At 42.7% G+C, this 144179-nt stretch overlaps 1 protein-coding gene across 1 annotated transcript; it reads right to left on the bottom strand.

Annotated features, from left to right (window-relative positions):
• Positions 1 to 77398: 77398 nt before the first annotated feature.
• Positions 77399 to 141140, bottom strand: LOC121280922 (NEDD4 family-interacting protein 1). Its single transcript, XM_041193343.1, has 8 exons — positions 140937 to 141140; positions 133393 to 133483; positions 93720 to 93850; positions 88094 to 88181; positions 86763 to 86887; positions 85188 to 85254; positions 78981 to 79092; positions 77399 to 78062 (listed from the first exon to the last, which is right to left on the bottom strand). Exons 1-7 carry the CDS (start codon positions 140964 to 140966, stop codon positions 78989 to 78991), a joined length of 636 nt encoding a protein of 211 aa, XP_041049277.1. The 5' UTR covers positions 140967 to 141140; the 3' UTR covers positions 77399 to 78062; positions 78981 to 78988.
• Between the last annotated feature and the right edge of the window lie 3039 nt (positions 141141 to 144179).

Here is a 144179-nt window from a genome sequence, read left to right as displayed (position 1 = left end):
TCAGGACACACCATAAGACCATAAGACATTAGAGCAGAAGTAGGCCATTCGGCCCATTGAGTCTGCTCCACCATTCAATGACAGATGCAAGAAGGCCAAATTTCACACAGGGCACCAACTTATACTGCATAGGAAAAGGGTGCTGATTGCTTGGCAAGACAACTATGATTGGTCAAGGCATTGCCGTGGGGAATGCACCAGAGAATTATTATCCCGGCACTTTTGTTTAATTCACAAAAGGTGCATTGACTGGACATGTTTCTTTTGCTGTAAGTAGGTTCCAAACCATACGTTCACTGTGCAAGATTGACGTCGAAATAGGGCCCATCTCCCGTGGGTTAACGGCAACTCTGTTCAGATCGTTACTCACTGTCTATTGTACGTACTTTTGAATGGGCCTAAGGCCTATACTTTCAGACCTGAAGAGTGCCCAGTGCCCCTTGAATAACCCTGAAGGGTAAGATTTCTCAAAGACTTGAACAACAGGTGAAGCTAGCTGTTTCACGCTGCTATTATATAGTAGCAACACAAGTGGTGTTTTGCACTAACAGGATGCTGCTGTCAAGCCAAAAAGATGCTCTGACTGCAACACAAATGAGTAACGTGAAATATGAATTTCAGTGCCAGTGTGATGCCAGGTACATCGGCCATCTTTCCCAACGACTAGTGGATCATGTGACGCAGCGCATTCCTTCGGCTGTTTGCCATACTGACTGCACTCAACCAGCCTGACCTGCAAAACTCAAAACGTAGGCCAGAGTTTTGCGCTCAGTGTGCAGGCGTGTGCTCGACACGTTCGGGTGTAAAATGACACGTAATGACATCGGGCAAGCGTCCTGATGTCATCACGCACTCACGCAATATTTCAGTCGGCAGGTGCGTGCGGGGGTCGGCGGCAGGCCTGCCGACAATTAAGCGACCTATTAAGGTCCTTAATCAATTAATTGACTAGAATTTTTTGCCGCCCATCCAACCATTTGGTTGGCGGGCGGGTGAAAAGGCCAAGCTTTGGTGAAACCACATCCATGGGCGGGATGAGGTTTCGGCCAGTGATTTTTAAAAAACTTTTGATACTCATATTTTACATGTCCCTGCTCATGTGACAGAGTCACACGAGGGGACATACTTTCATTATGTTTTAAATCTTTATTTTTATTGATAAAAATCTTCAGCTCCCTATGGCATCTCTGTGCACCTGCGCACATGCGTGACCTTCAGCGCTCGCGCTCCTCCCATCCCCACCCCGGCAGCACTGTTCACTGTAGCCCCCATTTCATGCTGGCTGGCTGTTAATTGGCCAGCCAGTGTGAAATGGCGATCGAGGCCCGATCGCGGGCGTCGGCCTGTTCCGCGGCCGCTCCCGCTCACCCCTGACAAGCCCACCCGATCACTGGAAAATCCTGGCCATAATGTCTTAGGTTAGATGTGATTCTGCGATCGGACAGCACTTGCTGAACAATCCCAAATTATCTAAGAATTACATAAACACCCAATTTAAGATTGTCACTTGAGCTCGTAATGTGGCTCAATTACGCTTGCTTGTACTACATACATTCATATGCAAGGACCTGTCCTCTGCAGACAAAAGGAACATGTCCAGGCATTGCACCTTTTTTGAAACAAAAGCATGGGAACGGTAGTTCACTGGTGCATTTTCCATGGCAACACCTCAGCCAATCAGAATTGAATTGCTAGCCAATCAGCACCCTTTTCTCATGCAGTATTAATTGTTGTTCCTTTTGAAATTAGGCATCCTTGTGTCTGTCCTGATGAGGGCAAGTCAAAAAGCTTTGACAGTGTGTTTGTTTTTTTTCAGCAATATTCAAGTAAACAAAGGTTTGAAATCCTCATTCTATCTGAGAATGATACAGGTCAGGTATTGAGTCCAAATGAGATCACTGTTTGGCTGATGGAAGACAATTAACGAAAGCTAAGGTTGTCTGTACTTATTTGACATCTTTTATAAAATAGCTCTGTTAAAATGGAGGCTGCGCTCCCTGTTAAGTTACAAAGCAAAAGTTAGATAATCAATTTGCCTGATAACAGATGAATGAAAGAAAGGATTCCTTTGATAGCCAATGTTTGACAGATAGATGTCATTTCAGTGATGATTTGGCAATTGCTTCTTTCCTACTTAATTGTGTTCACAATCCAGTTGAACGTTATTATGGGAGAATTACAGTGTATTTACACCGGTCTGGAATTAATATTTATAACATTGGATCTAACTGGATACAATCTCATTTGTACAGCCTGAATCCAGCTGCAGTTTTTATGCCCTATGAATAAGTGCTCTTAAATTGGCCATGGATGGTAGGCCAAGAAGGCTCCCCCACGCAGTCCCTTTCGATGGTGAGCTATTTTCCTAGTGGTGAGACAGCAGTTGCTCTGTTGCCCGTCAACCAGAGGCGGGCAGCCAAATTAAATAATTTGATGGCATTATCCCAGGCTGGCCACGGAATGAGTGGGGCAAGGCCATTTGACTTCTGGAGGCTCCATGGCCCCAAAAAGGGGATCCCCTCCCTCCGCCTGGTAGGAATGGTTGCATTGTGACGCCCCCCCCCCATGCTGCCTCTGACGAGGTTACCCTTCCAGTCGCTGGGGCCTGTCTGGCTGGCAGTGGCACAGCAATAAATTTCCTACCTCCCCTTAAAGGGCACCTCAAAATGAAGGCCTCTCATCCTCCCTGCAGCCTCGAAGCGGCCCCCTCTATCAGTGGCGCTGCCAAGGCTACAGAGCTGCAGGCCGTCTGATTGAGCCAGCAATGCAGGGAACCAGCTCGCCATCTTTAATTGGACAGCAAGTCCAGCAACAGGCTCCCAATTGGCTGCCAGAGGGAAGTTTGTCGATTTGGTCCCGCTGCTTGGCACGCGGGCTCTGGATCCACGTTTGTTCCCAAAGCCGGAACTCAACCTCATGCCGGGAAAATCCTGGCCATGCATTCTTTAGGACTCCTCCATCCACCATTAAACTTGAATATCATCAGAGTACAGGCAGGAACTTCCACACTCTCTAAACATCGAAAAGACATTTGGGTAAGTGTAAAAAATATGATCACTACTAAAAAAATTCAAAAGAAACTTCCTTACTCAAAGAGTAAGGAGAGATGAGACAAAAACAGAAAATGCTGGTAAAACTCAGCAGGTCTAACTGCATCTGTGGAGAGAAAAACAGAGTTAACATTTCAAGTCTGTACGACTCTTCTTCAGAGCTAAAGTAAGGGGAAATGGTCGTGTGGTGATAATGTCACTGGATTAGTAATCCAGGAGGTTCAAATCCCACCATCGCAGCTGGTGGAATTTAAATTTAATTAATAATCCTGGAATTGAAAGATAGTCCTTGAAACTGTCACCAGAAACACTAATATCCTTTATGGAAGGAAATTTGCTGTCTTTACATAAGAACAAGAACATAAGAACTGGAGTAGGGAATTCAGCCCCTCAAGCCTGCCCCTCCATTCATTATGATCATGGCTGATCTCATTTCAGCCTCAACTCCAATTTCCCGCCCTCTCCCCATAACCTTTCAACCCATTACTAATTAAAAACCTATCTCCTCCTTAAATGTATTCAGCGTCCCCCGGCATCCACTGCATTCTGAGGTAGTGAATTCCACAGATTCACGGCCCTTTGAGAAAAGTAATTCCTCCTCATCTCTGATTCAAACCTATCGCCCCTTAGCCTAAAACTATGGCCTCTCATTCTAGAATGCTCCACAAGGGGAAACATCCACCCCACATCTACTTTGTCTATCCCCTTTAGCATCTTTTATACCTCAATTAGATCTCCTCTCATCCTTCTAAACTCTAGCGAGTATAGGCCTGAACTGCTCAATCTTTCCTTATAAGACAAGCCCCACATCTCTGGAATCAATCTAGTGAACCTCCTCTGAACTGCCTCCAATACAACTACATCCTTCCTCAAATAAGGGGATCAAAACTGTGCACAGTACTCCAGGTGCAGTCTCACCAATGCCTTGTACAATTGCAACAACACTTCTCTATTTTTAAACTCTATTCCTTCAGCAATAAATGCCAAAATTCCACTTGCCTTCCTTATTACCTGCTGTACCTGCGTACTAGTTTTCAGCGATTCATGCTCGAGGACACCCAGATCCCTCTGCACTGAAGCATTCTGAAGTTTCTCTCCATTTAAATAATAAGTCGCCTTTTTATTCTTCCAACTAAAATGGATAACCTCACACTTATCCATATTAAACTCCATTTGCCAAATTTTGGCCATTTCACCTAACCTGTCCATATTATTTGTAAATTTTTTATTTCTTCATTGCAACTTACTTTCCCACCTATTTCCCACAAATTTAGCTATAGTACCTTCTATCCCTAAATCAAAGTCATTAATATAGATTGTAATTAGATGGGGCCCAAGGACCGAACCCTGTGGCATCCCACTAGTTACAGCTTGCCATCCAGAAAAAGACCCATTTATCCCGACTCTCTGCTTTCTGTTGGTTAACCAATCCTCTATCCAAGCTAATATATTACCCCTAACCCCGCGTGATCTTATCTTGTGTATTAATCTTTTGTGCGGCACCTTATCAAAGGCCTTCTGGAAGTTCAGATATACTACATCTACAGGATCCCCATTATCCACTTTGCTTGTCACATCTTCAAAGAGCTCTAGCAAATTAGTCAAACATGATTTACTCTTCATAAAATCATGCTGACTCTGATGGATTGCATTTTGACTTTCCAAATGCCTCATTACTCCTTCGTTAATAATGGATTCCAACAATTTCCCAACGACAGATGTTAAACTAACTGGTCTATAATTTCCTACTTCCTGCCTCCCCCCACCTTTTTGAATAAGGCCATTACATTAGCATTTTTACAATCCACTGGAACTTTCCCAGAATCCAGGGAATTTTGGAATATTATAGCCAATGCATCCACTATCTCCGCTGCCACTTTCTTTAAGACCCTGGGATGTAGGCCATCAGGTCCTGGGGACTTGTCACCCTTTAATCCCAATAGTTTGCTCAGTACTTTTTCTCTAGTGATGGTGATTGTTCTAAGTTCCTCCTTCTCTATACCCTCTGCACTACCTGTTACTATTGGGGTGGTACTAGTGTTCTCTGCCGTAAAAACTGAGGCAAAATATTGATTAAGCGTCCCTGCCATTTCTGTGTTCCCCACTATTAACTCTCCAGTCTCATCCTCCAAGGGACCAACATTCAAATTAGCTACTCTCTTTCCTTTTATATATTTGTAGAAGATTTTGTTATCAGTTTTTACATTTTATGCTACTTTTCTTTTATAATTTACCTTTGCTCTTTTTATTATTTTTTTTAGTAATGCCTTGTTGATCTCCCAGCCTGCCACTGACCTTTGCAGTTTTTGCCTTTATGTTATCTTTAGCTTCCTTGCTTAGCCATGGATGCTTTTTCCCCCACTTACCATCTTTCTTCCTCTTTGGAACATATTTCACTTGGGAGGAATTGAATATGTCCTTAGATATCTGCCACTGTTCATCAGCTGTCCTACCTTGTAGTCTTCCTGCCCAGTCCACTAGAGCCAAATCTGCCCACATACTTTTGTAGTTACCTTTGTTTAACTCCAGAACACTAGTGTGGGACTCAAGTTTCTTGCTCTCAAACTGAAATTGAAAATCTAGCATGCTATGATCACTCTTCTCTAGAAGGTCCATTATTTTGAGATCATTAATTAATCCCATCTCATTACACAAAACCAAATCCATAATAGCCTGCTCTCTGGTTGGCTCTACAACATAGTGCTCCAAGAAACAATCTCTAATACACTCTATGAACTCTCCCTCAAGGCTACCCTTGCCAATTTGATTAGTCCAGTCTATATGCATATTAAAATCATCCAAGATTATGCTGTGCCATTCTTACATGCTCCCAGTATTTCCTGGTTTATACTGTGCCCTACTGCTGACTACCGTTTGGGGACCCATAGATTTCTCCCACCAGGGACTTCTTTCCCTTGCTATTTCTTATTTCTACCCAGACTGACTCTATGTCTTGCTCTCCAGTGCCTATATCATTCCTCACTATAGCACTGATCTCTTCCTTTACTACCAAAGCTACACCTTTTCCTTCCTGCCTATCCTTCTGAAACACTGAGTACCCTTGGATATTCAACTCCCAAACCTGTTCTCCCTGTAACCACGTCTCAGTAATCGCCACCAAATCATACCTATTTATCTTTATTTGTGCTGTTATTTGTTCTGAATGCTATGCACATTCTGATACAAAAACTTTAAGTTTGCCCTATTGTCAATTTTCCCTACTTTTAAATGGCTCTTTGGTGCAAAATGGCGTTCACACACTCTGGGCAGAATTTTGCCGTCGGCGAGCAGGGGGTGGGGCCCACTCACCGATGCGTAAACTGATGCGAGATGACCCCTGACATCACCACTTCCCATTTAAGTTTTCAGGAAGGTGGGGGCACAGCAAAATCAGCTACGGGCCCACCCACCTGTCAATGGCCACTTAAGGCCATTGACAGGATCATTTAACCAATTAAAGGACCTGCCCGTCCAACCTTAAGGTTAGTGGGCAGGCCAGGAGCCCCGGCGGGAACTAGAGAAAACATGAAACCTCATCCAGCGGCAGGATGAGGCTTCATGCAGGGTTTTAAATATTGCAATAAAGGTATTCTGTAAATTATGAACATGTCCCAACTCATGTGACATTGTCACATGAGGGAGACATGTAAGGGAATTTTTTTTTTCTATTTTTAGTATTTTGAAAGTAGAGGCGATCTCCCTGAGGCAGCACTTAGCCTCAGGGAGATGTGCATTCTTTTGTGCACATGTGTGAAAGAGCGTACTCTCGCTTTTAGGGAATCCCGCCCCCCCCCCCCCCCCCCCCCCCCCCCCCACCGCCTGCACAGGGAGCACATAGCGCTTCCCACTGGACATCACGCTGGGCGGGCCTTAACTGGCCCACCCATGTAAAATGGCGGTGGGGCCTGCTTCGCTGGCGGGGATCAGCTCCCCGCATGCCGGAGATTGGGTCAGGCTTGCCCGCCCGACAGGCAGAAAATTCTGCCCTCTGTCCCTTCCTTTCACTTTTTGGTAACAATCAGCCTCGTCACTAACCTGCACTCTTACCCTCTCCTTAAACTTTGATTTTTTTTTTATATTTCCGTGCAACTGAACCCTCCCCTCCACTATTTAGTTTAAAGCCCTATCTACAACCCTAATTATGCAATTCACCAGGACACTGGTCCCAGCTGATTCAAGTGGAGCCCTTCCAAACGGAATGGCTCCCTCTTTCCCCAGTACAGGTGCCAATGTCCCATGAATTCAAACCCACTTCTCCCACACCAATCTCTGAGCCACGCATTTACCTCTTTAATCTTATTGACTGTGTGCCAGTTAGCTCCTGGCTCAGGTAGTAATCCGGAGATTATTCCCTTTTTGGTTCTGCTTTTTAATTTAGCCCCTAGCTGCTCGTATTCCCTCAGCAGAACCTCTTTCCTCATTCTACCTATATCGTTGGTACCTACGTGGACCACGACAACTGGATCTTTCCCCTCCCACTTCAAGTTCCTCTGCAGCCCAGATGAGATATCCTTAACCCTGGTAGGCAACACAGCCTTCGGGACTCTCGATCCTGGCTACAGAGAACAGTATCTATTCCCCTAACTATACTATCCCCGATTACAACTACATTTCTCTTTTCTCCCCCCACTTGAATGGCTCCCTGTACCACGGTTCTATTGTTTGCTCATTCTCCCTACAATCCCCGCTCTTGTTCACACAGGGAGTAAGAATCTCGAACCTGTTGGATAAGGGCAAGGGCTGAGGCTCCTCCAGTGCTACTTCCTGGATCCCTCTACCTGCCTCACTCATAGTCATACCCTCCAGTGCCTGACCACTGGCCGAATTTAAGGTAGTTAATCTAAGGGGTGTGACTGTCTTCAAAAACACAGCATCCAAGTAACTCTCCCCCTCCCTGATTTGTTCACAGCGTCCGAAGCTCAGACTCCAGCTCATCAACTCTGAGCCTGAGTTCCTTTATCAACCTACATTTGCAACAGATGTGGTCACTAGGAACCACAATAGGGACCACCAGCTCCCGCATCATGCAGCTACAACACATCACTTGGCTCTGCATCTCTATTTTATTTAATTAGTTTTTCAATTTTTTTTAAAATTTCCTACTGGTCTTTAGTTTATCAATCTGTAAAATATTTCTCCTATTTACCTTTAATCTGAAAGCAAGTTAGAATGGAGATTCAAAATACACTTTTTAAATACACTTTTACCTGGTCTGGATTATGTTGACCGCCGACCCACAACAATGTAATTGATTCTTAACAGCCTGCTGAAATGGCCTGATCCCTCAGTTCAAGGGTAATTAGGGATGGGTAAGATATGCTGGTCCCGCCAGCAATGTCCACATCCCATGAAGGAATAAATTTTTTACAATGGCGATAATGTGGAACTCGTCACCACATGAATATTTGGAGTGAATAGCATAGGTGCATTTAAGTGGTCGCTATATAAGCACATGTAGGAGAAGGGAATGGAAGAATAGGCTGATAGGGCAAGATAAAGAATGGGAGGATGATCATGTGGAGCATAAACACCAGCACAGGCTGGTTGGCCTGAATGTCTCTTTCCTCTGGCGTAAATTCTATGTAGATGAAACAATAGAACAGATCAACTGATCAACTATTGTCAAGCAGATTAACTTGACTGGAGGGACATAGGCCGGGATTTTCCGGCCCTGTCACGGGTGGGACCCACCGTGGGTGAGGCAGCGCTCCAGCCAGAAGTCCATTGACTTGTGGCAGGACCGGAAGATCCCAGCAGCGGGAGGGTGCAGAAAATCCCGCCCATAAAAACTATAAATGGGAATATTTTAAGCTTCCAACTAGAAGTGATAGCAGTTTGCTGCTGCAAAATATCTTACCAAGTTAGATACTTCTTCAGAGATATTGAAACTGAAGCTGAATGAAATACATTCTAAGTTAAGAACAATCAAATAAGAGCAAAATACTGCAGATGCTGCAAATCTGAAATAAAAACAGAAAATGCTGGAAAATCTCAGCAGGTCTGGCAGCATCTGTGGAGAGGGAAACAGAGTTAATGTTCTGAATCTGTATCACACTTCTTTAAAAATAGGCACAATCAATGCTTCTTATGGAGTGTACATCATTTTGCAGCTTTCCTTTGCCATCTGCTCTAAAAAGGTACCACAAAATCATCCAAATGATTTATAAAGAATGACAAAAGAACTTTACACAGCACCTTTCACAATCTCATGAACCCCAAAGTACTTTACAGCCAATGAAGTAGTTTTGAACTACAGTCACTGTTGTAGCTTAGGAAATGGAGAAGCCAATTTGTACTTGGCAAGCCCTTATGGCCTGTAATGTGACCAGCTAATCTGTTTTTAGTGATGTCAGTTCAGGGATAAATTGGTCAGGAACAGGGGGAGAACTCCCCTGCTCTTCTTTGCAATAGTGCCATGGAATCTTATGCCACCACTTGTTTAACATCTGATCCAACAGTGCAACACTCCCACTGGACTGCACTGGAGCATTAGCCTAAATTTTATGCTCGGGTTTCCAGGGGTGTGATTTAAAAACTCTGAGTCAGCAGCAAGAATGCTACCTACTGAGCCCCAGCTGACATTTTGAGCAGGATAACTATTGGTCATTTGGTAGTACAGATACAATAAGATCCATTAGCTCCATGCTCGCTGACCTATATTGGTTTCTGGTTAAGCACTTCAATCTTTAAATTCTCACCCTGGTTTTTAATTCCCTCTGTGACCTTACCCTGCAATACAATGGCTATTCATAACTCTGACTACACATTCACACCATCACTAAGACCGCCTATTTCCAGTCTCAGAACATCATCTGACTCCACCCTTACCTCAGCTCATTTGCTGCTGAAACCTTAATCCAGGTCTTTGCTGAGCCTTGACTTGATTATTCTGACACACTCCTGGCAGCCTCCTACATTCTACCCTCCAAAAACTTGAGGTCGTCCAAGAATTTGCTGCCGTGTGCTAACTCTCACCAAGTCCCATTCATCCTTCAATTTTAAAATTCTCATCCTTGTTTTCAAATCCCTCCATGACTTTATCCTTCCCAATCTCTGTAATCTCCTCTAGCCCCATAATTAATGTTCCCTCTAAACTCCACAGCCAGATAGCAACGCAAAAGACTCTGGAGAGGCCGCACATGAGTTGGCCTCTTTAAATCACTGCATGTGCATAGCCACACAAAAAGAAACAAATAAAGGAGTCCTCTGCTTAACTAAATCACCCAAGCACTCAAAAAAAATTACAGAGATTGTTAGCAATCCTCCAAAACATCTGCACTTCTCTAATTCTGGCCTTTAGAGTATCCCCAATTTTAATCAGTCCACCATTGGTGACCCTGCCTTCAGGCACCTTGGCCCTAAGCACTGGGATTCCCTCCCTAAACCTCTCTGTCTCTCTTACTCTCTCTCCTCCTTTCAGACACTTCTTGAAACCTAGCTCTTTGATCAAGCTTTTGGTCATTTGCCCTAATACTTTTTGAGGTGGCTCAAAGCTAAATTTTCTTTTGTAATGCAGCTGTGAAGTGTATTGGAATGTTTTGTTATAAATACAAGTTACAATTGTCGGCACTGGATGATGTAATCACATTCATGGAACTTTTTTTATTCATTCATGGGATGTGGGCAATGGTTATTGTCCTTTCCTAACTACACTTGAGAACTGAATGGCTTGCTAGGCCATTTCAGAGTCAACCACATTGCTTGTGGCTCTGGAGTTACATGTAGGCTAGGCCAAGTAAGGATGGCAGATTTCCTTCTGAAGGGTAGATGGGTCTTTTTTATCCTTAAGTGCAATTGACAATGGTTTCAATTGGACTTTTAATTCCAGATTTTTATTAAATTCAAATTCCACTGTGGTGTGATTTGAACCCAGGACCCCAAAGCATGACTCTGGATTACCAATCCAGTGACAATACCACTACACCACCATGTCCCCCTTATAATATGAGTAATATGATGTCAAGTTTCATGAATTAATTGTAGATACAAAGGAATCCAAAGATTATGAAAGACAAATGCATATTTAGAGCCATTGATCTGAGACTTGTTGGCAATTTTCTACCTAGTGAAATCATTTGAAAATCTCAGCTATACATGCCACATTCACAGAACAAGAAATATGTCCAGTAACTCAGAAGAAGCATCACCTCTCAGAAAACATACAAACATATGAATCAGGAGCAGGAATAGGCCGTTCTGCCCCTCAAACATGCTCCGTCTTTCAGTAAGATCATGGCTGATCTGACTGTGGCCTCAATGCCACCATCCTGCCTACCCCCAATATCATTTGATTTCTTTGTTAGTCAAGACTTTTAGAAAATTCTACTGGATGGAGCTGGAATCGTGGATGGCAGGAAATATAAGAAAATTAAAAGGGCTGTTCATGCAAGAACTGGTTCTGAAGTTCCTTAGCCCTTAAAGACTAATAAAAGTATCAACTAGTGCCTTACTGACAGAAATCCAAGGGGCCATGTTCTTACAAAACAATGATAGCAGGTAGCAACTATACTGTCAATTATACATCCCATTCATTGGCTGGTTCGGAGACAAGTTTGGCATGCTTTGTTAACCATTCTGTTTGTGAAAATTTCAACCAGTTTTTTTGTGGCCTTACCCTACAAGGGGATAAGGGGAAAGAGCAGGGCAGTGGGTCTATTCGCATAACTCCTTCAAAGAGCTGGCTCAGGTCTGATGGGCCAAATGACCCCCTTTTCTGTTGTAACATTTTATGATTCTACCCTTATTGTTAAAACAGCCTGAGGAATTAGAGATTGATCATGTTTCAAGTTACAGCAGCTATGTTATATATCTCTTCTCTGCAACTTGTAACCTCGAAAATGGCTTCTTCAATAGCTTGCTGGAAGAATGGCCATTGCTTATTTGGCTTGAAGAAAGTTGCTCTAATACAGTTAATTATTAAAAAAAATCACACCTGGAAAATCAGGCACCAAGTACACCAGAGTGTTAGAAATAAATAGCAAGCTATTAATTAATGACACAATTAACTCTGCATTGCTTTAACACAGGCAGCACTTGTCGAGCACCACTTGTAGCCATCAACTTGCTTTTTGTATATATATCATGAAATTGTTTATTGTTTGAGTAAAATTCCTGTTTCACAGAATTATTTCTCCAAGGTGTGACTGTATTTTGAGGGGATTTATGGACATAAGAGTTTAACACTTTTGATGTACCAGTTAATTCTGATTGTCACCCAACTGCATGACATGGATTTGTAATTAGGAATGCCTAGATCACATTGAGACTAAAACCATTCCTCATTCAATATATATTTTTCCACCATTTCTTAAATTAAAAAATGCCTGTAAAGAAAACCGATTAAAGGAACTCAAAGGATATGTTTGGTTAACCCCTTCATAAACTGGTGTCTGGAGTTAGATCACAGATCAGCCAGGATTTCATAGATTGGTCAAACAGGGTCAAGGGACTTAAATTTTCCTACATTCCTGTGGTTTAAGACTGCCATGTTATTCTGACTGACTTCAACAACTCACATCTGCTACCTGTTCTGTAATGAACTTACTTGTGAATAAACCTGCACAGGCAGTTTAGTCTGCAGAGAGTAGACAACAAGTGACAGGGCCTTAGTATATCAGAGCTTTACTCAAATCAGGAAGCAGAAGTACTGGAAGAACAGTACCAAAAATTCAGTGCTGATTAGTTTACAATTTTTTTCATTCATTCATGGGATTTGGGCAACTCTGATTAGGCCAGCATTTATTGCCCATCCCTAATTGCCCTTGAGAAGGTGGTGCAGTCTTCTTGTTGTAAGAACACCCATAGTACTGTCAGGAAAGGAGTTCCAGGACTTTGACCTAGCAACAGTGAAGAAATGGCGATATAGCTTCAAGTTACTTGGAAAATTGCAGGCGGTGTTGTTCCCATGCATCTGCTGCTCTTGTCCTCCTAGGGTGGTAGAGGTTGCAAGTTTGTAAGGTGCTTTCAAAGGAGCCTTGGTGAGTTACTGTAGTAGATACTACATCTTGTAGATGCTGCCACTGTGCATTGGTGGTAGGAGGGAGTGAATATTGAAGGTGGTGGATGTGGCGCCAATCAAGCAGGATTGCTTTGTCCTGGATGGTGTCAAGCTTCTTGCATGTTGTTGGAGCTGCACTCATCCAGGCGAGTGGAGAGTATTCCATCATACTCCTGATTTGTGCCATGTAGATGGTGGACAGACTTTGGGGAGTCAGGAGGTGAGTTACTTTCCACAGAATTCCCAGCCTCTGACCTGCTGCTAGTTCAGTTTCTGGTCAATGGTAACCCCCAGGAAGTTGATAGTGGGGGAATCAACAATGGTAATGCCATTGAATATCAAGGGGAGATGGTTCGATTTTCTCTTGTTAGAGATGGTCATTGCCTAGCACTTGTGTGGCATGAATATTACTTGCTACTTGTTAGCCCGAAGCTGGATATTGTCCAGGTTTTGCTGCATTTGGACATGGACTGATTCACTAACTGAGGAGGTGCAAATGGTGCTGAACATTATACAATCATAAGCGAACATCCCCACTTTTAACCTTATGATGGAGGGAAGATCATTGATGAAACAGTTGAAGCCTAAGACACTATCTGGAGGAACTCCTGCAGTGATGTCCTGGGACTGAGATGATTGACCTCCAACAACCACAACCATGTTCCTTCGTGCTAGGAATGGCTCCAACCAGTGAAGAGTTTACCCCCTGATTCCCACTGACTTCAGTTTTGTTAGGGCTCCTTGATGCCATATTTGGTGAAATGCAGCCTTGATGTCAAGGGCAGTCACTCTCACCTCACCTCTGGAGTTCAACTCTTTTGCTCATAGAGTCATAGGGTAGAATTTTCTGCCTGTCGGGCGGGCGGGCCAGACCCAATCGCTGGCGGGCTTGAAGCCGATCCCTGCCAGTGAAGCAGGCCGCACCGCCATTTTACGTGGGCAGGCCAATTAAAGCCGGCCCAGCGTGACGTCCACTGGGAAGTGCTATGCGCTCCCTGTGCGGGCCGGGGTGGGAGAATCCCTAAATGCGAGAGTGTGCTATTTCGCACATGTGCACGAAAGAGCGCACATCTACCTGAGGCTAAGTGTAGCTTCAGGGAGATCGCTTTGACTTTTAAAACTATTAAAAATAAAGAAAAGAAAAATCCCTAACATGTCCCCTCATGTGATAATGTCACATGAGTTGGGACATGTTCATAATTTACAGAACAACTTTATTACAATTCTTAAAACCTTGCATGAAGCCTCATCCCGCTGCTGGATGAGGTTTCATGTTTTCTCTACTTGCTGCCGGGGCTCCCGGCCGACCCGCCAACCTTAAGGTTGGACGGGCAGGTCCTTTAATTGGTTAAATGATCCTGTCAAAGGCCTCAAGTGGCCATTGACAGATCAGTGGGCCCGCAGCTGATTTTGCTGCCCTCCCGCCTTCCTGAAAATTTAAATGGGGCGGGATGATGTCAGGGGTTCCGCCCAGCGTCATCCCGCATCATTTTATGCGTCGGCAAGCAGGCCCCGCCCTCTGCTCGCCAACGGCAAAATTCTGCCCTTTGAGTCACAGTGGTCTACAGAATAGGAAAAAGCTCTGCGGCCCACTGGGTCTGTGCCGGTCAAACAAGTACCTAACTATTCTAATCCCATTTTCCAGCACTAGGCCCATAGCCTTGTAAGCTATGGCATTGCAAGTGCACATCCAAATACTTCTGAAATGTTATGAGGGTTTCTACATCTACCATCATTTCAGGCAGTGAGTTCCAGATTCCCACCACCCTCTAGGTGAAAAAATTCTTCCTCACATCCCCTCTAAACCTCCTGCCCCTTACCTTAAATCTATGCCCCCTGGTTATTGATCCCTCCACCAAGGGGAAAAGTTCCTTCCTGTCTACCCTATCTATGCCCCTCATAATTTTATACACCTCAATCATGTCCCCCCTCAATCTCCACTGCTCCAGGGAAAATAACCCCAGTCTATCCAATATCTCTCATAACTAAAATTCTCCAGCCCAGGCAACATCCTGGTAAATCTCCTCTGCACTCTCTCTAGTGCAATCACATCCTTCCTAAAATGTGGATTCCAGAACTGCACGCAACACTCTAGCTCTGACCTAACCAGCATTTTATACAGTTCCAGCATAACCTCCCTGCTCTTATATTCTACGCCTTGGCTAATAAAGGCATATATCCCATATGCCTTCTTAACCACCTTATCTACCTGTCCCGCAACCATAAGGAGCCGGCGGACAAGCACACCAAGATCTCTCTGATCCTCGGTACTTCCCAACGTCCTACCATTCATCGTGTATTCCCATGCCTTGTTTGGATCAAGACTGTAATGAGGAGCTGACTGGCCTTAGCAGAACCCAAACTGCATGTCAATGAGCAGGTTATTGCTGAGTAAGTGCCGCTTGACAGCACGAAAGACATCACTTTCTATCACTGATCAAGAGTAGACTGATGGGGTGGTAACTAGCTGAGTTGGATTTGTCCTGATTTTTGCAGACAAGAGAAGGAGAAGGCTGGTTACTGAGCAACTAAGTATTCTTCAATCAAATATCATGAAGACAAAAGCTATCACAACTTCTGTTTTTTAATCCAAGGCTGGTACATCTAATTTTTGCATCTCTATCGCTGACCTGCTGAGATCAGGTCAGTTTTTTTAACCAATGTTTGTCCTCTTTTCTTTACCCATTTCTGCTTTCAAGGAACTGACTATTACAAATATACCTCCACGGACGCTGGCAGCCCTTTAATACCTCACCCAATAATACATTATTCCCTTATGAACTTGGAACATTTGCAGGCTATCTAATATCACACACCAATACTTTCCAGAATATTATATTCAAAACAGGGTTCAATAAGATTTTTGGATACTAAGGGACATGGGGATGGTGCAGAAAGATGGAGCTGAGCTAATAGATCAGCCATGATGTTGTTGAGTGGTGGAGCAGGATTGGAGGGCCAAATGATTTACTCCAGCTCCCATTTCTTAGGTTCTTAACAATGAGTAGGTACTGAACCACAGCAGGAACCTTGGTTGGGTTTCTGCTTCCCTATTGCAAGGGAACTGGGCCAATTGATCGGCTTTGCTGTGGTCGGCATAGGGACTGAACCAGGGATTTTATGGTTTGCATAAAGCAATATTTTGGGGAGCCTTTACCCTTTTGGCCCCCCAGTGAGGAAAGTGACTCCTGTTAACTCAACAGGTAGCAGCAGACAAAACGACCTGCAACAATCCTGCTCTGTGCAGCTCAGTAACGAACTACACGCCCACTCAAGCCATAACACTATTGGGAAAACTTAGCTTGGAATCGCTTAGGCTGAGCACATGCAGGTGGAGTTAATTGTTGACATGAAAAAAATGACTGAAGCACCTTATTAAATGGTTTTATGCATCGGTGACAGTTCAGCACACTCACATTACTGGATTCAGTGACTCCTCCAAGCCTAATCATTCTGATGAGATCATCGGGACCCACTGTTTAAACAAAAATATTCCAAAAAGCAAATTAACAGAAATAGAAAAATAAGCCTAAAGGATGTCAAAGTTAATCCTAGTGCTTTTTTAATAACTATGAGACTGTGATTGCAGGCATTAACCATAAACAATAAGTGAATGCTTTCATTGGTTTTACTTAATTATTTAATACTGTATTTTCCATTTAAATCTGCTGATGCTTGAGGAAGTGCAAAACACACCAGAAGTTAAATAAGGCTGCTTTTAATCAAACATTACGGTCAAAGGTCCAATAATGACATTCTGTTTGTTGGCTGGCCAGACTGAATGGATGATGTTATTTGTATAATGGGTGCTGCACAGGATTTCCTGTTTCCACTGATAACTGTTGGACGAATACATGTTTATGTTCTTTCCCTGATTTTTATCTGGTTAAAATAATATTTTCAGAATTTTCCTAGTCACAAAAGGACTATACTGTACCAGAGCACTTTAGTGCTTCTTTTTTTAACCTTTTATTACTATTAATAGTTGATATGACTTAAATGTTTAAACTAAATGACAGGAAGTTGGAATTCTCGAATAGTTGGGAAATGCATTCATCTCTCAAAGTGGTACTGAGTAATAAACAGTGCAGGAAAGGCACTAGCTCTGATGTATGCTGAGTTAACCGATCTCAGCCAAGGTATTGGTACACCACAATTGGCCTCAGCATTCTTAAGCTATTGAGAGGAGGGTATCAGCCAAGTTTCCTTCTTTTTACTTCCTCTGCTTGACAGAACACATGGTCAGCTAGCCTGCTACAATTCACTGTCCAAGCACTCAGAGAGGAATGGTATTTTGACAGCATACAAGAGCCATGGATTTATATCCCAAGATAAGTTATTACGATCACAGGGGGAGAGAATGAAAGGGGAAAGGAGGCCCTCAAATCTTAGGGCTATGATTTGATAGTTTTCCTCTATGTGCACTAACTAGCTGTAATCCAAATCAAAAGCTTGGGGGGAAAAAGAACTGTCAGGAATTTTGAGATGGAAGTTAAGGAATTATTATTAACCTTTTGTTTTGATGGGTGTTGTCTATGAAAGATTTTTGCCTATTCAGTAAGTGTTTTGACATTATAAGCACAGTAGGAAGCTTCCCTATGTTCATCACTTCAAGAAAAATCATAAAAGTGCGCAAAAGAAAGTATGATTTCACTAGAGATAGCTCTCGGGGGGAATTTTCCTGCCCTGTTTACAATGCCAGAAACACCATAGGAAAGTTCTGAATAAGTGGGCATTTATGGATTTCCTTGGGTGGGGGGGGGCAGAAGAGATGGAAAATGTTCAAAAGAATCTTCGCCACAGCGATCCCAAGGTTTAATTACTTACAAAGAAGAGACACTAATATGCATTTGAAACAGATGGTGTGTGGGAGGCAATCCTTGTGTGCACAGGCTTTCGCAGTAAGGTACGCAGGTTATAATGCAGGCAATTTACCCTCTGTGTAGTGAAAGATAGCAGGATGTGCTGGAAGTGTGTTGGGCGGTATCAGCTCATTTTATGAATAGTTAACATTCACTTTTTGGGCTCATTTTAAGCCCTTGGATTTAACTTTATTAAATCTTGATGATAACCTTGCACAGTGCAAACAAATACAAACTTTTGACCTAATTTTGCCTCAGTCATTTCCCATAAGCATCTTTTTAATGAACAGAACGCATGGGGAAACCAGAATAATTCCCTGAAACTCTATCTTCTCTTTAGTAACTGTGCCAATGCTTGCATTATTTTGCAGTGTTTAAGTAAAAATGAAAAATCATTAAAGATAATTAACTCTCTTTTTTGATATTCCCTTTTCTTGATTTTGGTCCAATTTTATCTTCACTAGCTCTGTCCCTGATAAACTGAACACTATGCTCACTGTAGTCTTCAGTCCACTGGGGCAAGTGCCATGATTTCTGTCAATTTTGGAACCCAAGGTAGGAGTATTACAGTCTGTTCATCTCGTTGGATGGTTTTCAACACCCGATGAAAAATTAACAAATAACAGCTATCTAACTGCATTGTCTTCCTTTTCTGTATTCTTCCATCTCTCCTGAAGGCAATGACTCATGTAAGAATGCAACCTTATTGACATCGGGAACCCTCAAATAACTCATCCATTTTTTTCAGCCCAGACAGAGAAGGATAATTTTAATCTAACCTACCATGTGGGAAAACAGGTGAGATAATGCTGAGTGGCAGTTTTACACCCCACCTAATTTTACTGTTCAGTGAACTCCATTACTGGGTGCCAGCAGGTTAGTCAATCATGGGGTGCATCATCCCAAACCTGATTCTGCCCTCCACCAAGTTCTGTTCAATTGTCACCTATTGTGTTTGCTGGCAAACATCAGTCTCCACGTCCAGCAACATTTTCAATTTTAAATTCTTATCCTCATGTTCAAATCTCTTCATGGCCTCATCCCTCTCTATCTCTGTAATCTTCTTGCCCTACAACCCTCCAGGATTCCATTGTTCCCCCAAATTAAGCGTCTTGTGCATCCCCACTTCCTTCCCCCTGCCATTGTTAGTGTTGTCTCCAACTATCTTGGCCCTAAGCACTGGAATTCCCTCCCTAAACCTCTCGCTCCTTAAGATGCTCTTTAAAGCTTATCTTTTGAACCAACCTTCTGGTCACCTGTCCTAATGTTCCTTTATAGTTCCAAGTCAATTTTCTGCCAAATAACACTTTTGTGAAGTGGATTGAGACATTTTACTATGTTAAAGGTGCTACATAATGCAAGTTGTTGTTGTTACTCATTGATGTTCACACATGCCCATTTTCCAACAGGGGCTGCTCATGATGAGGGAACAACAACCCTGGATTCTCCACCCTAGCTGGGGGACGCAAAAGTCCATTTTATTTTTTGGAGCACTCCCTGTGTGATTGGTTAACACATCACAAAGCTGGGGTCGAGCCTGGAACCTTCCAGATCTCGAGGGTTCAGTAACAGCAGCCGGAAGAGCATTTGCTCGGGGTCAGCTGGACTTCTGAGGTTTACAGGGATTTCCAAATGGCTTCCACAAAAGGAATGACAGCAAAGCAGCAGCAGATCTGTCAAATGTCTCTGGCGACGAATTCTAATGATGTGATTGGACTTCATGGTAAAAGCCAAAATGTTTACGGGGGAAAAACTACAATTGCTAAAGTGAAAACCTGCTGAAGTGTTCTGGCCAGCTATATCTGTACTAACATAGGATCAGAAGTAAACTATGCAGCTCCTTGGGCCTTTTCCACATTCAGTTAGATTGGATTATCTTAACTGCAGCTCCATTTACCCGCCTTGGTTCCATTTCCTTTTATACGCGAGTCTAACAAAAATTTATCAGTCTCAGTTTTTGACATTTTCAATCGACCCCCCCAAACCCACCCCCCCCACCCCCCCCCCCCCCCCCCCCCAGCAACAAGGGATTCGTTTCTTCTGCTCTACCCTATAAACTCCTTCAACCGTCTTAAACACCTTGTTTGGATCCTCCCTCTCCTCATAATTAAATACTGGTTAATGATACAAAAAAAACATTGATGATGAAAAATACACCGTTTCTTAGAAAGAGGGGTCAAGGGGCACATTTGGGGATGGGTATCTTGGAAAGTGGTCTTGGTTAAAAACAAACACGTTTGGCAGCCTCCGATCTGTCTCCTCTAATTATTGAGGCATCCGAAGGTTCATGAAGATCTCAATGGAGGACAAAAAAGAAAGTAATTCTCCACAGTGCTGCAGAGCTCAGGGCAAAGAGCCTTTCAACAGATTTTTGAGAGTCGGTGGGGTTGGGAGTGAGAGTGGGTTGGAGGTGGGGTGGTGGTGATGGTTGGTGGGGGGGGGGGGAGGGTGGTGGCAGTGGTTACAGGCTCTCTATTAATTATTTATTTCTGTACAACAGAGGAGACCCCAGGATTTTCCGTACTTCCCAAAAAAATTTTGCTGCACGGACATTCAGACCAGAAGGCAAACAACACTTTTTTGTGAAATGAAAGAAACACTTTGAAACTAAGGGGAATCGAAATACCTGTGAGCTGGAAATGTTAGCAGAAGGCGCCTGAGGTTTGGAGAGAACACAGTGGAGAATTAGCCTGGGAGTTGAAGGGGAGTGCTGCAGCGCCACCAATGGAAAAATATGTATACAAAAATAAAATACTGCAGATGCTGGAATTCTGAAATAGAAGAACATAAGAAGTAGGAACAAGAGAAGACCATACAGTCCATCGAGCCTGCTCTGCAATTCAGTATGATCATGGATGATCTTCGATTTCAACTCCACCTTCCTGCCCACTCCTCGTATCCTTTGATTCCCACATGGACCTGCCTTTTTGTGGAACATTCCTTAATCCAGTCCTACTCAGCGCCCTCTCTCATCTCTTTCGCTGGTACGCTTCCCGCTCTCACGATGAACTAGAAAATTTCATTGGCTTTGTTTCCAATTTCCACCCTTCTCTCACCTTCACCTGGTCCATCTCTGACTCTTCACTTTCCTTCTTGTACTTCTCTGTCTCCATTTCTGGGGATAGGCTTTCAACAAATGTTCACTGCAAGCTCACAGACTCCCACAGCAACCTTGACTATATTTCCTCACACCCCACTTCCTTTAAGGACTCTGTTCCACCACTTCTGCCACAATCTGTTCAGATGATGCAACCTTCCATACTACCGCTTCCAATATGTCTCTTTTTCCACAATCGAGGATTTACCCCTAGCGTGGTTGACAGTGACCACCATGTTCAATCTATTTCATGTACGTCTGCTCTCACCCCTTCCCCTCCATGTTGTAAGATGTCGTGTGTCATTCAGTAGGTCTCATGAAGAGGCTCTAAGTCTTGTAGAGTTTAAAAGTAGTAAGTGTTTATTAACTACTAATAACTATATAGGGTCTAAGCTAGGAGCTGCCTCCATGATTGCCTCTACACATGTCGCTGTCCAATATAAGACTGGCCTCTAGACTCATGTCATATGCTCCATTACATCACACTGTGGATGTTATTGTAGCCAGTTCCACATTAGTCCTTTCTATGCCAGACCCTTATACTACACCTCCCCCCCCATGTCTTAAACGACCAAATTTAAAAAGTATTCCTGTTTGCTCAACATATTTATATTACTTTTACTATCCTTTCTCCTCCCCTGCCCCACTCAAGTCTTTGTGTTTACAGATTCAGGTGGTCTGGAAGCTTTACAAGCGTTGGAGGAGTGGTAGACTCTGTTGTACTGGGTAAACCTAGATGAATAGGAGGTTGCTTTGAATGTGGTCATTCTGGTGCCTGGTTGGTTGATCTTATTTCTATTTTTTGCGTTCTTTGGAGTTGAACCACTCCATCTTGACTCTCCATCTGATGTTACCGATGGTCATTACAGTCATTATTGGTTTATCCCATTCATTACGGGGAGAACGAACTCTCATCATGTCTATAGTGTCTCATTCTGTTTTTCTTCCTACATGTGGTTCACCATGATGTACGTTGGGATGGAAAATATCTCTTCCTGCTGGCGGGTGGGACTTATCAACAGGCCGGCCTCGTAGTTTACCTTTCTGCGCAATGATGTTCTCATTGGTTTGCTTCCTTGCCTCACTGAGGTGTGCTGCAGTCAGTTGATGGCTGCTTCTCCGTTCCAGCATCATCTGGCTAACGGTTGTACTGGCCGGAGATTGCAGCACCTGTGTCATGGGGTCTCAAGGTATCTTACCAACAGATGTCAGAGCCGGAGTTTGAGGCGCTTCTTGCTGCTGGTTCAGCTCATCGCTATCTTCACTCGAGGCATCATACTAACCATCTGCGTGGTTGGCTGGTGTGACCAACACGAGCTTCCAGTACCTGCAAGAAAATGGACAAACTGGCTCTGCAAGAGTGAGGACAATTCAGAGCTGAAGTCCCAGTCTTTGTAATTGATGACAGAGGTTGTTTTGACATCTGTTGCCATTTGAAGAATGTTCAGGGCAACACAGCATCTCTGCTCAGAAGAGAAAGGCTGACTACGGATGACATACGTGGCTTCAAGGATTTGTTTGCCGTCATACCTTAATGGTTCCAGAATCATGCCTATAACCAGGGGTCAGACTCCTCCAAGCCCATAGAATGGTGTGTCTGTCATTCATAACCAGAGGTGCATCAGCCACAGTTCCTAGTCCAAGAGGACTGTATCACTGGCTCCCCTGTCCAATTTAAAGTTTGTGAGATGACCATTAACCAAAATGTCCACATTCCAGAACTAAAATCCCTGATCTTTGACCTCACCTAAGAAGCATGGTTGTGTTTCCTCTTGCTGTGCATATTGAATCATCTTGGGATCCTCTGTGTATCTGGTTGTGTTAGCCTTGCTTAGCTTTCTGAAGTATCCTATGTGGTTGCAATTAAAACACTGTGCTGAGACTGTGCTGGACATTGATCCTGCCTGTGACATCACTTGGCTGCACAGCGCTGGCATGGTCACCCACCCTCTAGTGGTCAGTTAGGGTATTGCTTCCCTTGGCTCCTCTGCTATTTTACAGGCTAGACAGTGGGGTTTGCTCCGTATTGTGGCCTGTCTTCACTCCTAAAGATGGTTCTGTGCTGTAAACAGTTGTTTGATTGCCTGACAATCTGAATGGCCTTTTCAAAGATCAAATCTTCCTCAGCTTGAAGCATGTCTGAGAGTGCATCGTCCACCACTCTGACAACAATACCGTCCCTGATTAGCTCTGATTTCAGGTCACTGTAGTCATAGCTCTTGTGTACAGTTCATTAATGAAGCAGTCAACAGGTGCTTCTGGCTGTTGGACATATTTGTTAAACTTGCTTTTCCAAGGGTCTTGTTACTGTTAAAATTAAAATGTGTGACAAATGATTTTAAAATCTTGTCAAATTTTGTTGAGGATTCATTCATTCCTTGTCTAGCTATTATATCATCAGCTATAGGACCCACTAAATAGAGCAGTATGTTAACCTGTTCAGCTTCTGCCTTTTTGGCTAGATCTGAAGCAATAACGTATCTAAGGAATCTCTTTCTCCAATGCCCCCAATTCTGTGATTGATCTGGGCCTTGGATGATTCCAAACTGGTCCAATAATGTAAATTTTTGATCCATGGCCATTAAAAATTAAAAGTGTGTACAGTTTACAATCTGGTAAGGAAATCCAAGATGGTGATGCCATACGCTCCTTCTTAATGAGGTTTCCTGCACTTGCCAGTTTTGGCAGGCTCCCACACTAATGGCGATCACAATTTCCGTGTTTTAAAATTTTCAGCAGTGACTCCCTGAGTCTTCCCTGCAGTATCTAAACATTTTAGGGCTGTGAACCCTACGATTTCCAGCTCTTTCTGGGTTTTTTTTAATTGCCGATTATCTGTTTATTTAATTTAATTTTTTTTTCGTTCAGAGTGAGCTTGGCTGTCACATAGTCAGGCACTGACTCGTTACTCACGCTGTTCATGGAGCATTTTAAAACAGCAATTCCAAGAAAATAAGTTCATTAGCTCGCCCCTTCTAGGTCTTCTGGCTATGCACTCCTTGGGTATTGAAGCTGGACTTCCGCAGGATTCACTGGAGTCTTCTGCTGCAGTGTGAAGTTTTACTTCTGCCTTTTGCTTCCAATCCTGCTTTGCAGCTTCTCTCAGACACTTTTCCCCTGTATCTTCACTTCGGGTGCTTTCAGCCAGGTCAGAATGCTGCTCTTTTCAATCTTCCAGACTTTAAATTTCTTATCCAGCTTATGTTAGGCACTGGGCTTTTCCAATAGCTGCCACCGCTGCCTCCATCTTGTAAGGTGTTTTGTGTTGGATGAGCAGTGGCAGACATTGAAGCAGATATTACATAATGCTCAACAAAAACTTATCCCGGTCAAAAAGAAGGACTCGATGAGAAGGATGAACCATCCATGGTTAACAAAGGCTGTCAAGGAGAGAGTGCAATCAAAAACTAAGGCATACAAAGTGGCGAAAACTAGTGGTAGGCCAGAGGATTGAGAATTTTTTAGGAGCCAGTAGCAGATGACTAAAAAGCTAATAAAGAGGGAGAAATTTGATTATGAAAGTAAATTGGCAAGAAATATAAAAACAAACAGCAAGAGCTTCTACGGGTGTATATAAAAAAAAGCGAGTAGCTAATGTGAGTGTGGGACCCTTGGGGGATCTGACTGGAGAATTGATAATGGGAAACAGGGAAATGGCAGATAATTTAAACCAATATTTTGCATTGGTCTCCACAGTGGAGGACACTATGAACATTCCAAAGATATCAAATAAGCAAGGAGCTAATGGGAGGAATGATCTCATAACAGTCTCTATCACAAGGGACAAAGTATTTGAGAAACTAATGAGAATAAAGGCAGACAAGTCGACAGACCTCCATCCAAGGGTTTTAAAGGAAGTGGTTGCAGAGATAGTGGAGGCATTGGTTGAAATATTCCAGAGTTCACTGGATTCCAAGAGGGTCCCAGAGGATTGGAAAATCGCTAATGTGAAGCCCCTGTTCAAGAAGGGAGGGAGACAAAAAGCAGGAACCTATAGGCCAGTCAGCCTAACATCTGTTGTTGGGAAAATGCTAGAGTCCATTATTAAGGAAGAAATAGCAGGACGTTTAGAAAAGCTTAACACAATCAAACAGAGTCAACATAGTTTTGTGAAAGGGAATTCATGATTGACAAATTTTCTATAGTTCTTTGAGGATATAACAAGCAGGATTGATAAAGGGGAACTAGTAGATGTAGTGGATTTCCAGAAGGCATTTGATAGGGTGCCACATGAAAGGTTATTGCACGAGATAGGATCTCTCGGTATTAGGGGTAATGTATTAGCATGGATTGAGTTTTGGTTAACACACAGAAGACAGAGGGTCAGGATTAATGGTCCTTTTCAGGCCGGAAAGATGTAACTAGTGGAGTGCCACAAGGATCAGTCCTAGAGCCTCAATTATTTACTAATTATATTAATGACTTGGAGGAGGGGGCAGAGTGTAATGTATCCAAATTTGCTGATGATACAAAAATAGGTGGGAGGACCTATGTTGTGATGAGGACATAAGGAATCTTCAAGGGGATATAGACAGATTGAGTGAGTGGGCAAGAACTTGGCAGATGGGGTTTAATGTAGAAAATTGTGAGGTCATGCACTTTGGTATGAAGAATCAAAAGGTAGACTATTATTTAAATGGAGAGAGACTCCAAAAAAGTGCAGCACAAAGGGATCTGGGTGTTCTTGTGCATGAAACATAAAAAGTAAGCCTGCAGGTGCAGCAAGTAATTAAGAAAGCAAATGGAATTTTGGCCTGTATTAGGGAGCTGGAGTTTAAAAATAGGGAAGTCTTGTTACAACTGTACAGGGTGTTGGTGAGGCCGCACCTGGAGTACTGTGTACAGTTTTGTTCCCCGTATTTAAGAAAGGGTATAACTGGCAGGTCAAAAGAGATTCACTAGGCTGGGATGAAGGGGTTGACTTATCAAGAATGGCTAAACAAGTTTTGCATTTGTTCATTAGAGTTTAGAAGAATGAAGGGTGATCTTATTGAAATGTACAAGATTCTGAGGGGGCTTGACAGGGTAGATGTTGAGAAGATGTTTCCACTAGTGGGGGAATTTTGAACTAGGGGACATAGTTACAGAACAAGGGGACACTCATTTAAAACTCAGATGTGAAGGAATTTCTTCTCTCAGAGGGTCCTGAGTGTTTGGAATTCTCTACCGCCAAGAGTTGTGGAGGCTAAATCATTGAAGGTGTTTAAAGAGAAGGTAGATAGATGTTTGAAATATCAGGGAGTAGAGAGCTATGAGGAGCTGGCACAAGAGAGGATTTGTGGCCTGGGGCAGATCAGCCATGATCTTATTGAATGGCGGGGCAGGCTTAAGGGACCGAATGGCCTCCTCCTGCTCCTATTTCTTATGTTCTTATGTTCTACACACGTCTCCATCCAGTACAAGGTTGCCCTTTAGACTCAGGTCATGTGTTCCTTTACATCACACAGTGGACAGTAATGTACCATTCTCACATTAACCCTTTCTATGCTAGACCTTTGTACAACATCTCCCTCCCTGAATTATGACAGATTTTCCCTCATCCAAACCTTCTCCACCCAACCAGCCTCTATATTCATCTTCTGTCATTTCCACTACCTCCAGCAAAAATATATAAAGCTAATTCCAGTGGTGTCGGTTTCCAGCCTGTCTTGTGGCAGGCAGCTCAGAATGCAGAATTCATGTGAGGGGAACCGAGCACTCTACAAATAGGCCAGTTTTTTGTTCGACTGTAAGAAGAAAATATATCTACAGACAGTCTTGAAGAGGCACCTTGTGAGTGAGCTGAGTATTTGTATCAGAGAACCAGACTGTGAACCGGGTGTGTTGATTGGCCTGTTAAAAAGGAAACCCGAATAGCTACGATGTCAGGATTATCGTGGCACGAGTGAGAGAGGGTTCATAGACACGCTCCTTGTCGATGTTAACCATGTCCGGGGATTCAGGTGGAATACGGCTGCTGGTAAATGTGACTTGAGAGCCAAAATAATCCCGTGGGAAGTGAGAGATCCTATATAACAGAGGCTGAGCTGGAAAGGCTGTGAGATTCCATGTGGTGTGACAACTTGTGCAGGAGGTTTATGCGAGTGCTTGTAATTCCTGAGGTTTACCTTTGTTGTATTGGCTATTTAAAGTGAAATTTATCTTTTTATTTCAAACATATATCAAGTTTTATTTAACTTTTGACTAATGTTGCTCTTAGTTGGCTTGTTTCCGTAAAAGTTTTAAAAAGGGAAATCTTGCTCATCAGTTTTCTTTCCATTGACGTCATGAGAATTCCTTTCTTTTGCAGGGATTGGGCCACACCTCATCGGGAGACATCTTTTGTTTCTTTATTATACCCATTGCCATTTTCTTTGGCTTTTCTACCATGGAACCTTCTGTCATTAAATCTCTCCTGTCTTCCAGCCTATTACAGAACTTCCCTTTTGTTCTTCCCCCAGAACCCCCACCAACCATTTCACTTGCACAAAACCTATTACGTTTCTATCTTTCCTCAGTTCTAGTAAAGGGTCATTGACCTGAAACTTTAACTCTGTTTCTCTCTCCACAGATGCTGCCTGAGCTGCTGGGTATTTCCAGCATTTTGTGTTTTTATTTCAGAGAAACAATATATCGCAGGCATTAACTGTCAGTCTGTTACCCCCAGTTTTGGAATCTTTGTCTCATTGAATCTTTCCGATCTGAACTCTGGTCTGAAAGTCAGATTACAATGAAACAAAATAGCTTTAGCCAGCATGCCTTAAGCAAAGCTGTCGCTCTTCTCTGCTGAACATAGAGGCTTCACTGTTACAGTGGTCACCAATAAGACAACCTTGCACCTACCTCTCCTGGCTGAGGCAAACACCACGGAAAAGGTTTAACAAGAACTTAGCTGTTCAATGTTTGATTTTCATTTCATAAGGTAGGTGGAGTGAGGGTTAAAGTGACAGATCTGGTGTATGCATGCGCAGACAGTCTTGAAAGTGAGAGCAGAGTTTCTGAACTCTATCAGTGCCAATTATTGAATATTCTTTTGTACTTGGCAGTGAAGAGTGGCACATGTGATCAGTAACAAAATATACGTGTAAACATACAATTGTTATGTGGTTTAGTACAATTCCATGTCAACTTAAAATTGCATGTAAAATCATGGGAAGGGATGGAGCGCAAATTATCTCTCCACCTACCTCATAAGATAAAGGTCAAACATACAGGACAGGTAAGTTCTCATTTAACCTTTCCACTTTATTTCATAATGGTGTTTGTTGTGAGATTTTCAAAGCAAATTCTGGCCTCATGATGCCACCTCAATGAATAACAGGTCTAGTCAAATTCGCAGTTTCTGTAACACTTCTAATGCAATCGATTGATTGCGCACATGTAAGTAACAGCGACAAAAATGTCCAACACTGAGCTTCACCTGTTTATGTGTTGCAACTCCAAATACATGTAGAAATTTAAACATACTTCCTCAGATAAGTTTCCCCTCCTGAGGATCAAGTTGCTTCCAATTCAAAACCCAAAGGGCAATTCAAATCTTTAACTCTGAAACAACATTATTCTTATAAGCATGTCCCTCAATGAAAGCAGGCACCAGTGCAATTTCATGTCCTTCAAGAGTACCGTTGCAAATGTATTCACAGTGTCTTTTCTGGGCCTGTTGTAAAATGTTTGGAAAGGTTTTTAAATGCTCCATCCCAGGTGTTGCATAATGTCCACTACTGGAATCATGGCTAATTAGCTTTAGATGTGGTTGCCATTCTTGTACAAAGACGTTTGAACACATTGACGTTGATTCCAGCTGTGATCATGTCGTGACATATCCATCTAGCTATAGTGTCTCTGGTCACTCTTTTGTGTGGCCTTTTGAAATTCACAAAATGGTATTCCTCATTGTTTTGAAGGTGTTTAGAATGAAGCAAATACTTTTGTAACTGTTCATAGACACATAGGGCAGAAATGTGCATGGGCGGGCAGGAGCGGGCGCGAACCTGATCGGTGCCCCATATCGGGTCTGTGCCGCCATTTTACATGGGCAGGCCAATTAAGGCTCGCCCAGCATGACGCACACCCGGAAGCGCTGAGCGCTCCCTGTGTGGGTGGGGAGGGATTTCCTGAGTCGGGGCCTGTGCCCTTTCATGCATGCACGCATAGGTGACTCAGGGAGGTCAGTTAACGTTTTTAAGGGCTAAATACAGAAAAGAAAATATTATAAGACATGTCCCATGAGCTGGGACATGTCAAGGAACATCAATGGTAAACTTTATTTAATTTATAAAAACTTCATGAAACCTCATCCCGCCCGTGTATGAGGTTTCATGAAAAATGCGAAGGCCGCCTGCCCACCAACCTTAAGGTTGGACGGGCAGCTCAGTTAACTATTTTAATTAGTTTTTAAACAGGCCTTAATAGGCCTTTGACAGTTCGGCGGGCGCGCAGCCAACTCGGTTATGCGCCCGCCAAACTGAAAATCTAAATGACGCGCGGTGACATCAGGATGCCTGCCCAATGTCACCGTGCGTCATTTTACACGTCAGCAAGTGGGCCCCACCCCTGCTCACCGACCAAAAAATTCTCCCCATAAGCATTGATCCGATGGGTATAGCCTCAGCACAAGTCGGCAACCCAAATCCCTGGTTTGTTCCGCTTCAAAAGATAAGAAAATAAGACATGGGCATTTTTTGCATTTGCTTGTGTCCAGTGGAAGTATGGTCGGTTGATGCTGTGCAGACCAAAGCAATTAACATTAACGTTTTCATTGGTAATTCTTGAAGAGTGAGTGATGAAACAGATGAAAGCTTTTGGAGGTAGTCTAGCAGAGGCTTCACATCCCATGTCATATTATATCTTGGCACAGATGGTTTGAGGTTATACACATCTCTCATTAAATGAGTGACCAGTGGATGTGAGCCTAACGTGTGCCCATCCGGCAGTACAACAAAAGGAGACAAAGATGATTTTGCTGCCTTCGTAGTGCTAGAGGCCAGTCTGTGAAATAATGAGGTTAAAAATTCCAAAAGCTTTTACACAGTTGTTTGCAATGGATTCATTTGTCATCTACTGCAAAAACCCATACATTGCTTGACGTAAGTGGTGTCTGGATCCCTGGTCGATGGTCTCCAAGTAGATAGGATGACATCAGCACTTTCTGCTGAAAGGCCCTTGCCTTGTAGGTTTTTCCTGATAACTTGGAGGACATAAGTTTAGGATGATGCTCGTGAAGCATGGGGCCAACTGTTAGGTTAAGAAATTAAATGGTTCATTGCTGTAGTAAATTCAACAACCATGCAAAACATGGCTGTGTTGACCATCTCGGCGCCTCCCTTTCAATTTTCTATAAGCATCTACTTATCAGGCAAAGCAGGGGAAAATGCATAGAAAATATGGCTTTTCTAGGTGATTGAAAAGGCCATGACACTAGGATCTGGTAACGAAAAGACATAGGGCGGAATCATCTCAGATTTGCACTAAGTGATGTAGTAGGTGGGAAAAAGGATGTTTTACCCACAATGGTGGTTTGACATGGCATATCATCCCAATCCCACCTCATTAATCATGCTCTCCCAGGTAACATGCTGTTTTGATGGCAGGAAGGCTCTCATTTGCCCACTATGCAGTCACCTCATTGCTTCCTCACTCCGGGCACCATATTTAAAGTGCAGCCGCGCACACACCTCTCAGTGCTTCCAGCCCAGGACTGCTGCACAGAAGACATGGCCCCAAATGGCAGAAAGACTGCAGCCCTCCCCCCGATTCAATGATGTGTCCCTTGAGCTCCTTTTGGACATCATGGAGGCCTGCTGTGATATCCCGTAGCCCCACTCTGGCTGCTGGAGGTCCGGCAAACTCACCACTCCAGCTTGGTAGGAGATGGTGATGGTGATCAGTGCCAATGCTGCACAGAAGAGGTTGGCCATCCAATACAGAAAGAGGATGAATGATCTCATCAGCCTGGGTAAGGCAGACATCTCATCACTCTGAACTCACACACTCAAGCCCATCACAAATTCACTGGCATCTCAATCCTTGCCAGCTCAAGGGATATCACCACTCACTCTCTCACACACAACCTCAAATCTCCATCTGGCCTCATCCCCTCTGGAGACTGCTTCCTCAGCCCCCACACATACCCTGGGATACCCCACTTCCCCAGTACAGCCTTCAACCTGCAGCCTCTTCCCTTTGCTTGAGGCCATTTCTCCCCCTTCCCCAAGCAAGCCCCAGTCCGGCAGCCATTGAAAATCCAACCTGCCTTATGGATGGTCCGGTAGCTAGAGACCTGCTCGTGAGCCCCCCTAAAAGTGACATGGTGCTGCCTGCGAAGCCTGGCACTGATGATCGTGAGTGCTGCCCGAAGCAAGGTAAGGAAACAAACCTTAAAATCCCGAGCGAAGTGCAGCTCTCCAGGTGCACGTCGCTCATGCACAGTTGTGAAACATGTCAGCGTGCTTGCACGCCGATGCGCTCGGATGATCCAGCGTGAGGGGATGACTCCAGTGAGCTGGGCTTATAATGATATGTATTACAATGAAGTTCCTGATGTCTGACAGTGGGAAACAGGGCCCACTATTGATGGGCAGAGCAGACAATTGCAAATTGGTTTCATGATGTTGTGAAACTGATTTTTGGCCTTCTTGCCACATTGTATTTATATGAGCACTTGAAACGCCACAGCGTACCAGGCTACGGGCCACATGCTGGAAAATGGGGTTAGCATAGACAGGTGCTTGATGGCCAGCATGGTCACAATGGGCTGAAGGGCCTGTTTCTGGGCTATTTAACTCAATGATTCTATTATCCACTTATGCTGCCAAACACACACACCTCCAATTGACACAGAAAATTCCGCCCATAGTTTCCTACCTGTGCATTTAAATGTGATGCAATAAAATCAACATCTAGTTACAAATACAAATTACATAGCTGTAGGAAAACAGTCCCATCTAGCTTCCATTCAAGCTGATCATTGAATTCCTTAATTCATCATCAGCTATTTGATTCAAGACACCAGGCAAATGTTTAGCAGTGACCCAAATGTCCAGGAAATGTCCATTTCCAGGAAATCTTCATTTACATGCCTGTGATTTTGTTCCACCCATATTGTTTATGTATGCCGTTGCAGTTGTGTTGTCCAGTTGCATAGCAATATGTAAATGGCTGTTATGTGACCAAAAAGTTTGCATGGCAAAGAAAAAGCAACCTTCAATTCTAAGTCATTAATTTCATTTCTTTCTCTTTCTCTTCAGCATTCCATCTTCCTCCAATGTGTGGGGCACCATTTGATGCAACCCATCCTAAGCCTGAGGCATTACTTGTGATGTGTATTCTTGGTGCCCCCTTATCAATGTTATTGTCTGCGGTTGACACGTTGTCAACCTACCAAGTTAGCTTATTGAGAACTGTAGGGGAAAGAATCATTTTCCTGTCAAAGTGCCCTTTGTTTACTTTCAATGTCTATATTTTTTTTGCTTTTGAACATTCTGTAATGCAGTGGCCCGTACTGTATACTAGGGAAAGAAGCCACTAATCTGCCAATCACAGAGGAAACAAATCAAACTGATGATGAATGTAAGGCCAACAAAATGTTTGCAGAGACAACATATTTCCTCTGATTTTGATTCAGTGAGACTGACTTGGGTCGTGGGGGAGTTCACTATAAATCCTAGAAAGGTAATTTCACGTATTGTAAAGGACTGATTGCTGTAGGTGTATGATGAAACCAAGGTCAGATAGTAAATGGGCAGTTTCTCTGACTGCATTCATTGCTCCCAGTTTTGTTTTGGCAGCAAGGAAGGTGGCATCTATATACGCCACTACAGAATTACCGTTGGTCCTCATAGTTGCAAATGTTTGTTTCAACAACTTTGTGAAAACACATGGTCCTGAGTTCAGCCCATTTTCTCATGCTGTAAGCTGCCATTGTGTCCCCTTCCATCTGAATTTTCGGTCTTTCCTATGTTGTCTTGCAACTGGTATTGGATAGAATGCATCTTTGAAGTCTGTTGAGGCCATAGAACAACCCTTGGTGAGCAATTGTACAGAAACAGCTAAAGTGTCCATTTTGAAATGGGTCTGCCCGTATCGGGTGGTTCATCAGAATCTGGATCTGCAACTATTGCTCCAGCGACTGCTGCACGTGAGGGTAGGGTATAATCATACTCACAATCAGTGCTCCCATGTTCCTATTCAGCAAAGGCATCATAGGACATTGAATCAGAGTATTGCTCATATTGAGCCAAGTCTTCTTGCTGGTCTGCATGAGTGTGGCGACTGCCTTTCTGATGTGACTGATTAGCACCACTTGCACTCTTGCTGGTACTGACACAGCTGCCACTACTGCCATTGTTATTGGCACACGGAGCTTCAACCACAACTTTCAGCTACTGGCTTTCCTCTATTGACTCCAGGAACACCGCGAAAGTCAATAGTCCCTTTCTGTCTCACCAGCTCCTTGGGTCCAGTAGCTTTGGCTTTAGTTTTCGTGCCTGGCTCCGCAGAGTCGGTTGCTGCAGGCTTATCCTGCGGGTGCTTGCGCTTTGCACAGCCCGCTGAGTTATCACCTGAGTTAAGCAGAGAAGATCTTAAAAGAAAAGGAAGTAAAAGGCAGAAATGCATCACCATGTTTCAAGGACCTGATTCAAGTCGCAGTGGAAAATTTTCCAAGCTCATGCTTTTGCCACGGAGCCTCGATCACCAGCTGTACACATTGGAAAATTGCAGTGACATCAGCCTTGATTTAATTTATCTTAATTCATTTTAATGGGAAGAAAAGAGTGGGCAGCGAGCCTGCAGCTTGTTGAGCCAGTGGATGTGGCTTCCACAGGGAAATCAGCTCCATGAGGTTAAGACAGAAGATGCTAGAAATGTTCTGCAGGTCTCTAACAGGCAAGTAATGATCAGCCTTCATCAGAACTGGAATGGTCCCAACTAACTAATAACAATGAAGGATTATGCCTAAAGGCATCAACCCCCTTTTACTTTTGTTTCCCTTAGTTCTGTTGAAGAGTCATACAGACTCGAAACATTAACTATGTCAAACCTGCTGAGTTTTTCCAAGTATTTTCATTTTTGTTTTTGTTTTGGATTTCCAGCAGCCACAGTTTTTTTGTTTTTAACCCCCTTTTCTTTTTCTTTCTCTCTCTCTCTCTCTGTCATGATCTGATGCTTATTGAGCTGCTTTGCAATTCCAGCATGTCCAATGGGCTATGCTGAATTGGCTGATCTCAATGAGAACAGGTATTGGGATACTGTAATTAGCAGCATCGAACTGAAATTGTGCCTTTGTGATTCTACTGTGTTTTGAACAGGTGAGAACGGGTGAACTAGCTCCCCTCTATTCAACTTCCTCGGTTGGTCACAAAGGTTTAAGTTTCTTTTTCATGAGGATAAGACTTTTCCAAATCAGAATGTATTTAACTATTTAAGCTGTGAGCAATAATCAGCCAATCAAACAAGGTTTTCTTGAGTCAACCCCAAGAAAAATAATAAAAACAAGCATCCGGCCCACATGGGCCCACACACACGCACACACACAGACACACACAAACGCAAACAGACAAAGACACACACACAGACACACAGACACACACGCACACATGCACACACACAAACACACACAGACACACACACACATGCACACAAATACAGAGGTATCAGAAATAAGGGGAGTTAGAGTCCAATAAAAAAAAAGTAAAATAATAACAGGTCCTTTGACTGCCCTTGAGGCATAGATTTTAAATGTTGCGGCTGATTTGGGTTTGTTGGTTTCTTGGATGCAGTCAGATGTAAATGTTGCAATTATTACCAGACATTGGTATTCTTGCGATTGTCCTGATGAGTGCAAGAGCAAAAGCTTTGACAAAATGTCTTTTTTCAGCAATACTCAAGTTCTGTATTAATGACTATTAATTGCTATAATTAGCCACACTCCATCATTTTTCTAGTATGCTTCAAGAATGGTAGAAGATGAATTATATAGACCTTATTTTTTTTGTCTATAATTCCTATGTCGTCTAGTGCTGACTTGGGTGCCTGAAATGGTAAATGTTCAGTTGTCTCTTACTAGCTTCCCCTATTTCGATAAGCACAATAAAAAATAGTCTCCCACACTAATTTGTAACAACTCCAAAAAACAATAATAACCATTGTATTCTGACAGGGAACATTAGTAGTTATTATACTAAAATAAAGGTAATATCAAGGCTGTCCCATCTCCTTTCTCAAATGGGAAGTACCTGAACTACTCAGACCAGGAAGATCACAGCCTTGATCTCTGGGCTATGCTGAGTTAAAATAAAAGAAAGACTTGCATTTATGTAGCAGCTTTCATGAACTCATGACATCCCAAAATGCTTTACAGCAAATCACAGCATCACAGAATTGTTACAGCACTGAAGGAGGCCAATCGGCCCATTGTGTCTGCTTCTGCTCTCCGAATAAGCAATTCACCATTTTCCTGCCTTCTTCCCGTAACCCTGCATGTTCTTCTTTTTCAGATAACAGTCCAATTCCCTTCTGAATGCTTTGATTGAACTTGATTCCACCACACTCTCGGGTAGTGCATTTCATATCCTAGCCACTTGCTGCATTAAAAAGGATTTTCTCAGATTGCTTTTGCTTCTTTTACTAATTACTTTAAGTCTGTGCCCTCTCGTTCTTGATCCTTTCATGAGTGGGAACAGTTTCTCCTTATCTACTCTGTCCAGACATCTCACTATTTTAAATACCTCTGTCAAATCTCTTCTCAGGTTTCGTTACTCCAAGGAAAACAAATCTATCTTCTTAACTGAAGTTCCTCATCCCTGGGACCATTCTCATGAATCTTTTCTGCACTCTCCCCAACGCCTTCACATCCTTCCTAAAGTATGACACCCAGAATGGAGCTCAATACTCTAGCTGTCTCATATAAATTCAACATATATTCCTTGCTCTTGCACTCCTTGCCCCTATTAATAAAGCCCAGGATACTGTATGCTTTGTTAACCACTCTCTCAGCCTGTCCTGCCACCTTCAATGACTTGTGCACATATACACCCAGGTCCCTCTGCTCTTGCTCCCCATTTAGAGTTGTACCCTTTATTTTATATTGTCTCTCCATGTTCATGTCAAAATTAATCACTTCACATTTCTCCACATTGAACTTCAACTGTCACCTGTCCGCCCATTCCACCAAGTTGCTGAAACTCTTTTGAAGCTCTACAATTCATTATGTCTCTAAGTTTTGACTCATCCATAAATTTCAAAATTGTACTCTGTACGCCAAAGGTCTAGTTCATTAATAGAAATCAAGAAAAGCAAGAGTGCCAAAACTGGCCCCGGGGAATTCTGCTACAAACCTTTCCCCAGCCCAAAAAACATCCATTAACCACTACTCTCTGTTTCCTTTCACTCAACCAATTCCATATCCATGTTGCTACTTTCACTTTTATTCCATGAGCTATAAATTTGCTCACATGTTTGTTGTGCAGCACTGTACCCAAAGCCTTTTGGAAGTCCATGTACACCACATCAACAGCATTGCCCTCATCAGCTGAAGCAGTCCATGTCCAAATGCAGCAGGACCTGGACAATATCCAAGCTTGGGCTGACCAGTGGCAAGTAACATTCACACCACACAAATGCCAGGCAATGACCATCTCCAACAAGAGAGACGCTAACTTCGCCCCTTGTCATTCAATGACATTACCATCGCTGAATCCCCTACTATCATCATCCTGGAGGTTACCATTGACCAGAAACTGAACTGGATTAGCCATGTAAATACTATGGCTACAAGAGCAGGTCAGAGGTTAGGAATCATGCAATGAGTAACACACCTCCTGACTCCCCAAAGCCTGTCCGTTATCTACAAGGCACCAAGTCAGGAGTGCGATGGAATACACTCCATTTGCCTGGATGAGTGCAGGTCCAACAACATTCAAGAAGCTCGACACTGTCCAGGACAAAGCAGCACATTTATTTGGCACCCCATCCACTAACATTTACCCCCTGGACCACTGACACACTGGCGCAGCAGTGTGTACAAGATGCACTACAGGAACTCACACAAGCTCCTTAGACAGCACCTTCCAAACCCATGACCGTTACTATCTAGCAGGATGAGGGCAGCAGACACATGGGAACAACACATGATAACACCACCACCTGGAAGCTCCCCTCCAAGCCACACAACATCCCGTATTACCTTTATAATATATTACCTTTCGTTCACTGTCGCTGGGTCAAAATCCTGGAACTCTTTCCCTAACAGCACTGTGGGTGTACCTACACCATATGGACTGCAGCGGTTCAAGAAGACAGCTCACCACCACCTTCACAAGGGCAACTAGGAATAGGCAACAAATGCTGACCTGGCCTACATTCTGTAAAAGATTAATATAAAAAAGGGTAATGGAAAATTTGTAACTCTCTCTGTCAAAAAGTCTAGGTCAATTGAAAATTTCAAAACTGAAATTATTACGGGTATTAAGGTGCATAGAACCAAGACAGGCAAATGGAATTGAGAAACAGATCAGTCATGATCTAAGTGATTGGTGGAAGAGGCCTGAGAGGCTGTACCTATGGCCTGCACATGTAATTAACCACAAGTTTAAAAATTTAGCAGTTCAAGGCAGAATTATAGCAATAGTTTTTTCCTTCTCTCTTCCAAGTCCCCCTTCCCCCTCCACCACTTCATCTGAAGGTGCTAACTTTCCCTTAGGAAAGTGCTCACACTTTTTTGCTGGTGCCTGCTCTATGAGGTCCAATTGCTGCTGCAAAAAAAGCCCCCCCACCACTGTGCTCAACCCCTCCCACCGACACCCCCCCCCCCCCCGCCCCCCAGCCCAATCCTCCTGCTAAACAACACTTCTACCCTGCCCAACTTATCACCCCGGGAACACACAAAGTCTGAAGCATTAAAATGGAGTCGCCCTGGGTAAAGCGCTTTGGGAAGCGCTGCTGCAGGTGATTTATCTCAGCAGCTTCATCGCAGCGTCTGATCCAACACATGGCCAACATGTACATTTTCCAGCATGGCTCACAGCATAGTGGTCAGAAATGGAAGCCCTGGTTCATTTTTACTCACTCTTAACACCACCTCAGCAGAATAGCCGGTTTGCAACTATCGAATAACTTTATTTTGGAGAATATATCCCACAATCCTGATCATTTTTTTTTTCAGACAGCTATGACCTTGCAGATTGGGGATAGAACCAGCTGGTTTCAGGTTACCTGAGGAGTCTGTAGCTATAATGTAATAACATCCCAAACGCGTAGCTACACCGTTCTTACAGGCTTGTTAGAATGTTGTTACCTGCTTGTTTGTACCCTTTCAAAAATAGTTACCATGGAAATCAAACAATAAACTACAGCAGCACTGAAGAGGAGTTTGTCAGGAACACAAAGGGCCTGGTGAAGCATTTGAAAATATTCTGGAACACAGCGTACAAAGATTTAAAGCAGCCAGTTACACATATTATTGTTTCACTTTGTTCCGCTTCTGCTGAATGCTTGTGCACAAGTTCGGGGAATGTCATTACCAAGCACTCCCAGGTTAAGTAACATCACAGATTAAATGCAAAGCAGAACTTCTATTGAACAGCGTCAACAAGGTGTACAAGAAGTTACAAGGTTTGGCTTAACCTCTGTGGTGTAAATTGCATGTTGAGGCTCAAACTGGCCCTAAATCTCCCACGGTTGCTTCTGCACCTCGTTACTGTCGACTCCTGACAGATATTTAGGCCCGGTTCATACAAGCTGTTTTGCATCAGACTCTGCAGCTGTTGTGAAAATGCACCCCCAATCTCTATGCCAGCCTTCAAGAGCTTTCCTCGCATAACTGTGCTAATTTTCTCTCTCCCCACCGTGGTCACTTTAAGGGTGAGGCAACCAAATTTTGAGAAGTCATTTCCCTGGCTAGCAACATCCAAAAATGCATTTTTATCCATAATTATGTTGTTACATGTAGGAATCAAAGGGTTTTCCTCTAGAATGCCAATTTGTGAGGCAACTTTTTCTCCTAAAACCACTGACTGTTGTTGCGCCAAGTTTGCACAGGTACTCCGTGGCAACTTACCAAGTGCCCATTTGTATGTGATTCAACAGTGATTCTTGATAAACTATTCATCCACTTAAGGCACAAGGGTCAAGCTCTAATTCTGTTCTTCTCTCTCCCATGACATTCACAAGTGACGAGTCAGCAATGAGAGAGTGAGGCCAGTTGACCTTTTTTGCTCCCTGTTACCATTTGTAGCTCTCCGACTCCTACTGTCAAGCTTGCCGGACATTTCTGGGTATTTGTAATGGTGCTTTAAAGATCAGAGGGGGAATTTGGATTAATTATCTTTTCAAAAAGTAGATCTCCAGAAGAGCCAGTTGGGCTGTTTTTTGCATTTTGTAACATTCTGGATGAGTATACTCTCAACCCAAGCTATGGTTGCCAACTCTAGTTGGATATATTCCCGGAGGTCTCATCATATGACCGCCGCTTCCAACTCCCCGTCCAGTCATATTGACTTTGTTCCCCTATTTATTAGCCAACTTGCTAATAAATAAAGATAAAAGCAAAATACTGTCGATGCTGGAAATCTGAAATAAAAACAGAAAATGCTGGAGAATCTCAACAGGTCTGGCAGAATCTGCGGAGGGTGAAACAGAGTTAACATTTCACGTTCGTATGACTCTTCTTCAAAATGCTGCTCATAAACAAAAGTGCTCAAAGAGTGCGAGAAAAATACGCCATTTCTTTTGACACCCCTTTTATTTTTCTCTCTCCTGGATAGTGTCCTGGAGATCAATCCACTATTTCTGGAAATTCCAGGACAACCCACGAGAGTTGGCAACCTTCAACCCCAGCTGTTCTCATGCATCTTCAAATGGTGAGGTCAGCGTCAGCCCTGGCACAGTCCTGGGAGAAACTTAATCTTTTTTTTTTCAGCAGCATAGGTCTAAAGAGAAAAAATGGGTTTGAAAAGGTAGGCGGGGTCAGCAATCAGAAACCTCCTAAGCCATGAAGATCAAGGCTAGGGCTGGAATTTTCCAGCCCCTCACACCAGTGGGGGGATCTTCCATTCCCATCGATGTGAATGGAGATTTCAATGGCTCGCCGTCTTCACTGCAGGGGAACCCTCTGTGGGGGGGTGCTGGCGGGGGTGGGGGGGGGCGCTGCGGTGTGGCTGGAAAACTCCATCCTGGGATTTAAAACTACTGTTCAGGTCAAGTTGGGCCAAAAAGCATGGGCAGAATTTTTCCATCGGCGAGCTGGGGATGGGGGCCACTCGCCGATGGGAAAATGACGCGGGATGACGTTAGGTGGAACCTCCCTACTTTTGCATTCAATTACCCTCACAATATCCGATAACATTTTATTAGCTTTCTTAATTACCTGTTGTACCTGCTTACTAACCTATTGTGATTCATGCACAAGGACACCCAGATCCCTCTGAATCTCAGAGCTCCGCAATCTCTCACCATTTAGAGAATAAGCTTCTTTTTTATTCTTCCTGCCATTGCATGGGCACCATTCCTGGCACCTACCTGCAATTTTACCAGTGGCAGAAGAGGAGTCAGGAGGCCTGCCCACCCATCGGCCAATTGAGGCCCTTAAGTGGACATTACCTTTTTTTTTGAAAATTATACTTTATTCATAAAACATCTGGAAGAACGTTCCAAAACATTTCAAAATCACAATCACAAAAGTACAATCAGATTCAACTTTTACATATGGATCACAAGGTGCATCAATACAATCAATGAATATTACAATCACTTCAATATGGTCAATGCAGACAGTCAGACAATGGTATTGGAGTTATCAACATATATCATGATGCTCTCTGAGGTGCTTCAATACAATTATAATACAATTAGTATTCACTGCATACATTCATTTTGAGCTGTACAGCCCGAGGGGCTCTCAATAGTTCCCAGCCCCTAGGTGCCCTATGGCAGAAAGGTCTTAGACAGCGACCCTTCCCCATTGCGCCTTTGCAGCGGCTGCCCCAAGCTTTAGTGCGTCCCTCAGCACGTAGTCCTGGACTTTGGAATGTGCCAGTCTACAAAACTCAGTCGGGGCCAACTCTTTGCGCTGGAGGACCAACAAGTTTCGGGCAGACCAAAGAGCGTCTTTCACCGAGTTGATGATCCTCCAGCTCCAGTTAATGTTTGTCTCGGTGTGTGTCCCTGGGAACAGCCCGTAGAGCACAGAGTCCTGTGTCACAGAACTGCTCGGGATGAACCTCGACAGAAACCACTGCATCTCTCTCCAGACCTTCTTTGCAAAGGCACATTCCACAAGGAGGTGAACAACGGTCTCGTCCTCACCACAGCCACCTCGAGGGCAATGCATGGAGGGGGTGAGATTCCTGGCGTGTTGGAAGGATCTGATGGGGAGGGCCTTTCTCACCACCAGCCAAGCTACATCTTGGTGCTTGTTGGGAAGTTCTGGCAATGAGGCATTCTGCCAAATGACTTTGACAGTCTGGTTCGGGGAACCATCCCACTGGGTCCACCCTCTCCTTTTCCCAAAGGACCTCTAAGACGTTACGTGCCGACCACTGCCTGATGGACTTGTGATCAAAGGTGTTTCAATGCATAAATTTTTCCTCCAGGGACAGATGGTACAATTACTTGGAACGTTCCGCGGCAGCGTGGCCAGACCCATCCTTTGCTACACCAGGGACAGGTAGAACCTCAGCACGTAGTGACACTTGGTTTTTGCGTACCGAGGGTCCACGTACAGCTTGATGCAGCTGCACACAAAGGTGGCCATCAGTATGAGGGCGATGTTGGGCATGTTTTTTCCCCCTTTATCTAGAGAATTGTATATCCCGTCCCTGCGGACATGAACCATTTTCGACCTCCAGATAAAGCGAAAAATGGCTTGGGTGATCGGCATCGCGCAGGAGTCTGGAATGGGCCAGACCTGCGCCACGTTCAGCAACAGCGAGAGTGCCTCACACCTGATGGCCAGGTTCTTACCCGCAATGGAGAGGGAGCGTCACTCCCACGTGCCCAGTTTTCTTTTCACCATAGACACTCGCTCCTTCCAGTTTCTAACGCATGCCCCGGTCCCTCCGAACCATATCCCCAGCACCTTCACGCCGTCAGCCCTGACAGTGAAGGGGACAAAGGATCAGTCAGCCCAGTTCCCAAAGAACATGGCCTCGCTCTTCCCACAATTTACCTTGGCTCCCGAGGCTAGTTCGAACTGGTCGCAGATGTGGATCAGTCTATGCACTGACAGTGGATCTGAGCAGAAGACGGCAACATCGTCCATGTACAGCGAGGCTTTGACCTAAGTGCCTCCACTGCCTGGGATCGTCACTCCTCTAATGCCCAAATCCTTCCTAATGGACTCAGCAAAGGGTTCTATGCAACACACAAACAGGACAGGGGAGAGAGGGCAGTCCTTCCTGACTCCAGATTTAATAGGAAAGCTATCTGATTCCCACCCATCGATTGAGACTGCGCTACTGATGTTAGTGTAGAGCAGCTGGATCCAATTGCGAATTCCCTCCCCAAACCTCATTTTGGAGAGCACATCCACCATGTAGGGGTGCAATATTCTGTCAAAGGCCTTCTCCTGATCAAGGCTGATGAGGCAGGTGTCCATACCCCTGTCCTGCACATAGGCAATCGTATCCCTGAGCAGTATGAGGCTGTCAGAGATCTTCCTGCGCGGCACATGCAGGTCTGATCAGGGTGGATCACCAATTCCAGAGTGGACTTGACCCGATTGGTGATGACCTTGGACAGAATCTTATAGTCCACCTTCAACAATGAAATGGGTCGCCAATTTCTAATTTCCTCCCTTTCCCCCTTGTGCTTGTAGATGAGGGTGATGATACCTTTCCTCATGGATTCTGACATGCTGCCGGCCAGAAGCATACTCTAGTATACTTCCAGCAGGTCTGGGCCCATCCAGTCCCACAGAGCCAAATACAACTCCGCCGGCAAGCTGTCACTTCTGGGAGTTTTACTCTTCTCCAAGGACTCGAGGGCCTTAGTCAGTTCATCAGGAGTTAGCGGTTTGTCCAGGCTCTCCCATGTACTGCCGTCTAAGACCTCCGTGATAGAGGACAGGAAGGACTGGGAGGCCATGCTGTCTGTGGGCTTCACGCCATACAATCCGGCATAAAAGGATTTGTTGATCCTCAAAATGTCGGACTGTGATGACTTTACTGAGCCGTCTTCTTCCTTCAGGCTGCTGATCACAGAGCTCTCTCTGTGTACCTTTTGGAAGAAGAAACGTGAGCACGTCTCATCCTGCTCCACGGAGCGGACTCTGGAACGGAAGATGATCTTGGAGGCCTCCGAGGCAAAGAGTGAGGCTTGTTGGCTCTTCACCTCTTGGAGTTCCTCCTTGACATCGACCCCCATCGACTGCAGCTAGAGCAGGTGCTGCATGTTTTTCTGGAGTAGGGGCATTTCCCTCTGTTCCTTACTAGCTTTCTGGACACCTTTGAGGATGAAAAACCTCTTGATGTTTCCCTTGATCGCTTCCCACCAGTGTGTCAGGGACTCAAAGAGGGGTTTCACCGTTCTCCAACCTTTATAATCCCTCTTGAGCTCCTCTGGGGTCAGCAGTTGCACGTTTAGCTTCCATGCTCCCCTGCCCATCCTCTGGTCTTCCTCTACGTGACAGTCAGCCAGTAGGAGGCAGTGGTCAGAGAAGAATACTGGCTTGATGTCGGTGGATCTGACTGCGGACACTCGGGACACAAACAGGAAGTCCATCCTGGAATGATGGACCCTTCTGTCCTTGACCAGGTGTATCCGCACTGTGCTCCGTCTGCAGGGTTGCTGAAGACGTCGTGCAGCTTGGCATCCTTTACTGTTTCCATCAGGGATCTGTACGTAGCGTCCAATCTGCTGACGGCCCTGTCAGATCGTCCAGCCGCATCAATGATGCAGTTGAAGTCACCATCCAGAATGACGGGCCTGGAGGTCACCAGCAGCAATGGAGCTGCTGAAAAACCTCCAGCCGCTCAGCCTTTTGTGCCAGGGCGTACATGTTAATTACCAGGAGTGGAGCGTTCTTGTACATTACGTCTGCTACTAGGAGGCATCTGCCCACCACCTCCTTAACCTCGGAGACGGTGAAGTTGCCTCCCCACAGCAGAATACCCAGGCCGGAGGAACGAAAGTCGTTTCCTCCCGACCAGATCGATGGCCCATGGGACCACCATCGTGACCATTGCCTGCAGGAGCTGAGGTGCAGTATCGCACACTCCTGCAGAAACAGGTCAGCTCTGACCTTAGCAAGGTAGTCCAAGGTCGCAACACATCGCGTAGTAGATTTAATGCTACGCACACTTATGGATACAATCTTTACATCCATTTTAAAGTATTTAGTCTCTTACCAAACCTGTTGCCTCTGAGCGTCCCAGACCTTTGGTCTGCTCCTGCATACCCATAGTGTTCACAAGTTGCCTCACTTTGGATGGGCTGAGGAAACTGTCCTGAACCTCCCCATTGGAGATGTTCCACTCAGGTGGCATCTGGGGGTTCATGCAAAAAAAGGGATTTAAAATGTCCTCTGTTGGAGAAGTCTCTCCGATCCTCTCTCCCTCTGGGACGTTGCTGCTCCTGGCTTCCCGGAGCTGGGGTGCGCTGAGCACTTCACTACTCCCAGATTCCTGGGGCTGGGGTGCGCTGGCCTCTTCGGGCTCTGGGCAAAGTTAGGGTGTGCTGGTTTCTTCATTGTCTCCAATGTTCTGGTGTCTCGTCCTCCAGCTCCCTAGATCTTTGCCACTTCTTCTGTAGGTGCCACCCTTGTACTTCACTTGTCTGGGAAGTGGCTTTGTCCCTTTTTAGTCTGTTCTTCCTTTTGGCTCCCTTCACCAGCTGCCACTCCCCCTGCTGATTTACCGCTGCTTCCTCCTCCATTGATTCGCTTTCCTGAGGACTGGGAGGTTCAGGGGGCAGTGCTGTTGATTGGCTGTCAGCTACCTCAATCTTTTCCTCCACCTTGTCTCTCTCTGTGCCCTCTTTTGTCCCATTGTTCTCCCTGGGGGCCTTGGTGATTGTAGGGTTGCAAGCATCCTTGGTAGTAGTGACACGAAGCATTACCTGCTCCCACCACCACTGAGGTTTAATCTGTGACAGGAGAGGCCCTCATGAAGGGCTCCCTGCACCCATCAGAAGTCCCTCTCAAGGTCATCCTACCCTCGTGTTTTGCCTCCTTTCCTACCCTGTTCGTCACGGTTCCCCACTCCCTTCACCCACCCTCGCACACCTCCCATTGCCAGGGCCTGCCAGCCTGGCCCCAATGATACCTCCCCCGCTTATGTCCCCATCCAGCTCCATCGACGATCGCCATTCATCAGCATGATTTTGTTAGGGTAAGATCATGTCTTACTAACTTAATAGAATTTTTTGGGGAAGCAACACCCCTCCCCCCCAGCCCCGGTAAAACCCAGCTCCTTGGGTCTGTTAACATGCACCAGAGAGGACAGACAGGGCTTCAGTGTAATGTCTCATGTGAAAGATGTGACAATACAGCACTATCAGTACACTGAATCACTGAAATATCAGCCTAGGTTGTGTGGACTTGAATCCACAATTTTATGGCAGCAGCTACCCTCAAGCTACAGCTAGTGCTGCCAGCTGTGATTAAATGTCATTCTGGAGGTTTCATTAAATGACTTGCCCCCACACTTCAGCCATTGGCTGGCCAACACATCCACCTTATGACATACTGCCAATTGGAAAGCAAAAAGACTCCTTACCTTCACTTGACTGTCAGCAAACAGCCTTTATTTCCCATTTTCAATATTTTTATATCTGGTAATGAGAAATGTTCAAAGAAAAAGTCAAAAAAAACCAATATTTTTTAATATCCCAATGATTTTCCTCCAGGGTTGCACACAGCAGTGTCCTGAAGATTGATCTTCAATTCCTGGAGACTCCAAACCAACCCTGGAGGGTTGGCAAACCTGGTGACTGCTTTTCCTGTGTCACCTTACATTGAGCTTCAGTAAGTTGTGTGGGGGATAATTCTGGGTGACTCCTCTCTCTATTTCCCTCCATTCCTTGGGAAAGCATTGAGTCTCAGTAGTGAATTTGTCATGCTTTTAGGGTGAATCATTTAACCTGTCTCTGCTCACATTGGTGCTCATAACATTCTGCTCCATCCTGACCCAATGTTACAAAACAAAACATTAAAAAAACTAAAAGGCTCTTGGCCCCACAAAGAGCCTCTCACTAGGATTCTGACTTTCCAAAGTTAGCGTCCAACTGCATTTTGAATCTACAAATATTTTAATTTTGTTTCCCTGCCTGTTAGATTGCCCAAACATTTAACAGTCCTTGCTAAAGTGGGTTAAATATCTGTCCTCTGGTATCATGTTGAAGTATTTTGGGTTTTCCTCTTTTACCATTAGCATTTAATATACGTGCTTTACATATATCATGATGGGATTCCCATTAACTACCTGCTTCCTAGATGCTAATGGTAAATGTCTTTAATCCCAGTTTCTCCCTTCTACACCTGGGACAGGTCTTGCTGCTCTTCTTTGTCCTCATTATGGGCCATGGTGACCAGATCTGAACAAATTTCAAATACAATCTGACTAGTGCATTGTGAAACCTCAACATATCATCTGAAGGCTTGTCATTTCATGTTCTGGTGTTCAGCAATCTATTAACCTGTTGAATGTTTTGCTTCATTACGTGGACATTGCAAGTTTATTGTTGTTCCCGTGTCACTTTCTAATTCTTCCTGCGCAAATCCAATTCCATTCATTGTATACATATAATGCATATTTTTCAACTTGCGTGCATCCTTTTACATGTTTTAGTATTAAATTTCATTTGCCTGACAGCATAACTAATCTAAATGCTTCTAAAGGTCTACACATTTCACAAGGTTGCATTTGCTTCCAGTCTTCAAATAATGCATGTAAATGAAAAACAACAGGGTTCCGAGCCACTGACCCTTGCAGGAGGACCCCACTCAACACTTCCCCCAAGTCAGACAGCGCAGTTTTCACAAGCACCAGTTAGAACATAAACTAATACAGTATACAATCCAAGCCTGCCTTAATCTGCGAAGTCTTTGTTTCAGTTTTGCTCCTGAATATTTATCGCTTTTGGAGATAAGTCCATTTTTTAACTTCACGTTTCATTATTGGACAATCACCTCTCATTGGGGGAGGATGCATGTTTATTCAAGATCCTTTGCAAAGTCTATCTTGTCACAGGGGCATTGTAGCAAGTAAGATGATTCACTGGCAATCTTGTGTTGTGAACGCAACATCTCCGTGGTGACCTCTGTAGTATTGTTCCACAATGGGTGAGTTGAATAGCGTTGTCAATGTCTGCCTCGCTCACAGGTAAAATTCCTCAACAAAAACAGAATTACCTGGAAAAACTCAGCAGGTCTGGCAGCATCGGAGGAGAAGAAGAGAGTTGACGTTTCGAGTCCTCATGACCCTTCGACAGAACTAGTAAAATTCCTCGCCTCTGTGGCAAAATTGTATCAATGCTAGTGTCATATTTCTGAGGCAAATGTATTCACCTTAATTCAAATATGCCCTGTTAAAGAACTTGTAGACACAAGACCCTCCAGTCCTTTATCTAATACATACTTTGTTCCAAAAATGTGGGCAACACTGTCACCATCTTCCTTAGTGACCCTGAGAAGGTGATGGTGGGCCTCCTTCTTGAACAACTGCAGTCCTGTGTTGATGCACTTTCACATGATGTCAGGTAGGGATATTAAGGATATCTTTCCAGTGATCATGAAGGAATGATGTCTGTCCAACTCAAGACGAGACTCGGGAGAATTTTCTTTTTATTCATTTATGGGATGTGTGTGTCACTGGCTAGGCCAGCAATTATTGCCCATCCATAATTGCCCTTGTTCAGGGGCATTTTAAGAGTCAACCACATAGCTGTGGGTCTGGAATCACATGTAGGCCAGATCAGGTAAGGACAGCAGATTTCCTTCCCTAAAGGACATTACTGAACCAGGTGGATTTTTACAACAATCAACAATGGTTTCATGGTCATCATCAGACTTTTAACTCCAGGTTTTTATTGAACTTAAATTGCACCATCTGTCATGGTAGGATTCGAACCGGGGTCCCCAGAGCATTACCCTGGGTCTCTGGAATACCAGTCAGTGGCAATCTCATTGTATTTTTGGTCTTGTTTTTGTCAGTGGTAGAAATCATAGAGCCAGATATTGTAACAGTATGTGTGGAGATGTATCTATCAAGACAATGTTCCACCAAAAAAAAAGCTCTTAAGCTTTTGTTTAACCTACTCCACTGGTTTGGCAAGTGCGCTGTTAAGTGGTGATGAGCCTCTGAACCCTCAATGCTCCAGCAATAATATAGAACATATATAATATATAATATAGAGTGATTGAATGGTACAGCACAGAAGGAAAGCCCTTTGGCCCATCATGCCTCTGGCAGCTTTTTGAAAGAACTACCTAATTAGTCCCACTCCCCCGCACTCTCCCTGTGGCCCTGCAATTTCTTGCTTTTCAATTTATCTAATTCTCTTTTGAAAGCCCCTATTGAATCTGCTTCCACTACTTTCACAGGCAATACATTGCACATCATAACAGTGCATGGCATGAAAAACAATCCCATAATTTCTCGTCTGCTTCTTTTAAATTATCTTAAATCTATGGTTACTGACTATTATGCTACTGGAAACAGCTTTTCCTTATTTACTTAGTCTAAACCCTTCATGATTTTGAACACATCTATTAAATCTCCCCTTAAACTTCACTGCTCTCAGGAGAACAATCCCAGTTTCTTTAGTCTCTCAACATAACTGAAGTTCCTAATCCATGGTACTGATCTACTATTTCTCCTCTTCCCCTTCTCTGATGTCTATAGTAGAAGTTTCCTATGAGCTAGGGAATCAGCCACGGTCCACAGCACGGGAAAGGGACCGAGAAATACAAGAGCACAAGAATGCTGAAGGAATGTTGATGATGACAGCAGAGAAAGAGAATGAAAGAGAGAGAAAGAAAGAGAGAGAGGGAGGGAGAGGGAAATTGAGGGAGAAAGAGAGAGATGGAGAAAGAGAGAGAAAGAGACAGAAAGGAAGGGAGGAAAGAAGGGAGAGAGAAGAGGGGGAAGGAGGGAGGGAGGGAAGGATGGTGTGGTAAAGTGGAGTGCTATGTATCCTTAAAAGAATGTAGTTGACTGACCATGTGATTGTATCGACCAATCGCTATACAGCAGGGGCTACTTGGGTAACTGTGAGTCTTGTGCTGGAGGTGATTGAAGAAGCACACAATGTCCTGATCTTATTTCCAATAATCCACCATTGTTTGTTCAGTTAATCGGTCTCTCTGCCTATATTGTTTCAAGCACCAACTAATGTGTGAATATCAAGGGCACAGCTTACATTCACTGGACAAAGCAAACCGGATAACCTAACACGTTAAAAGAAGGAGGGAGGGAAAGAAGGGTGGTGGGGGTGGGGGGGCAGGAAGGAAGGAGGGAAGGAAGGAGGGAAGAAAGAAAGAAGAAGAAAGAAATAAAGGCAGAAAGAAAGAAAGAAAGATAGCACTTTTCACAGGCACTGGATGCCTAAAAGTGCTTTATAGCCAATGAAGTATTTCTGAAGTGTAGCTACTGTTGTAATGTGCACATAAGGGAGGAAAAGAAACTCTTCACTCCTTGTTGAAGGAGACTGCCAAACATTTTCCAGAGTCCAAAGTTTTGATATGGTGGTCTTTAAGGAACATAGGAATCACTGGACAGAAAAAGATCAATAAGATAAAGATCAATAAAAGATCAATAACAAAAAACTTCAGATGCTGGAAATCCAAAACAAAACAGAATTACCTGGAAAAACTCAGCAGGTCTGGCAGCATCGGCATAGAAGAAAAGAGTTGACGTTTCGAGTCCTCATGACCCTTCAGCAGAACTGGACAAAGCAAACCGAATAACCTAACACGTTAAAAGGAGGGAGGGAAAGAAGGGTGGTGGGGGTGGGGGAGCAGGAAGGAAAGAGGGAAGGAACTGCAGTTCTGCTGAAGGGTCATGAGGACTCGAAACGTCAACTCTTTTCTTCTCCGCCGATGCTGCCAGACCTGCTGAGTTTTTCCAGGTAATTCAGAAAAAGATCAATGTCTGTCTCATTCACCTTCTACCATCCTGCTAGTCACATGATACAACAATCATGCAGTTGTTGATTAATCATGGCAATCAACCTCAAAGGCCTGAATTTCAACCCTGTGGGTGCGCAAGATTGGCGGAGCTGGAAACAGCCACGATTTCCACTCTGCCCACCAATGTCAAAAACAACGCAATTTCACGCTGGCTGGCTGGTACCATGAAATGTACCTTCACATTGGAGAAGGGCTGCCAGCAGGGGGTGGGGGTGGAAATGGCGGGCGCCTGGTCCAATGGGGACCCAGCAGTGGGTTTTAAATTGGCTGAGGCTGCACCCTGAAGGCTGCCAGGAGTTCCAGAGGCGGCACAGGAAGCTGTTCAAATATAAGCTAAAGTTATGGCATCAGCACCTGCTAATACATCAGGTGGAAGGGCAATGCAGTTGGGCACTCTGCCACCCCCCCTCCCACTTCTCTGAAGAGTGCCTGCTCACTTTCATGGAGGTAGTGAGTGCCAAGCAGGACATCCTGATGCTGTGGGATGGCGAGAGGGGATCAGCCCACCAAATGAAGAAGGCCTGGGCAGAGGTGGCAGCCCAGGTCAGTGGGCATGGCATGGTGCACTGCACCTGGATTCAGTGCCGAGAAATGTTTAATGATCTTCTGCGCTCGGCAAGGGTGCCATGTCTCAGCAGTCATCTAAAATCCATCTCCTGTTGACTTGTATCTCAGGATGGGTAAAATGGTCAGAGATCAAAGAAAACACCTGAAAAGTTGTCATGGACTTCTTCAAGCAGAGGCACTTAAAAGGAAGATAGGAAAGAAGTAAAAGACTGAACTTTAATCTCCTGTGGCTGCAGAGACAAAAGACTGATTACTATGTCTCAGCAGTCATCTAAAATTCATCTCCTGTTGATTCATATCTCAGGATGTGTAAAATGGTCAGAAATCAAAGAAAACAGGCTCTGGGTGCAAGACATGTTTTTTTTTCCCTTAGGGGAATACACAGGGGAAAATGTGTTAAAAAGCTAGCTGCAGAGCAGTGCATTACATGCTAGTGTGCTACAGCACTGTTTGTGTGACAGCAAGAAGAAGACCAACTATTCACTCCTGCAGTTGCAGGTGAAGTCTCTCTCTCTCTCCCTCTCTCACTCTCTCTCTGTTGCTGAGCCACAGTCAAAGAGGAAGTAGGACAGTTTCATCAGCTTTCCTGCAGAACCAAGTGCCTCCAAACCAACTTCGAAACTACCAAAGTCAGCTCTACCGGAATCATCCAACTTAACGGTCACAATGTATAACCATCTATGCCTCACAGACAAGCCAAAGACTGATTTGTATAGCTTTTTAAATTTTTATTTGAACTCTTAACTTCTCATTTCTGATCTGTGTGTATGCATGTTGCGGTTTTATTATTTTTTCTCGGGTTTCTCGTAACTAATAAACTTACTCTTTCTTTGACTCAAGAAAGCCTGGTTAAATTGGCTCTTTCTAAAAGAGTAAGTACATTTGGACTGGGAAAAGGTATCCACTGGGGAAGGGATCCCTTTTAAATTAACTTTGTTGCGACCAACCGGTGCAGGTGGGGTTGGTGAATAAAGAAGGGGAGCCGATTCATTCCTCCTCACTTGGGAGCATAACGAATTGGGGCCCTGTTTGGGAAGTTAACAGTTTGGGAGACCTCGCCCGGTGACCGGTCGTAACATCAGGCCCTGCCGGCCAGAATACGACAGCCAAAGTCATCAGGGGCAATACAACAGCATAGTCAGCAATCTGCCTCCAATATCACTGTCAGTGATGGGGCTACACCAAGATGCAGCACTTGCAAGTGTAAGTTTAAGACACCGTGAGCACAGGATGGGTTATCATGGGTGACATTATTTCATTTCATCAGTGTTATGTATTGTTTCTGTGTGACAGCAGCAACCATATTATGTTCTGTTCCTTGTTTGCAACTCTAGCAAAGATACAAATCAAGATTTTGTTTCGATGCCCTGAGTGCCCTTCATGTTTTCCATAGGTGCTGACCTCATCAGTGCCTAATTATAAACAGCAGGGGCATCTCATTACAGAGGTTGTGAGGTGACATTGGGGCCATGGGATTTCCCCCTCAGAAATGTGTGTGAAGGAGGCGGTGCCCTTGCAATGAGATCGAAGCCTTGCCTTGGCAACCTAGCTGAAGTGCATTGAATCAAGGCCTCCTTGGTCTCCCTGCTTCCCTGAAGGTTCCTTAAGTCTGTCTGCACATCCTCACCCTGTGCCTGCCCGGACTCCTCATCAGATTGATCAGTAGCATCTTCCTCTGAGGCCTGTGGAGCTGCTTCGCTATCCTCATTCTCCAATGGGTCCCCCCCTTACCACTGCCAGATTGTGCAGAGCACAGCAGAACAACGACGATAAGCGACACGCGCTCTGGAGGATATTGCAGGACACCCCCTGAATGGCCCAGGCAGCAGAACCTCATCTTCAGCAGCCCAATGGTCCTCTCAACCAGTGACCTTGTGGAAACATGACTCCTACTGTACCTCTTTTCCACTTCTGTCCTTGAGTGACAGATGGAGTCATGAGCCACCTTTTCGAGGAATATCCATTCTCACCCAGCAGCCAACCATCCAGCCAAGCTGGAGCCATGAACGGCCTTGGCATCTAGAAATGTTGCAGGATGTATGCATCACGGGAACTGCAAAGGTACCTTGCACAGACTTGCAGAATCTGGGTCTTGTGGTCACATACTATCTGTACAGTCATGGAGCAGTAGTCCTTTCAATTCATGAAGGTACCTGGCTGACCCACTGAAACCTTGGTGGCCACATGATTGCAGTCTTTGGCACCCTGGAGACAGGGGAACCCAGCAATAGCTCTGTCTCTTGCTTGCTCAGCCTGGCTGGTTTGGTGCATCCAGTAATGAACGCGTGTGAGGACCCGTCTGAACAGAGCGTCAGTGAAGAGCCTGACAGAACTGTGGACAGCTGATGGGACACCCCACTCAGATCCCACATCAACCCCGGAAAGATCCGGGCTGTGATCTTCAGAGACACTGGTATTGGGTGCCCACCCACACAGTTGGAGGCAATCTCCACACCAATCATCTGGAATATTGATGTCACGGTGTCCCTTGAGAGGCAGAGCCTCCTGTGGCACTGGACCTCAGACATGTTGAGGTAACTGGATCGCTGCCTGTATACCCTGGCAGCAGGATAGTGGCGTCTTTTGTGGCCCCTTCCACCTTGCTCTCCCTGCTGGCCCTGCACCCCCTATGCCTGCACCTCTCCTCCCACAGGTCTCTCCCTGCAATGCTGCCTGCTGACACCTGGCCTCCTCTCCCTTCTGCCCCTCTCTTCCTCCTCACAGGAGGACCCCCCCCGCAGCGGAGTACACAATCCCAATCTGCTGAAATGCGGATGGCACTGTCCCGTGCACTGAAGGCTGCACTCGGCACAAATGGTCCAAGAGAGTTGACGAAACAAAAGAGCCCTCAAAACAAAGCTAAAGAAGCAAATACTTCAGAAGGAACCACAGAAAAGGGTCTGAAATCACAGCAATAAAGCAGCAGCAAACTCTCACTTGAACTCCTAACAACTCACCCAGGTGATGCTCCGCTCCCCCTTCCTCTCACACTTGGATGGGAAAAGTGAAAAAAATGAGTTGGCCGACAACCCGTAATGCTCATGCGACAAGTGCAAAACCACACAGGCAACGTAAAATTCCCATCAATCGCACTTCAAGTTGCCTTAAGTGGCTGATTAATTGTCAGCGGGTGTGTTTCCGAGTCCCTCGCACGCCTGACAACCGTAATATCGCGAGAGTGCACTATGACAATGGGACATGCACCTGACATCTTCTCGTGAGATTTTACACTCTTTCAGGTCGGGTGCATGCCCGCTACTGCTACATAAAATTCTGGCCTATCAATTTGTATAAACAGACCCAGACAAGAGACGATGAAATGCCCTGCAGTGAAAAGCTTTGGGAACTATAGGTTCAAACATGTTGCATTTACCATATGCCACTTCTTAAATTATCCATATGCAGAATCCCAAAATGATATTTTCAGAAAGGAATCTATCTAATTTCTATGTGATTAATGCTAACTGCTCCAGCACCTCCTTAAGGAGCCTGTTCAACATAGTTATCGACCACTCACTATGTTTCCGCAGATTAATTTTGAGTTTACTCCCCTTCAAGCATAGGCTATGCCCTCTGGATAGGGTAAAACAGTTTGTCATGGTCTCCATTATCTAGTTACTTAGGAACAGGAGTAAGCCATCCAGCTCCTTGAGCCTGCTTCACCATTCAATTAGATCATGACTGATCTGTATCTCAACTCCATTTACCTGTCTTGGTTTCATATCACTTAACACTCTTAGCTAACAAAAATCTATCAATCTCAGTTTTGACATTTTCAATTGACACTATCTCAACAGCTTTTCGGGAAAGAATTCCAGATTTCCACAACCTTTTGTGTAAAAAAAGTGATTCCTGACATCTCCCTTAGACAGCCTAGCTCTAATTTTAAGGTTATGCCCTGTTGTTCTGAACTCCCCCACCAGAGGAAATAGTTTCTCACTATCTACCCTATCCAATCCTTTAATCATCTTAAACATGTCATTTGGATCACCCCTTAATCTTCTGTACTCAAGGGAATCTCAACCTAGTTCCTTTAAAATTCTAAAAACAACAATCATGTCACCTCTCAACCTTCTCTTTTCCGGTGAGAACATGCCTAATTTATATAATCGCTCCTCATATGCCAATCCCTTCATCTCCTCAATCATTCATGTTACTCTTTCCTGTATCCTGTCAATGGCTGCAATATCCCTTATGTAGTGTGAAGACCAGACTGTTAAACAGTATTCTAAGTGCGGTCACACCAATGACTATAATGTAGCAAGATTATCTCACTGTTTTGACTCAATGCTGACTTTTTGCTATATTCCAACATTTGATTTGTTTTCTTCACTGCCGCTAAGCAATGTGGCGATATTTTCAATTTATTGCCAACCAGGATAATTTCCTTATTATTTAAGTAACAGCCCCTTCCTGGAAGTTTTGTCGCCATGTGAAGCATTTAGCATTTCTCTACACTGAATTTCATTTGCCATCGGCCTGCCCAATTCCCTGAGGTATTCAAATCGTCCCATTGTTTATCTCATTCAGCTTAGCAGGCCACCACTTTCATTAGCTTTGTATCATCTGCAAAATTAGCCAATGTGATTGTGACTCCCACCTCCAGGTCACATCTGAAGATACAACGCTAAACAAAAGAGGTCCCAAAACAGACACCTGTGAAACCCACTGTCAGCATTCTCCCAAGCCAGTGACAATCCCTGTACCACCATCCTCGGAGTTCTATCGGTCTGCCAATTGCATATCCATTGTAAAATCTTTCAACTCATTCCCACTGTCTTTATTTTCAGTCTCAGCCTTTCCAAGGGAGCTGAACACTACATCTGCCTTAATTCTATCAAATGTTACATCCTCGAAGAGAGCCACTGGTGGCTATTTTTCATGATTCTATCTCTATTCAGATACTCCGCAATCTTATCTTTAATAAGGGATTCCACAGTTTTACCTACAATCAACATAACTCACTGTATAGTTTCCACAATCACTTTTTAACCACTGATTTTAAAATAGGAGTACGACCTACCTTCCTTCAATCCCAAGGCACCTCTCCGGTATTCAGTGATTCTGGAATATTCATGCCAGAGTTCCTGTAATTTCCTCTTTTATTTCCTTAAGGATTCTTAGATGCTTCTTAACCGGCCCCTGAGATTTATTTGTCTTAAGATTGCACAGCTGTTTAGTAAACATATTTCTAAATATTATTATGAATAATGTGAATAGTGCCACAACCTACCTCAGCACTAAACCTTTAGTTCCCTTTTGAGATTGAATAAATTGCCTATTTTCTCCTTAATGAAGACTAAGGTAAAAAGTTTACTTTGCACTTTCACAGGATATATGCTATTGCTTGTCAATTGCCTCACCTAATCCTGTTTTCAGTCACCCCACTCCATCCCTCATTTTTTTTTTAAATTTATCCTTTAACGGGATGAGGGTGTTGTTGGCAAGACCAGCATTTGTTGCCCATTCCTAATTGTCTTTGAACTGAGTGACTTGCTAGGCCATTTCAGAGGGCAGTTAAGAGTCAACCACATTGCTGTGGGTCGGGAGTCTCATGTAGTCCCAGACCAGGTAGGGATGGCTGATTTCCTTCCCTTAAATGACATCAGTGAGCCAGATGGGTTTTTACAACAATTGATCATAGCTTCATGGCCACCATTACTACAGTTAGCTTTCAATTCCAGATTTTATTAATTGAATTTGAAACCCACTAGCTGCTGTGATGAGATTTGAGCCTGTGCCCCCTGAGCATTAGCCTGTTCCTCTTGAATTACTTAGCTCAAAGACATTGCCACAACACCACCATCTCCCCTTTTATCTCTTGAGGTATATGAAGCAAAGATGCTTGTAATTCCAGCCTATACTCTGATTGATATAAGGTGAATGCACCTTTCACCTTTTAATGACAGTCACAGCAGCATTAACACACACAATTATCACCCCAACAACAATAATTTGCATTTATATGGCATCTTAAAGTAGTAAAATGTCCCATTGTGCCTTGTTGGAATGTTATTAAACAATATTTGGCCCTGAGCCATAATGAGATAAAAGGACAGGTGGTCAAAAGCTTGGTTAAAGAGTTAAGTTTTAAGCAACATCTTAAAGTAGGAGAGTGAGATGGAGCAGTTTAGTGAGGAAATTTCAAAGCTGGGATGCAGGCAACTGAAGGGACAGCTCCCAATGGTGGAGAGGTTAAATCAGGAAGGTGCAAGAGGCCAGGATTGGAGGAACTTGGAGATCTTGGGAGGTTGTAGACTGGAGGAGGTTAGAAAGGTCAATTACAAAATGGTGGCAGCATTTTGGAAATTTTGTCCCTTTTTTTGAGCGTTACTGTGGTTCAGCTTATTAATTACACAAAGCCCATTGGTATCCCACCCATTCAACCTGCTGGTATCCAAGAAAGCAGAAAAAAACTACATGTACATACTGCCCTTTGTGATCTTTGGTCACTCCAAGATGCTGTATGGCCAAGTACTTTTGAAGCCACTGTTGCAACATTGGAAACTCAACAGCCAATTTGCACACAGGAAGCTCAGCTGAGAGGTGACCAGGACACCAGAACTCTCCTGTTCTTTGAAATAGTAGCATGGGATCTTTTACATCCACCTGAAAGGGCAGATGGAGCCAGGTTTAACACCTCATCCAAAAGACTGTACCTCTTCAGTACTAGCACCAGAGGTGTCAGCCTAGATTATGTGCTCAAGTCTCTGGCATGGGAGTTGAACCCACAACCTTCCAATGCAGCAGCAAGAATGCTACTAAGTGAGCCATTGCTAACACCTCACTGAGTGCGTCTAAACTCACTGAGTAAGCTCACACACAAAGAATAGCCATTTCTGTGAGGGACTAGAGATCTGCTGGCACCTGTGGAACTTAACCCAGTCAAGTGTCAAGAGGGCAGGGAAGTGGGAAAGAAACAACTGTAAAAATATAATTTAAAAAGGCTCCTAAACTGTGTGGCGCCATAACATAAAACCTGGCAACAGAGTGACTGTATTTAATGTCTTGAGCTTTGAAAACCAGATAATTGGGGAGTATTTGGTGCTTGGATCAGGATTTTTTAATTTAAATATTATGCTTGGAGCAGGAATTCTATACAATGGAAGTCAATGGGAAGTGGCCTGGTACATTGCTGTACTTAGTCCAGGATTATGCTTGGATCAGCTATGCATAGATTTGGAGCTGATTTTAACAGTTGAACAGGACACCGTAATTTTGTTCTTTCTACTGTTTGTGAAAGCCACCACCTCAAGTAAGTCAAAAGTAAAAAAAACACTGCAGGTACCGGAAATCCAAAATAAAAAAAAAACAAAAAATGCTAGAAGTACTCAGCAGGTCCGGCCCCACCTGTGGAGAGAGAAAAGCTGAGTTAACGTTTCAGAACGATGACCCTTCACCAGAAGTGGAAAAAGTTAAAGGATAAACAGGTTCTATGCAAGTGAAGGTGAGGGCAGGGAGAACAAAAGGGAAGCTCTGTGATAGGGTGGAAGGCAGAAGAGGCTAAGGGCTATAAGTTGGATTGCACCACTGTTCGGTTGTATACACATTGCGGTTTGCACTCTGCCCACACCAGTTGCAGTGGGCAGTATGCAGCATGCAAACTCCTCCGCATTATACCATAATTGTGGCACGCAGCCCTGTGCAACCGGTGTTGCTGGCTGGCCACACGTACATTGTGGGCAGGGAGTCGGGGAGTGTGGTGGTTGCCCAGCAGCATTTGAGGCAAGCATGTTCCCCAGCTGGCCTCCAGTTCTTAAAGACAGTCTGTCCCTCTCAAAGGGGAGCTGCACCGCCGAAGAGAAAGCTGCAAAATAGACATGGGGCGGGATTTCCCGACCCTGCCAGCGGTGGGCATCGTCGCGGGCGGGATGGGGAAAATGTTGCAAAGTGGCCAGGCCGCTAACCAAATTTTCCCATCCCGCCCTTTATGATGTTTGCACACACCTTTAGCTGTTCAGCTATGGAAGGCTCAAACAAAGTGCCGCACAATCATTGACATCCTGCCCTCTCTCTTGCAGGTCAAGGTGGCCACAGGGACAACCAGAGAATCAGTGATGTGGGGGTGCAGGGTGTGGTGGGGGGAAGCCTACAAGTTCATCCCATTATCCCAATAGAGGACATAGTAACTCCAGTTGAGTATCCTGGCAGGTTACTGCCTTCTACCCCTTCTCAAGTTTCTCCTCCCCTTTAACCTGATACCTGACATGATTTACAAGTGGCAGATGATGTAACTATACAACACCCATTTTACTCCCTGCCCCCTTCCTTCAAACCAGCCCACCCCTTCTGCTTTTATCCTTTCAGATACCCAAGAACTCCCACGTGGACAACCACAGCACATCTGGGAGGAGAGAGAACTATCCCACACCAGTGATGAGGAAACACCATCACCTGATTTGACACACGCAGCCACGAGCTCAGACACTGGCCCAGCACATACCTTAGAGGCCAGTATAGAATCAGGAAAAGCAATTGGCGAGTCACTGGGAGAGAGTGGGCTGAAGGCAGGCCATGGAGAAAGGATAGAAGCAAAATACTGTGGATGCTAGAAATCTGAAACAAACACAGAAGATGCTGGAAATGCTCAGCAGGGGCCTGACAGCATCTGTGGAGAGAGAAGCAGAGCTCATGGTTCGAGAAAGGATAGTCTTGCGTGCTGATTGGAGGGCGAGGCTGCACACACGTTCAACTGCAGGGGGTTCAGCTGAAGAATTTGAGGGGAGGCGATGGCGCAGTGGTATTGTTGCTCGACTAGTGACCTAGGATAATGCTCCGGGGACCTGGGTTCAAATTCCATCACGGTAGATGATGGAATTTGAATTCATTAAAAAGCTGGAATTAAAAAGTCTGATGATAATCATGAAATGATTGTTGTAAAAACCCATCTGGTTCACTTTAAGGAAGGAAATCTGCTGTCCTTACTTGGTCTGGCCTATGACTCCAGACCCACAGCAATGTGGGTTGACTCTTAAATGCCCCCTGAACAAGGGCAATTAGGGATGAGCAATAAATGCTGGCCTAGTTGGTGATGCCCACATCCCATGAATGACTGAAAAGAAAATTAGATGGGGTGGCACACAGGAGAATGCAAATGGACATGTGCACAGAGGTGATTGGCTCAGAGCTGCCTGCGATTACCTAGGGGCATGGAGGAGTCTGGCTCCAGTGTAGGACAGGGAACCCATCCTTTCCATTGTAGCAGTTCTGACCTAACTGCATGACATCACAAGTATACCCAACTATGATTCAGCATCTGATGACCAATGTCTGCATTTCCCCTGCAGCATGGCACAGGTGGAAGCCACTAGTGTCTCAGTGCTGCAGGGGAAGCTCAGACTGAGGCCCTGAGAGTCATGCTTGCTGTGCAGGCCCAGGCTCCTGCTATCTTTGCTATCTGAACCAGGCACACAAGGCCCAGAGCTGCTCAAGGATGTCCTGCAAGGCAATCTGCAGTCCCTGCCAGTGAAAGTCAGCAGCATGCTGCTGCCACTGGGCTAGCACTGCGTAGGAACACTAAGATAGGCAAAGACAGCCACTAAAAGAATGCACAAGGGGGACCAGTTCAGCTTTGTGCAGTCATTGTAAGTTCAGTTGGGTAAAGCTGCTTTGAAATGGTTTTTGTTGGCGGCATTTATTTCAGGATTGTGGCCAAGAGGAATCTGTGTTGAGATGTAACTGATGGATTGAAAGGTGGGGAATTGTGTAGGAACTGTGCTGTAAGGATGTCAACAAGGGAACTGAAGTCTCAGTATTGACTCACAGGCAGCCCATCCAGAGCAAAGGGGTCCCAGATGGTTCCTTCCTCTTTTCTATTCCTCTTCCTCCTCTTCCTTCTCCTCCTGAGGTGGCCTACAAAGGCCTGGTTTCAAGGGCATTCGTGATCGCTAAGTTATGGAGGACACAATGGGCAAACCTGGAGACGTGCTGCAGTGAGTACTAGAAAGTATCCCCCCAGTAGTCCAGGCAGTGAAGTCATTGCTTCAGGACAGAGATGATTTGTTCCACATCATTCCGGCTTGCTGCATGGTTTCATTGCAGGTGCGCTGTCATCACATGGTTGGTGGCAGAGCAGATGTGCCATGCCACCCACCAGCCAGCCTGTGGTTCTTCATGGTGGCCCAAGGAACCATACAGTTGACTGGCACAGGATGGATGCATCGCAACTGCTACCTGGTAAGTATCAGGGGCACTACAGAGCTCATTTTTGTGGCCATTATCCTTTCAGTTACTAAAACGTGGGTTTCTATGCAGCTCTGCTGATGTGAAGAAAGTTGCTTTTAACTATAGTGGTCCTCTTGCCAAGTGAGTGTGCCTGATCTTTGTCCATTTCTGAGGAGGTACCTGTATTCTGCAAAGTTTTGAATTGGTTAGTGCTATTTTGGTAGATGCATAGAAAGTAGAATTAATTCCATTGGCATGACAGGAGGTTCTAAGGCACATTACTGGGTGAAAACAAGGGGATTCTGCATTGCTGTATGTTACCGCAAAGTGTTTGAATTGATACTAGATGCAGAAAATGGAGAAAGATTTGAAATTCCAACCAAATCCTTTGTATTCATAAGCAAAAATTGACCAGAAGCTTTGAATATTTTTGTGCCTTCCATTCCCATTGTAAAGGTCCAAACTGCATTAAGATTGTAAATTAATCACCTTTAAACATCAGGACTCATATCATTTTGATTGCTCGGTGGATAGAAGTGGTACTGTGGTCTTCAAAGAGTTAATGCGATATTGTGACATTTTGAAAGCATTTTTCTCATTGAAGGAGGTTGCTGTGCGTGTAATATATGCACAAGTTTGAACAGAGAGACAGCGAGAGAGCTTGTTTCATTGCTTCCCCTGACAGTCTCTCACAGAAACGTTATCACATTACATGTATTGTATAAATAGGAAGCCTGATTTCCGTTGGCAGATAGAAAACGCAGGTATCTTTTTACAAAGCTTCTACTTTAGTCACCCCTCGTGCCTTTTGCAGTGGCTCCGAAATCCCACACTCTAATCCCCGACTAACAAAGATCTGTTTCTTTCCTCTGCAGAAACCACACTGCAGAGGTTGTGCACGCCTCGGCCTGTAGGCCAGGAGCAGCCTGTTTACAATTTCCCTGTTCCTGTTTTTAATGTTGCTCTAAGAGTAGTCACAAAGGGCCAGTTTTGTCCTTTAGGAACAAGGGAGCTATTAGAGACAGACTGAGGAAGGAAGGAAGGGAGATCCAAGGGGAAAAGCCCAGGAGGAATTAAAGTGTACTGGCATTCCCTGAGGGGCTGTGTGTTATAGTTTGTTTTCTTACCTCTTTTTTCCCTCTGTTTTTCCCCCTGTATTATTTTTTTCTTGCATTATTCCTTTTTGCCATTTGTCGCAGTCATTTGGGGGAAAAGTAAAAGCCTTTTCATTTTGATCTAATTTCCTCCTTTATCTCCTAAAGGACTTGGTTCCTCGCTGTGGTATGTTTCTACGGCACCAGCTGCCCTTCTTGTGCCTCGTGCTGTGTGACTGTTATTCATGTGGGAATCCTTGGCAGCGAGCATGGCGTGCTGTTCAACTACAGGGGCCGTCACATTCGAGCCCAATCATATCTCCACCAGCCATTCACACACATGCACGCACTTCCAGCAGGTGTCACTGGATACTCATCAAGAAAGAGAATCTTGGACAGTTTTCCTCGGGCATTGCAGCCAATTGGAATGCCTCTGCCAAAACCAGCCAACTCAGCTTAGATCTGAGACTGAACTTCAGACTGTCCTAGTATGTTTAGCTCTGCTCCTCTAGATATCCCATTGAGGCAACGGGGGGACCATCGTAACGATGTTTTTAGTTTTAATCCCATTTTCATAATTCCATTTTCTCTCTTTTACTCCTTTTCTTTCCATATTAGTGGCCCGTGCTATATTTCTATGTTACTTTTTAACCTTTTGCCTGTTTCATTTTTTTAAAATACTTCTGGCACCACCTTTTTAGTCATTTAAAAGTTTCTGGTCTTGCATCAGATTTTTCATCCATTTCCATTCATCCACAGCCAAAGCCAAATGACCATCCTTGATCTCCGCTTAAATCCTGTTTGACATCTCTTCGACAGTGAGAGCTCTCCAGAGCCAGATCTCCACACTGGATGTTCTTTCAGTGGGTGTTTGACAGAAAGCCAGCAACATTTGGTAAACTCATCCAGGCACTGCACATAAAACCCTTCCTTCCTGCGACCCAGAAACCCTTCAAAGTGGAAAATGGAAATAAGTTATGAGCATTTTTCAGTGTTTTTACTGAGTTACTGCGCAGATGTATAAATCAAGGACATCATGGAAAGTACAACTGCAATTAGGTAAGATTTAGCTGGAAACTGTCAGAGGATTAAATCAGAACCTGTTTTCTTAATTCCAGGACTGTACAGTTACTCAGTTTGCAAACAACGTCAGCACTGAAAACGTGTGACATTTCAAAATTTTCTTGGCCGGCCTATCTGGCAATTTCACCCCCTTCCAAAGATCGATAAGTTTGTAGCTGCTCTAGTCTCTCGTGTGATTCCTAACAATATATTAAATCTGCAATGTTTGCTTTCTGGGCACTGCATTTTAGGGAGGCATCGGAGAGTGTGCAGAAGAGATTTACGAGGACGGTTCTGAGGAAGAGAAACTTCAGTTATGAAGACAGATTGGAGAAGTTGGGACTGTTCTCCTTGGAGAGGAGAAGGCTGAGAGAAAATTTGATGGAGGTGTTCAAAATCATGAGGGGTCTGGAGAGTGTAGACGGTGGGGGGGTGGGGGGGGCGGGGTTGGTGGAGCTGTGCCCGCTCGTGAAAAGATCAAGAACGAGAGGGCACAGATATAAAATAATTTGCAGAAGGAGCAAAGGTGACACGAGAAAAATACTTTTTCACACAGCGAGTGATTAGGGCCTGGAATGCACCGTCTGAGAGTGCGGCGGAAGCAGGTTCAATCGAGGCATTCAACAGGGAATTTGATGATTATTTGAAAAGAAACAAGGAGGCAGGAGAATGGCACTGGGTGAAACGCTCATTCGGAGAGCTGGTGCGGTCCTGATGGGCTGAATGGCCTTCTTCTGTGCTGTAACAGTTCCGTGATTCTGTGTATTCCAAATGTGGATTTCACCATCCTCTCATGGCTCTGGGTGACGCCTCAATAGGATTTTCCTATTATAGAGCTACCTGGAGCAGAATCTTGCCCTTGTCAGGCGGGCTCTGCCTGGGATCGGGGATGGAGGGCGATTTGACGCTTGCGGGCCAATTAAGGCCCGCCCAGTGTGAAACGCGAGCGGCAGCGCTCAGCGCTGCCTGTGCGGGTGGCAGCAGGAGGGCGAGCGCGAACCTGATGCATGCACACGAGTGCGCACTTCATAATCGCCCTGAGGCACAGAGCTGCCTCAGGGAGATGTAGCATTTTCAACCAAAAAAAGAAATAAATAATGGAATGAAACATGTCTTCTCATGCTGCTCTGTCATATGAGCAGGGGCATGTTATTAATTAAGGTCTAAAATTTTTATTTTGTTTTTATTTGCTTTAGGAAACCTCATCCCGCCTGTGGATGAGGATTCCTGAAAAGTGCATCAGCTGCTTGACCTTTTCGCCTGCCCGTTAACTGTAAGGTTGGACGGGCAGTGAAAAAATTTAACTTAGTTAACAATTTAATGGCCTTAACAGGTCTTCCAATTGTCGACAGGCACGCTGCCGACTCCAGTGCGCACCCGCCGACTGAAATATTGTGCGACTGCGCATTGACATCGGGACGCTTGCCCGACATCAACACGCATCATTTCACGCTCGAGAGGTTTGGGAGCCTGCCCGTCTCCCTAATTAAAAACTTTGCCCCTGCTGTTTCCTACTTTGTTGCAAAGTGTTTCAGGTTGTCCCGCAGTTCTAAAAGGTGCTATATAAATGCAAGTCTTTCTGCCACACAGTCACCCCTGCACTACATGTTTCTACCACTAGGTGCAGCTCATACCCACACCAGCATGAATGCACTGAGGGAGATTCACTTTCTCCTGATTTTCCATGGGCAATGTCATGGGAGATCTTTCAGTCTCTTTTAACATTCCCTGGAAATTTACTCCCCTCTTTCTCTGGGTGCTCCCACATTTCTTGTCTGCAACAGCCACAATTCCAGATTTCCGTTATTATTTATATGGAAAAAACGCTTCCTGATTTTCTTTTGAAATGGCCCAGTTCTAATTTTAAGATGATGTCCTTTTTGTTCTTGATTACCCATCAGAGAAAATATTTTCAGTCAGTCACCCTGCCCTTAATTATGTCATGTGTGTTCTGCCAAAGGCAGATCTTTGGCTCCTTGCCAGCTGATGCTCCACCCTGAGCTGTTTCCTCAGCAGTTTTTGGCAACAGTGGTTTGCCATGGCCTTCCACTCTCAGGGGCAGGGAGAAGAGACAGATCTCAAGACTAGCTCAGCTGCAACGCGAAAATCAAACCCACGCTGTTAGCATTATTCCAAACCACATGCTAGCCATCTAGCCAACTGAGCTAATCAGCCCCCATCCTTAACTATTAGATTCTAGTGATTTCCCAACAACAGATATAACTGGTAACTGGTCTATTATTCCGCGGTTTCCCTTTCTCACCTTCCTTAAATAACAGAGTGCCATGTTCAATTTGTCAACCTAAATGAACCGTTCTCAATCGGGAGAAATTTGGAAGATTATATTTAGGCCATTTGCAATGATCCCACCCTTTAAAACCCAGGGATGGAAACCATCTGTCCCTGGGCTTTTGTCACTCTTTTGTGCCATTATTTACTTCATTGCTGTTGTTTTTAATTTACCCTGTCCCTGGTTCAATATTAGTTTCCTTGGGATTTCTGGCATATTGACCTCTTCTTCTACTGTAAATACTGTTATGATCCCAGCTGATGTCACCAGTGGACAAGTCAGGTCCCAGGTTGGAACTGGTTTGATAGATCCTAATTTTTATTTTTTGTTTACAAATATGGAATGCAGCTACTGAACAGAGTCATAGGTGTCCATTGGTGAACTTTTAATAAAAGAATAAAACATTTATTCAACAAGAAAAGCTGAACTATATTACAATCCTTCTTTACCCACAACTATACCTTTACATATATATATAAATATATATATATATATATAGATTTGTAAGGATATCACAGGTTACAAAAGTTATCTTATACACTCATGATCACAGTAAGTACTCAGTGCATGTAAACCAATGGGCGACCTGTGGTCAGACACACTACAGTCTGAAACCAAGTGACAGATGCCACCCCAAACAGATGCTATGAATCACTCATGAACTCCGCTCCCCCCAGACGCTTGTCACACCTGGAGCCAACTGGTCTCACTGAACTCTGTCTTTCACATGAGGGTTTCCAATCTCTACTCTCGAAGAACACACTTTGGAATCTTCTCCAAAATGACGTTTTCTCTCGGACGTCTTCCACAAGGGTCCCTCTCCAGAATCACTATGTGCGTTTAAGTTTTGCCTTCCACACACTGTCTGTCTGACTCAGCTATGCCAACAGAACACCACTGCTTCACATGCCCATAATAAAGACTTACAGTTCTTTGACTGTCTCCTTGGATCTTCTGGCTTCTCGCAAGACTATATTACTTCAAATACTGCAGCTTCTTACTTTAAGCTTGGAGCCTTTCTCTGCTCTTCACTCTTAACTTCATTTAACAGGATCTTTTCCAGGTTCCCATCCTTGTCCTTTGACTTAACTGTTCTCTTAGAACCTTTCCTGTTCCACCCCCCTGGATTTGGGGACTTTCTTCTTTAGTTTTTGGAACCTGCTCCTTGCAGTTCCCTCTCCTGTGTCCTGCTTCTCTTGGCAGCTGGCTTCAATTTTAGGTTGGGACTTGCTATCTGTCCTTTTCCTATCCTGCTTCTGCTGGCAACTCCTTCCAACTGAACGCAAACTGCTTATGGTTTCATTGTCTGTGTGGGGCATCTTTCTCTGGACACGTCTTGCTGGGCATCAGCACAGTTTTTTCTACCTTATTTGTTTTAACTCCCCTTCAAGAGTCATAAAATGCAGGCATCTTTTAAAGTGAAATTAAAACTCAAGTCCTCCCTTTCTTAACACACAAAAACAGAAATACAAATCAAACTTAAACATTAAAGCTAAAACTCATTCCTAATACCCCCAAATACAAATATAACCTGCTTAAACTATCTCTAGTGCCTAATAATACTGATGTAAAGTAATTATTCAACATGTCTGACATTTCTTTATTTTCATTGACAATGTCATTAGCAGCAGTTTTCAAGGGCCCATACTGCTTCTGACCACACTGTTCTCTTCAAAAATAATTGTAAAGCACCTTTGTGTTCATTTACTCATCTTCTTGTTCAATGTTGCCTTTGGATCCTGTTCAGTTTGCAAAGTTCAATTTTTATACGTTTGATGCAAGAAGTAGCAGAGCTATACGGTTTCAGGTGCTGAGTTAGCTGACCTCAGTCAGCATGTTACAATAGAACTCAACATTCCCAAGTTAAGGAACAAAAACTCACCAGGATTCCCCATCTGGATCATTATCCAACAACCATCCCTGTTGGCAATGAGTGAGGTTGTGATGGGGCTCAGCCATAATGCTGCCCTGTGGTTAAATGTCTCACTGGCACTCGTTGTCAAGGCTTACTTGTCCATAATGCCACACATATATACATTTCTCCCCGTGCGGATGAGTGCAACTCCAGCTACACTTCAAGAAGCTTAACCCTATCCAGGACAAAGCAGCGTTCTTGATTGACAATACAAATTACAAAATTAAATGAGTTTTCATCGGATAAAATCTACCACCTTAAACATTCACTCCCTCATCATTGGTGCACTATGTCTACATTGTGTATCGTCGACAAGATGCACTGCAGCAACTTGCCAAGGCTCCTTTGACAGCACCTTCCAATCCCCCTGACCTTTACCAGAAGAACAAGAAACATCGCCACCTGCAAGTTCCCCTCCAAGACATGAGCTATGCTGACTTGGAACTATATCGCTGTTCCTTCACTGTCATTAGGTCAAAATCCTGGAACTCCTTCACTAAGGGCACTGTGGGTGTACCTGTGCCACACTAACGGCAACAGTTCAAGAAGCCAGCTCACTGCCACCTTCTTGTAGGGCCACCAGGGATTGCAAATAAATGCCAGTGATGCCCACATTACATGAATTATTAAAGAAAGGGTCTCTTTGGCGAGTCACTGTAAAGTGCCTGGTATCCATGAGAACAAAATGTTGGAGCGGAATGTGCAGGTAAATCAATTTCAGTGTTAACGTGAAATGCTCAAAAAGTATTCAAAATGGTTTGGATCTATAACTGCAGAACAAAGAAAGGTTTCAAACTGTCTTTAAATGAATCAGTGACACGAATAGAGGGCAGAATCCAAATACAGGAATAGTGCATTTCTCAGTTTTCAACCAGTAGAAGTACAACTGAGGTTTCACTGAGCTATGCTCAATGATGCATTACAGAGGCAGGAAGGGTTAAACTTAAAATAAAACACAGCAAAGAATGAATTGGAAGGGTTCCATTTAATTTTGGGATTTAGAAGCTATGAATGATAAAAATGAAGTTGGATTGTCTTCCAAACATCAAGATTAGTTTCTGACCTTGAAATCGCTCGGAGCCATGATTTTACAATATAAATACACAACAATTTTTATTAAATATATTTAATGTTGTAATTCATGTAGTTTTCGAGTAGAATTTAGCTTTTTATCAAGTTTGTGAGGTGAAAGGGGCATTGTTGGTGCAGAAATAACACACTGAACATAGCCTATAGTGGAGTTCAGATGAATAGTCATTGGCCCAAAATGTTAACTCTGTTTCCCTCTCCATAGATGCTGCCTGACCTGCTGGGTGTCTCCAGCACTTTCAGTTTTTAATTCAGATTTCCAGCATCTGGAGTATTTCGGGTTTTGCATACTGGAGTACTCTCCAGATAAGTGGATAAATGAAAGCAAAACACTCCGGATGCTGGAAATCCAAAATAAAAACAGCAAATGCTGGGAAAATCCAAAGAAGAATCTTATTGGACTCGAAACATTAACTTTTTCTCTCTCCACAGATGCTGCCAGGCCTGGTTGCCAGCATTTTCTGTTTTACTTAACTAGATAAGTGGCTCGCTTCCTGATCCCCTGGAAGTTCTCCACCCTCTACAATGCTCAGCTCAGGAGTGTGATGTAATACTCTCATATGCCTGAACGATTGCAGCTACAAAAGCACTCAAATGCCCAACACCATCCAGGGCAAAGCAGTTGACTTGATTGTTGACCCTGCTATTGGGATAAACATCCATCCCTTCTACCGCTGCGGCTGTAGCATGTATTATCTGCAGGATGTTATCTGCAAGTTGTCAATATTACTTTGACAATACCTCCAACTGTCTCAAACCCCACCACCACAAGAAGGGTGGAAGCAGCAAGGTGATGAGAACACCAACACAAATAGTGAAAAATAAACCAGGTTTTGTGCTCCTGGTATCGATTCAATGAGCTGCTTAGGAAATGCGTTTGGACATTGGCTAAGGACAGGACTCAGTATGTCCGTGATGCCAACCCAGTCAAACAGCCCGCTGGCACTCGAGGTCTTGGCTCACACATGAAAAAAGAACATTGAAGACTGGAAAGCAGCAGCAGCAGCTATGGAACCATAGCCCAAGAATGGGCACCAAGAAGGAAGAGAAGAAAACTGGAAGTGATAGGGAAGACAGGAAAATACAAACATTTTGGCTGCACTTGAAGTTGATGAGAAGCAGATTCACTTCCGCTCTCCTGACCCAGCCTTTTTGCTCAGATGGGAAATATCCTAGCTTTTGTATTCTATCAAACACACACCGAAACTAGCCCCTTACTGCATAAATTTATTTTCTGTCACTTGAGAGCGGAAATAAAAAAACAAATAAAACATAAAGCAGTACCTGCCCCAAGAGTTTTCATTGCATTGTTTTCCAATTTCAAAGTGAAGTTGGATATTTCAGGTTAGTGATTGTTAATGTTACATTGGGTATTTTTAATCAGGAAAAATGACCTGCATGTGCTGCTCTCCCTCTTTCATTTACAAATAGCTTTTATACTGATATTTTAAGATGGATTCCAAGAATCGAGTATCAGTGTTGGAGATCTCACTACTCACCCTGTTAAACCTGATCAGCGGTAGATTTGTAAACGTGAGTACATCCTGCTCAGGATGATGTTTTTTTTCTCTCACTAAATGGGATAAATGGCATGTCCCGCTATTCCCCATTGTGTGCACTGTTTATGCCAATTAAAGGGTTAACACTGAACTTTCATATGTCAGCACTTTCAGAACGCAAGCCTACAATAAAGATTTCATTCATTCACAAAATTCTCCTTCCCCTTCCATTATCCTCCCTGTTGTCTCTGAAATTCCTGTGGGTTTCCACCATTTCCCTGAAGAGGTGCCAACTATCACCTTACACTCAGCCAAGCAAATTTCTGAAAAGGAAAGAAAGCAGACAAATTGCTTAACGAGCAGGTGAACTGGGCCCTAGGAACAGTAGGTTTCTTCAAAACTACCCGGCCACGCTATACATATCCACCTGAGGCTAGAGCCTGTTCACCTCCTTAAACACTTCCACAAAAACGTGTCTTTAAACCTTCCCTGCACAGTGGTCAGTCTGTGCTCGATGTGTAGTGAATGGTCACTGATGTTCACCACCACCCCCAACCCATAATATGTGGTAGTTTTAATGATCCAGTTTGTTGTGGCTCCTTCGCCAGTTTATGGTGACTTGTGAATCACACTTGCACGCTTATTGCGGGGTGACCGAGTTGGTACTTTAGATAGAGTAGAGACACTCCTTGAGATACTGCTTAGGTGGAACACATTCTGTTTATTTACAAGGTACTCAGCAGCTACACATGTGTGTTTCTACACCAAAGTCTACTTCTGCTACTCACTTGCAGGCTACTGACTTCCTGCTAACTAGTGTTAGCCTGCGCTACTCCACTATTGGTTACACAAGGTCATGTGATCTTCCATTATAACAGCCTTGTTAAAGGCATACATTAGGTAAAACCATAGTTACCACACAGTTCTAAGGAATACATCCCTCCCTGAAACATTTAACTGTCCTTTCCTTTTTCAGACACTGAAGGGCCTACCATATATTTCCAACATTTTCTGTTTTCATTTTGGGCTTTTGAAAGCATTAGAATTTCCTTCCCAGTACTCCCCTCACCTCCTAAAGCCATTAACTTGAGCTTGCATGTGGCTCTGCACCTATCTGACTGTTATTTGATGATTATCACATTGTTCTTCTCATGGATCCTTGCTGTGTGCAAATTGGCTGTGTTTCCTCGCAACGGTGACTACACTCCAACACAACTTCATTGGCTGTAAAGCACATTGGGATGTCTCACTAAGTTCAAGTTCTTCACTCTTTACCCTGGCTCATTGCCACCCTGGGTGGGGACTTGACTCACTGAACCATCATCAGAAGAGCTACCTGTTTCGCGTTGTGGGAGGAAAAGTTTTTTTTTAAAAACTGTCAAACTGACAAATGGGTTCTTAGAAATTTCACAGCATATAACTGCCAAATTTGGATTAAACTGGCAGCCAAGCCGACTTTCTGGCTCACTGGACTCAGTTCTTACTTTTCTTGTAGTTTAGGCTTTTCTTTTCCATGTTAGCAAGTCTCTTTTGTACTAGTTCGGTTGGTGTAATTCATAGTGGTGGTGCTGCCACTATTGCCCCTGAGCATCATGGCCACATTCCATTACCATGGCTAATTGGTCAACCTTCACATGTGATCCAGGGCTGAAGTCTACCAGGCTATTTTCCCTCCCCCCAGGAGCAGCCATAGCACAGTTACCAGCAGGAGTCACTCATGAGCAGCAGCAACCAGGCTAATTTTTTTTCACTTCCCTAAACAGAGCCAACACAAACTGACCAGAACAACCTTCATTTCAGCTATGAATAACGAACTTAGGGCAAACTAAGGATAACACATGACCATGTATATGACTCAGCGACTTGATCACTCAAATCTTATGATGCACTGGGGAAACCAAATACAATGTTATTCTTTTCGACAGCGACTTGAGTCTGTTCCACTAATCCAATAATATTAAACTCTTGTCTTTATGCCATAACACTTCTGAGAAATGCACTGAGGCGTGATGTACCTGGATTGACTATATTTACCATTGGGATTAGAATTCAATTTAAGTGCTACGGCTTGAGTTTACTATGCTACTGTTTCAACGATTTAGGGCAGTTTACAGACTGATGTGGACCATTAATATATTGGTTTACACAAGAGAACAATTCACTTGACACTACATAAAACTGAACTCACTTTTTAACTCCAACAATTTTCTGTATCCTTATCTTCTGAAAGCATCAAGTTCTTGCACTATCTCCCAGCAGACTAGTCTTCACGTGTGATTGTCAGTAAGCTATTTACTCATTGGGGAAGGAGTGTGCGCCTGTTGGTACCTTTATAGCCTCTATATCACAACATTGGAGAGCAATTATGAGCATAGATGATGTTCTATTTCTCCTCTTACCACAGGATCACTTCTTTATCCATTTGTGGTGCACTTGCCACATCCCTGGCTCAGAAGTGCTGACTAGATAAGAATGAGAGATTAAATGTGGAAGCTTCCTAGTTTGTACAGCTGAATTACTAACTGGCCAAACTTGCTGAACCATGCAGATGGGGGAAAAGTTTAACTTAATTTTATGTCCCAGCCTTTACCCCCGAACTTCTGCTTATGCTAAACATGCTAAATAATGGGGTGACGGTGTCGTAGTGGTAATGTCACTGGATTAGCATTCCAGAGGCCTAGGCTAATGCCCTTGGGAAATGGTTCGAATTCTATCATGGCAACTAGCTGAATTTGAGTTCAATTAATTAAATTTGGATATATAGTCTCAGCAATGGTCACCATAAAAACCCATCTGGTTCACTAATGTCCTTTAGGGAAGGCAGTCTGCCATCCTTACCTGATCTGGCCTACATGTGGCTCCAGACCCACAGCAATGTGGTTGGCTCTTAACTGCCCTTTGAGGCAAGCAACTCAGTTCAAGAGCAATAAATGCTGGCCTTGCCAGCAATTCCCACATGCCATGAAAGAATTTTTTAAAAATGTCTCAAAGTTATAGCATATTCATAGAATATCAATATATTTAGAATCTCTCTCTCAAGTCTCTTCCAAAGTAACTGGTACCTTGTTTATTGGTTCACACCCGCCAAGGTTATTTCCCAAGCTTCTATTTGGCTCCTTCTCTAGTTCCATAACAGAGATCATGAAATCTCCATTTTGAAGAGCCACAATTCCAAAAACTCAACACCCATTCCCCAATACAAAATTAACAGTCTACAGTCATTCTGAATTAAAATAAAGACAAACGTGGCTGTAATATAGCCAAGATTGAACAAGAGAGCATCATTATCTTGGTAAAATATTCCAAGGCCTTTCGCAGGAGCATTATCAGAAAAACTTGACACCGAGACACACAAAATATTAGAATAGGTGACAAAAGCTCGGTGATTGAGGTCAGTTCTAAAAATTGCTTTTAAAAGCAATGAGAGATGTACAGGAGTAGAGAATATTAGGGGGGAGGGGATTCCAGAGTTAAAAGTCGAGGCAGCTCAAGATACAGCCAGCAGCGCTGGAATGATTAAACTCTAGGGTTGTATTCCACTGAATTTAGAAGTTTAAAGGCTGATTTGATAGAACTTTCAAAATATTAAGAGGAACAGATTGAGGAAATAGGGAGAAACTATTGACACAGTTTTGGGAGTCTAGAACCAGAGGGCATGGTCCAAAAATTGGAGCCAGGCCTTTCAGGAATGAAAAAAAACAAAACTGCGGATGCTGGAAATCCAAAACAAAAACAGAATTACCTGGAAAAGCTCAGCAGGTCTGGCAGCATCAGTAGAGAAGAAAAGAGTTGACGTTTCGAGTCCTCATGACCCTTCAACGGAACTGGGTGAATCCAAGGAGAGGGGTGAAATATAAGCTGGTTTAAGGTGGGGAGTGGGCGGGGGGGGGGGGGGGGGGGGGGGGGGGGGGGCGGAGAGAGAAGTGGAGGAGGGTGGTGTCACCAACTTCAACACCTGTGTTCTTTTGTTTGTGACATCTTTATATTATCTGATCCTATCACTGCTTGCTTGTCCCTACAACCACACCACCCCCCTCCACTTCTCTCCCCCCACCCAACACCCTCCCCCCCAAACCTTAAACCAGCTTATATTTCACCCCTCTCCTTGGATTCACCCAGTTCTGTTGAAGGGTCATGAGGACTCGAAACGTCAATTCTTTTCTTCTCCGCCGATGCCGCCAGACCTGCTGAGTTTTTCCAGGTAATTGTTTTTCTTTCAGGAATGAAGTTAGGAAACGTGTACACACAAAGGGTAGTAGAAACTTGAAACTTCCTTCACAAATGGCAAGTGATGATAGATCAATTGTTGCTTTTAAATTCAAGAGATAGATTTTTGTAACTATAGGTATTCAGGGGTAAAGGTGGGTATATTCAGTTAGGTCACAGATCAGCTATGATTTCACAATGGTGGAACAAGCTTGATGGGCTAAATGGCCTACTCCTGTTCTCAAGTTCCTAAACTCAGGGATACACAGGAGGCCAGGATTGGAGTACAGGGATCTCAGAGGGCTGCAGGGCTATGAGAGGTTATGGATAGGAGGGTGTGAAACCATGGAGGGAGTTGACAATTAGGATAAGAAAAATTAAGGCACTGTCAGATGTGTGGGTCAGTGACAGTTTAACTTCAAGACAGTTTAGATCAGTTTGCTTAAACGTGGTTTAAACCAGGTCTCCTCTATTGCTGTCAAACTCAAGATTGGCCAGGGGAGTAAAGTATTCAATGTGAAAATGATCAGATAAGGGAACCAGTATCTTCTGCTAAATACTACAAAGCCTGTGGAAGCAGATGTTCTTCCACTAAAACAATTCTCTGAATCCGGTGCCCAGGGATAAACTTGCGTGCATGACTCCACCCAGTTTTATTGTCAATATATTCAAGCCCTGACCTGCTGCAGGCATTACAGTTCAAAGTAGTGCACAAGAACACACTGGAAATCCTGCACAAACCCCCTATCCCCCCCCCAACCACACTCACCCTCCCCACTTTTAACACAACTACAACTGTCTCTTCTGACTTTGTTATCCAGGGAAAATACTTACCTGTAGTCTCACCTGCAATTTACTTTCTAATGGTGGTAACTGGGTACTCGGGTGTAGAGCCCCAGGGGACTGCATAAAGTTTCAATAAAGCATTCTTGCTTTCCACAGAAACCGTCCTTATTCAACAAGTGCATTTTGAGCCTTTCATCACTCAATCTCAACTTAAGTAAAAGCTTTCTTTGCAGCAGTAAAAGCTGTTTACATGGTGTTGATAACATAGGCCTCTCCCCCCACCATCCAGATAAGCACAAATTGCTTTTTTAACTCCTGGGCTACAGAATAAAACATGAAACCATCGCTGCACAGAGACATGGCCAGAGAACAAAAACCTCCATTTACACAACCAAGTTTATACAGGAATGAAAGCAGCATTGAGACTATTCCAATACATAGCTGGTTTTGTAATGCAGGCTAGCATACGTGGGAATAAAAACTTACCTTCACCACTTGTGGTTCTCTTTCCTCTTGTCGCTTCTCTTAGAAAGTTATTTAGAATTAACCAATGCTGGTAACCCAAAAGTAGGATTTGAAAAAAACAAAAGGGCTGCTAAAATATATCATGCTGCAGAATTTGAGATTTCCTTCCATTTTATTTACCTCACGCTTCAGCAGTGACACCATTACCAGCACGAGGGGAAAATATTGAAACGTGCTCAGTTCCTCATGCTCTCTCCCTAAAGTTCTTGCCGCTCTGAAGGTAGCAACTCAGCAGGTGGTCTCTTGCCACCATGCTTTTAGTGACTACTCTCCCCAGGAGCCAAGGCAGCAAGTGTTGGTATGCTGCTTAACTGGATATCACAGAGAAGCCTGATTTGGATGTCACCAGACATCCACACAGCTGTTCATGCCAGCAGGGGTTACTGTATTAGCTGCAGGTCTGAGAATTATGGCAGACTTCTTGCCCCAAGTCCAGGGTTCCTGAAGCCAATTTAGCACTTTCACCAGCTCCCAATGCTGAGATCAGCTAACAGCACAAAGGAAGCATCAAAGGCGGCACCGTCCCAATACAAATAACGCAGGTACAGTCCGAATCATCGGGGTTAAAAGAGTTCTAATGTGACCCGAGATTTTCTTAAGCTCTTAGTGTTAAGATCAAGTTATCATTATTTAAAATAATGAGCTGGTAAACGTATAAGCACATGATTCCTATTTAAGTAATAACTAACTTCCCTCCTGGATCAGACAACACTTGATCTTGTCTAAACGGGGTTAAACAGAGTTGATGCATTTCCTCATCCTGAAATGAGTGGTGAATCTCTTTTGGTTGGGATGCTAGGACCAGGTCATCCGTTTTAGCAAGTGTTGCCACATCACAAAAAGCATTTAAATCACCTCCACTCAAGTAATGCTTACGTTTGTTAAATTCCATTGCTTTACTGTTTAAAGTACACAAATAAACCCACATCCTGCACAACAATTACAATTCTTGTAGGGGTGTAGCAGGTATTTATCAATAAAAGTTAAAGTTATTATTTCTGGCAAGAGGGTCAGAAAGCTGCAAAAACTTTAACCCTGGGGAGTTGCTATAAAAGCAATGCACATTTTCCAGTGGGTGGTTTGCCTCCTAGGGATATCATCTGCTTGTTATTTTGTACGGTTCAGTAATCTTGCTACCTTTACAACCACAGTGACAGAGAACAGCGAAACCATATCCACAAGCCATCGTCCAAATCAGAGGACCCTACAGCAGATAACTGATCTACACAACAGGCTTTCCAACTCTCACCCTTGACTCTAAAATATTGGTATTTTTAAACATAATATTCATTACAAGATACACTACTAAACAATGCAAACGTAATAAATTAAGGGTGACAATCTACAGCTTCTCTGTTTAGAGTTTTTTAAAAATCCTGAACCCCTGGGAGATTTGGCGCAACTACACATTTTTGGCCACCTTCATGGTCACAAAAATTCCCTTAGTCTAGCACAGATGCAAGGGTACAGCTGAAAATATTGATGTCTCAGACACAATGAATTCAATTGTGCCCGCTGACCAGATTATAGGGTTTTTTTCCTTTTATGGGATGTGGGCATCGCTGACAGGGCCGGTATTTGTTGCCCATTCCTAACTGCCCTTGAACTGAGCGGCTTGCCTGGCCACTTCAAAGGGCAGTTAAGAGTCAACCACATTGCCCGAGTGTCTAAACCTAGATGCAAGTGATGGCAACCTATCTGATTGATCCTCACCAGAGGCCCACACATGTGAGCTGTCAAGTATGTGGCACTGGATTGTAATCAGGAGATGGATCTGGTCACTACCTTTTCCCTGGTTTGGGATACTGTGGGCATTTGTAGCACCCACTACTGACTCAGCTCACACACTGAAAAATAAACTGCGGCCCTCTGGTCTGTATGTCTCAAGCATCCATAGCCAGCAACACAGAAGTGAAATGTGCTGGGATTTGCCAAGGACAGCAGCTGAGTAGTTCTGTTAAAAATAAAGCAGCAATGTGAAAATGCATCAGGAAGGAGAAGAGAGAAATAACAAATGCTCAAAATATGGAAGAACAGAAACTAGTGTATGGAAGTGTTTGTGCTTTTCACTGAACAAGCACTGATCTCGAAGGCTGTTATAGAATTCACATTTATTAGATGTTCTGATCTATTTACAGTCATATACTTTAGAACATAATAAAACCAGAAGGTACAGTCCAATAACTCTTGGCAGAAAGCACAAAAAGTGCATTAGTCAGTTCTTGAAATGCAGAAGAGCGGTTCTGCAAATGATAACACATCATCTCACCACTTTACAGAGACCCCTAAGCTCCAAGGAGTACAATTATTTTAAACATATATCATGACCAGCATCATTGCTACACTATGTTGTCTTCTTAAAATCCATTGATGATAAAGCCCGAAGGAAAAAAAAGTAAAGCAATTGTGCCCTCTATTGGTTATAAGGGCAAAGTGCATGCTAGGTAATGACTACAAATGAATAAGGCATTGTTAGTACATCACAGACCAGTTTTGCGGTAGCACTTCAACAGTAGCCACTAAAACAGTATAATGATTACAAGTTCTCAGCATTCACTATTAAAATTGTACATCTAAAAACAGATACGAAACACTGTCCTTGTTTTCCTTTTTAATGGAGTAATTTATCAACCCCCCCGCCCCAGCCCCCCTCAAAGTTTTGTGTCCCAGTTGTAAGGTCCACTTCCTGCAGGTGTCAGTTGCTAGTGAACGAGTTGTTCAATCTACGGATGCAGGAAACAACTCTCCAGGAAACCATCTGTAGTGGAGAAGGAGAAAAAAGACTATGAACTATAATGAGACCCATTCTATTTTCAGGCCAGAACAGGAAGAAAACGGCGAGAGGATTACAGTACTACCGTCAGACATGGAAGTATCCAATGCTACAAAAATACAAGACGTTGAATAACGCAATACTCTGAAAAGATGACTCCTGTATTACATTCCCTTTTGAACATGTGATACTGGGTCCTTTCATCTTAAAGCTGGCATTATTCTTCCTTTCATTTGACTTCAATCACAAACAGCACAATAGTGCTGCTAAAATGAGAAAACCAACAACAACTGTTTATTGCTGCCTACTCTCACATCCAAAGCACATTTTCTTTTGCTGAAAAAGTGAACTTGGTGCTCGGACAATGTAGCAAATTGCAAACCAAATTTGGATATTGTACCCTTCCACCCCACCCTTCTCCCTGGAGGAACTGAAAGGTCACGGCACAAGAGAGTGAAAAATCTCTTTCCCAGTTTCAACTTTGCAAATAAAAATATATATATGTAAAAATAATACATCAAACCAAATTGCTTTCATGATTACTTTGGAACTGAGGGATTTTGTGGGATTGACCAAAGTACGCAAGCTGTCACGCTGGAGAATTTGATACCTCCAGTGAACCTCAGTACGGCTGAGGACTTAACGAGCTTCCTTATGCTGAGCTTTTAAAAAAAGAATCTTTCAACACCAACTTAATTCTGTGCCGTATAAATATTGGTAATTTATTAACCGGGTTACTATACGTACTAACATATTTACTGGCTGATTTCCTCATCCTCTCTCCAGATTAAAAAAGCGGCATGTGCATTTCAATAGAGTGGACGAGGTTTCCTGAAACCTTGTCGCCTGAAAAGCGACTATTAGCAATGCAAGTATGTTAGTAAATCTGAATCAGTAACAGACCTTTATTCTCAGTAGATGAAAAGGACCCTAGTCCTTGGCAGAGGCGCAAAACTATCTGGCATTTTCCGAACCTTTGCATAATTAATGAATCCTCGGAGGAACAACAGAAATCCTGAAAAATAGTTAGCAAAAACATTTGACATTCTTCTTGAATAAAAATAATGATGCAGTTGCATCATGGTTCATCTACACATGATTTACAAGAATATATTGAATTGCTCAGTCCCTCAATACTGAATAATTCAGCTGATATCTGTCCAATCGGTACTATCAGTAAGGCAGCCTGATATAACACAACACTGGATTTCAGATGTTTTTAAATTAAAATATAAGGCCCAGCTCATACCAACATGGAACCATTAAGGTCACAGATTCCTTCAAACAATTGTGTCTAACAAATTCTAGAAACCCTAATTATGGAAATAAGGTCAGTAAGGAAAAGAAATACAAAATCAATTCTACAACATGTCTGGATTCAAACACCGAATCCGAGGACATGTCAAGTTGACTTATTCTATTGGTTACAGTTTGGCATTTCTGTAGCAACAAATAAGCACCAAAGTGGATTTATAGAAATATATGGCACAGAAGATGTCTATTTAGCTCCCTGTGCCAGCCAAAAAAGTATTATCGTCTAATCCTACCATCCAACTTCAAGTGCATATTCAAGAATTCCAGACCTCCACCACCCTCTGGGTGAAAACATTTTTCAACTCCTCTAATTCTTCTCTCAACCACTTTTAATCTATGCCCTTTCATTATTGACTGTTTTGCTAAGGGAAATAGGTCCTTCCTGGCATCTTATGTAGGACCCTTAATTTTATACACCTCAATGAAATCTCCCCTCACTCTCCTCTATTGCAAAGTAAATAACCTCAACCTACCCAATCTTTCCTTGCAGTTAAAATTCTCTATTCCTGGCAACAGCATCTTAAATCTCCTCTGTACCCTATTTAGTGCAATCACATCTTTGTAATGCAGTGGCCAGAACTGTTCACAGTACTCCGGCTGTGGCCTAACTCATCCTTTATATAGTTATAGCATTAATTCCCTGCTCTAATATTCTATGGTAAAGCTAATAAAGGAAAGTAGCCCAAATGCCTTTTTAACTACTGTATCCACCTGTCCTGCTACCTTTAGAGATCTGTGGACATGCGCACCAAGGTCCCTCTGTTCCTCTGGACTTCTCAGTAACCTACCAATTCTTGTGTATTGTGAAGCCGCAATTTACTTGTACTCTTTTTAATTTAGTCTACTGTATTTGCAGCTCACAATGTGGTCTCCTCTATACTGGGGAGACCAAACGCAGACTGGGTAACTGTTTTATGGAACACTTCTATTCAGTCCACAAGCATAACTAAGACCTTCCGTTCACTTGCCATTTCAATTCAACATCTTGCTCTCCTGCTCACATCTCTGTCCTTAGCCTGCTACTATGTTCCAGTGAAGCCCAATGCAAGCTTGAGGAACAGCACCTCATCTTCTAATTAGGCACTTCACAGCCTTCCAGACTCAACGTTGAGTTCAACAACTTCAACCCATATATCCTCCAACTTGTATTTTTTCCCCTAGTGCCAATCTGTATCTTGTTCTCATGTTTTGCTTTTGGACGGTCTGACCTTTATTCTACTATTAACTCTGGGCCAATTCCTTTTTGCTTTACTATCATTATTCCCTTTGCCATTTGTTCTATAACATCTTACAATTTAATCTCCCTCCACCTCTAATCTATCGCTGGTCTTCCCTTTTGCTTCACCTGACCCTCCTCCCTTTATCAACAGCATAAAATCCATCACATTTCTACACCTCTTCAATTCTTAAGTCATATTGAAGCATTAACTCTATTGTTCTCTCCACAGATGCTGCCAGGCCCGCTGAGCTTTTCCAGCACTTTGCTTTTATTGTGTAGCCTCTTGCCTTGTTCGTCCTCTCAAAATGCATTACCACACACTCCTACAGATTGAATTTCATTTTTCTATGAATTGACCAGTCCATTAATATCTTCCTGCAGTTTACAGCTTTCTTACTATCAACCACACAACAAATTCTTGTATCATCTACCAACTTTTGAATCGTGCCCCTACATTTAAGCCTAAATAATTGATATTTACTGCAAAAAGCAAGGGATGTAGACTGAACACTATGGAACTACATTGGAAACAGCCTTCCAGTCACAAATACACTCGACCATTACCCTTTGCTTCCTGTCACTAAACCAATTTTAAATTCAATTTGTTACTTTCCCGTGGATCTTTACTTTTCTGACTAGACTGCCATAAGAAACAGGAGCAGGAGTAGGCCAAATGGCTCCTCAAGCCATTCAATAAGATCACCGCTGGGATTCTGCACCAACTCCATTGTTCTATCCCTTCGTGCTCAAGAATCTATTGATCTCAGTCATGAACATATTCAACAACTGAGCATCCATAGGTCTCCAGTAATCTGCATTTAACTTTCACTTTGCACTCACCTTTCACAAAGATTAGCAACAATATATTTATTTGTTCACTAGGTCACACAGCACCAGATAATTCAACAGGGTTTTTTTCAGTTCTGCTTATTTTCTGATTTCACCTCCCCTCTTCTAAAAGTTCATGCTTGGTATTAAGTATGGACATTGTATTTTAGAAGCATTTGCACCATTCAAAATATTGAATGTTAGTATGCTGCATATTTTTACACTTTGGTATTTACATCCTGTCAGACAGTGCTGTGCTCCAGGGAAGCCTGAATATTGTGAATGCCATCATCAGGCAGTTTTATTAAGAATTCCAACATCCTATTTGCTAGATTTTGAGAGACGAGAAAGATCAGAAAGTGCTGTGTGTTGGGACAGCAATATTGCTAATATAAAATTTTAATGCAGGTCAGTCACCCAGCATGGATGCCAAATGTGGCATACAGCATCTAATGGTGCGTGATCATATTATGGAGCATTTATGAACAGAATTACCATGTTCTCCCAGAATGCATAAAAGCTGCTGAAATATATTAAAAACTAAAATCACAAGGAATTGTCTCTTGCCAATTTCCTTCCTCCCTTCCTTGGTCCACATTGTGGTACATTCAATGGACAGTAGTTACTGTCTGGGAGCTCGTCTCAACAGTGAATCTTGGTAAGCTATTCAGCTGCCAAAGGAAACAGGTAATAGGAGGTGGGGGAGGGGCACTCACAGTTGCTCTGAATCCCATTCTGACCCAATGTCCACAGAGATGGGCTTCCAACAGGGTTGCTGGATAATAATCAGGAGCTAGGCTCTTGACCAAATCTCTTTCCTTACCACTGCAACAACTGCCCCTACTAACATACCCTCACAACTCCCAAATAGGTAACTTGAGGCCAACCAAAGCATCTCAGCCCAAGGACATCACTACAAGAGCTCCTCAGGATAGTGCCCTAGGCTAAACCAGCCTGAGTGGCTTCATCAATGACCTTTGTTCCATCATTAGATCAGAGTTGGGGATGTTTGCTGATGATTGCAGTGTTCAGTTTCAATCATGACTCCTCAGATACTGAAGCACTCCATGCCCCATGCTTTATCAATGACCTGGGCAACATTCCGGCTTGGGAAAATAGCATTCATGCCACACAAGTGTCAGGCAATGACCATGTCAAACAAGAGATAGAATCTAGCCACCTCCCCTTGATCTTCAACAGCATTACCATCACTGAATCGCTCCCACTAGCTACAGCCTGGAGGTTGCCATTGAACAGAAACTTAACTGGATCAGCCATTTGAATATAGCTATAAGAGCAGATCACAGGCTGGGAGTTCTGCAGCGAATAACTCATCTCCTGACTCCCCAAAGCCTGCCCACCATCTAAATATAACAATTCAGGAGTGTGATGGAAAACTCTCCATTTGCCTAGTTGAGCACAGTTCCAGCAACACTCAAGTCTTCAACGCTATCCAGAACAAAGCTGCTCGCTTGATCGGCACTTCATCCAGCACCAGCGCACTGTGGCAGCATTGTATACCATCTACAAGATGCAGTGCAGCAATACACCAATCCGTCTTCAACAGCAACTTCCAAATCCATGATCTATACAAGCCAGGAAGACAAGGGCAGCAAATGCAAGGGAACACCATTGCCTGCAAGCTCCCCTCCAAGCCATACACCACCCTGACTTGGAACTCCTTTCTACACAGCACTCTGGAAGCATCTACATCACATGGGCTGCAGCAGTTCAAGAAAGTAGCTCACCACCACCTTTTCAAGGGCAATTAAGGTTGGGTAACAAATGCTGGCCTTGCCAGCAACTCTCATATCCCTTGAACGAATAATTTTTTAAAAATCAATTCAGTGAGATCAGTAATTGAAACTGGGACCTTTCTCATCTATCTGGCTCAACTATTTACCAACAATTGTTGAGTCAAACTAAGTTTCTGTCAGTACAGCAGGATGGGGGAGTGGATCTAACTAAACTGCTCTTGCAGACTGCCAGTATGAATACGACAAGCCAAATAGCCTTCTTCAGTGCTGTAACCATTCTATGTTACTTTAGGGACAGAGTTCACAGAAACAAAATTTTCCTGGAGTATTTATTTGATAAACTAGGTATTTAAAAAATCTAAGTACAGATTTACAGTTCTGCATTCTTATTCTACAGGACCGTTTAGACACTTTCATGATGGCTTATTTCAGCTGGCGAATTGTTCATGAAAAAATAAACATTTGAATACGAACCAGAGCCAAATCTGATAAGGCTACTCTCTGAAAGAATTATTGAAAGCTGCAGAGATAATAGTATGAAATAAAACATCACAGGTTCAAATGTTTCACTTGTTCTCCGACAATTACAAAAGCAAACCCATTAAACAGGCTGTTCTGGGAACAAGAAACCATTTCACTTCAAGCAGCGTGCAACATTAATATACTCAATCGACAGGTTATTTTGTAGATGCAATCAATCTCCAGCATCTTATAACCATTTTTAAAAATACATATCTGAACATAAGGAGGTCATAAGAAGGTCAGAAAGTACTGGGAGGACAATATTGCTGACATAAAATTTTAATGCTCAGCACTGATGTCAAACTGCTGTACTCAGCTTCTCACATCCCTGTTTAATCAGGTCACTTGTTGGAACAGATAAATGCCTCAATATACTTTTGCAATATGTATAATCGCTCCTGAAATATATTAAAAACTGAACTAACATCATAATTTGGAGCAATCAAAAATCATGTACTTCCCTAGAGCTCTATATATCTACTCTACAATTATACAACAGCAGGGCAACTGCAGGAACACAGAACCATACAAGATAGTGACAACAACAGGAGGCACATTCAAAGCTGTGGCTAATCTCCTTCATCCTGGATGAAGAGCTTTGCCCATGCAAGGTGCTGTACTCCGTGGCTTTGAGCAGAGCATACAGTCTTGGCGAGGGTATGGCAGACTACACTGGGATTAATCTAGCTACTTAAGCAAGTATTCAAAAAATTATGCTGCCTGAAACGTTTCACTCGCTCCCTCAACACCCCCACATGATTCTGTGAAGCTTATTTTTCCTCATTTTATAGGCGCCATTCACTTACCCTAGTGTTATGCAGTATTCTCTGGTCAAGGCAGCCGCACAGAAATTTGCTCCCTGGACTTGATGGTCCCTATGCTGACCACTTATCCTGCAGCTTTCCTATGTTCATCAATCTTTTTTAAATCTACCACCACCACCACCGCCCCCCCCAGTGAAAAGACCTTAAAACTGTTATCTTCTCTGTACTTCTCCAACCTTATACACATCCAAATCGACTGTAGATTTCTACTTTCACTCCATCATCCATAACACAGCCTTCAGCTACTACATTCATACATTATAGAGTTAAATTCCTAAATGCCTCTAATCTTGCTAATCTTCTTTCGAAAGCCCCAAAATCCCTCTCTCAACTCCTCTCAGTCACTAAGCAACTCTTCCTTCGTTAGTGCCTGATAAAGCGTGCACATTTCAAGCACCTTATAAAGGGCTTGAAATGTGCCGCAAGTGGGTACTTTTGTTTAGGAGGCACATGTGAGCTGCACAGAAATTTCCTCTCCAAATGAGGAACTGCCTGTGTCTCCAAAGGCACTGCACAGATCCTTAATCTGGTGATGGAGAAATATTGAGTTAAAATGTTATCATTAGCTCATCCAAGTGCTACAACTCTGTTTAAAAAGAATAATTAAAAATATGTATGTTTATAAAGATGAAAATTAGACACTTACCCAGGACCAGGAAGACCCACCAGAGCCAGTACTGACCATCAAAGTATCCAGGAAAATAAGTAGAGAACTGAAAGACAGAGTTTTCATTTTTATAAAAATCCACAGATGTAAAAGAACTTTAGATATTCAATGATTGCAGTGACATCTCTGTATCAGCAATAAAAATAGCATTTCATATGGGCTCAGATAGCAATATTATTTTCACTAAGCAGAAAAGCAGGAAGTAATTCCCCATTTAGCTCATCTCTCTATAGAAACCCATAATCTTCCTATACCACAAAAAGATCAAAATTAAGATGCAATTCTATCGCTGCAATGATTTCTTCATCACAAAGTGACTACACTTCAAAAGTACTTCATTGGTTGCAAAGTGCCTTGGGATGTCCTAAGATCTTGAAAAGTGCTATATAAATGTCTTTTTTTTAACCATGCAACTGGATTTGCCCATATATTTCAAAGACTAAAAAAGAAATTTAAGCCTCTGGCAAGAGAAGGATTTTGAAAACTATGAAAGCACATAAACCAGGGTGGTACAGGGTGAAACAGAATTAACATGAGTGTTGAGAATATTACAGACTGCTGGCAAAGAGACTGATTATACTCAATGTTGCCAGCAACATTGTGCAGTTTTAAGAGATCAGTACTTTTGCAGCTGTCATATTTCCAGAATTTGCATTATTCTATAAGGTTACTCGTTTGACTTCAGTAAATAGATTTAACTTGGTTTATATGGAATCAGAACTCCGCTCAAGCATTGTGCGTCGGTAATATTTGGAGAGAATTTAAGCGTAGTGTGCGCTTGAGATAAAAGACTGTGCGCACTCTAAAGTCCACATGGTTTCTGCAACAGCAGAAAGCTATAGGTGTAAAACTTCTGGTTTGCAGGGCATCAGGTCTGTTTACGGGAAGCACAGTGAAGCCACCTCAGGAAGCAAGAGCTCATTAAAACACCTTCAAATCACATCACACTGATAGCAGCAAGTTGAGGAATTTCCCGTCATGTCGTTATGAAAATTACTTCTTTAAACGTTTTTGGGACTACGTGAAAGGTCTGAGCTTTCTTTTCTGCTACAAAATCGAAATGAAAATTTATTCTCCTTGGTAACAGTTTTAATTTTTCATTATTAACAGAAGCAGTACAAGAATTGAAATCACAATTTACACAATGCATCCTTTGGCTGTAATAGCTTTTTCTTTCATCTCATGAGGTATCTCTTTGATGGAACTAGTTATGTCACTTCAGAACTACCTTTGTACCTATGCTGAAATGTTCCCTAAACAGGACATGGTTGTCATAGTGTAGAAGCCACAATATAGCATAAGACTACAAATAAAATGCATTATTGTGCTGTTACTGAGCTACAGATATTCGCTTTGATGAACAAATCACAGCACTAGGCTTGATGGTCATAAAACCTAATGAGAAACCAAAATTGTTACCAAGGAGAATAAATTTTCATTTGGATTTTTTAGCCAAAAGAAAAGGTCAATTTTAATTAACTTTTATAGTTGGGAACAATTTATTTTTTAGACGGGATAGTCAACATCAAATGGACAAACAAACATTTCACTCACCCGGACAATGAGGATCCATTTGATCAGCGAGAGACCAAATCCAGAGATGGCTCCATACCGGCCAGCAGCTGAAGTGGTCAAACAAAATGATAGGAAGAAACCAATCCAGTTGAACAGGAATGCCACTGGGAAACATAGGAAAGGGAAAGAACATGATGATTGGAAATGTGATTTTCCTTATTTCTTGTAACTCCTCTGCTATTCTCAGATTTCCCCCAATTAATACCTCCCCACAGCTAGTAAGCTATAAACTTCAGACATATACATTTTTAAATACCTAGGGTTGAAATTCTGAGAAACCCACTTAGCCAGCAGGGCATCAGTTCTAGCCACCAGTCTACCACAGCCTGACCCTGTCTCAGATGGAAATCAAGGAAACAGGGTCAATGACATAAGGGAAAGATGCCTGTGATATTTCTACTAATCCTTGCATGCAGGCCAGGAATTTCAGAATGCCACTTGGAATCTGTCACTTTGACAGTTTGCGGGGGAGGTGGGGGACACAGGTCATTCTGTGTGAAGTTTGGGTTATTTTTTAGAAAAATAATCTATTGTGCAGATACTACTTTCCTAATGGTAGCTGACTACTATTAAGAACTTTGCACTGTAAGTACTATGTGTTCCACTGGAACGTATCAGGCAGGCACCATTACATTCGGGACAATAGGGGTGAAACAGGAAGGATTGCTCATGCGTGCCACAATTTCACCAGTTCCAGCTCCTCTTCCAAGGTGAGAGAGGGCATGTTGACAGGAGAAGCAAGTAGAAATCTCTCATTGGGGGAAAAAGTGGAGCAGAGACTCTTCAGATGCAAGTTTCAATCCAATTTCCAGCCTCCACATACAACCTTACAATGCCACCCAGGTGTAAGGATATCATGCCTCTAGTGTTAAACTGACTCCAATAACTTGCACGCATCAGTGTAGCAGGAGAGGGCCTGCCATTATTTATCATTTCAAGTAGCAAAGTTCTAAAGTTCACGCAGGGGAACGCCATCAATTCAGCAAATCGAAAGGTCAATTAAGGCTCAAACCTAATTTCTATAATATTAATAATCCAAACTACTAGAGCTGTTAACTTAAATCTAGCACTCATGATTGTTTTTTAAAAGAGACATCTTCTGGAGTTTAGCATTACATTATACAGGTACCACAAAATTAGAAACGGCCACCCATAAAACTTTTGTCCGTTGAGGTGCAGTGCACTTACTGGAGCTCCTATCATACTCATACATTTGACAACTTCTTGCCTTCCTATTTGTAAATATACTGGTTACATGATTCTTAAAAATGTTAATTTTAGAATGAACATAATTTAAAAATAATCCTTACTGAAGAATGTGAGCATGAATATACCATCATTCCCTATCCTGAGCTGATCTGCATCATCAAAGTCATCCCTTCCTGAAAAATCATCATCCTGTTTGGACAAAAAGAAATACATTTTAGATGTGCGTTCTTTTTGGAGTATGAAAACATGCAAACTGGATAACCACATTAAGCATCTAGAAATTTTGACCAGCTGCTAGCAAACAAATCACCAAATTAAAATCTGAAACCAGTTGGAACCCTGAGACCTTGTGCCCTAACCTACTTTTCAACCTTTAACCTGTCCCTACTTTATAACTTTAATACCATTCTTCCCCATGCTATTGATTAGGCATGAACCAAAACTTGTGGTTGAACCTGTCTCTTCAAGAGTTTCTGCACCCACTTATATATCCCTTATCCTGAGTGGCAACAGATCATTCAATGCTCATGTTTCATTGCTCCTCTCGCAATTAAAGCACCCACTACTACTGAACTTCCACTTTCAACATTCTCCCCTCAACTCTCCCTGCAACCTCGCACATATATTTTCACAGCACAAGGCAATGTTCCAAGTTTTCCTTCCTCCAATCATTGACCTTGTAACAAGCTTTCAGTATTGATAACTTGTTTGCTGAAAAAATGTTATCTGCACATGCTTCTTACCTTCTTCCCATCTTGAATAGTTGCTATTTCTAATCTTCAATAATCTTATCGCTCTGTCTGTCTGTTGGGTGAACACCATCCACACCCTTTCACCTGGACACTTTTTAACATTTATTCATTCATGGAATGTGGATGTTGCTGGCTAGGCTAGCATTTATTGCCCATACCTAATTGCCCTTTAGGTGGTGACCCACCTTCTTTAACCACTGCAGTCCATGTAGTGCGTGATGTAGTATATTCTGCTCAGTAACTCTGAACTTCTAAGCAGCTGAAACAGTTCCCACAAGTGTTTACCCTGGACATTAAACCACACAGGAACTTCCACATGCAGTAAGATTCACAATGCAGGTCAAAACCATGCTGCCATTAAGAGACCCACTTTGCATCTGTTGTCCCTTACCTCTTTAGTCGTTTGTTACTGATTTTCTAGCAACTCTTGTCCCAAGGGGCTTGAACTGGTTCTGTTGATATTGTGTCAGTTTCATAGATTTGCAGTTTACTGTGGGCAATTTTTGCCTCTTTGCATCAAAGACAGCCTTATCCAAGTTTAGAATCGCAGTAGCTGCTTCACATTTCTCCCTTTTAATTGCTCCATTGAACTTGATCATATTATAATCATTATTAGATAAATGTTCATGCAATAAGGCTGTTAACTAAATCTGGCTCATTAGAAAATCTAATATGGCATGTCCCCTTGTTGGTTCAATGACAAATTGTTGCAGAAAAATCTCCTAGTCACAAAAGAAATTCACTACATTTCTGACAGGAGCTCATCTGCCTGTCCCAATCTATTTGAATCACTGGTTGACTGCTCTTTTATGCCCATTTAATTTTCAAACTCAAACATCTATTTATACACCAAATACTGTAAAACACACAAACACTAACTACACTATATAAAAATAAACACTCTCATAAGATGCAGATGGGGCTTCTTCACCAATCGCTGGGGGTTTTCCACTTTGTACATCTCCTGAGCCGGACATCACTTGTTTAACTGGTACCTGCCGCTGCCTCTCTTTCAGCCAATTCCCTACCCATCTCTATGTTTTATCCAGGATACCCAAATGCCCTACTTTAACGGGTACAGGAGCTTTTCATTCAGGACTTCAAGAGTTTCCTAGAAAACTACACCAAGGGATTTCCAATACCTATTTGGGATGTCATTTCCTCAAAAACAATCAAGGAGATTGGTCAGGCAGGATCACTCGGGTTGGCTACTATTTATTAAAGCATTTTCATAGATGTAACCATCAAGTTTATTTCTACTAATCAATTCAATCATTTTGACAATTATTGAGACAAGACTCATAGGTTGGCAACTCCCTGGATTTGTTTTGTTGCCTTTTCTAAAACTAGAAAATGTGGTGGCATTTTTCCAATTGCATGGGAACCTTCTTGGATTCATCAAGTTTCTCATGACTGCCGGCACTTAGTAGATTTTTTCCATAATTTCAGCAAGCACACTAAGGTTGATCATTAATTCCTGGAAACTTATTGGTTTTAAATCCTTTAAGGCTGTCTTTCACCTCCACGCAAATAATGACTTTAATGCTGCTAGTGTCCTCCCTAGTGAACACTTCCAGGAAATAATCAATTATGTTAACTAGTTTCAATCTCCATTTGAATCTTTGAGGAACCTAAATTATCCTTTTCTACAGCATAATATGGAGAATTTCTTTAATATTTCTCATATCGGGTCTTATCTGGTTAATACATAGCCTTTAAATACCTCACTGGACAAAAGCTACAAGCAGCACATACACTCAGAGTTAAAACTTAGATGATCAGCAGAACATGAGTCTAAAAATGATTCCAGCTTTCAAGATTGGCCTCGATGGACCTTAGCAGCACATGTTAAGTTGTTGAATCCCTTTACTAAACATTAAACTATTTGAGATTAATCTCCTTTAGAGCTGATAGGACTTGAAAGGAGCAGCCAATGCCCAGGCCAATAATGCATCTTCTGCAAAGCACATACAATGACCCAGCATTGTTTCAGGAATGGAACCATGGCACTACAACTGCAGTGACTGAGAACAAAGTGATGATACAATTCTGCCTCCCCCACTCCCTCTAATAGTTCATCAGATGAATGCACCATTTAAAGAGATCCGGAGTAACACAACCCAGGGAGAACCTATATTTGATCCCTGATCTGTACTGATCTAAATATAGCTCTTGCTGCAGTTGTATATATTGCTTCCTTTTTCAGCAGACTCGATGGGCCGAAGGGCCTTTTTCTGTGCTGTAGACCTCTATGACTCTATGAATATAGACTAGCACTACTCATTCTTATAAAAGTCACTTAAATACCATGACTCCTCCTCACTTAGTTAATACCAAGAAACAAATTAGTCAGTAGTAGTTGAGTGGCAACATTTTATAATTTGTTAGTTACCATCCTATGCCTTTCAACACATCCTAGTTGATTTCTATTGTTTGGATTTCACAAGGATCAGTTTAAAACAGCTATTAGTCTACACTAGTGTCGCCATGCACAGAATCTGAATTCAAGACAATTACAAACTAAGGTCACTGTCAATATCTAGGAAATGAGACGAAGCGTGGGAAGTTTTAATTTAATAGCAAGATGCAATACAAAGATATACATGTTACACAATCATCTCTGCCCAAAGTGTGGTTAGATTGTAGAAACTGGTAGCAGAAAGAGTAGTTGAGCAAATATATATGCGTATTTAAGAGGAAGCTAGCTAAATACATGAGGGACAAAGGAATGCAAGGTTATGCTGCTAGGGTTAGATGATGAAGGGTGAGACAAGACTCGTGTACAGCAGAAACACCAACATGCAGTTGTTGGGATGAATGGCCTGTTTCGGTGCTGTGCAATTAAAAGAAAAATCATGCACATAAATTTTTTTTTTTAAGTATTTTCACATATTCAAAAGTCTCTTTGTAATGTCAAGGGCTTAATAGAAGTGAGAATCAGACACTTAATAAAACAGGTCAAGTATTTTATCCGTAAATCTGAAAAACGAACACATCCAAAAACCACTTTTTTTGAACCTCGTTGACCTTCGGCGCAGGACGTCCCTGACCCGAGCCGACACAGGCCTCGCCAACCGCACTCCACCTTTAGCGTGGGAAGTCTAGTTGTTTGTCTGCACACTGACACTCTGAACCCTCTCCTACAAGATGGTGCAAAGGATGGGAACTTAATACAAGTGCCGAGCATTTATTATTCCATGATATATTTTACTTTTCTAGCCATTTTATTTACTTTAGACTATAGCTAGCCTAGGCTTAGGCTACTGTAATGTAAGTAGGTATCTGAAACTGAAATTATCTGAAATTTGAAATGCGATCAGCCCCAGGGATTTTGGATAACGGATTCTTGACCTACATAAGATAGGCATGGCACTACCTCATTTAAGAAGCATAATGCCTGACTCCATTAACAGCTTTTCAAATTTGCAATATTTCATAGCTTAACGTTGCATGTTTTTGCAAGCACAATTATCTTAGGAAACCATTAACTGTGCTCATCTTTGCTTGCACATCTCTTAGAATTTTGGCAGTCCCCCTTCCTGGGTGTCTGTAATGAAGCTGTTTCATTCTGTAACAGATGTGTTGCAATATTTATGCTGTTAAGAGGAATTCTATCCTCCCTAGTTTATTAATTCTGTGCTAACAATAGCATCAGGAACTTGTGCTACAATCACAAAATTTAATTGGCTGAGATTCAAAGAGAGGCATAACGCTAGGGAGAGTGAAATGCAATTTAAAGACCCCAACCGGAAGAGATTTAACTGTTAGTGATGGAAGTAAAGTCAACATTGAATCAATCATCAGTGAATCAATAATCCTGTAACAAAGCCAAGTTGCAACTTTAGATTATAGTGATTCAGAATTTCACTTCAATAGGACTATGCCTAATCCAGGGATTTCAATCTCTGTGTGGAACAGGCGAGAGCCGAGGTAAAATGGCTACTAAAGTTAACCCCCACCGCCATACAATTAACCAATCTTTCAGATACTCAAATTTATAAAACGACGTTCCTTGAAGTTGTAATGTCAAAAGAGAATCTGAAGTTTAATTAGAAAATTCAGCAGGGGAAAGTGAAGCACAGAAGACTCATTTATTGGTGTCGTGGGAAAAAATTGGACTATTTTACTGCATTATCTTGCACTGTCACTTAGATGTATAGAGAATGGTCATCAAAGCTACACAGAAACTCAGAAACAAAATCTATTGAAACCTATACTGAAATACATTAGCAGTATAACAGTGATGGATTCCTTAGTGTTACTGCAGTGATAAGCAATGTTATTTGTATATTTTTTAATGTAGTTTTCAAATGCTGGAAATAACATGCTACAGCACTAAAATCATCACCCCGTTTCAAACGTCAACTTCTAGCAGCTGTAAGTAAAAGCAACTACAGCTTTTAAATAGCAAAAGTAGAGGCAGGTTACTGATTTGGATTTAATGGCTACAACATAGTTGCAGGATCAGCAACTAAGAATTGCTAGTGTTTCCTTAGAAAAAAGGTCAAACTTATACAGCATCTTATAGAAACAGAGAAAAAGTAACCAACTGCCTGGAGGGGACAGATAGATTTGAATGTAGTAGCTAAGTGGATGCCTGTTGCTATTCGAATGGTATTAGAATTGGGACGTCTCTGAAACCAGATTAATAGAAATTCACTTTAGTGATTTCTCTTGAAAAATGTCTGAAACATCCAAATTATAAAGAGAATTTTGATTGGCCTGCCAAGACTGTCCGCGTTATAATAGAGAAGGTTACTTCTTACAAAGGACAAACCATTTTTAATTTATCGAAAGGCAGAATGAAATTAGAAATAGAACAAAACAAATGGGGTTGGGAGATATGTTTTTCTCCATAAAAAGCAATGAAAAATAGATTAATAGAAAGGTAATGCATTAGTCCTATACATATTTTTGTATATTGTGGTCCAGCTGTAGTATATCTTGTGCATTCAAGTGCAGGTTAGATTCTCACCCGTCCAGAGACCAGGGGTAAGGTTGCTTCAACTTTTGTTCTTTCAGCCTCGTCATATGAAGGGAGTGTGGTTGCCACACTGTAGGATGGTGGTTTTGGAAATGCAGAATCCTCTTTGTAATCAAAGTATGCTGCAGAAAAATATGAAACATTAGAAACATGAGGTGCAAGGTAAAGCCAATTTCTCTCAGTCTGCATATAGAACTGCTTCATTTTGAAGAACCTTGCAGACACCTCGTAGGTTGGGCTGCAAAGCTGTTCTAGGCACACTACAACTAGCTATGTGATTAAAGGATGTTCAGAGCCATTGGTCCTCTCATTTCTTCTCTTCATTTCCTCAAAGACTATCTTTTTTTTTATACTAAGACATTACATTGGCTACATTAAAAAATTATCAACTATATCCCAACACAGCCCAAGGATTAAGTAGAAATTTACTTATCTCTACAAATTTATTCCTGTGCACATATTTTAAAAAGAAACTGGTCAGAGGCAGCCTGGGATCAAACATTTTGTGCAGGATTCTCTCTTTAGTGATACAGTAAAACATGATCAAGCAGCACTAGCAGGAGTGCTCCAAATCCATCCACAAGAGCCAGCACACTATGTGATGCCACTGGAACTACTCCAACAATTAATGGGTGCCAAAACAGCCTTTTCTTCAGGCACCTATGCTTAGCAGAATCTATTCACGATTGCAATGCTGCAGCAATGTGTCACTACCGTTAGAGGGCCTTAGGGAGTTATGCAATTTTAATGGCATAAAAATACAGAACCTTTTCAAATTTCCCTTCCAAGCCACTCACAGTTCTGATTTGGAAATTTATCGCTGTTCCTTCACTGTCGTTGGGTCAAAATCCTGGAACTCCCTCCCTAAGAGCACTGTGGGTGTACCTACTCCACAGGGACTACAGCAGGGGGAGGCAGTGGCATAGTGGTATTGTCACAGACTAGTGTTCCAGAGACACAGGATAATACTCTGGGGACCCGGGTTCAAATCCCACTACCAACTGAATCTAACAAAAGATCTAGAAGTCATAGTGTTGGCCATTAAACCATTGCCAATTGTCATAAAAACCCATCTAGTTCACTACTACCCTTTAGGGAGGGAGATCTGTAATCCTTACTTGGTATCTAGACCCACAGCAATGTGGTTGACACTTAAATGCTCTCTGAACAAGGGCAATTAGGGATGGGCAATGAATGACGGCCCAGCAGGCGATGCCTACATCCCATGAACCAACTATAAAAAAAGTTCAAGGCAGCGGAATAAAAAAAAAAAACCTTCACACCGAAATCAATGAGCAGTATGAAGGAGGATTTAAAAGGGCTGAAAATTCACAAATTCCCTAGGCCAGATGGTATCTATCCTAGCGTGTTGAAGGAGATTAGGCAAGAGTATTTGCAGGGGGCAATGATTATGAAAAGATTCATGTTGCGTTAAAATGGTTGGAGAGCTTTACAAACAGGGGATGGTGACATCTGTGAATGATCCAGAGGCCTGCACTAATGACAAAGGCATGGCCTTCCCAGCTGACCTAGCAAAGCCTTCCTCCTGTGCCAAAGTTGTTTCACACTAGTTGGGCAATAGCCTCACATAGCCATATCCAACCAATATCATACCTCTCAGCTTATATCGTAAACTCCTCCATCAACATTCTCAGGTATGTTCAGATCCATCAGCAGGGCAGACCACGAGAGGTGGTGGCAGAGTGGTATAGTGACAAGAGGGAGTGGCCTGGGAGTTCTCAAAATTGACGCTGGACTTCATAAAGTCTCATGCAACAGGTCAAATATGGGCAAGAAAACCTCCAGGTGATTATCACCTTCACTCACCCTCAGCTAATCGTCAGTGCTCCACCACGTTGCACAAACATGGAAGAAGCACCAAACATCACAATGTACTGAATGTACTCTGGGTGGGATCTTTAGTGTCCATCACCATGACTGGCTCAGTAACACCGCTATTGACCGAGCTGGCCAAGTCCTTAAGAACTTATCTGCCAGGCTGGGCCTGCAATAGGTGTGACAGAACCAACAAGAGGGGAAAAATCCACTTCATCTTGTCCCCACTAATCTGCTTGTTTGGTTTCGGTGGGAGTGACCATCACATAGTACTTGTGGAGACTAATTCCCACTGAAGACATGTGTAGCATTATTAGCTTACTAAATGGGATAGATTCAGAACAAATCTAGCAGCTCAAAATTGGGCATCAATGAGGCAATGTGGGCCATCAGCAGCAGAATTGTACTCAGCCACAATCTGTAACCTCATGGACCAGCGCATCTCTCATTTTACCACTGTCATCAAGCCAGGTGACCAACCCTGGTTCAATGAAGAGTGCAGGAGAGCATGCCAACAACAGCACCAGACATATCTAAAATTGACTGCAAAAACGGTGAAGCTACAACACAAGCCAAACAGCAGACGCAGCATGTTGGAGTCAAAGCTAACCAATCCCACAATAAAGGCATCAGCTCAAAGTTATAAAGTCCTGCCATATCCAGTATTGAATGGTGGAGGACAATTAAGCAACTAACTGGAGAAGGCAGCTCCACAAATATTCCCAACTTCACTGATTGGGGGAGCCCAGCATGTCAGTGCAAAAGATAAAGCAGAAGCATTTGCAAACATCTTCAGCCAGAATTGCCAAGTCGATGATCCATCTCAGCCTCATGAGGGCCCACGCATCACAGGTGACTTCAGCCAATTCAGTTCACTCCACACAATATCAAGAAATAGCTGAAGGCACTGGATACTCCAAAGGCTATGGGCCAGATACCATCCCGGCTGTGGTACTGAACACTTGTGCTCCACAATTAGCCACACTCCTAGCCAAGTTGTTTGAGTTTAGCTCTCTCTCTCTCAGGCTGTCCCTCAGGGTCGAAGATGACTTGCTTCCACACTAAAAATGACTTCTCAGGTGACTGAAGAATCCAATGCGTGACCTACAGTCTCTGTCACAGGTGGGGCAGGTGGTGTTAGGGAGAATGGGTGGGTGGGGTGCCTGGGTTGCCACACACTCCTCTCGCTGTCGACGCTTGGTTTCAGCTAGCCCTTGGCAATGAAACTTGAGGTGTTCAACTCCTTCCCGGATGCTTTCCCTCCACTTCGGGCAGTCTAGGGCAGGGATTCCCAGATGTCGGTGGGGAGGTTGCATTTTGTCAGAGGTTTTGAGGGTGTCCTTGAAGCGTTTCTTCTGCCCTCCAGGGGTTCGCCTGCTGTGTCGAAGCTCTGAGTAGAGCGCTTGCTTCAGGAGTCTTTTGTCAGGCTGCGGATGACGTAGCCCACCCAGCGGAGCTGATCGAGCATGGTCAATGCTTCGATGCCGGGGATGTTGGCTTGAGTGAGAACACCAATGCTGTTGCTCCTATCCTACCAATGGTTTTTCAGGACCTTGCGGAGGCAGTGCTGGTGGTATTTCTCCAGATTTTTGAGGTGCTTGTACATAGTCCACGTCCCTAAGCCATATAGGAGGGCGGGTATCACTAACACTCTGTAGACCATGAGTTTGGTGCTGGGTTTGAGATCCTAATCTTCAACACTTTCTTACTCAGGCGGCTGAAGGCTGCGCTGGCACACTGAAGGCAGTGTTGAACCTCGATGTCTGCCCTTGTTGGCAGTAGGCTTCTAAGGTATGGAATTTGGACCATGTTGTCCAAGGCCTTATCGTGGATTTTGATAATTGGGGGGCAGTGTGGTGTGCAGGATTAAGGTTGGTGGAGGACTTTCGACTTACAGATGTTTAGTGTAAGGCCCACGCTCTCATATGCTTCGGTGAAGCTGTTGACAATGGCTTGGAGCTCGGCCTCTTGACACAAGATGATGCAAGCATCATCTGCACACTGTAGTCCAATGACAGAGGATGGGCGACCTTGGATCTGGTCTGCAGGTGGCGGAGGTTGAATAGGTTCCCGCTTGTTCTGTAGTTTAGCTCCACTCCAGCGGAAAGCTTGCTGAGGGCGAGATGGAGCATTGCGGAAAGGAAGATCGAGAAGAGCATCAGTGAGATGACATAGACTTGCTTGACCCCGGTCTGATCATTGATTGGGTCTGTGGTGGATCCGTTGGTCATGTCATCATGGAGCAGTTGGAGGGTGGTGACAAATTTTTGAGGGCAGCCAAAACAGAGGGAGATGCTCCATAATCTTTCACTGTTAACAGTGTCGAAGGGTTTTGTGAGGTCAAAGAAGGCCATATACAAAGGTTGATGCTATTCCCTGCATTTCACTTGCAGTTGCCACACCATGAAGATCATGTCCTTTGTGCCCCTTAGTGGATGGAATCCACATTGCGACTCTGGGAGGAGTTCTTCAGCCACAGGGAGAAGGTAACTGAAGAGGATTGGGTGTCAGCTAACTTGGATTTCCTGCGCTTTCTCCACCCACTATCTGTTGTTTAAGTCGAGGGTTTTTTTGCTGGACTTCAGCCGTCTGTAGAGTTGCTTACTTGCTCTCAAGTTGGGTTGCTGTTTCAGGTTCAAAAATGCCTACAACAGTGTTATCTACTCAACAATGTGAAAAATTGCACAGGTGTAGAATAAGGCCTTGGCCGCCGGTGAAATACTTATCTTTTTTTCACTTATCCGGTGAGGCAAGCCCCTCAAAATGCAGGACAAATCCAATCCAACAAATTTTGTTTCATCTGTCTGCTCTCAATCATCAGCAAAATGATCGAAGGTGTCATATCCACTGCTGTCAAGTGGCACTTTCGCAGCAATAACTAGCTCACTGATGCTCAGTTCGGGTTCCACTAGGACAATTTGACTCCAGACCTCATTACAACCTTGGCCCAAACATGGGCAAAAGAACTGAATTCAAGAGGCGAGGTGAGAGTGACTGGCCTTGCCATCAAGGCAGCACCTACCCAGTGTGGTATCAAGGAGCCTATGGGGAGGTGGTGGCATAGTGGCATTGTCACTGGATTGGTAATCCAGAGAGCCAGGGTATTGCTCCACGGCAGATGGTGGAATTTGGATTCAATTAAGAGTCTAATGAAGACCAGGAAACGGATGTCATCTGGTTCACTAATATCCTTTAGGGAAGAAAGCCTGCCATCCTTACCTGGTTTGGCCTACATGTGACTCTAGGCCCACAGCAATGTGAATGATTTTAAACGGCCCTCTGAAATGGCCTTGCAAGCCACCCAGTTGTATCAAACTGCTACATCAACCACCCAGCATTGACCTAGGCACCTCAAACTCAGCCATGCCAACCCTGCGAAGTCCTCCTAACTAACAATGGGGGCTTGTGTCAAAATTGGGAAAGCTGTCCCATAGACGAGGCAAGCAACAGCCTGGCATAGTCATACTCATGGAATTATATCTTATAGACCATGTCCCAGATGCCATCATCACTATCCCCATCCCTAGGCATGTCCTGTCCCACCAGCAGGGCAGACCCAGCAGAGGTGGCGGCACAGTGGTATACAGTCAGGCGAGAGTTTCCGTTAGTCCTCAACATTGACTCTAGACCCCATGAAGTCTATGGCACTAGGTCAAACATGGGCAAGGAAGCCTCCTGATTACCACCTACTGCTCCCACGCTCTGCTGATGAATCAGTACTCCGTGATGAACTCCACTTGGAGGAAGCACTGTGGGTGGCAAGAGTGCAGAACGTACTTTAGGTGGGGAAGTTCAATGTCCACCACCAAGAGGGGCTTGGCAGCACTACTACAGACCGAGTTGGCAGAGTCCCAAGGGACATAGCTGCTAGGTTGGGTCTGTGGCAGGTGGTGAGGGAACCAACAAGAGAGAAGAACAAACTTGACCTCATCCTCACCAGCCTGCCTGCTGCAGATGCATCTGTCCATAACAGTACCAGTAGGAGTGGCCACTGCACAGTCCTTGTGGAGACAAAGTTCCCATCTTCACACTGAGGATATCCTCCATCCTTTTGTGTGGCACTACCACTGTACTAAATGCGATAGATTTCGAATAGATCTAGCAACTCAAGACTGGACATCTATGAGGCACTGTGGGCCAACAGCAGGGGCAGAACTGTACTCAACCACAGTCTGTAACCTCATGGTCTGGCATATCCCCCACTCTATCATTACCACCAAGCCAGGGGGTCAACCCTGCTTTAATGAAGAGTGCAGGAGGACATGCTAGCAGCAGCACTAGGCATACTAAAAATGAGGTGTCAACCTGGCGAAGCTAAAACATAGGACTATTTGCGTGTCAAACCGCATAAGAAGCAAGTGATAGACTGAGCTAAACAATCTCACAACCAACAGATCAGGTCCAAGCTCCGCAGGCCTGCCACATCTATTTGTGAATGGTGGTGGACAATTAAACAACTCACTGGAGGAGGAGGCAGCTCCATAAATATCCCCATCCTAAATGATGGGGAAACCCAGCGCAAGTGCAAAAGATAAGGCTGAAGTAGTTGCAACAAGCTTAAGCCAGAAATGCCGAGTGGATGACCCATCTCCGCCTCCTCCAGAAGTCCCCACCATCACGGAAGCCAATTCAATTCACTCCACATGACATCAAGAAACGGCTCAAGGCACTGGATAGTGCAAAGGCTATGGGCCCTGACAATATTCCAACAATAATACTGAAGATTTGTGCTCCAGAACTTGCCATGCCCCTAGCCAAGCTGTTCCAGTACAGCTACAACACTGGCATTGCCCAGGTGTGTCATGTAAACAAAATGCAGGATAAATCCAGCCTGGCCAATTACCACCCCATCAGTCTACTCGATCATCAGTTAAGTGATAGAAGGGGTTATCAACAGTGCTATCAAGTGGCACCTGCATAGCAGTAATCTGCACAGTTTGGGTTTCTCCAGGGTCACTCAGCTCCTCACCTTATTACTGCCTTAGTCCAAACATGGTCAAATGAGCTGAACTCTAGTAGAAGTGATGTGTGAGTGACTGCCCTTGACAGCAAAGCAGCATTTGACCGAGTGTGACATCAAGGAGCCCTAGCAAAATTGAAGTCAGTGGGAATCAGAGGGAACCTCCCTGCTGGAAAGGACGGTTGTGGTTGTTGAAGGTCAATTATCTCAGTTCCAGGGCATCACTGCACAAGTTCCTCAGGGTAGTGTGCTAGGCTCAAACATCTTCAGCTGCTTCATCAATGACCTTACTTCCATCATAAGGTCAGAAGTGGGTATGTTCACTAAGGATTGCACAATGTTCAGCACCATTTGCAACTCCAGATACTGAAGTAGTCCATGTCCAAATGCAGCAAGACCTGGACAATATCCAGGCTTGGGTTGACAAGTGGCAAGTAACATTCACACCATACAAGTGACAGGCAATGACCTCCTCCAAGAGAGAATCTAACCATTGCCCCTTGACATTCAATGGCATTACCATCGCTAAAGCCCCCAGCCTCCCCTCCAACTATCAACATCCTGGGGGTTACCATTGACCAGAAACTGAATTGGACTAGCCATATTAATACTGTGGCTACAAGAGCAGGTCAGAATCTAGGAATCCTGCAGGAGCTGACTCACCTCGTGTTTCCCCAAAGCCTGTCCGCCATCTACAAGGCACAAGTCGGGAGTGTGATACAATACTCTCCACTTGCTTGGATGAGTGCAGTTCCAACAACACTCAAGAAGCTCAACACCATCCAGGACAAAGCAGCCCAATTGATTGGCACCTCAGCCACAAATATTCATTCCCTCCACCATCGACGCAGTGGCAGCAGTGTGTACCATCTACAAAATGTACTGCAAGAACTCATCAAGGCTTAGACAGCACCTTCCAAACCCACGACCTCTACCATCTAGGACAAGGACAGCAAATGCATGGGAACACCACCACCTGAAGGTTTCCCTCCAAGCCACACAGCATCCTGACTTGGAAATATATCGCCTTCACTATTGCTGGGTTAAAATCCTGAAACTTCCTCCCTAACAACACTGTGTGTGCCTACACCACGTAGGCTGCAGAGGTTCAAGAAGGCAGCTCACCACCACTTTCTCAAGGGCAATTAGGGATGGGCAATAGATGCTGGCCTGACCAGTGACACCCACATCCCACGAAGGATGAGGGGGAATCTCATTGAAATGTATAAAATTCTGACCGGGCTGGACAAACTGGATGCAAGGATGACGTTTCCTCTGGCTGGGGGGGGGTCTAGAACAAGGGGTCACATTCTGAGGATATGGAGCAGGCCATTCAGGACTGAGGTGAAGAGAAATTACTTCACTCAGAGGATGGTGAACCTGTGGAATTGTCTACCACAGAACATTGTCGAGGCCAAGTCACTGAATATACTTAAGAAGGAAATATTGAGTTCTGGACAATAAAGACATAAAGAGAGACAGCAGGAATTTGGCGTTGGAATAGTGTATCAGCCATGATCATACTGAATGGCAGAGCAGGCTTGAAGGGATGAAAGACCTACTTCTTCTCCTATTTTCTTTGTTTCTATGAACAAATAAAATAAAAGCTTGAACAAAACTGAAGTTAATGAGAATCAGGGGAAAAACTCTCCACTGACTGGAGTCATACCTAGCACAAAGGACGATGGCTGTGGTTGTTACAGGTTAATCATTTCCACCCCAGGACATTACTGTAGGAGTTCCTTGGGATACTGTCCTAGGCCCAACCATGTTCAGCTGCCTCATTGGTGACCTGCCATCCAACATATGGGATCACAGAATTGTTACAGCACAGAATGATGCCATTCGGACCATCGTGTCTGTACCAGCTCTCCAAATGAGCAATTCACTTAGCATCCTTCTCCCGCCTTCTCCCTGTAACCCTGCACATTGTTCGTTTTCAGATAACAGTCTAATTTCCTTTTGAATGCTTTGATTGAACCTGCATCCACCACACTCTCAGCAGTGCATTCCAGACCATAACCACTTGCTGTGTGAACGCTTTTTTCTCATATCGTTTTTGCTTGCCAATTACTTTAAATCTGTGTTCTCTCATTCTCAATCCTTTCATGAGTGGGAACTGTTTATCTCTACCTACTCTGTCAAGACCCCTCATGATTTTGAATACCTGTATCGAACCTCCACTCAGCCTTCTGTTTTCCAAGTAAAACAGTCAAAACTTCTCCAATCTATCTGAAGTTCTTCATCCCTGGAACCGCTTTTGCCAATCTTTTCTGTACTCTCTCCAAAGCCTTCACATCCTTCCTAAAATGTGGTGTCCAAAGTTGGACGCAATACTCCAGCAGAGGCCAAACTTGTGTCTTATACAAGTTCAACATAACCTCCTTGCTCTTGTACTCTATTTCCACATTAATAAAGCCTAGGATACTGCATGCTTTATTAACCGCACTCTCAACCTGTCAATGACTATGCATATATACACCCAGGTCACCTATCCTCCTGCTCTCCCTTGAGAATTGTACTCTTTATTTTATGTTGTTTCTCCATGTTCTTTCTAACAAAATCAATGACTTCTCATTTCTCTGCACTGAACTTCATCTGTCACCTGTCCTTCAATCCCACCAACTTGTCTATGTCCTTTTGAAGTTTTATGCTATTGTCCTCAGTTAACAATGCTTCCCAAGTTTCGGATGATCTGCAAGTTTTGAAATTGCGCCCTGTACACCAAGTTATAGGTCATTAATATACATCAGGAAAAGAAAGGGTCCCAACACTGAACCCTGGGGAACTCCTTCCTCCCTCCAGCCCAAAAAAAATCCACAACCACTACTTTATTTCCTGTCACTTAGCCAATTTTGTTACAGTTGCTGCTGTCCCTTTTATTCCATGAACTAAAACATTTCTCAAAAGTCTGTTATCTGGCACTGTATCAAATGCCTTTTGGAAGTCCATGTACACATCAACAGCATTGCCCTCATCAACCCTCTGTTATCTCTTCAAAAAACAGAATTAATGGTTAAAAAATCTGTTAAAAAATCCATACTTTCTTTCCTTAATTAACCAGCATTTGTCCATGTAACTATTAATTTTGTCTTGAATTATTGTTTCTAGAAGTTTCCCCACCACTGAAGTTAAAGTTACTGGCTTGTAGTTGCTGGACTTATCTTTACACACTTTTTTGAACAAGAGCATAACATTTACAATTCTGAAGTCCACAGGCACCACCTCTGAGTGTAAGGAAGACTGAAAAATTATGGTTAGTACCTCCGCAATTTCCACTCTCACTTCCTTCAACATCCTTGGATGCAACTCATTCGGTCCTAGTGCCTAATGCGCAAATCTGGTTTTTGCTCCCTACTCAGCCATAATCCTCCTTTACCACCTTTTCACTATTTATATGCTTATAGAAGACTCTGCCGTTCCCTTTTATGTTGGTTGCCATTCTCTTTTCATGCTCCCTCTTTGCTTTTCTTATTTGTGTTTTCACCTTCCCTCTGAACTTTCCATGCTCACCTGGTTCTGAAGTGTATTTTCTACCTGACAGCTGTCACAAGCACAATTTTTCTTCTTCGTCTTATCTATTTCATCATCCAGGGAACTCTTGGATTTGTTTTCCCCACCTTTGCCTTGACCGTGCCCGAATTCTCTCTTCCTTGAAGGTAGCCCATTGTTTATCCTACAAATCTTTGACTTGTATTTATTCAGCCCAGATCCGTTCTTATCTCATTGAAGTTGGCTTGCCCCCGGTTACTTATTCTTACTCTGTTCTTTGTCCTTTTCCATAGCCAACCTAAACCTTATGATACAATGATCGCTGACCACTAAATGTGCTCCTACTGACACTTGATCTACTTGCCCACCTCATTCCCAAGAAGCCATTCCAACAGTGCCTCCTTCTCATTGGCCTGTAAACATATTGTAGAAACTTTCCAAAACACACTCCATGAACTCTTGCCCCTCTCTGCCCTTCACATTGCCATAATCCCAGTCTATATTTGGATAATTAAATTCCCATTATAACTACTCTAGCACTGCTGAAAAAAGAAACATGTCGAAGCTTTTTGCCTTGTACTCATCAGGGTACTCCGCAAGAATGCAAATATAAGAGGCAAACCACAATTACTGTAAGCGAAAATGCTGATTGATTGGCAAGTGGCCTCTGATTGGTAGAGGCTTTGTCATGGAGAATGCACCACTGATGGTGACTGACAGCTGCCAAGAAATTGAAATTTAAACCAGGCAGCTTAACCCTGGTTGGTCAAGGCATTGCCCTGAGAAATGAGTCAGCGAATGGCTGTCAATTATTTTGTTTAGCTGAAACAGGTGCAATGCGTGTACATTATTTCTGTTTGCAAAGTACACGGCCCTGTGTATTAATATAGCTTTCAGTACACACAAATGAGCCACACTGTGATTTCGACTGACAATCTTAAATTGGTTGTCAGCGTAATTCTTAGCACACTGAGGATTATTTAGCAAATGTTGTCCAATAACAGAATCACATCTAATGTTGGACACTGTGTTTGAGATTTGCACACAGGCTGGTTGGGTATGCTCTGTATCTTGCCTGTTATGAACAATGGCTGGGACATGCTGTTTGATAAAATCTGGCAGTCTCTAGGACGTACAGCCTACATACCTAGCATCACACTGGCAGTGACATTTATATACCACATTACTCGTTTGTGCGATAGGTAGAATTTCTTTCTGGCTTGACGGCAGCATCCTGTTATTGGTAAATACCACTTGTATTGCTCAAATTTTTGAGATTCCTCACGCTTCCAGGAATGACACCTAGCCACCTGCCCTCTGTATATTTCTCATATGTAGACGATGTGTTTGCTATATTTAAATCCGCAGCTGCATGTAATAATTTCCTTACATGTCTTAATGGGCTCCATTCTGCACTCAAATGGAGCAGTCTAACAAACTCCACTTCCTTGACAAACTCCACTTCCTTGACATACTGGTTGAGAAATCTGCTGGGGGTTCTCTATCGCGGTCTACCGCAAGCATACCTTCATTGGTCAATATACGCATTGGGGTTCTTACAGTTCCACAGGCTATAACATTAGTTTTATTGGCAACCTTGTAAATAGCACCCGAGCCATTTAATCACCATGCAAGCTTGATGCTGAAATAAGGCACATTAAAGACATCCTGCAGGATAATGGCTACCCTGATCAGATCATTTCACGCTAGAAATCACGCAGACTAATGAAAGAGCCTAAGGTCATCATTTTCAGCCCTGAAAAGTGCCCAGTCTACCGCATTACCCTAGATGGGCAAGGTATCTCAAAAATTTGTGCAACAGGTAAAGCTAGCTGTTTTTACAGAGTATAACTACTCTATCATTTTATCACCTTTGTAATTTTCTTGCAGATTTATTCCTCTATAGCCTTTATTAGTTGGTGGCCTATAAAGTGCATCAAGCAATGTAACTGCACCTTCTCGACGCCATCTAGGGCAAAGCAGCCCACTTGATTGGCACCCCATTCACCACCTTAAACATTCACTCCCTCCACCACCAGTACACATTGGCAACAGTGTGCACTATTCACAAGATGCACTGAAGCAACCTGTGAAGCTTTCTTCAGCAGCACCTTCCCAACCTACAACCTCTACCAATGAGAAGTACAAAAGCAGGAGGGACATCGGAATAGCACCAGCTGCAAGTCACACACATCCTAACTTGGAACAATGTTGCTGTCCATTCACTGTCACTTGGTCAAATCCTGAAACTTCCTCCCTAATATCACATTGTATGTACCTACACCATACGAACTGGGAATTCAAGAAGGTGGCTTATCAGCACCTTCTCAAAGACAATTAGAGGTGACCAATAAATGCTGGCCTTGACAGGGACTTCACATGCCTTGAATTAATTTAAAAATGCAACAGTCAGAGGAGAAGGCCCTGCTTGACAAAATTCCTTAACTTGTTTCTGACACTTCAAAGATACTTAATTGGCTGTAAAGCATTTGGAGGTTTCCTGAGGTCATGAAAGGTTATCACACACAAGTTTGTCTGTTTTTGTAGATTTAGGGGGAGATGGTGGCTTATTGGTAATGTAACTGGACTAGTAAACCAGAAGCCCAGGCTAATGCTCTGGGGACATGTGCTCAAATCCCACGAGGGCAGCTGGTGGAACTTAAATTCAATTAATAAAATCTGGAATTGTTTCAATAATGTAACCATGGCAATTATCACTGGTTGATGTTAAAAACTCATCTGGTTCACTAATGCCCTTTAGGGAAAGAAATCTGCCATGCTTATCCGTTCTGGCCTATATGTGACTCCAGACCCATAGCAATATGGCTGACTATTAACTGACCTCTGAACATTTCCTGTATGAGTCAGGCAGCAAGCAGGAATGGAAGTCCAGTCTAATTTTTCATCTTCTCTAGCCCAAAGGCATGAAGGTTATTTGCAATCAACTTACTGCCAATTCATTCAAGATTAGCCAAGGCCACAAATGAAATACAGAATTGTGCTGAGTAGTGCAGTAAAAATACTTGAATTGTAAAAAGGAGACAAAAAATACAAGTTTTACATGTGCAGCAGCAGAGGTAGAGATGTATAAACAGCAAAACAAGGCAACCTCAAGATTTCCATTACACTAAACCAACTTTAATGTTTTTCAAAAATTGCCAGGCAAAACATTGATATTTATTTCACAATTTCCATTTTTGTAATTTGGCAAACACCATGCAATGTTATGAATTATAATTCTACATTCCCATTACTGGACAAAGCATTGAGGTATTAAGAACAAATGTCATCACAATCCTGTACTGCAGCATTTGCATATCTGACAGACAGAGACACTTTCATTTGGTCCTGTATCCAGCCAAACTGTGACTATGCACCTCTTCGGCATGTAGAAAACAGAAAATTAGAAAAACCCTTCAATTTAGGAACATACAAATTATTGGGTGATAAAAAGACCAAGGTCCATCTAGTTTGCCAATCAATATCCTGGTAGCCACATGCTATAAAGTGGAGCTGTTGACTAATCAATCTCTACTGCTTAGCCTTTTTTATTCGTTCATGGGATGTGAACATCACTGGCAAGGCCAGCATTTACTTGCACTCAAGAAGGTGGTGGTTAAGTTGTGAACTTGAACTGCTGCAGTCCATGTGATGTTGGTACATCCACGGTGCTGTTACAGTGTCAGGAATTTGATTCAGCAACAATGAAGGAATGTGATATATTTCTATTTTAAGACAGTGAGTGACATAGAGGGGAAGTTGTCGGTTGCGGTGTTCCCATGTGCCTGCTGCCCATGTTCCGTACTTTCTTTCTTTAATTAACCAGCATTTGTCCATGTAACTATTAATTTTGTTTTGAATTACTGTTTCTAGAAGCTTCCCCAAATGAAGTTAAACTGACTGGCTTGTGGTTCAAGAGCAATTAGGGATGGGCAACAAATACTTGCCTCCAGAGATGCCCACACCTCACAGAAGAATAAAAAAATTCTACAACTAAAATGGATAGTGAGAAAACCCACAAAGCAATTCATTTGAACTTCCAGATGTCTTTGAAAAGTTCCACATGCAAGGTTACAATTGAAACTAGAATCCATGGAATCAATGGTTCAATGCATGACTGGAAAATGGACAAAAAAACCTGAAACAGACAGATCTAGGATGAGGGCAGGGGTGCTGCATGGAGTACATTTATGAATACACATGAAATGGATGCAGAAACTAATCGCAAGCCTGATAAACTTGCAGGTGACACTGATTGTAGCATGCAACAGCAATGGAGGATGTAGTTAAGGTTTTGCAGAAAGACGAGTGTCATGCAATTGTGCAGCCAAATAGCAAATTAAGTTTAATACTAACAAATGTGAAGTATTACCTAGTGAAAGGTAGAATCAGTAACGTAGCTACATAACGAAAGGAACCAAACTTTGGGCAATGAGATTTTGAAAACAAAAAGTGACACTTATGAAAGTGACGACCAACTCATCATTTTCAAAGTGAAAATAATAGTGCAAAACACAACGAAATGCAAATAGAATAGCCAGGTCTGCAGAGTACAAATCTAGAAGATGTTATGTCAAAGCTTTATAATGCTCTGGTTCGATTTCACTTAGAATACTTTGAGCATTTCTGGCTGAAACTCTGTAAGGCAGCAGACTACAAAAGGGGCAGAAAAGAAGAGCGATTATAAGGAGAAAGGCAATGAGCTATGCGGAAAAAGCAGAAACAATTATGTTTTTACTTTAATGAGAAGGAAACCTCATTTAGCTGCGTGAAGTATTAAATGGCATGGATAAGGTGAACTCTGAATACAGTCCAATTCAGTAATTTCTGCACTAAAATTTTGAATACTTAATTACAATTATTGAATCAATATAAATCATAGTCATGTGCAAAATTAGCAGTAATAATTTAATTAAATTACTGAATTAAGAGGAATAAACTATATTATTTTGCCAATCAGGCCAGTAGAACTAGAAGGCATAAACCTGAACTTCTGGTGAGCAAAATAAATCTTAAAAATATCTTTAATCAAACAGCTGAGATAATTTGGTGCAACAAAGGTATCAGAAGAGAATATAGTTGAATGCTAGGCTAGGTGAACGAAATTACTGGTGGGAATGCATTCAATTGGCCTTTACATGCTTGTGACTTTTCAAACATTTCTTCTTGTATCTTCTATCTCAAAAAACAGATCATATATATCTGATCTATGATATTCTCCAACATGAAAATGTAGAAAGATTTTGGCACAGTAGACCACTCGCCCCATCGTATCTGTACCGGAACACTGATTTGCTTCAGAAAGATATAAAATCGGATGAAAGTTGCTCAAAATTAACTTTACATTAAAATGTAGCAAGCAGGTGAGTGAGTTCTTGCAGCTATCCAGATCACATTCTATGCTTGAGAGATGGTAGCTAGGTTCCTTCTACTCAGCCAGAGTTTCAATTTCAGCACTCAGAAAACAGTGAGGGCTGAACAAAGCACTTACTCTCAGCATTGCATTAAGTTAATAAGTACACTACTCAACCTGTGATCCTTCCATCTTGTTTTCTACCCACATATCAGAGGACTCAAACAGTGACAAATTTGGTGTTGTTATATAAGAATGCAGTGATTCATTTTTGTTTTTACTTTCTCTGCTGCTGCCGCCTGCAAATGGCTAGAAGGGATCTTGAAAGCTAATGAATTGAAAACAAATTGACATTGGTTCAATGTTATATTTCTTTTTGATAATATATTTCGTCTTGCCCTTTCTGTAGTAAAGAATTTGTATGTTAGTTTGGAAACTGATTGAATTCAAGAAATTCTCTACAGATAACACAATGTAAAACTATCTAAATAGAATCACATATGTGTCATAAATCTTTTATGGCAGAGATAGTTAGAGCTAGATACAGTACATAAACATTTTAGGCCTTCCATACCTAGCAACGAGGATACAAAAATCTCACTTTTTAAGAAAGAAATATTAAAGGTTGTCATAGAAATCAGGTAAAAGGTGGTTGAAATTAACAAATAGTTGCACATCAATGTGAAGGAATTAGCAAATAATTTGTTGCAGATTGTCAATTAACCTTTTACCTTTATAATTTAGCTACAGACAGGTTTACTACAGCAAGCAATATTGACACTTTAGTGATATACATATATAGAATTGGATAGAAGTTCAAGAGGAATTCAAAATTTAACCAAGCATGTTTGGTGAGGTGAGGTCACAAATCCAATTAATTTAACAATGGTTAGTTACGTTCTCTAAACAATTCTAATCGCATGTGATGTGGTTTTTATTTTGTGACAATGAAATACTGAAGTTACTATAAAATACATGCAGAGAAGGTTTACCAGACTATTACCTGGAATTGGATTGTCTTAGGAGGAAAGGTTGGACAGGCTAGGCTTGTATCCGCTGGAGTTTAGAAGGGTAAGAGACAACCTGATTGAAACATAAGATCCTGAGCGGTCTTGACAGGGCGGATGTGGAGAGGATGTTTCCTCTTGTGGGAGAATCTAGAACTAGGGGTCACTGTTTAAAATTAAGGAGTCACCCATTTAAAACAGAGATGAGACAAAATCTTTTCTCTCAGAGGGTTGAGTCTCTCTTCCTGAAAAGGCGGTAGAAGCAGAGAGTTTGAATATTTTTAAAGCAAAGGTGGATAGATTCTTGGTAAGCAAGAGGGTGATCAGTTATCAGGGGGAGACGTGATGCAGATTTGAGGTTACTATAAGGTCAGCCATGATCTTATCAAATGGCCGAGCAGGCTCGAGGGGCCAAATGGCCTACTCCTGCTCCTTGTTCGCATGCAAATTTTATAATGAGTGACCACGAAATAAAACATTACTTCGCATGCACTTTAATCAGTTTAGACCACCCACTTCACCCCCCCACCCCACCCCCCCGCCCCCGCCATGATTCCTGGGCTTGATTATAGACATAATTTGTACACAACTATCATGCATTTTCACCATGCTTTTAACAGGAGATGTAATTTTAGATATGCATGCATTTGGTTTACTGCAGCTTGCAGAGTCTCATTTTACATAGAATTTGTAAATAAACTTTAAAATGCATTTCTTTCCTACAAGTCGTGTTGTAAATCCCACCTTGCCTCCAACTCACTGGATGACCCATTGGTGTCAATAAGCATTCTGAAGTTTGTACCTTCTCTCAACTGCTCCAGGTTATGGAGCTATTCCAGCAATGGGTTTATTTCTATCTGGTGAAAAGATTTGGAGGTTTTCAAAGAAAATGATGAGCACCAATGCTCCAGACTTTGAAAGCATTCAATACATGGTGGATGGGATGGTGAAGGAAAAGCAAATTTGAATGCTACAACTCTGGAAGGGGATGTTAGGGTAAAGTCACTTTCACAAATCTCCCAAAAGTACAAATTTGTCCTTTGAAGGTTTCAAACTGCTGAGAAGTGAAACCGATCTTATTCTAGGATATAAGTCAAGGTAAAGAAGATCCATCAGAGTCACTATACTTACCACAACTTATCATATGACAGCCAGATTATCAAACTTGGGTGCTGTGTTCCAATGTTAGACAAAAATAATGCCAATCCTGAACTTCAGTAAATCACATGACTGAGGTCTTTGAACAAGGTTAGCCATACATGGCTAACTTGTCACCAGAACCGCTGGGTTGACTTTGCTTATCAATGGTGTCATAGTTACACACTGTTGCAAAGGTGAGCCATGGTCTTTTCAGAAACAGTTCCCGATAAACAGTAACTGTCCTTTATAAGACAGAGTTGAGAAGTAATGATTTTTTTTAACTGGACCTGGGAGGTCCTCAAGCATAAAGTGTTATGATAAAGTAAATATGAAAATTGCTTCGATGAATTGGCATGGTGACAGTTCTGTGAAAATTCTCATCTCTACTGAGCATAATTCCATGGCTGACAAATTTAAATATGTTAAAAAAAATTAAATGGAAATGAAGTATGGAGAACCAGCAAGAAAGTGGGAATACATTTGTTGGCTTGTGTAGAGAAAAAAGCACAGATTTGACAATAATAACCTCAGATCAGTTTAAGGCATGCTGTTTTATAAAAAAAGGTTCTTTCCTTTCACTTCCTAAATGAGGAACTCTTGTTGGTACATCACTTCTTTAAGGCAGCTGCTTTGTAACTCTTTCAAGTACAAATCTGTTTCAGATGAAGTTACATTGTTTGCCATTGTGAGATTTGAACTCTCAATTTTGGGGTTACAAACCCAGTACCATAACCACTTGGCTATTTAAGCCAAGCTAAACTACAGTTTAGCCCTTTTGAGTACAAACATGTTTCCACCTGTTTCAGATGAAGTTACATTGTTTCATAGTTTGCCATTGTGAGATTTGAACTCTTGATGGTTCTTTACCAGTGCACTTACACCAGAATTAGTAACTCTTTTGAGTACAAACATGTTTCCATCTGTCATTTCAGATGAAGTTACATTGTTTCCCATTGTGAGATTTGAACTCTTGATCTTGGGGTTATAAACCCAGTACCATAACCACTTGGCTACTTAGGCCAAGCCAAAAAAAAATCATTCTGACATATATTGTCAGAATAGTTGCCTTTGAGAAGATGGCATTGAGCTGGCTGGAGTGTAACTCTTTCGAGTACAAACCCTTTCCCATCTGTTTCAGATGAAGTTACATTGTTTCCAATTGTGAGATTTGAACTCTTGATCTTGGGGTTACAAACCCAGTACCATAACCACTTGGCTATTTAGGCCAAGTCTTTTAAACACATTTCCATCTGTTTCAGATGAAGTTACATTGTTTCATAGTTTGCCATTGTGAGATTTGAACTCTTAATCTTGGGGTTACAAACCCAGTACCATAACCACTTGGCTATTTAGGCCAAGCCCTAAAATACCCAGTAGTTACAGGCAGTAACTCTTTCGAGTACAAACCTGTTTCCATCTGTTTCAGATGAAGTTACATTGTTTCATAGTTTGCCATTGTGAGATTTGAACTCTTGATACTCTTTTTGAGTAAACCTGTTTCCATCTGTTTCAGATGAAGTTACATTGTTTCATAGTTTGCCATTGTGAGATTTGAACTCTTGATACTCTTTTGAGTAAACCTGTTTCCATCTGTTTCAGATGAAGTTACATTGTTTCATAGTTTGCCATTGTGAGATTTGAACTCTTGATACTCTTTTTGAGTAAACCTGTTTCCATCTGTTTCAGATGAAGTTACATTGTTTCATAGTTTGCCATTGTGAGATTTGAACTCTTGATCTGGGGGTTACAAACCCAGTACCATAACCACTTGGCTATTTAGGCCAAGCTCTAAAGTTACATTGTTTCATATGTTTGCCATTGTAAGATTTGAACACTTGATCTTGGGGTTACAAACCCAGTACCATAACCACTTGGCTATTTAGGCCAAGCAGGAAGACGCAGCTGCTTTGTAGTACCTTGTTGGGAGACCACACTTAATTGACAAGCCAGATAGATCAATAAAATGGCTATTTAACCACAATGAGCCATGCCTGGTCCTGTCCTCCAGATGTCTCATTGAACACTGGTGAAGATTTTCAGCAGGAGCAACAGCAAGATGCCTAGTTGCTGTAAAACTGGAGGCAAAGGGCGCACCAAGGCAAAGGCTCACTCCTCCAGAGCCGGTCTCCAGTTCCCAGTCAGCTGTATCCACTGGCTGCTGTGCAAGGGTCACTACGCCGAGCGTGTCGGGGCCGGAGCCCCCGTCTACTTGGCCGCCGTCGAGTACCTGACAGCTGAGATCCTCGTGTTGGCCGGCAACTCAACGCGTTACAAGACCACTCACTTCATCCCCGCCACCTGCAGCTCGCCATCCTCAAAGATGAGGAGCTCAGCAGGCTGCTGGGAGAGGTCACCATAGCCCAGGGTGGGGTCCTGTCGAACATCCAGGCTGTGCTGCTGCCCAAGAAAAGCAAGCAAGGTTTATGCCTGAAGGGGAAAGATCAGAAAAAGATCAAATACATTTAATGGTTGCATCATTCCTGCTCCTTAACCCAGTGGAAAAGCCAGCAAATAACGGTTCTACAAGCCAGAAAGAGTCTGGCAAGTGTTGAAATCAGCCATAGAACACTGGACTGGGAAGGATAACATCAGGCAGCACTCCTGATCATTGGCAGAGAGTCCTACTGGAAAGTGCATGTGAATGATAATTGGTCGAGAGAAGAATCTGGCTTGACTACGACATAGCCTACAGCTTAGGCTTTCACCAAGTATGGGAACTTTTTGAAGTACAGAAGGCCAACCTATGGAATCATACACAGATGTAATTAATGAATTCAGCGCACAAGAAAAAATTTCCTGTATGAGTCAGACAGCAATCAGGAATGGAAGCTCAGTCTAATTTTTCACCTTCTCTAGCCCAAAGGCATGGAGGTTATTTGCAATCAACTTACTGCCAACTCGTTCAAGATTAGCCAAGGTCACAAATCAAATGCAGAATTGTGCTGAGTAGTGCAGTAAAAATACTTAAATTATAAAAAGGAGACAAAAAATACAAGTTTTACATGTGCATCAGCAGAAGTAGAGATATATAAACAGCAAAACTAGGCTACCTCAAGATTTCCATTACTTTAAACCAACTTTAATGTTTTTCAAAAACTTCCAGGCAAAACGTTGATATTTGTTTCACAATTTCCATTTTAGCAACTTGGCATCAAACGTCATGCAATGTTATGAATTGTAATTCTACATTCCCATTACTGGACAAAGCATTGCATTGAGAGATCAAGAACAAATGTCATCACAATCCTGCATTGCAGCATTTGCACATCTGACAGACAGAGACACTTTCACTTGGTCCAGTATCCAGCCAAGCTGTAACTGTGCACCTCTTCGGCAGGTAGAAAATGAGAAAAACCCTTCAATACGCAATTTTTGGGTGATAAAAAAGACCAAGGTCCATCTGGATTGCCACATGATATAATGATAAGTGGAGTTGTTGATTAATCATTCTCTATCACTTAGCCTTTTTTATTCGTTTATGGGATGTGAAAATCACTGGCAAGGCCAACATTTATTTGCTCTCAAGAAGGTGGTGGTTAAGTTGCAAACTTGAACTGCTGCAGTCCATGTGTTGTTGGTACATCCACAGAGCTGTTACAGAGTAAGCGTCAGGATTTTGAATCAGCAACAGTGAAGGAACGTGATACATTTCTACTTTAAGACAGTGAGTGATATGGAGGGGAAGTTGCAGGCAGTGGTTTTTTCATGTGCCTGTTACCCTTGTTCTTTTAGGTGTTAAGAGGTCATGGATTTGGAAAGTACTGCCAAAGAAGCCTTAGTGAGTTGTTGCAGTGCATTTTGTAGATGGTACACACTGCTGCCACTGTGCATTGGTGGTGGAGGGGTTTCACGTTTAAGGTGGTGGATGGGGTACAGATCTGCTGAGTTTTTCCAGGTAATTCTGTTTTTGTTACAGATCAAATAGGCTGTTTTGCCTTGGATGGTGTCAAGCCTCTTGAGTGTTGTTAGAGCTGCACTCATCCAAGCAAGTGGAGAGTATTCCATCACATTCCTGAATTGTGCCTTGGAGATGGTGGACAGGCTTTGGGAGTCAGGAGGCGAGGTACTCACTGTTTCTTGATATCATGTGGAGTGAATCAACTTGGCTTAAGACTGGCATCTGAGATGCTGGGGATCTGTGGAGGTGGACGAGAAGGGTCACCCACTTGGCACTTCTGGCTGAAGATTGTTGCAATTACTTCAACCTTATCTTTTGCATTGATGTGCTGGGCCCCTCTACATTGAGGATGGGGATATTTGTAGAGCCTCTTGCTCCAGTGAGTTGTTTAATTATCCACTATCATTCACGACAGGCTGTGGCAGGACTGCAGAGCTTAGATCTGATCCATTGGTTGTGAAATCACTTAGCTCTGCCTATCACTTGCAGCTTATGCTGTTTGGCACACAAGCAACCTGTTTTGTAGCTTCACCAGGTTGACATCTCATTTTTAGGTACGCCTGGTGCTGCTCATGCATGCCCTCCTGCACTCTTTATTGAACCAGGGTTGATCCCCTGGCTTGGTGACAATGTTAGAGTGGGGGATATGACGGGCCATGAGGTTACAAATTGTGGTTGAGTACAATTCTGCTCCTGCTGATGGCCCACAGTGACTCATGGATGGACAGTCCTGAGTTGCTAGATCTGTTCAAAATTTATCCCATTTAGCACGGTGGTAATGCCACACAACATGATGGAAGGTACCCTCAATGTGAAGATGGGACATGGTCTCCACTAGGGCTGTGCAGTGGTCACTCCTACTGACACTGTCATGGACAGATGCATCTGCAGAAGGCAGGTTGGTGAGTATGAGGTCAAGTATGTTTTTCCCTCTTGTTGGTTCCCTCACCACCTGCCGCAGACCCAATCTAACAGCTATGTCCTTTAGGACCTGGCTAGCTGTCTGTGGTGGTGCTGCAGACCACCCTTGGTGATGGGCTTTGAAGTCCCCCACCCAGAGTATATTCTGCATCCTTGCCACCCCTCAGTGCTTTCCCCTATGTGGTGCTCAACATAGAGGAATACTGATTCATCAGCTGGGGTGGAGGGGGGAGGAGGCGGGGCGGGAAGTACATAGTAATCAACAGGAGGTTTCCTTGCCAATGTTTGGCCTGATGCTATGAAACTTCATGGGGTCTGGAGTCAATGTTGAGGACTTCCAAGGCAACTTCCTTCCGACTGTATACCACTATGCCACCATCTCTGCTGGGTCTGTCCTGCCAGTGGGTGGTGGTGGTGTTTGGGACATGATCTGTAAGGCATGATTCTGTGAGTATGACTATGGCAGGCTGTTGCTTGACTTGCCCGTGAGACAGCTCTCCCAATTTTGGCACAGGCCCCCAGATTTTAGTAAGGAGGACTTTGCAGAGATGGCAGGGCTGGGTTTACCGTTGTCATTTCCTGTACCCAGGTAGATGCTGGGTGGTCCGTCCGGTTTCATTCCTTTTTAGCGGTTTGATACAACTGAGTATCTTGCCAGGCTATTTCAGTGATCTCCTCGGCTGAGGTGATTGGCCTCCAAAAACTACAACCACCTTCCTTTGTCCTTGGTCTGCTCAACCACTGCAGAGTTTTTCATTCAAGTCCCAGTAACTTTAATTTTGCCAGGACTGCTTAATGCCACATTCATTCAAATGTTGTCATGTTGTTAAGGTGAATCACTCTCACCTCACCACTTGAATTCAATTCTTTTGTCGATGTTTGGAGCTAGGCAGTAATGAGGTCTGGTGTTTTGTTGCCCTAGCAGAACCCAAATTGAGCATCAAGAAAGTGCCACTTAACAGCACTGTCAATGACCCCTCCCACCACTTCGCTAATGACTAAGAGTAAACTGAAGGGGCGGTAATTGGCTGGATTGCCTTTGTCCTGCTTTTTGTGGACAGGACACACCTGGGCAGTTTTTGACATTGTTGAGTAGATGCCAGAATTCAGCTGTACCAAAACAGCTTGGCTAGATCTTGAGCAGAAGTCATTACAAGAGCTGAGATGTTGTCAGGATTCATAGCCTTAATTCATCCACTGCCTTCAGCCATTTCTTTACATCATGTGGACTGAACTAAATTGTCCAACGATTGGCATCTGTGATGCTGGGGACTCAAGAGGAAGCCGAGATGGATCTCCAAACAACACTTCTGGCTGAAGATGGTTGCAAATGCTTCAGCATTGACTTTTGCACTGATGTGCTAGGCTCCTCATCATTGAGAATGAGAATGTTTGTGGAGCCTCCATCTCCAGTCAGTTGTTTAATTGTTCATTACCATTCACAGCAGGACTGCAGAACTTTGATCTAATTCATTGGTTGTGGGATTGCTTAGTCCTGTCTGTGACAAGCTTCTACTGCTGTTTTAGTATGCATGCAATCCTGTGATATAGTTTCACCAGGATGGCAAATGTTTTCTAGGTATGTCTGTGCTCCTGGCATGCTATCCAACACCCACTGAATCAGGGTTGGTCCCCCAGTTTGATGGTAATGGTAGAGTAAGGGAAATGCTGAGCCACAAGGTTCTAGATTGTGAGTTGATTACAATTGTGGGCTGCTGTTAATTGTCACAACACATCATGGATGCCCACTTTTGAGCTGTTAGATCTGTTCTGAATCTCAATCATTTAGTACAGTGGTAGTGCCACAAAACACGAAGGGGAGTGGTATCCTCATTGTGAAGACAGGACTTACTCTCCAGAATGATTGTGCAGTGGTCACTCCTACCTATGTCATGGACAGTTGCACCTGCAACAGGTAGGTTGGCGAACACAAGGTCAAGTAGGTTTCTCCTCGTCTGTTCTCTCACCACCTGCCACAGGCCTTTCTGGGAGATATATCCTTCAAAACTCAGCAAGTTCAGTCAGTAGTGGTGCTATTGAGCCAGATTTCGCGCTGGACAATGAAGTGCTTCACCCAGAGTACACTGTACCCTTGCGACCCTCGGTGCTTCTTCCACATGGTGCTCAGCATGGTGAGTTAGTGATTATTCAGTTGAGGGAGGGTGGTAGGGGAAATCAGGATGTTTCCTTGCCCATGACTGACCTAATGCCATGAAACTTCCTGTGGTCCGCAGTCAATGTTCAGGGCCCCCAGGAAGAGTCCCTCCAAACTGTACCCCATTGTGCCATCACTTCTGATGGATCTTATTTGCCGGTGGGACAGGACCTACACACCTGAATAATGATGGATGAGTCTGGGTCAATGTCACACTCACCGAATCATATCTTTCAGCCAATTAAGCTGTTGATTGACTGCTCTGAGGGACAGCTCTCCAAAATTTTGGCTCAACTCCTCAGGTGACAATGAGGACAACATTTTGCAGGGTCAACTGCCTCTATTTATAAAGCCTAGGATCCTGTATTCTTCATTAACTACTTTCTCAACATGCCCTGCCACCTTCAACGATTTGTGCATATCTATGCCCAGGTTCCTCTGCTTTGCTCTCCTTTTAGAATTTTATTCTTTATTTTATATTGCGTCCTTGTTCTTCCTACCAAAATAAGGAAATAGCGAATTTAACCCCTCTATTCAAGAAAGGAGGCTGAAAACTGGAACCTAAAGGCTAGTTAGCTTAATGCCTGTCATGCGAAAGGTGTCAAGAGTCAATCATTAAAGAAGTTATAGCTGAGCACTTAGAAAAATACAAGGTAATCAGGAACAGTCAGCATGGTTTTGTGAAAGGGAAATCGTGCTTAACCAATTTATTAGAGTTCTTTGAAGGAGTAGGGTGCTGTGAATAAAGGGGAGCCTGTAGACATACTGTACTTGGATTTCCAGAAGGCATTTGGTAAGGTGCCACATCAAAGGTTATTGTGGAAAATAAAAGCTCATGGCATAGGGGGTAACATATTAGCCTGGGTAAAGATTGGCTGGCTGGCAGAAAACAGAGTATGCATCAATGGGCCTTTGTCTGATTGGCAGGATGTGACTCGTGGGGTCCCACAGGGGCCTCAGCGTTTTACAATTTACATCAGTGACTTAGATGAAGGGAGTGAAGGCATGGTAGCTACATTTGCGGGCAACACAAAGATAGGTAAGAAAGTATGTTGTGAAGAAGACATAAGGAGTTTGCAGACATATGTAGATAAGTTGAGTGAATGTGCAAAAATCTGACAGACGGAGTATAATTTGGGAGAATGTAAAGTTGTTCACTTTGGCAGGAGGAATAAAAAAGCAGAGTGTTACTTAAATGCAGAACGACTGCAGAATTCAGAGGTGCAGAGGTGTTCTCGTGCATGAGTCACGAAAAGTTAGTATGCAAGTACAGCATGTAATCAAGGAGGCTTATGGAATGCTATCCTTTATTATGAGATGAACTGAACATAAAAGGATGTTTATGCTTGAGGCATACGGGGCATTGGTGAGGCCACATCTCGGATACTGTTCAGTTTTGGTGTCCTTAGGTAAGGACGTAAACGCGTTGAAGATGGTTCAGAAGAGGTTTATTAGACTGATACCTGGAAAAAGCAGGTTGTCCGATGAGGAAAGGCTGGACAGTCTGGGCTTGTTTCCACTGGAGTTTAGAGTGAGGGGTGGCTTGATTGAGGTATATAAATCCTGAATGGGGTCCTGACAAGATGGACATGGAAAGGATGTTTCCTCTTTTGGGCAAGTCCAGAACTAGGGGGCACTGTGTTAAAATAGAGGGTCGCTCATTTAAGACAGAAATGAGAAGATATTTTTTCACTCAGAAGTTTGGGCGACTTTGGAACTAAAAAAAGGTCACTGAATATTTTTAAGGCAGAGGTAGATGGATTCCCTTGCCTATCAAGAATCTAAGGTTATCGGAGGTAGATGGGAATGTAGAACTTGAAACACAAACAGATCAGTCATGATCTTATGGAATGACCGAGCAGGCTCGAGGGGTCGAATGGCCTACTTCTCCTCATATTTGGCATATTCCTAAGTTCGTAAAATGAATCACTCCATACTTCTCTGCATTAAATTTCATCTGCTGTGTCTGCCCAATCCACCAGCCTGTCTATTTCCTCTTGAGGTCTACCACTATCTCTATTGCAGCTCATAAGCTTCTGAGGTTTGTCTCATCTGGAAAATTTGAAATTGCACCCCGCACACCCAAATCTAGCTCATTAAGGTAGATCACGAAAAGCAGTGGTACTAATACCGATCCATGGGGAACTCAGCTATATTCCTTCTTCTAGTTTGAAAAACAACTGTTCACTACTATTGTTTCTTTTTTACTCAGCCAATTTTTGTATCCATGCTGCCATGTCCATTCCATAGGCTTCAAGTTTGCTGAGTCTGTTACGTAGCATTTTATCAAATGCCTTTTGGAAGTCAGTGTGCATTAACTGCATCACTCTCATCAATCCTGTTACTTCATCAAAAACTTAATCAAGTTAGTTAAACAATTTGTCTATAGCAAATCCAAACTGGCTTTCCTTAAGTAATCCACATTTGTCCAATTGACTGTTAATTTGGTCCTGGATCAGTGTTTCTAAAAGCTTTCCCACCACTGGACTTTATTTCGCTGGCCTGTGGTTGCTGGGCTTATCCTTCGAACAGGAGTGAAACATTTACAATTCTCTATTTCTCTCGCACCATCCCTGTATTTAAGGAAGGTCGCAAACCAGTGCCTCGGCAATTTCCAGCCTCACTTCCCTCAGTAATCTCCAAATGCAGCTTTTTTTTCCTTTATCCTTTCATGGAATGTGAGTGCCGCTGGCAAGGCCAGTATTTGTTGCCCATCCCTAATTGCTCTTGAACTGACCTTGCTTTCAGGGGGTAGTTAAAAGTCAACCACATTGCTGTGGATCTGGAGTCACATGTAGGCCAGAAAGTTTAGGTTAGCTACAGATAAGAACAAAAAAGCAACCAGAGTAAAAATAATTAATTGGGGGAAGATTATAAACTTATAAAAGGGTAAGGATGGCATTTCCTTCCATAAGGGACATTAGTGAACCAGACGGGTTTTTACAACAATCGATAATAGTTTCATGATCACCATCACTAAGACTAGCTTTCAATTCCAGATTTATTAACTGAATTCAAATTCCACTAGCTGCCATGGTGGGATTTGAACCCATGTCCCCAGAGCATTAGTCTGGGTCTCTGGATTACCAGTTGAGTGACATTACCACTATGCCACCATCTCCCCTTCATCCAGTCCTGGTGACATATCAACTTTTAAGTACACCCAGACTTGCTATAATACCCCCTTTATCAATTTTTAGCCCATCCAGCAGCTCAACTACAAATTAATTCACTATAACTTGGGTAGCATCATCCTCCTTGGTACAGAAAAACACAAAGTATTCTTAAGTACCTTAGCCATGACCCCTGCCTCCTTGCATAAATCCCTTTTTGGTCCCTAATCCACCCTACACCTTCTGTTACCATCTTTTTATAAATTTATAATCTTCCCCCAATTAATTATTTTTACTCTGGATTGGTGTTTGGTTCTTTTCCATAGCTAACCTAATCACTATCTCTTAAATGTAACCCAACTGACACTTGATCCACTTGTTCCACCTCATTTCCTAGAAACAGATTAAATAATGCCACCTTCTATGTTTGACTGGAAATAGGCAGATATAGAAAATTTTCCTGAACACAAACTCTGCTCCACTCTCTGTCCTTTACACTGTTACAGTCTATACTAGGATAATTGAAGTCTCCCATTATAACTCCTCTCTAGTTTTTGCACCTAATTTCCTAACAAGTTTGTTCCTCTGTATCTTTCCCACTAACTGGAGGCTCATAGAATACTCAGTAATATAATGGTACCTCTATGATTTCTTAGCTCTAATCAAATAGATTCTATCCTTGACCCCTCCAGAATATCCTCTCTCGCCAGCATTGTAATATTATCCTTAATCATCACAGCTACCCCTCCTCCTCTCTTTGCTTCCCTATCTTTCCTGAACACCGTGTATCCAGGAATGTTTAGTACCCAGTTCTGCCCTTGTGTGCGCCAGGTTCATTGCATTGCCACATCATCATCCTCCCACATGGTTACCCACTCCTGCAGCTCACCAACCTTATTTGCCAAATTCCATACATACAACAAAAAACTACTTTAGAGCTTATTGCATTTCCTCATACTCTGATCCAACTGAATGCCTATTTTTATTCTAGTGCTATATGTATCTCACAAATCTTTGTGCACCTTGTTTTTCCCCTCCGTTACATCCCTGTTTCCATTCCCCACCAAGTTAGTTTTAACCCTCTCCAATAGAACTCTCCAAAAGAAACTGCCCCACAAGGACATTGGCCCCAGCTATGTTCAGGTGCATCCTTTCCGGCCTGTACATATCCCAACTCTTTCAGAACTGGCCCCGAAGCCCCGGGAATCTCTAGCATACCCTCCTGCATCATCTTCATCTCTCCACCACATATTCACGTTCTCTAATCTCCTATTTCTAAACTCACTAATGCATGACCCCAGGAGTAATGCAGAGGTTACTACCTCTGAGGTCCAGCTTGCTCATATCTTTCCTAGCTCCCTAAATTCTGCCTGCAAGACCCCGTCCTCTTCCATCTTCCCCCACCAAGTCATTGGTACCAATAAGGTTCAAAGTCAAATGTTCCTCCCAAGCCTTTTACACTTACCATATGTTATGTCTCAAATTACTAATATTTGCCTATTTTCTGCCACAATCTCATAATTTGCGAATCAGGGCTATAATGTTGTGACTTTACTTCCCACAGGGGTAATTCTGTCTTTTCGTGCACTAAGGTACACAAAGTCCAGATACCTGTTTGATGTATCTGTGCTGCTTCCTGTCTAACTACGCATCTGAAATATGTTTTTAAAATACCATTAAATGTGCGCACTTTAATTAGCACGAAATTACAGAATTCTGTCAAAGGAATTCAGCCCATGAACCTTGCTAAAACTTGCTCCTAAAGTTTACAATAGCACCCTACCTCTCAGTGTAAAAGCTTTTGAAAAAAAAAACTCTATGCATGAGCAGGTGAATTTATCTTATTTGCATTATACTCAACAGGCTTTTCTAATACCAACACAAGCTGAAGAACAAGTGAACAAAAAGGCAATTAATGGAAAGCAAAGATTCTTGAATTCTACCTGTTCTTCCCTCGCTGTTATGGTGAGGCTCAAAGGAACTTCTCTATCCTGACCATATTACTCTGATGAAGGATCTCAGCAGTTACCAGTTTCTCTATCTCAGAATTTCTAATTTTTATTTCAAATTTCTTGCATTTACATTTTTAGCCCTTTTTAATCATGATGTAACATTTGTGCTGTGTAACAGTTATTTTTCCTCCCCAGTCACATCACAACGTAGAACATCTATAAAAACCTTTCAGGAACTACTCAAAAGCACAATGAAGCATTCTGAATTATTCATCAGCCATTAAATATTTTCCTGTCATATGCATTGCATAGAAATAAAATCACTGTTGCTTCTCTCCATTTATCAAATTCATTTCAATGGCCAAACAAGTTGCAAAAGCCACTCTTTAAAATCCTATCCCTACTAGCAATTAAGTTTTATTTTCATGTACGGTGCACACTATTTTAATTTGTATTAACTCCATTGTAAGCAAAGATATAAAATTCAAGACTGATCACTATATGCAGTCACAAGTCCCCATTTTACATTGCCTTTAAATAATTCCCATTTCCCCACTGTTTTACATTCAGGAACTAATGTCGTTCTTTCCTTGCTTAGTACAATGCTGCAAATGGAATAAATGGGACAGTAGCTGCATGTATATTCAAAGTTGGCTGAGTGACAGCAAACAGTAGTGGTGAATGGTTATTTTTCTGGGCTAGAAGGTGATGGGATTCTCCAGGGTCAATATTAGGATTGCTGCTTTTCATGATCTACATTAATGACCTAGACTTAGGTGTATAGGGCACAACTTCAAAATATGCAGATGACACAAAACTTGGAAATATTGTGAACTCTATGAACTGAGAGGAGTATAATGATAGATTTAAGTTGTCATAGACGGGCTTGACAGATGACAAGTGGCAGATGAAATTTAATGCAGAGAAATGAAGTGATTCCTTTTGGTAGGAAGAAATGAAGAGGGGCAATATAAAGGATACAATTCTAAAAGGGATGCAAAGCAGAGAGACCTTGAAGGGTATATGTGCCCAAATTGTTGAAGGTGGCAGGACAGGTTGAGAAAGCAATTAATTAGGCAAACTAGATCCTCAGTATTATAAACAGAGAGATAGGGTACAAAAAAAGAAAGTTATGGTGAACCTTTAAGAACACTGGTTTGGCCTCAACTGGAGTAGTGTATCCAATTCCAAGCATCACTATTTAGGAAAAACATGAAGACACTGGAGAGGGTGCAGAAAAGATTTACGAGAATCATTCCAAATTGGTAAAACTGGGCTGCTCTCTTTAGAAAAGGATGAGAGGAGATAGGGTCTGGAGAGTAGATAGAGAGAAACTGTTCCCATTGCTGAGAGGATCGAGAACCAGAGGACACAGATTTAAGGTGATTGCCAAAGGAGGAATGGCGACAAGAAAAACTTTTTTACCTAGAAAATGGTTAGGATATGGAATGCACTCCATAGGAGTGTAGCAGAGATTCAATTGAGGTTTTCAAAAGGGAATTGGGTAATTATCAGAAGAGAAAAAAACTGCATATCTACAGGGAAAAGGCAGGGGAGTGGGACTAGCTGAGTAGCTGCTTCAGAAAGCCAGCACAGGCACAACAGGCTGAATGGCCTCCTTCATGTTGTAACCATTCTATGATATTTTCCTGTCAAGCTGAAGCCAAACCAGCCTCTTCATCAGAGTTCTCTTCATTCTCACCAAGGCAAAATTACAAGAATAACTTCTCTCTCCCTTCGATGCAGCACACTGGCTTCAACAGTTACTTTCTGTTGGTAACCAGAGATTTCACCATCACTATGGAAAATTACACTGCTTTTGGGCAATGTTATGCATTAGGACAGGTGATCACAACTCCAGGGTGGCACCTTCAAAAGTTCAAGTTAGTACCAGCTCCAATGTTCATTCTAAGCTTTGGCTAAGCCTATTTCCACTGATAGTTGTTCATTCATTGTCTGGGTGTGAGTGTAGCTGGCAAGACCTGACTTTATGGCCCATCTCTAGCAACCCTGAGGTGGTGATGCCAGGTCTTCTTTGTAGCAGTTTGATACAACTGACTATCTTGCTTGTCCGCTTCAAAGGGCACTTAAGAATCAGCCTTATTGGTACAGGACTGGAATCACATATAAGCCAGACCAGATAAGGACATCAGGTTTCGTCCCCTGAAGAGCATTAGCAAACCAGTTGGTTGTTTACAACAATCCACCAGCATCCATTGTCACCTTTATTGATGGTCTTTTATTGACAGATTTATTTTAAAACTGAAATGAAATATTCAAAATTGCCATGCTGGAGTTTGTAACTCTCATTCTTGGATTATTATTCCAGGCCTGTGAATCACTAGTCCAGTTACATAACCACTACATTGTCATATCCCTTAACTGTCACTAAAATGTGCCCAAATAATATTCTGGGCCAATGAGGTGCTAAGGGATGTCACATGGAAACACAGGTTTTGGTACTCTGCCAAATTTTAGAGTTAGTGGAAAATACAAAAGTCAAATGGACAAACTAGAACATAGCCACTTAATTTATAGTGAGCCGTGTCTCAATTTCACCAGAGCTACAGTTCCTAGGTCTAATAGATGCACACGGGACATGTCAAAACATGTTCCTTCTGTTCATGTGTTACAAAAATTTAACACTTTTACAGGTTTCTGCGTAGTTCAGTGGGTAAATGCAGCACCCAGAGTAATACAAAACTATTCAAACTAAATAATTATTGGCCTGAGTTGAATTCATGGTCACATTCGGGCATTAAGAGCACACAAAAACCATGCTTGGCAATTAAGTAGAAAGGAAAATTAGAGGGGATCACACTACCTAGAAGTGGTTTTGCAAAGTGCATTGGTGTAGACGTTTGTTGAGTACAGGTTTAGGCCTGCCTGCATAGCCATAACCGTTTGAATAGACTGTTGACATTCACTGTCTCGACTCAGGGCAAACAGCCATTTGAGTGAAGTATTGGAGAGCTGCAGTTACACATGGAATTGAATCCCAGCACAAGTCACTGACTTCAGGAGAGAAGAGGAATAGGATTTCAAAAGTGAAGCTTCCCATTTCAAAAGCTTAAAATTTCTTTAAACTACCGAATATTAGACTTTTGTTTGCATTAACTGTAAATGTGGTATGATCTTAAATAATTATTTAACCACAGAAGCTATTCTACAGTATAAACCAAATACCGGTGGCGGGGGGGGGGGGGGTGCGCAGAGAGGGAGCTCGGAGGAAAAAGGAACTAAGGCTTCTCTATGAGAGGAAAGTATATTTACAAAACTGACTGCATCACTTGCAATATATCGGTTCAGCAATCATTTGTTAATGGTCTTGAATATACAACAAGACCCTAATTCCTTTACACATATATCATCTTTAATTTACAACATTTCAAATTATTTTTGGCACAGGAAACTGTCGCTACATAAGTTAACAAAAATAGTTACCAAACTTGGTTCAGTGCAAAGTAGTCAAAAAACAATTTTTCTTAATTCTTTCATGGGATGTGGGTAACGCTGGCAAGGCCAGCATTTGTTGCCCATCCCTAACTACCCTCAAATTGACCTTGCCAGGTCATTTCAGAGGGTGCTTAAGAGTCAACCACATTGCTTATGGGTCTGGAGTCACATGTAGGCCAAAGCAGGTGAGAATGGCAGATTTCCTTCTCTAAAGGACATTAGTGAGCCAGATGGGTTTTTACAACAATCGATGATAGTTTTATGGTTGCCATTACTGAGACTGGCTTTATATTCCAGAATTGACCACTGAATTCAAATCCCACAAGGTACCGTGGTGGGATTTGAACCCATGTCCCCAGAGTATTAGCCTGTGTCTCTGAATTACTAGTCCAGTGATGTTACCACTACGCCATGGTCTACAGAAGCAGTTTTAAATTCATGTTTAATAATAGTCCCATGGAACTATTTTCTCTATAGGGACTGAATTGTTAAGTAAAAATACAAAATTGTTTTACTTTGATGGGCTATAAGATTATAAAATGCCTCAATTAGTAGCTCAGAGGGCAGCAAAGTCATTCTGTAACTAATTTTCTACCAAACATCAAATCATTGCGCAGTAGAGTGCTTATTTGGCCCCAAACCCATTTGAAATGTTGTTGTTTAAATACCACAACCTCTTACCAGCACCATTAACCTCATATAATATTTATTGGGAAAATGCTGTCTGAAGCTTATTTTTATGCAGCAATTAGAATAAAAATAAACCTACAGATGGGAAAGATAGCCAAATTTTTAAACACTTGCATTGGCGCCTCAAATTGCTGATATATGTAATAGGCAAATATTTTCAACGACAATTCAATTTTAATAAATCTTGTTTATACAATGGCTCCCAGGAAGGTACCATTACATTGAGTTAAATTACTGACATTATCAGGTGCAGTTACAGAATATCACACAATTCTGCAACAGGTCTGCTGTAATCTTCATGCAACCAATGCATATGGAAGGTAATTTAAAACAATACAAATTTCAATGTTAAATTTCAAAACCCCCTTTGAACAAAAAGTATACACAGAGCCTACTCAAGTAATAGAAAGGCATAATACAGCCATGCACCTGGATGTTATTTCTCACATCTAGTTACATAACAATTTCTACTTCACAGAGATTCCTAATTACCAAGTTGTCTAAGATGGCTTGAAGTAGTGGCAGCAGGAGGAACTAGGTGAGAAAGGTTAGAACGGAAGACAGGGAGCTTTGCCAAGTTTCTGGATCCTTCCATACCCAAGGAGGTATTGGATAGGCAGTCTGTAATGCGAAGCAAACAAGGGTGCGAAGACACTGGCCATAATTTTCCAATCTTCCTTAGACTCAGGGGTGGTGCCAAAGGACTGGAGAATTTTTAAAATATATTCATTCATGGGATGTGGGTGTCACTGGCTAGGCCAGCATTTATTGCCCATCCCTCATTGCCCCTGAGGTGATGCTGAGCTGACTTCTTGAACCGCTTCAGCCCATATGGCACAGATACACCCGCAGTGCTGTTAGGGAGTAAGATCCAGGATTTTGACCCAGCGACCGTGAAGGAGCGGCGATCTATTTCTAAGTCAGGACAGTGCATGTTTGGAGGGGAACTTCCAGGTTGTGGTGTTCCCATGTGTCTGCTGCCCTTGACCTTCTAGATGGTAATGGATGTGAATTTGGAAGGTGCTGTCTGGAGAGTCTTGTTGAGTTACTGAAGGTTAAATTACCTTCCATTTGCACTGCTGTGCATCGGTGGTGGAGGGAGTGAATGTTTTTAGTTGGGGTGCCATTCAAGCTGGCTGCTTTGTCCTGGATGGTGTTGAGTTTCTTGAGTTTTGTTGGAGCTGCACTCATCCAGGCAAGTGGAGAGTATTCCATCACGCTCCTGACTTGTGCCTTGTAGATGGTGGACAGACTTTGGGGAGTCAGAAGGCGAGTTACTTGCCGCAGGATTCCTAGCCTCTGATCTGCTCTTGTAGATACAGTATTCATATGGCTAGTCCAGTACAGTTTCTGGTCAATGGTAACCCCACCGGATGTTGATAGTGGGGGTTTCAGTGATAGTAATGCCATTGAATGTCATGGGGTAATGATTAGATTCTCTCTTGTTAGAGATGGTCATTGCTTGGCACTTGTGTGGCACGAATGTTACTTGCCATTTGTCAGCCTAAGCCTGGGTATTGTCCAGGTCTTATTGCATTTGGACATGGATTGCTTCAGTATCTGTGCAGTCACAAATGGTGCTGAATATCGTGCAATCATCTGTGAACATTCCCACTTCTGACCTTATGAAGGACGGTCACTCATGAAGCAGCTGAATATGGTTGGACCGAGGACACTACCCTGAGGGACTGTTGCATTGATGCCCTGGAACTGAGATGAGTGACTTCCAACAATCACAGCTATCTTCCTTTGTGCCCGGCATGACTCCAACCAGCAGTAAGGTTCCCTCCCACTGCCGATTCCCACTAATTCCAGTTTTGTTGGGGCTCTTTGATGCAATACTGATGCAAATGCTGCCTTGATGTCAAGGGCAGTCACTTTCACTTCACGTCAATTGCAAATGTTATGCCCTTGTTCAAAAGAGGATATAAAGTTAAGCCCAGCAACTATGGGCCAGTCAGTTTAACCATGGCGATGGGGAGCATTGTGGAAATGAATTTGGGACAAAATTGATAGCCACTTAGGCAAATAAGAGTTAATTAAGGAAAGCCAGCATGGAATTGTTATTGGAAAATTGTGTTTCACAAACTTGGGGTTTTTTGATTAGGTAACAGCAGGGTACTACTGTTAATGTAGTGTACATGGGCTTCCAAAAGGCATTTGATAAAGTGCTGCACAACAGGCTTGTGGCAATAACTCATGCAATAAAAGAGACAGTGGCAACATGGATATGAAATTGCCTGAGTGACAGGAAACAGACAGTCGTGGTTAATGGATGTTTTTCGGACTGGAGGAAGGTTTGTAGTGCAGTTCCCCATGGATCGTTGTTAGGACCCTTGTTCTTCCTCATATATAGACTTAGACATTGGTGTACAGGGCACAATTTCAAAATTTGCAGATGATACAAAACTTGGAAGCATTCTAAACTGAGAGGAGGATAGTGTAGAACTTCAAAAGATTGGTGGAATGGGTGGACAAGTGGGAAGATGAAATTTAATGCAGAGAAGTGTGAAGTGGTTTGTTTTGGTAGGAAGAATGTGGAGACACAATATAAAATAAAGGGTTCAATTCTAAAAGGAATGTAGGAGCAGAGGATCTGGGTTAAATGTGCATAAGTCATTGAAGGTGGCAAGATGGGTTGAGGGCGCGGTTCCTAAAGCATATAGCATCTTAGGCTTAATCGAGCCATAGAGTATAAAAAAAGGAGAGTGCAGAAAAGGTTCACAAAAATGGGCCTGGCTATGAGAAATTTCAGTTACATGGATAGATTGGAAAAGTTGAGACCATTTTCCGGGGAGAAAAACAGCTGAAAGAAGGCTAGTGGTATATAAAATCATGAGGAGTCTGGACAGACGGAAAAACTGCTCCCACCAACGGAAGGTCTGAAAACAAGAGGGAACAGATTTAAGCTAATCGGCAAAAGAAGCAATTGTGACACGAAGAAAAAACTTTTTCACGCAACAAATGGTTAAGATCTAAAATGCACTGCTTGAGCTTGTGGAGGCAGGTTCAATCCAGACATTCAAGTGGGCACTGGATTATCTGAAAAGGGAGAAGGTGCAGGGGAGAAGGCAGGGGAGTAGCACTAGGTAAACTGCTCTGACAGAGCCTGTGCAGATGCGATGAGACGAATGGCCTCCTTCTGTGCTGTACCAATTTTGTGATTCTGTGAAGTCAGAAATCTTTGTTGCTAAATGCCAAGAGAACAAGTGTTCTATTCTTCAACACTGATAACATTGTTAATTTTCATGAATACAAAACGTACTTAAAACATTGACTCCCCCTCACTTATGACAGCCACATTTAAATCACCCAAAAAGCACTATTCATTTTCCATTTTCATTATACTTAAATACATAGTTGCTATATTAAGATCTACATGTATTTTGGGCGAAACAAGTGTTTACTCATTAGTTAACTGCTTCAATCAATGCTACAAACGCATGAAATGTTGACTGTCATATATGGTTTGAGTTTTATGAGGGATTGCATGACTGATCCACCATTCCCCAATTCTTGTTAAAGCTGAGAGAACATTAGAAATGGAGGCCTGGTACCTTTCCACAGTAACAGAGAGTTCAGTGATCCAATCGTCCTTCCACAATTCCTAGTGATCCACGTCACAGCAACTTTAGAAAAATCCTATGAGCAGCTTTTTCTTTCTCCTTGTCTTCCCCATCACGTATGACTCAGGATGCAGAGAGATCAACAGAGTTAATGTTTCAAGTCAAATATGACTACTTCAGAACAAAGAAAAGTCATATTCGACTTGAAATGTTAACTCTGTTTCTTTCTCCAGATGCTGCCAGGCCTGCTGAGTTTTTCCAGCACTTTGTTTTTACTTTAGATTTCCAACATCTGCAATATTTTGCTTTTATTGCAGAGGGATTATGTTGGGGTGACGATTTTTTTTAACCTATGAGGCAAGTGAGGAATCTGAAGCAAAGGCCTTTCATTACTTAAAACGGTAATAATCCTATCCACTATGATTAAGTTTAAAACTTTTGTTGACAGATGTGGTTTTGAAAAATCAAACTACAACACAGTTCATGGCAACACAAGCTAATCCAATTCAGCAGTTTCACCTCTGAAAAATCAAACACAAACAGTGCAAAGTGATCAATTTAAAACAAAAAACTGGGGGTAGGATAGAGTCCAATATCCAGCTTATGAAGGAGTTCACAATACTGATCATCTATTACAAGTAGCCACATTACTCCATATTTGGGCGAGGGTGATAAGATGCCATTCAGGGCTGTAGAAAAAGCTTTGATCTCCATTTTGAGCTTGAAAGCAATAAAAAAACATACAATTTTACACAGGTTACACAAGAAGTCACCCATCTACAGTGTGCCCATGGGGAACTTCCACCCTGTCTCCCCAAGGACCTACTGGATTCAGTCACAGCACATGGGTCTGCATTCATTTCTCCTCAGTTTGAAAAGCACTCAATTGTTGTGTATTTCACATGAAGTCAGGGATTTGCAAAAAAGCTTGCATTTACATAGTCTATGTGCATAAAAAAGTAGTTTCACAAATGGAAATGAATGCAAGTCAGGGAAGGAGAGATTACAAAGGATGACCAAAGACCTGGAAGTGATTGGACATGGAAAAAAAACTTTCAGTTTGGGATTATCCTTGCCCTCAAGGTGGAAATTAAAAAGGTTCAAAATCCTGACATAAGTGAACCAAAGCAGAGCAGCTGCAATGGCTAAAATTAAGGTATCTTGTCACTGAAAGGAAGCCAATTCCAGACAAGAATATAATTCCTTCTCCATTAACTTTTTCCATAAAAATTATTTACCCTGATTTATCAAAACCCTTTCCTTCTTTATTACTGCAAGCAGATTTCCTATAAAGTTTCATTGTTCAACTATCTGGTTTTTTTTTTTGCTGGAAAAGTAGTGAAGAAACAGCATGAAAACTGACTGTGAAATGCAAGTAGAGTATAGAGTATTCTCTCTGCAAATAACTACAAGCTTGTGAAAAAAATAGCAAAATGAGGCACATCAACACCAAAAATGAACCAAAGTAAGAGAAATCATTGCTGCAGAAGCCCTGGTTATGATTGGATAGGCAGGTTTGGAACCACGTGAAAGCAGTTGCACAGAGCTGACAATTGAAGAGAGGTGTTAGAGGAGATAGGTTGTGGTCAACTGTGTCAAAGGTTACAGAATAGTCAACCAGAGGGATAGCGCACAATGGTCAATTCACAGGGGATGTCGTATTTGGAGTTTGGAGGCAGACATATGTTTGGTGTGGTAATTTGCAAAGAGGCATCAAGGTTGAGTTTTTTGGGGAGGATGGTGATGGTAATTTTGAAAGGCAGTGAGTGGGTCAGCATCTGAGGAGAGCCATTTACAATGTTGGCTAACTTGGAAGCATGTTGGGTGAACAGCAATTTAGTGGGAATTTGTGGACCTTAAAGAAAAACGCTCAAGTGACTGCTGGGTTAAATGCAAAGGTAAGATAGAAGTAAGTTTAAAAAACTCAACAAAAGGTTATTGCCAATTTACTTTGATGAAATATTTTCCAAAATGCAAGTTAACCTCATTTCTCTTCATCAATCAGGATCTCGGGGAAAAGCTGGTGAGCCACAACATATGCCCATCTGTAAAATGGCCAGAGAATGTGCGAAAGTACCTTTGTGAAGTAATACTTTCCTTCTAGTTACTGCACAGTTCTACATACCTGCACTCTCTATTGCAATGCTGCTATATGGTGGAGGAGCAGCCTCAGCCCCAGATTCTGACACCTCCAATGGCTCTTCTTCATTCTGCAACTGTATCAACAAAAGACCAGACAAATTAAAACTCAGTTATCAAAGCAGATATGTGAAATCTGAAATATTAATTTAAAAGCAAACTTCAGGAAACAACCCAAAAATGCTCCATGACTGAAGTCTGTTTTCATGACTCTCTCCTACCTCCAATGCAATTCACAGAATCATCTCTTTCTCACCTCCCTAATCATCCACAATCATGTAATCTTAATGTACAGAAGGCCGTTCAGCCTATCAGTTTACTTGTGCCAATCCAAAAATAAATTTACCCCCTCATATCCCCAAAAGGAAATGCAATATCGATTTGTCAATCAGTGCAGATATTCTACTTATATACAGGAAAAATATTTGTCTTATTGTTTCCATGCCTGAAGGCATTGATTCATTGCTGGGTTTCAGCTCCATTGAGGCTACTGGTGTTCTGTCATTCATGTGAAGCTTCATGCTGAGTGGGGAGGGAGAAAGAGATCACAGTTGAGTTGTCTCTCCTCGTGCCAGAACAAGTGTCGAGATAGCGATCAGGAGCAGAAGCCATGGCTTATTTTTCTCCTCTCCCAACCAAGGGTGCTGAGGCCAATTCTGGTTCTGTTCCAAATGCTAGGATTAAACCTGGTGTCTCCCAGGTCTGTATAGCTCAACTACTTACTGAACTATTAAGCCATCTGATGATTTTTAATATAAAACAAGCAAAATTCTTTAAATAAAAACAAAAAAACTGCGGATGCTGGAAATCCAAAACAAAAACAGAATTACCTGGAAAAACTCAGCAGATCTGGCAGCATCGGCGGAGAAGAAAAGAGTTGACGTTTCGAGTCCTCATGACCCTTCGACAGAACTTGAGTTCGAGTCCAAGAAAGAGTTGAAATATAAGCTGGTTTAAGGTGCGTGTGTGGGGGGCGGAGAGATAGAGAGAGGTGGGGGTGGGGTGTGGTTGTAGGGACAAACAAGCAGTGATAGAAGCAGATCATCAAAAGATGTCAACGACAATAGTACAATAGAACACATAGATGTTAAAGTTAAAGTTGGTGATATTATCTAAACGAATGTGCTAATTAAGAATGTATGGTAGGGCACTCAAGGTATAGCTCTAGTGGGGTTTTTTTTATTTTTTTATATAATGGAAATAGGTGGGAAAAGGAAAATCTTTATAATTTATTGAAAAAAAAGGAAGGGGGAAACAGACCCCCTTTCTGTTTCCCCCTTCCTTTTTTTTTCCAATAAATTATAAAGATTTTCCTTTTCCCATCTATTTCCATTATAAAAAAAAACCCCACTAGAGTGCCCTACTTGAGTGCCCTACCATCCATTCTTAATTAGCACATTCGTTTAGATAATATCACCAACTTTAACTTTAACATCTATGTGTTCTATTGTACTATTGTCGTTGACATCTTTTGATGATCTGCTTCTATCACTGCTTGTTTGTCCCTACAACCACACCCCACCCCCCACCTCTCTCTCTCTCTCTCTCCGCCCCCCACACACACACCTTAAACCAGCTTATGTTTCAACTCTTTCTTGGACTCGAACTCAAGTTCTGTCGAAGGGTCATGAGGACTCGAAACGTCAACTCTTTTCTTCTCCGCCGATGCTGCCAGACCTGCTGAGTTTTTCCAGGTAATTCTGTTTTTGTTTATAATTCTTTAAATGATGTTCCTATTTTCTTCTTTGCGTGGATCTTATAGTCCACCTGTCTAAAATTTTCAACAAAATTGGTCTGACAAACGCAGGTACTATTTGTGCCATATTTTTAAGCAAGGAATTTTGGAAGTCTATTCAGACGGGAACTATTCTTGGAAATGTTCCTTAAATGTCATTTTTGACAAGAAAACAATAGAAATTTGGTCTCATCCAAGACAGATATGTGGAAGCTTAAGCTCCCCAAGCTAGAGAAAGAAGAAAATACAATTACAAATTTCATCTGATTTCAGACTGCTACGACATCCTGCACATCAAACAAATAGTCGATGGAAGTCACAATCTAAGCTTACACTGCAAAAGTGGCCACTTCGACAAGGTACCAGAGACTGCACATGCTTGTGATCATCAGCTTTACTAAAGATGGGGAAAGGCAGGGGGCAGAGAGACATTAACCGGCCATTTCTTGGCTACCAACAAATTCAGCGGAGTCTTATTTTGGGAGCTTGGATGTAAGATATTTTAAAGCATTTTTATTTATTGGTTCTCAGGATGTGGGCAATGCTGGCAAGGTTGCACTTACTGACAATCCCAATTACCCTGAGCTAATTGTTTCAGATCTTCGTGAAACAGTACAGTCTCTACGGTGATGATTGCTTCCACACAATGTGAGATAGACATTCAAAAATTTTGACCCAGCAAGAGTGAAGAAATAGCAATATATAGCCATGTCAGGATGATGTGCAATTTGGAATGAAAATTGGAGGTGATGGTGCTCCCATGAAGTTCTTTCTTCATTCTTCTTGGTGGTAGAGATCATGGGACTTTGAGGGCTGATTAAACTGTGCAGTGGACCCTGCAGATAATACATACTGCAGCTACAGTGCTTCCTGCAGATAATACATACTGCAGCCAGTGGTGAATTAAGACCAGTAGCAAGGAAGCTAATCAAGCAGATTGCTCAGTCTTGTCTCAGTTTTCTGGAAAGGATAAATTCTGCCACAAACATGAAAATCAGATTCGTTCAACTTAAATTTTATACGCACATAACAAAAATGTACATTTTTGCTTTTCATTGATAAAGTAAAGTTATTTGTTTAAAAAGAAGTAAACCTGTGCCAATTCTGGAGGCCCCCAAAGTTGTCCAGGGTGCCAGATGTAATCATCTTGCAGTTTCCTAGACAGACCCACATTAAATTATTTGGAACAATCCAATGTTGCTTTAAAAAGATGTCAACTAAATGATTAAGAGAACGCAGCACAATGATGAGTTAAAATAAGGGCATTCAGTACCATTCCAGTGGGTGTTTTATCTTAGTCGTAGCAGCTGGCATGAAACAAATCCAGGAAGTACATCCTGCCTTTTTTTTAGTTTTAAGATAATATCTATGAAAAGATTATTATGAAAAGATTAATGAATATTCAAACTATATTGTTTATATCCTATTCCTTGTTACAATACATTTACACAGCATACATATAGCCAGATTATTCACTGGGACATAACTGTACAGTAAGTGATATTTTAAAGGTCATTCGGTACACAAGAGGATGAGAGATGATCGGACAACTGAAAATTGTTCATTGTATGCTCATGTGAAAAGTGACAGTAAAAATTTTTCAGCAAGTTTTATCAGTGGAACCCTTTTCTCATGAAGAGAAATGTCCACGTGCAATAATATCAGAGACTCCATTCTGAATACCCATTTAATACACAGCAATTAACTCAAGGATTATAAAAATGTCAGTCCAAAAATACAGTAACTCATACAGAAGATTGACCGAATCTGAAAATGTTTCGCTGTAATGTTACCTTAGCTGCACTGTCCGTAATATTATGCAAATCCTTCCTTACATGTGTATGGGAAAATGTTAAGAAAACTAGAATGGGCAGATACAACTACTGTAAATAAAGCTGCACTCGCAGAATTGTACTTGTAACTATAGTGAAAACATTGTTCTGCTTTTGGGTAATAAAGCTGCCAGCAATATTAAATTCTCCAAGAGGCAAAAGCACATAAAATAAGCCACGGCCAATTCCAGGAAAAGTCAGGCAAGCTCCAGGAGACTATGGTTGCCATGACGCAAATTTGACCAACCACACAACCAAAGAAATACTGCCCCTCGGGGCAAGTGTCTCCCTCTGATGACTTGATTGACAACTTGCACAAGCAGCTTCATGCGGGGCAATTAACTGTGGCTTACTGGATATATAACATCATATTGTAAAATATAAGGGTGTACAGATGATATAGCATCATCAAGCGGCCCCAACCCATGCATGTCATGGTCAGCACTACCAATTAATATAAATTGTATCCTACAGCTTATCAGTATTCTATTTACAACACAATTGAGTAAATAATAAAAGGATCCGAACCTAAATATTAACCTATACAACCATACTATCTATTTAAATTACAGTCTGCTTCTATACATTACCCTTTATTATAAAGCCATCTGTTCTCAACCAGGAGATTGTGTGCAAAAAAAGATCATGGAGATGATTTTGCTCACACATGCATTAAATTTACACCTTCCAATTTCTTTACAATGTTACAGTGGAATGCCCTGGAGTCGTCAAACTATTTTTGCTGAACCATCTCAAATCACGAACAAATAACAAGACATTGTGTGTCTAATGTTCTTGTCTTATTTGGTAACAATTAGTACCTACCTTCTTCTGGGTGGAGCGGGGGGAGTGGTGGTGGGCAGCAGTGAGGTGCACAGGGTTTGCTCAGATCAAGTTGGTTTCAAGACAAATTGCTTGGTGATGGGAGGTTGCAACCAACCACAACCATAGCAAACTTAACAGCCCAAATCCAAGTCAGCAGCTCCACAATAACAAAAGGTGCTTTTGCTGATTTACCAGCCAAACTGGCTTTTCAGCAAGGACATTTGGGAATTCTTCCCACTCAACACTCTATAGAACCATTATCGCTGGGTCAATATATTGGATTCTCTACCTAACACTACCCTGGATGCACTACCCAAAATAATTTGCATTTATTTGACATCTTTAATACCAATTAAACATCCGTGCATCACAAGAGGGGCAAAGAAAAAATGGACATCAAGTGACAGATGGTTAGGAGAGATCACTAAGACCTCGTGCACGAAGATGAGTTTTAAGAATTGTCTTAAAGGAGGAAAGGCAGAGGAATCTAGGGAAGGACTTCCAAAGAGTGGAATCAATAAGATGTTGGATTCAGCAGAGGGGATGAAATTCCTCTTTCAAAGATGGAATCATCTTTCAAAGCAATGGCATGCATTCCAAAACAATTCTCAGTTGATGTGATATGAGAACATAATCTTTCTCATGATGGCAATCACTACAGCTGAAAGAAACACAATGATGGTCTACCAAATTACATAACAAAATGTAAAGATGTGTTTTTTTTAAACACCATGGACAATCAGCAAGTGGAAATATGGATCTCTCCTCAAGGGAAGGCTAAATCCCTTAGAACATTCTTGCATATGTAACAATAAATTTGAAAGTTGGTTACCTATCAATATAGGCAGAGGGCCGATCCCTAATGAAGTAATGATTCGGGGAAGTAATTAGCTCAAGGGTAGAGGCATATATCTACCTTTCTGAAGTATAGTACATAGGAACTAAAGTAGGATTAAGGATTAAACATTAATTCCAAATGATATTAAGGAAAGGCAAAAATCCAAAACGTATGCAACTTATTTCATCGTATTTAATAATATACAGGAGTTTTCCCACCACAGCAATTTGCATATTACCAGCAGGCTTTTGACAAAGGAAGCTTCTTTGCTCTGAATCATGCCCAAGTCAATTTTGCCTTTAACAGCAGCAGTTTCAGAGGAACACAACCAGTCACAAGTTTGCACCAAAGATGCAGAGTCAGCAGCACTTAAATGAATCATATGACTACTCTTTCCCTACCATCTCTCCCTTGGAAACATAAATTTTTTATCCATGTAAAAGCTGACTGTCCTAAATGTCTACTGTTCTAAAACCCCTTGAATGGTGCTCAGAAATGAATTCTTCCCGAAGATTATTAGACTGTCCGAGTAAACACTGTCAATAGTAAACTAAATATTTTAAATGTAAATGTTTTAAAAGAGGACAGGGTTGTCCCATTTTGCCAAGTACCACAGCTGAGGCATTTTGTCCACAAGTAATTATATGTCTGGAGCCAAAATAAATCATATCGTTTTCTATTCAACCTCAAAATAACATGCCTACTAAGATTTACAAGTCACAACAACTGCCTAAGATAGAATTCAGATATTTTATATACCTTATTTCACTTCATCATCTGCTTAATTAATGTGCACTGTTTTCTAAAAATACATACAAAAGTTTTTTTTTAGAAATGGAAATTCTACAGCAGGAATGGAGACATGCTAATACAGCTAAGTACATGGTAGGTGAGGGAATTAATAGATATCAATAAAAAAACATTTATGTATCGTTTCAGGACAATTTTTGGTTGTACACAGGCATCTTGAATTTACATAGCACCATTAATGTGGTAAAACATCCCAAGGTATTTCTATAAAACATTTATGTACAGTCACCAAATGTGATTTTAGGCCAAAGAGCATATTTACAGGTACAATTGGGTTCAGGATTGTTTTCATTTGAATGTGGTATCTGGTATCCACCCTTTACTGTCACAAACTAACATTGTTACATAACCTCCCTTACATTGCTCTATCCCGATGCTTTCCCTCAATATAAGTTTTCAGTAGGACCAGCAGCCACTAATTCAAGGTTGATCCTCGCACTCAATAGGCAATCTGATCAGCTGTAAAGTATTTATAGTACTGCTGAATATTTATGGCACTAGTAAATATTGCATCTCAGGCACACTTTTAAGAGTGTTTTCTTTTTTAAAATCAGAAACAATGTCAATAAGTGTTATTTGGGAACCAGCCCCCCTATCTAGAGATCAGCGTATCTTTTTTTTTAAAAAATGGATTCCCCTTTTCTCGTGTCTTTAATTAACCTCCGTTAGGGGGACAGAGGGCATTAAATCGACCTTCAACATTAGCAGGAAAGGTTAAGGTAGATTTGCGACTGAGGAGTGCCAATTGGTCACCTAATTTCAAATAGGTCGCTCCCAAGAACGCAACAGTTCGTGTGCTGGAAGGAGTTTGCAATTCCCGTCACGCTGTCTCTCACTGCCACACTCAACACTGCCATCATGTTTGACAGCTTCCGCAATCCTTTGACCCAAGGTTGTCAACAGAAATGAAGTGGGGCTCTCAGCATTTCACCGAGACCGCGGGGGGGGGGGGGGGGGGGTGGAGTGGATTGAAGCCCCGCTTCAAGATCTGAGGTTACGTTTCAAGAGAGTGACCTCAGGAGGATCCAGTCCCGGTGTCATTTCCAAAGCAAGGTGCGTGGCGGTCACTTCCAATGATGAAGGTGGTCAGTCTCCGCAAACACTGCGTTGCTCAACACACAAGGCCGTCCCAATACGATTCGCCAACCCGTTCCTTACGCGCGTGCAACACATTTTATTTTTTTTTTAAAAAAAGACGAAACGGTGTTGGTTTTGAGACCTATTATTTTATACCGGTAACGGGATATGAGGATAGCGGGATATTAAATCCGGCGCCACATCTCGCAGACCTGCCGTCAGTACGGTCAGGAGCGAGGCAAACACTTTCGCCTTCTCCTCCCTGCCCATCTTAATGGGGTTGAGGCCTGCAGTACAACACCAAGCCTCGGCCTTTCCTGGCTATCGCCAGCCGAGCAGCCCGTCACCTGCCCGGGGCTGCCCAGACCCCTCCCTCCCTTCCTCCCCGGGGAGCCGAGTGCGCGGCCACTCACCGCCTGATACCGGTTGCTGCTGTCCGCCATGGCGCAGGGTGCGAGCGAGTCCAGTTGCTGCGGTTACCGGGAGGAGAGAGAGAAAGAGGGAGGGGGGGGAGGGAAAAAGGGGGAAGCGGGGCCGGCGGAGCTGCCGCTGGATTTTTTTTTCCCCCCTGGATTTTTTTGCGGTCCGATCGCCAAAATGGGTCACGTCGCAGCCGCACCGGATATGAGTGCCCAAGATTCAGGGAGCGAGAGGCAGGAGACAGCGCCGCCCAGCCCGGCAGCATCGCTACTGCAAGTGCGGGAGAGCATGGTGGGAGCCTCTACCAAACAACACTGGTACTGCAAGTTTGGGAGAAACAAGAAATTTTATTCAGCAATATCCCATTCATCCTATCCTCAGTTTGCGTTCCATCTCGAACGCTCCACTCCAGACCTTATGACGGCCTTGGTCGGTCGGTCCTCCTCCTCCTTCGTGCACTAAAAGGGCGTAGTGAACCACAGACTTCCATTGGAGTGGTTCATGATTCTGCTTGGTAAAGTATTGCAGTGGGGTGCCATTGCTTTCTGCAGTATGACTGACTAGGTTACTCTGCCACTCTTGGCCATCTGCCATCAGGTGTATTTGGCAGGATTTAGACCAAAAGACATAGGAGCAGAAGTGGTCCATTCAGCCCATTGAGTCTGCTGCTCCATTCAATGAGATCATGGCTGATCTGATAACCCTCAACTCCACTTTCCTGCCTTTTCCCCATAACCCTCGATTCCCTTACTGATTAAAAATCTGTCCACCTCAGCCTTGAATACATTTAACAGCCCAGCCTCTACAGCCCTCTGCGGTAAACAATTCCACAGATAGACTACCCTCAGAGAAGGAATTCCTCCTCATCTCTGTTTTAAATGGGCACCCCCTTACCTTGAGATAATGCATTCTGGTCCTAGACTCTCCCACAAGGGGAAACAATCTCGCAGCATCTACCCTGTCAAGCCCCCTAAGAATCTTATATGTTTCAATAAAGTCACCTCTCATTCTTCTAAACTCCAATGAGTACAGGCTCAACCTATTCAATCTCTCCTCATGAGAAAATCCCTTCATACCCAGGATCAACCTAGTGAATCTTCTCTGGACTGCCTCCAATGCTAGTATATCTTTCCTTAGATAATGGGACCAAAATTGTTCACAGTATTCTAGGTGTGGCCTAACTAATGCCATGTATTTTAGTATTAGTTTTAGCAAGACTTCCCTATTTTTATACTCCACTCCCTTTGAAATAAAGGCCAACATTCCATTTGCTTTCCCTTTTACCTGCTGAACTTGTATGTTAGCTTTTTGGGATTCATGCACAAGGACTCCCAAATGCTGCAGCCTTCTGCAGTCTTTCTCCATTTAAATAATATCGAGCTCCTCTATTCTTCCTGCCAAAGTGCATAATCTCACATTTTCCCACATTATATTCCTTGTGCAAAGTTTTTGCCCACTCACTTAACCTGTCTATATTCCTCTGTAGACTCCTTGTGTCATCCTCACCACTTGCCTTCCTACCTATTTTTGTGTCATTCACAAACTTGGCCATAGTACATTCACTTCCCTCATCTAAGTCATTAATAAATATTGTAAATAATTGAGGCCCAGCACTAATCCCTGTGGCACTCCAGTAGTTACAGGTTGCCATCCAGAAAATGTCCCCCTTATCCCAACTCTCTGTCTTCTATGAGTTAGCCAATCCTCTATCCATGCGAATATACTTCCGCAAACATCATGAGCTCTTATCTTATTAAGTAGCCTAATGTGCGGTACCTTATCGAACGCCTTTTGGAAATCCAAATATATTATACCTACTGGTCCCCCTTTATCTATCCTGCTTGTTACCTCCTCAAAGAATTCTAATAAATTTGTTAGGCATGATTTCCCCTTCATGAAGCCATGCTGACTCTGCTTGATTAGATTATGTATTTCTAAATGCTTTGCTATTACTTCCTTCATAATAGACTCCAACATTTTCCCAATGACAGATGTTAAGCTAACTGGCCTATAGTTACATGTTTTTTGTCTTCCTCCCTTTTTGAATAAGGGTGTTACATTGGTCTTTCTCCAATCCTCTGGGGCTTTTCCAGAATCTAAGGATTCTTGGAAGATTACTACCAGTGCATCCGCTATCTTTGTAGCTACTTCCTTTAATATCCTTGGATGCAACCCATCAGGTCCAGGGGACTTATTAGCCTTCAGCCCCATTAATTTCCCTAGTACTTTTTCTGTAGTGATAGTTATTACATTTATTTTCTCACCCCCTTTTGTCCCATGTTTATTTAGTATTTTTACAATGCTATTAGTGTCTTCTACCGTGAACATTGAAGCAAAGTATTTATTCAGCTCACCAGGTCTTACAGCATCTGTGGAAAGGAAGACAGAGTTAACAATTCGCATCCATATGACTCTTCATCAGAACTAAAGAGGAATAAGAAACGTGGTGAAATATAAGCTGTTTAAGGGGGATGGGAAGGGTGGAGCTGGATAGGGTATCACTGGCCCTCTATCCAGCTCCATCTGTCCCACCCCCTTAAACAACTTATATTTCACCACATTTCTTACTCCTCTTTAGAGTCATATGGACTCGAAATGTTAACTGTCTTCCTTTCCACAGATGCTGTCAGACCTGCTGAGTTTTTCCAGCAATTTTTGTTTTTGTTTCAGATTTCCAGCATCTGCAGTATTTTGTTTTTATTTATTCAACTCCTCTGCCACTTCCCCATTATTATTTCCCCAGCCTCATTCTCATTTACAGGCTGATAATCAACCTGTTTGGCCACATCATGTACACACCTTTATGGCCATCAAGTCTTGAATCCAGAGCTTCTGACCTAGAGGTAGGGAAACTACCACTATGTCACAAGACCTCCCTCTCTTGGTTGGTACATAAGCAAAAGGACTGAATTCCAGAGGTGAGGTAAGAGTGACTGCCTTTGAAATCAAGGCAGCATTTGACTAAATGTGATTAAAAAAACCTTAATAAAATTGACATTATTGGGAATTAGGGGATAAATCTACACTGGCAGGAGTCGTACCTAGCACAAGGGAAGGTGTTTATGGTTATTAGAGGCCAATCATCTCAGCCTCAGGATATTGCTACAGGATTTCCCTTGGACAATGTCCTAGGCCCAGCCATCTTCAGAAGCTTCATCAATGACCTTCCGTCCATCCTGAGCTCAAAAGTAGGGATGTTAATTGATGATTGCACAGCGTTCAATATGATTTACAAT

This window comes from Carcharodon carcharias, chromosome 8, assembly GCF_017639515.1.
Source record: "Carcharodon carcharias isolate sCarCar2 chromosome 8, sCarCar2.pri, whole genome shotgun sequence".
NCBI classification, from domain to species: Eukaryota; Metazoa; Chordata; class Chondrichthyes; order Lamniformes; family Lamnidae; genus Carcharodon; species Carcharodon carcharias.
This window is presented reverse-complemented; position numbering and strand designations above follow the sequence as displayed.

Bases quoted from the DNA above. Each gene is read 5' to 3' on its own strand.
- LOC121280922 (XM_041193343.1), bottom strand. From the start codon at position 140,966: ATGGCGGACAGCAGCAACCGGTATCAGGCG. The intron at 88,182-93,719 runs GTGAGAATCTAA...TTGTCCAAACAG, and splicing joins TACCCCTGGTCTCTGGACGG to GATGATGATTTTTCAGGAAG. The intron at 79,093-85,187 runs GTAAGTGTCTAA...ACTATTTTTCAG, and splicing joins GTGGGTCTTCCTGGTCCTGG to GATTTCTGTTGTTCCTCCGA.